The sequence below is a fragment of the Trichosurus vulpecula genome, chromosome 8 (assembly GCF_011100635.1).
Source record: "Trichosurus vulpecula isolate mTriVul1 chromosome 8, mTriVul1.pri, whole genome shotgun sequence".
NCBI classification, from domain to species: domain Eukaryota; kingdom Metazoa; phylum Chordata; class Mammalia; order Diprotodontia; family Phalangeridae; genus Trichosurus; species Trichosurus vulpecula.
The window spans coordinates 133,380,657-133,524,835 of record NC_050580.1 but is presented as its reverse complement, the minus strand read 5'-3'; the positions used below and the strand labels follow the sequence as shown (position 1 = coordinate 133,524,835).

The 144,179-nt window shown below is 37.0% G+C and overlaps 1 pseudogene; it reads right to left on the bottom strand.

Moving 5' to 3' along the window:
• Nucleotides 1–98,374: 98,374 nt before the first annotated feature.
• LOC118830207 lies at nucleotides 98,375–99,401 on the bottom strand (annotated as a pseudogene).
• Between the last annotated feature and the right edge of the window lie 44,778 nt (nucleotides 99,402–144,179).

Sequence of the window (144,179 nt, the reverse complement as noted above, 5' to 3'; positions counted from 1 at the left end):
AGAGAGCTTAGAACATGATATTCTGAAAGACAAAGGAGTTGTGATTACAACTAAGAATAACTTACCCAGCAAAACTAAATATAATCCTACAGGGGAAAATGTATATTTAATTCAAGAGAGATTTTCAAGCATTTCTGATTAAAAAATCTAGAGCTGAAAAGAAAATTTGACATTGAAACACACAAAAATTATGTTTCATAAAAAGCATAAAGAATAAAAAGATAAAATGTAAATTAGAAATCATAAGAGATGTAATAAGGTTAAGCTGTTTACATTCCTGTATGGGAAGATGACATATGTAACTTCTAAGAACTTTATCATCATTAGGGCAATTAGGAGTCTACTTAGAAGGCAAGGGTGAAAGTTGATTAATTTGGGATGATCTCAAAAGAATGGAAAGGTGAAAGAGTGCTACACTAATCTGCTGAGAGAAGGGGATGGGATCTAATATGTCTATCTATCTATCTATCTATCTATCTATCTCTCTATCTATTTATCTATCTATAAATATCTATCTATGTATGTAGATAGATATTAACATCTATGTCTAAATAATTACACACAGAAAGAATGGGTATAGAAATTCATCTTAGCCAGCATGAAACTAGGAAAAGAAGCATCTAAGAGAAAGAAAGTGTGTGTGTGTGTGTGTGTGTGTGTGTGTGTGTGTGGGAGGAGGGGGGTGGGGTTGATGAGAGGAAAGGTAGATTAATGATGGCAGTGCTTAGAAGCAAACAAACTTTTGAGGAGGATACAGGGTCAAAAAAGGACAAAGATAAGCATAAGAAAATAGAGTCAAGGGAAGTACATAGTTAGCAATCATAAATAATAGGAATGGGACAAACTAATTATAAAATAGAAGAGAATAGGAAAATGGATTAGAAATCAGAATGTAACAATATGTTGTTTACAAGAATAAACAGAAAAACACACAGAGTTAAAATAAGAGGCTGAAACAGAATCTATTATGCCTCCGTTGAAGCAAAAAAGGCAGGGAGTAACAATCATGAACTCAGATAAAACAAAAGCAAAAATACACATAATTGAAAGAGATAATCAGGGAAACTACATTTTACTAAAAAGGTAGCAAAGAAAATGAATAGTATCAATATTGAACATATATGCACCAACTAGACTATTATCCAAATTTTTGAAGGAAAAATTAAATGAGTTACAGGAATTGTAAATGAGCTACAGTAATACTATATTAGTGGGGAACTTCAACTTACTACTTTCAGACCTAGATAAGTCCAACCATAAAAAACAAGAAAGAAGTTAAGGAGATAAACAGAATATTAGAAAACTTAGATATGATAGACCTCTGGAGAATATTGAATAGGATTTTAAAGGAATATACTTTTTTTCTCAGCTGTACATGGCATATATAAATGACTTTCAAAAACTGACCATTTTTAGGGTATAAAAACCTCACAAACAATTGTAGAAAAGCATAAATATCAAATGTACTCTTTCCAGACTGTAATACAATAAAATTATTTTCAGTGAATGCATTTGAGTCTCAGGTTAAAAATTCATTGGAAAATAAGTAATCTAACTCTAAAGAATGCATGGGTCAAAAACAAGTCACATAAACAATCAATAACTTCATTAAAAATAATGAAAATAATGGTAAAACATACCAAAAATTTGTGAGGTTCAGTGAAAGCATAAGTTGGGGGAAATTTATGTCACTCAATGTTCATAAAAGAGAGAAGGAACACATGAATAAATTGGATATTCAAATAAAAAGTATCTAGAAAAAGAACAAATTAAAAATCCCAGTTAAACATCAAAATAGAAATCCCAAAAATTAAAGCAGAAATCAATAAAATTGAAAGTAAAAAGCAGACAAACAGCAAAATAATAAATAAAACTAGGAGACTGGTTTTATGGGGAAAATAATAAAATAAAGCACTGGCTACTTTGATTTTTAAAAAGAAAACCAAATCACCAGTATAAAAAATTAAAAGGGTGAATGCAAAGTTAATAAAGGTGAAAATAAAGTACTTATTAGGAAACATATTTTCAAAATTTAGGCCAAGAAAATTGACAATCTAACTGAAATAAATTGCCCACATGAACAAAGCAGTAAATATAATATTTAAATAGCTCTATCTTAGGAAAAGAAACTGAACAAGCCATAAATGTGCTCCCCAAGGATTTTAAAAAAACAGGAATATCAGGAAAATAACAGGAAAAAACAGGATTTACAAGTGAATTCTACAAAACACTTAAAGAACTTTAATTCCATTGGTATGTAAAGTGTTTCAAAAATAGGTAAAGAAAGGGTTCTGCCAAATTCCTTCTAGGACATAAATATGATTTTGATACCTAAGTACCTAAACTAAAAAGAGCCAAAACAGAGAAAGAAAACTATAGACCAATTAAAAAAAAACTATAGACCAATTTCCCTCATGACTATTTGTACAAAGATTATAAATAAAATATAATGAGGAGATTACAGCAATATATCATTGAGACACACAGTATGACCAAAATGAATTTACACCTGGAATTCAGGACAGGTTCCATATTAGGAAAGCATAATTGATGCTGTCAATAACAAAAAATAATAAAAATAATATGTTTATATCAATAGATGCAGAAAAAGCTTTTGACAAAAAAACACCTTTTCCTATTAAAAAAAATCTCAGAAATCATAGGAATAGATGGAGCTTTTCTTAAAATGATAAGTAATATCTTTGTAACACCAAGAGCAAGCATTATCTAGAATGTGGATAAACTCCCTTCCCAATAAGATCAGGGGCATAGCAGGAATGTCCATTATCTCTATTGTTAAAGAAATTGAAGGAATAAGAATAGGCAATAAGGAAACAGCATGATCACTTTTACAGATGATAGGATTGTACATTTAGAGAACTCTAGAGAATAAACTAAAAAATTTAGTTTAGACAGTTAAAAACTTTAGAGAAGTTGCAGGGTATAAAATTAGCCCAGATAAATAATCAGCAATACTATATATTACAAAAAAAAAACCCAGACAGGAGAAATAGAAAGTGAAATACCATTTAAAATAGTTGCAGTCAGTATAAAATACTTGGGAGTCTACTTACCAAGACATACATGTGAATTATTTGAACAAAATTACAAAACATGCTTTCACACAAATAATGATAGGTGTAAAAAAAACCTGGAGAAATATTAATTGCTCATAGGCTAAATCAATACAATAAAATGACAATACTCATAAAATTAATTTAATAATTCAATGACATACTAATAGAACTACTGAAGAATTACTTTTAGAGCTAGACTTTAAAAAAATAGCAAAATTTGTCTGGAAGAACTAAAAAAGTCCAGAATATCAAGGGAATCAATTAAAAAAAATGTAAAGTAAGGGGGCCTGGAAGTATCAGACCTCAAAACTCTATTACAAAGTAGTAATCATCCCAGCAATTTTGTATTGGATAAGAAATTGGTTAATCAGTGGAATAAATTAGGTACACAAATGATGAAGCAAATGAGCACAGTAATTTAATGTTTGATAAGCTCAAAATACTAACTATTGGGGCAAGAATCCACTATTTGAAAAAAAAAAAAACTTCTGGGAAAATTGGAGAGTACTCTTGAAGAAACTAGGAATAGACCAGCATCTGACAGTGCATACTAAGATGAGCTTAAAATAGTTACAGATTTAGACATAAAGTACAATATCACGATCAAATCAGGGAAGCATGGAAAAATATACTTGTCAGATCTATGGATAGGGGAAGAGTTCATGACCAAGAGAAAAATAGAAGTTCACAGGAGATAAAATGATAAACTTGATTGCAAGAAATTAAAAAAGGCTTTGCACAAACAAAACAAATGCAGTCAAAATTAGAAGAAAATGAGGAAACTGGGAAAAATTTAGAGTAAGTTCTTTTGATAAAGTCTCATTTCTCAAAAATATCAAGAACTTAGGTAAATTCATAAAAAGGAGCCATGATCCAACTGATAAATAGTTAAAGGATATGAATAGACAGTTTTCAGAAAGAAGAAATCAAAGGTATTAATAGTCATGATGAGGTTGAAAAGCCCCATTGTGTTGGCTAAGATAACAGAAAATGAAAACAACAAATACTGGATGGGGAATGGGGAAATCAGAATATTAATGCACTGCTGGTAAAGGTTTGAACTAGTCCAACCGTTCTGGAAAACAATTTGTAACTGTGCTCAAAGGGCTACACAACTATGTATACCCTTTGACCCAAGAATACTGTTACTAGTCAAAGACAAAGGAAAAACACGTATACATACAAAAATATTTATAGCAGCTCTTTTTGTGATGGCAAAGAATCGGGAACTGAGGTATACTGGGGAATAGTTGAACAATTATGGTATATTAATATGATGGATACCATTGTGATATAAGAAATGATAAAGGAAGTGGTTTCAGAAAAAAAAATTAGGAAGACATATGGAGTGTTGGAAAGTGAATTGAGCAGAAACAAGAAAACAATCTACATAGTAACAGTAATATTATAGGTATAATCAAATGGTCAGTAACTCTGACCAAAACAGTAATCTGCCACAACTCCAAAGGCATCATGATATAAAATACTGTCTACCTCCCTATAAAGAACTGATGGATTTAGAATGCAGAATGAAACAGATTTTTCTTGCTTTTTTTGAATGTGTGACGTAACTAGCGCAGAAATATGTTTTTCATTACTGCACATCTATAATAAGTATCCTATTTCTTGCCTTCTCAATGGGTGGGGATGAGGACAGAGAGAGGGAGATAATTTAGAACTGAGAATAAAAATACAATTAAAACAATAGCATTCTGTTCATTTCATTTATAGTAATTTGTTCAGCTATTCCCCAAATAATGGATACCCCCTTAGTTCCTAGTTATTTGCCACTCAAATAGCTGCTATAAATTTTTTTTGAACATATAGTTCTTTTTCTTTAATCTTGTTGCCATATAAGTCTAGTAGTCAGACTAGACATTTAAGAAGCCCACAGATAGCTAATAATTTCCCCTCCCTCAGTACCCTAAGGTAAAAGGTCTTAGGCCTCTCCCTGGAAGGGAGGAAGGAAACAGAGCTGCCAAGTCATGAGGACAGCCTCATTCCCCTTCTTGGAGAATGTTAATGCTCCTCAAAGCACGGATGTCCTTAATTCATTCTCTCTCTCTCTCTCTCTCTCTCTCTCTCTCTCTTTCTCTCTCTCTCTCTCTCCCTCTCTCTTTCTGTTTTAACTTACTGGAATTTAAGTAATATGTAGGTTAGACAATCCCAAGGAATACTGTTTCATCTAATCCTTTCCCTCCCTTTGCTTCCTATTGTTGTGGCAAGTATACTTTGACTTCACCCTCCCAGAGACAGGACAGAATCATTTGCCTGGGTAGGCCTCTGCTGGTATTGGCCTGAGCCCCCAACTGGCTGTATTCATGCCTTAATCCCCCACTATTAGTTGCCAGTGAGTAGTGCCCTTGTTAAATTTAACTGCTTAGTCAACAATTTTTTTTACAAAAGGATATTTACGTCACAGATATAATACAAACAAAACTAAACATTTCCATCAACACCTAGGGGGCATACTCCCCTTTATCCCATCTTGGTCTCAAACTTGGCTCAGTTTCTACATAGCATCGGTCCCAACAAGCTCAAATCCAAATGTGGTTTTACTGCCTAATGAATCCTTGTCTCAATACCACAGAGCTAGGTCACAAAGGTCATTCTTTGCTCATCAAAGCATCAATTCTGAGCTGTTGCAAAACCCAGACTTGAGGATGTCTGGATGTTACTCATCCTTTACCTTGGGAAGACAGAACTCTTCCTTCCTTCCTTCCTGTTAGGCAGAAATCATTAAAAAGAAATAATGCAGGTGTGAGGGAGAAGCCCACCATTTTGAGGTAGTATTCTAATTGTGATCAATTATTTCTTAAATTTATTTACCCAGTACTCTTTCCCCTTAAAATACATGTATGGATCTAGAAATCCTTAACAGTTGCTTCATTCAATATTAAATAAGCATGTATATATTTTAAATTCCATACAACTTTCTGAGCCAAAGCCCCTGTAAAAGCTACAAAACTAATTACAGCGGAAAATTATTTGAGTGGCCAACCTACTACCAATCTCCTTAAATAATGTACCAATTGAATACTGTTTCTTTGTTGTTTTTTTTAAATCCTATTTGATTGACACATCACAATGGGGTAATATAAGGTTCAATTCTGTTTAGCAGCATCCTATTGTAGTCTTTTAGTAAGCTAGATAATGGAGTTATTCCTCTATAATTATTAGTATTAATTTTTATATCCTTTCTAGATACCAGAATTATTGTTCTTTCTTTTAGGGAGGCAGTTATTGTCAATCTAATTCTATATTCCACACAGGCTCATCTCAATCTTGAACCTGACTGTTTGGATTCTAACAATATGCAATTGTGGAACTTCTTTTTCTTAGCTAATTGAATTCCTGGGTTAGTTTAGTAATTACAAAATTAATTTGAAGATACTTATGAAGGGTAGATACTTACTGTTATTTTTGCTTTGCATCATTTCATTAAAATAATTTTCTGTTTTTCTCTAGCTTGTTCTGACAGCATATTGTCTTCACTTCATGCCAACAATTTCCCAACCTTTTCAGCCTTTGGTTGCCCCACAAGCCACATCAGACTTTCTACACACAGAAAGAAAATACAATAGTAGTTGGGCTTCTTATCTAACTTCTCATTATCTGAGTCCCATGATTTCCCTGGTATAGGGAACTCCCATTGTGGAAACTCTCCTTAACAAATCAGATCAGCAGCTGTTCTGCAAGGTGGCACCTCAGCGAGTTGCCTGTTGCCTGGGGCCCTGGGAAATGTGCTTTGCCCAGAATCATTCAGCTAGTATGTATCATTTCAGAGTTAAGAACCCAGATGTTCCTCAGTCCAAGGATGGTTCTCCATTACTATACCATGAGGTTGAAGGTTGCCCAAGGAAGTAAAAGATATAATACAACAAAGATAATCCTGCATAAACTGACCACTCATAAAAGTAATCCCACTCAAGTATCACTCCCATTTTATCACTATCCCCGTTCATCCCCACCCATTCATCAAGGTTTCAGGTCTTTGTCTCTTTGACTGACCAAGTGGCTTCAAAAGAGAATAGTTGAATATCAAGGGATTAAGAGAGACCCTGAGAAAACTGACAACGACCCTGGAATATTCTTGCAACAATGATCCTCTTTATGATTGTGCTGTGAAAGTCAAATTGTAACGAAGAATGTGGTATTGTGCAGTCATGCAGTTTTGCCGTATGTGCCAAATAAATCCACAGTCGATCCATCCTTTTGCACACTAAGAATTAGTGTGCAGTTCTAGTTCTAATCATGGCCTGTTCTTTATTAAACATTAGATAAAATAAAGTTATTTTTATATTTTTTTGTTTTTCAAGATAAATGGCCAGTCAAACTTTATTATGAAATCTTGCCCCCCATTTTAATTGGAGTCATTTTTTTAAAGTACAAATTATCCTCCACTGGTGAGGCCATTTTATACTTAAGCTTAGAGAAGACATGACCTTGAGAAATCCTTCAGGCTACCTGGACAGTAGTTGGAGAAGCCCTTCTACAAGTGGGGTGGAAACTTTTATAAGAGAAAAGAGATACAGTGGAAAAGTGCATTATATAAAAAGAGAACAAGGTAGGAAAATGACTCCAAGGATAGGGCTGTGGTTCTCTGGCTCCTGAAGGGGAGAGGAATATAGGAAGACTGGCTTCTGTGAGACTCTCCCTCCCACTGCCCCACCTCAAAACTCATATACCTAGTTGTTGTATACTTCATTTGCACTGTGAGCCATTGGCCTAAAATATACCTTACCGTTTTTCATATGAAACTCTTACAAAGTCATCAAGTACTTGGCATAAGTCAATCATCACTTTTTTTTTTCCATTTTGCACTTTCCTTTCAAAGCTGTCATAAACTTTCCTTTTTAAATTGTCAGGCTTTATTTTACTTTTGTTTGAGGAAAAGTTCCTCTAAGTTAATTTTGTCTTATTTCTTTGTTTAATTAGACAATCTCTATTTGGTGTAACCCATGCCTGATTTAAATTTCTTTTTTTCCTCATCTATTGTCTCTCTGATGGCATTTTTCAGGAATTGTACTAATTTAGTGTATTTTTTTTATCTCTGTTAGACTCATCAAGCAATGAAGGTAATTCTCTCTCCTAAATGTTTTTGAAAATTCTTTTGTCTAAGAACTTCCACATGTAGGTTGATCTTTTGTGAATACTTGCTGCTATCACTGTCAGTTTAGTAAGGATGAAGTGAGCACCAGGGTTGAACCCAGTTCATTAGTTATAACAAATGTTGATGGAATTAATTCATTCATCCTAATTAATTTCTTTCACAAAATTGAATTTTACCAGTGCCAGATATGTACTACTCTCTTCCTTTCTCTCCTGAGGCAGCTAGGTAGTATAGGGCCTAGAGGATAGGACCTGGAGTTGGGAAAACCTGAGTTCAACTCCAGCCTCATGTATTTCCTAACTCTTTGACCTCGGGAAAGTCGCTTATTCTTTGCCCATTTAAGTTTCTTCAACTATAAAATGGGGATAATAATAGCACCTACCTCATATGGCTGTTGTGAGGATCAAGTGAAATAATATTTGTAAAATAGTATAGTACTTGGCACATAGTAGGCATTTAATAAATGCTTACTCCATACTCCCTTTCTGTAAGAATTAGGAATTTGTTTTCTTTGGTTTGTGAAGGGTATAAACTTCAGGGATGACAGGTTTACTTTTCTTGGCAATAGTGTTTTATTTACCTTTGACTGTCCTCCATTGCCTAGCATAGTAGGTGCACATAGCAGAGGCTTAAAAAAAAATATTTGTTGAACTGAATTGATGAACTGTTAAATTTACAAAATAGGTTCTGTCACTTTGGGGTTTGGCTTTTATCTCTATGATTCTTTAATTCTACTTCTCTTATTTAGGTAATATAATAATTTTGGGGAGTTTTGTGTGTGTGTGTTCTTTTTTATATTGGACTTTTCATTTTATCAGTGTGGGGAATCCTTGGCAAGGAACTTCTCCTTTCAATCCAACTCAGTAATTACTTCGCATCTTAGACTCTCAGAGAGTTGCCCGGGCCACTGAAAAATTATTTTTCCTGGTATCACCTAGTTGGGATGTGTCAGAGTCAGGATTTGAACCTGTCATCCTGAATAAGGCCAGTTCTCTTTCTACTGCACTCCATTGCCTCTTTGCAGCAGCATTATTTATTATTGTGAAATTGAAACAAATGAATAAGCATTCTTTTGCTTTTTCTAACTTTGATTAATTTAGCTGGCATATAGATCAAAATAGGAATTGGTTCTTTGCTGAAAGTTTGGCCTGGGGATAAAAGGTATTTCCTGAACATTCCTTTTTTTTTTTTTGTATAGTTGAATACTGGAGCTATGAAATGAGGTGTGGTCAAAACAGGATTCAGGGAGCAAACTGTATGACCTTCTCTGATTTATGCTCATTGTATCTCCTGTGAACCCTGACAAGGTTTTGACTCTATGTTGTTCATTGCAATACTTTTTGCACCTTTTCTTGAAGACTTGTCACAGTTAGGGAGTAAGGCTCAAAGAGGAGAAGGAAGGGTTTTATTCTTTCCTTTCCATGTCAGAAAGAGATATTGCTTGTACTTTTGCTAGCACTAGGATTTCATAAGGAAGATAGAGAAAATCTTGTTTGTTGCTTTTATTATAGTCAATAAAGTTTTTCACAGAACTCTTAAAGGTTTGCTCTTTACTTACTGCCCTTCAATTCTGAGCAAGTGACTTAATCACCCATTTTACCTAAAAGATTGAGATATTCTAATGTCACCTCCTGAATCTTTGCATCTTCCCTTTCCTTACTTCGGTCTCTCAGTCTTCACCCATTTTCTCCTCCTCTTTAGTTTCAGAGAGAGGTGGCTCTTCTCCTTGCTAAGGCTAACACATTCACCTACATCTGTATCCAATATCTTTCTTGTGTCTTTAATCTTTCCCTGTCCATAGGTTTCTTACTCTCTGTTACAAGCATTCTCATGGCATCTTTGCCTTTAACCAAAGGAAAAAAAGAACATTTTCTTAGCATTTCTAATTGCTTAAGATGCTATGACATCGTTGTCCCCATCACTGACAAACTTTTAGAGATGGTAGTTCACATTCATTATTTTAATTTCTTTGCTGCTGATTCAAAACCTTCCAATCTGATTTGTTCCAACCTTTCCACAGATAATGTTCCCTCCAGTGCCACCAATTAATCTACATTGGCAGGTAATGACCACTTTGTAGTCCTCATCCTTCTTGTCTTCTCTGAAGCATTCAAAAGTCCTAGCCCTCTTCTTATCCCCAGATTTTTTTTATCTTTTTCTGATTCTTGAATTCATTTTCTATGGATATCAAATAATTATTTATATTTATGAAACTGGAGCTATTAGCTCCTCTCTTGGCTTCCACAAATTTTCATATGTACAATTTGCCTCCTACCTTTGTAATCATTCCTTTTCTGACTTTTAACTGCCACCTCTTCTCTATTCCTAAAGGATTTTCCTCATATGCTGTCTTCAGTCATAGAGCTGTTGTGCTGACCTCATTGGTGTATGCCTGTAATACCTGGACAGTATACCAGTATCATGCCAGGAAATTGAATCAATTCCATTTGAATTGTCTTCGGAAGATTCTGAAGATCACCTGGCAGGATAAGGTACCAGACACTGAGATCCTTACTTGAACTAAACTGGTAAGCATTCAAACTCTGTTTCAGAGAGTGTAACTCTGATGGGCTGGCCATATTGTTTGAATTCAAATGCTTGCCAAAAAGACTATTTTATGGAGAGCTCACACATAGCAAGCAGTCATATGGTGGTTGGAAGAAGCAATACAAATCCACTCTCAAAGTCTCTCTTGAGATCTTTGGAATTGATTGCATGGCATTGGAGACACTGGCATAAGACTGCTCAGCATGGCGTACCCACATCAGAGAAAGTATTGTGCTCTATGAGCAAAGCAGAATTGAAACAGCTTAAAGGAAACACAGCATGCACAGATTTAGAGAATCCACCCCAAATATTCATGTGGACTATTTGTGCCCTACTTGTGGTAGAGCATTCCATGCTCATATTGGTTTGATCAGCCACAGTCAGAAGCATTGAAACTTGATGCTAGCATAGTGATGTCATTTTGGTCCTCTTTGAGAATGAAGGAAAACAACCTAGACCAATGTTTTATGCCCCATTGTCTCCTTTGACAATTTCATCTACTCATTGAGCTATGGACTCTCCCAATAGAAGGGACCTTAGAGACCATCTAGTTAGCTTTAAACTTCAATGAGAATCCCCTTCTTTGCTTGAAGACATCTAGTGGGGAGGATCCATTACCTTGAAATTCAATCCACTCTACTTTTGGACTGTTTTAATTATTGAGAAGTTTTTCCTTAACACATGTTTCACATAGCATTAACTGTTAATTTAATGTAAATGACTACCATGGCCATATAGATGTATCACCATGTTGTTATCATCGCCTGTCCTAGCTATGTAATATTTCTTGTATGTGTCTCCTTTCCATTCTTGTGAGAATTCAGATCCTTATAACATTTTCTTCTTAAGCTATTGAAATATCTATCTAAACAGAAATTTGTATCTTTCAACTACAGTATGTCTCACTCTGCTTTTGGGGGTAATCTTCTTCACTACAAAGTAATTACCATGCTCAACAAATTTAATAGTTTCTCAGTTGTCCACTCAAAGGAAGGTCCCCAAATCTTTATGACGCTTTTCACTATTTAGCTTCAACCACCTTTCCAGGGTTATCTCACATGACTTCTCTTACCTGCTTATATCAAAACTAAACTATTGCCATTTATTGAAATTACCCCACCATTTCCTGTCTCTGAATATTTGCTTACTTTACCTTCTGTTTCTGAAATGTGCTCTCTGTTGATCAATCAATCAGCAAGTATTTATTAAATGTGTACTATGTGCCTGTTGAAGTCCCACCTACCTTTGAGGCCCATCTACAATGTTATCTCTTCCATGAAATTCTTCCAGATTTTCCCAAGTGGAAAAAAAATCTCTCATCCCTCAAATCTCTGGGAGTATGTTATTTTAAAAATTACATTGTGTACATGAAATTTTTCCTACTGAATTGTAAACTGCCTAAGGACAGAAACAATGTTGTGTTCAGCTTTGTATTCCCCAGAGGAGTTTAGACTATGAGCTCCTTGAGGACAGGGACTGTCCTTTGCCTTCTTTTCTTGTATTCCCAGCATTTGGCACAACACCCAGCACATACTAGGTGCTTAATTAATGTTTATTGCTTTATTGATTGTTAAATATGGTGCTTTCCATGTATAAAGGACTTTATAAATCTTCACTAAAGTAAATTTCATAAAGGAAAGGGGGCAGTATATATAGAGGGTAACAAAAGTCTTAAAAGCTAGCAAAGCTTAAAACTGAGCTAAGATTCTCATCACACCCTGTATAAAGGAATTACAGTAAGTACTGTCACATACAGATGTGTGCCTTTATGTGAAAGGAGAATAAGAACTCTCCAGTCAGTTAATGTGTCTCAATAACATTTTTAATACATTCTAACTAAAGTCTATAGACTTCTAGGTTGAACTTAACTCAGACCAGCCACCTGGTAGTTTAGGTCCAATATTGAAACAAATGAGATACTCATTGAACATGTAACAAAAAGAGATTCTTAGACATGGCAAAAAAAGATATTTAATAAAGATATGTATAAAGGACACTGCCTCTGAATTGCCCATGGTGGTCTGACAAGTAAGCATCCGAATGAGGTTAGAGCCTCATAACTGATTGTATATTGGAGGCCAAAATGTGATTTTAATAGCTAAACTAAGCTCCTTTTAGTGTTTTGGACCAGTTAAGCCTCAAGGATAATATCAATCTTTTAAGATAGACATAACCTAACTTTCTTGGGGATGGGGGAATAGGATATCGCTTCCACCACAGCCAATAATTATGTAAACCTCCATTATAGCATTCTTACATTTATAATTCATATGGGATTAATTGCCACCATAATGTTATTTCACCTAAAGTCATGTTTTCATTTAACTAACTGATGACAATAGATGAGGGATTTACGGAAAGAGGGAGGTATGTTAAGAGGTTCTAGTGTTCTATAGTCTATGGTATGTGTGGTTTCCCAGATGGGGCTCCCAAGGGAAAAAGTCTCAGGATGAAATTAGTTTTTGAATCCTAGGTATAATGGTCTGGATCTTTTATCTCCTATGTGGATTTTTCCCAAAAGTTATATGTAAATAAAACTTTTATGTATTTAATATTATAATTGCACTAGGAGAGTTTGCAATCTCAAAGAATTCTATGGTGAATTCTTTAGTAAAGAATTCATTTGTGAAGCAAACATCTTTTGTGTGACAACTTATTTTCATCTATTCACTTTGATTAAAGCATAGTACATCTAAACTGAACATCTTCTATGCAGTAGGACTTTGTTATGAGGTGGTTTCCTAGGGGTTGTTTTGATTTGTACAGGCTCCTACTCTGTAAGTCAAACCCAAGCTTTGAATTAAAATGCTCTTTGGTATTTCCTCTACCTTACCAAGCTTACCACTATGACACATACTGTTGACTCTAGACAAACTGTTCTAGTTTCTTTCCTCTAATAGACCCTGCTTCTTCCTTAAAAAATTGGGACAAACTAGAAAACAGGTAGGATTTGGGGTCAAGAGAAATGGGTTTAAACCTTACCTAAGACATTTACTGGCTGCGTAACAGTGATTGAGTTATTTAACATTCTTAGATCTCTCCCATAACGAAGTTGATAATACTTTAGCAGCTATCTCATGAAGATGTTCTAAGAAAAGTGCCGTATAAGCATAAGGTTATTGTCGTTATTCTGTTCTTCTACTTTTGCCACTCCATCTTCTTGCAATGCCTTCCCCTCTCCTTTCTACCTATTAAAATCTTATTGATATTTCAAGACCCAGTTCAAAACTCACCTCTTCTATGAAGTTTTCTTGGACTAACTACTCTCGTCCAAAGTTATTATTTTCTCCTTTGAGCGCTGAAAGCATTTACTGCCTTTGGCTCTTATTTACTGCCTGGAATCATTAGTGGTTTTTGTTTTCCCCTTCTCTTGTCTTTGTTTTAGCTTTCCAATGATATTGTGAGGGTCTGAAAGACAAGGACTGTGACTCAGATGTCTCTGGATTTCACACCAAATGATAACAAGGTGAATTGCACATAGTAGGTGCTCAATAAATATTTGTAAGTTAATTGATTTACTGCCCATCCCAAACTCCTAATTTCTCATTCTTTCCCCTGACTCGGTTGGGTGTCTAAGATCGGTTTTTCCAATGGAAAATTTATCTATTTAATCATACTGTGTCAGCCAATTCTCCTTAGCACTTGAATGGCTGTAGTTATCATGAGTCAATTGTCATTCTGGCAACACTAGAGGATTTTAGAAAACACTTTCAGGATGTGGGAGCAGTGAGAAGCAGGCAGTGTATGATTGCATTGGGACTCAAGAGCAAACTTCATCTCCCAATCAGTGACTGTGAGCCAGGCCCCACATTGAGAAGATAGCACAGTCTTTAGAAGTGCTGTGGATTTAAAACCCTGAATCAGTTAACATTTCCCTAAGCAGCTAGTAGTGGGAACAAGGAGTACATTTGACAACGGAGAGATGCTGAAGGAGTGGCAGAGAGTATGTTTCCCTTCCAATAAAGCAGAAATTAAAATCAGAGGACTGGAGAGCGGTGAAGCTGTTTACACTGAAATGAATGATATTGTTTTGAAAGTTATGATTTGGTAAAGTGAAATCAGGGGTGAATTTTGAGAACTTGACAGTTTAGAGACAAAAGTTTCTAATTGGTACCCAGTACTCTAAGTCAAAGATTTAGACAGGTAAGTGGTTCAATCGATAAGAGTCCTGGATCTGATCATCAGGAAGACCTGAATGCAAATTAAGCCTCAGTCCACTATCTGTGTGAATGTAAGCAAGTCATCTGACTTCTCCAAGCCTCAATTTCTTTATTGGTAAAATGGGGATAATAATAGCACCTACATTGCACAGTTGTTGTTAGAATCAAATGAGATAGTGAAAACAAAGATGTATTTTTCTCATTCAAGGTCATGGACCCCCTTAAATCTACCCATGAAGTCTGTGGATCCCAGCTAAAGAAACCCTTTCTTAGAGAGCTGTCTAGGGGCACTGTGAATGTTTTCACAGCTAGTGTATATCAGAGTTGGGACTTGAATCCAGATCTTTCTGACTCTGAGCCTAGCTTTCTATCCACTAGGATATAATGACCTATTTCTGGCCAATACTTTCATTAGATTTGAGGATGATTCTGCCCAACAAAACTTTCAGCAGTAGATTTAAAGCTAAACATTTGTTTTTTTAAGGTTTTTTAAAATTAATTTTTGTCATTCTAAATTTGTCAAACGCCAACCAACATTAACATTTCTCTAATTAAGGAACAGAAAAGAGGATTGTATATAAAACTTCAAATCTCTTTTATGTGTAGTTTACATTAAAAACTATATAATAAATTCAGTTTATTAACTTATTTGTGTCTCCCTCTGAATTTTCTTCTTCTACGTACTTTTTTTAATGCTTCAGTGACACTTCTCTTCCACCACTACTGTTCACTCTGATGCCCACCCTCAACGTTTCCTTGTAACTAAAAATTTATAGTTAAGCAAAACAAATCCACACATTTACCATGCCTGAAAATGTACATCTTATTGTGCAACTCTTGTCCATCATTTCTCTGTCAGTAGTTTGGTAACATGCTTCATCATTGATCCTCTGATATTGTGGTTGGTTATTGTATTAGTCATAGTTATTAGAGTCTTTCAAAGTTATTTTCATTTACAGTATAGTACTTCCACATTGCAACTTTCCACATTAATTTAGAAATATCATGGGTTAGCATAAAAAATTCAATGGGAATTTTTGGGAAGTTTTGGGGAAGCCACAGATGAAATACAAAAGCCAGCAAATGACACAGAGCCTATGACCAAATACTTAATCCAAAATTTACAACACCCCATAAAAGAAAAAGAAAAAAATATCAGACTTCTCTGGTATGAAGGAAGGGCCTAAAAATTTTACATGGACTTTCCAGATCACAGGGGTGCAGCACCCTAACCCCTGTGATGTGAAAGGGATATATATATGTATATGGGGGTATCTCTCCCTCTGTGTGTGTGTGTGTATACGTATATATACACACATATATATGTATGTATGTATAAATTGGTCTCCTGTTTTTCCTCACCACACTCTGCATCAGTTCAATTTCATATATCAAAATATATTTAGCTTTATTCATATGCCATAACTTGTTCAGCTAATTGATTTCCCCTAGTTACAACAACAGAAAGAACTGTTATGAAGATTTTGTACATATGGGTACTATTAGTCATTATTTTATCTTGTTAGGGTCTATACCTTATGATGGTATTGTAGGGTCAAAAGGTATGGACAGTTTAATGCCTCTTGCGGGATACTTCCAAATTACTTTCCAGAAAAGCTATACTACAACTTAGTTCCACCAACAATGCATTGTGTCCTTGGCTTCTCATATTCCCCTCTGACAATTATCGTTTTAATTTTTTGTCATTTTTGCCAGTTTGATTACTATGAGATGGAATATGAGAGTTACTTTAAATTGCATTTCTGTAATTATTAGTAATTCAGAGCATTTTATTCATAACATTGTTGATAGTTTAGTTTTCTTCCCTTTTGAACTGCCTGTTCATGTCCTTTGGAGAATGCCTCTTGTACTTACATATCTGAATCAGTTCCCTATGTAGCTTGAACATCAGACCTTTATAAATCTCTGCAGAGATTTTTTTTTCCCATTTAACAATTTCCCTCCTAATTCTAATGGCATTGATTTAATTTGTGTAAATGTTTTCAATTTTGCATATCAGAATTATCCATTTTATCTCCTGAGATTCCTTCTATCCCTTATTTATTCAGATAAGATCAGGAAGAACTCTTCCCCTGTCATCAGTTGTAAAATGCACATTTTCCTATGGTTCTCTAATTTATTTATAATGTGACATTTTATATCTACGCTCTACATCCAGAAGATAGTGTTGTTTATTTCTCCTCATTATTTGATTGACTTTTCCTTTAAGTACTTAGATGGTGTGTATGTGTGTGTGTGTGTGTGTGTGTGTGTGAGAGAGAGAGAGAGAGAGAGAGAGACAGAGAGAGAGAGAGAGAGAGAGAGAGAGAGAGAGAATGTGTATGTGTATAGTATTACAATTATTTCACTACCTAATGTACATTTAATCATAATATTATTTTCCACTTATCATTATTATCCATGTCATTTTTTCTTACTGTTGTCTCATCTTCAAGCATGTTTACTATCCCTGTTGCTAAATTTACTTGAAGCATAAAATATTCTTCTCTATAACCCCATGTAAATCTTTATTTTTCAAACATGTTTCTTGCAAACAATGCTTTCTTGCATTCTGCTTTCTAAGGTAGTCTACTGTCCTTTGCCTTTCAACATTTACATTCATAGTTATAATTATTTTGTACTTCTCTCCATCCTATCTTCTTTTCCTCTCCTTAATCCCTGCCCTCCACCTACTTTACAAAGATGTTGGTGAAAAAGAAGTGATTGCTAGTATCGCTAGCAGTGATACATTATGTTTAAATATTGCTTAGGCAGTGTAAAAATTGTTATGTTGTACACATACACATTCACACACACAATGGTATACAATACAAATACTTAAAGGAAATGTTTTGATAAAAAAGGAATGATCATGGTTAGTGATACTAGTCATCTTTAATTGAAGTGACCCTAGCTCCTATCCTTTGTTTTTCTAATCCCCCCAAATTTAGGACCTACCCTCTGAAATTGAAGTTTTTTGTTTATTGTGGCTCCTTCTTCCCCAACTCTATTCTCCTTCTTAACTACCCTCTCCCTGACTCCACTTATTTCTTTGTTAAGTTTAAATTATTGCTGCAAAAAATATGACATATGTATATGTGTGTATATCTCTGTTTATTCAATGTTCTTTTGTCTGGTTCAGATAAGAGTGATATTCATGTGGCATTCATACCTCCCATGCCTTCATTAATTTTTGTATATTTTTCTTGTGTACCATAGTTATGAGAAATAGGAAGTTCAACTCACTTCTTCCTCATTTCTTCCATAATGTATTCCTTTTCCCTTCTGTTTATTTCCTTTTTTAATGTCAATAAAAACAGAACAAAACCGCTCCCAGGTTCTCGTTTGTCTTAACTCCCTCTGTGACCATTCTATGAATTAGGTTTCTGAAGAGACACTAACAAGTGTCTTTTTTCTCCTATTAAAATGTAAGCACTTCATCATTGTTTATACACATCTAATCACTCAAATGCTTTTCCCTTTCTAGATCACTAGTGTTTTCAATTTGGAGTTTCTACTCAACTCTGGTCTTTACATCAGGAATGCTTAAAAGGCATCTATTCTAATAAAGATGTATTTTCTCCTAAGAAGGATTATACTCAGTTTTCATTGTTGTTTTTCGATCATGTTCAACTCTATGTGACCCCATGTTTTCTTGGCAAAGACACTAGGGTGGTTTTCCATTTCCTTCTTCAGTGTGGCCCCATTTTACAGATGAGGAACTGAGGCAAATAGGGGTTAAGTGACTTATCGAGGGCTACACAGCTAGTAAGTGTCTGAGGCCACATTTCAACTCCTAAACTTTTCCTGACTCGCGGCCCAGCACTTTATCTATTGTGCCACCTAGCTTTCTTTAATTCCTATTAATTCTTAACAGTGTCAGATACTAGTAGCTAAATTTCTGTGGTGCTAGTGTGAAAAATTTTGGGATCAATAATAATGTTACTATTCTCTCACAAAAACACAACAGTAGGACTGTAGAATGTAAGCTTCTGGAGGGCAGGGTCCATTTTTCCTTTTTAACGTTGTTCTCCAGAGCTTTGCACATATCAAGTACTTAATGAATGTTTTTTTTTGTTTTGTTTTATTGTTACAATTTAAAGGTCACATTTAAATGAATTCAGTAATATATCCTTTAATCATACCCATGAATATCCATATAGTCTTTACATATCAACATAGGAAAATTCAAATAGAACTGATAATAAGAAATAATAAACTTGTAACATATTAAGCCATTAAAATTACAAATACTGATGAAATTCTCATTTATTCATCAACTCTTTGGATTATTTTAAAAAGTTTTTTAGAAATTATTGTATAATTAGAAAATGGTCATTGAAGCATACACATCCCACATTTAGAGCCACATATTAATTACTAACACATTTTGCATTGGCCTAACTGAGCTTCTACTGCCAATGGTAAGCAATCTTGTTAAAAGAGCTGGGCTGCTGCTAACTAGGTTTTTACAAATACCATAGGAATTCCCTCTGGATCCAGGTGTCACTGCCCAAGTTTAAATTAAAGATCAAGAGACTAATTGGAGTGGGTCTGAGTAGGCTAGGATCAAAGTCCTAGCATCGTCACACTGCAGTGACTCAGATTACTTTAAGAGAACAGTCCAAAATTGTCACCAGTAACACACTTAAGCTTGCAGACCCTGGTAAAAATACCCTATTCCAGACTAATTAATTTCCTGTTTCTATAATACAATTGTACTTAGTGTACTGTGTGCTCTTTGTAATCTAATTTTAGTTGAATTACTTTTTGCAATCTGCTCAAAATGTGTTTACCATGGAGAATCATTATAGGAATTATTTTGTTTCCCTTTTCAGCTTTTCTCTTCTTCCCTCCATGTTTTTCCCCTTTGAAAAGTGCCTCCCTCTACTGGATAAATCACTTATTTTGAATAAGCCATCAAAGAGACTGCTCTAAGTCTCAGCCAAATCTCTTAGTTGTAATTTTCTATTTATCCATCTTTTATATTACACTTTCGCACTCCTCTCTCTTTAAAATTACCAGCTGGAAGGCAAAGTGAATATGACACAAGGCCTGGAGTCAGAAACGTGTGTTCAGATCTAGCCCCAAATTCGGATTAGCTTTATGACCCTGGCAAGTCACTTAACCTCTTTCTTTCAGTTTCCACATCTGTAAAATCAGGATAGTAATAGCACTTACCTCACATGGTTGTTTTGAGGATCAAATGAGATGGCATTTTGAAGTGCTTTTCTGAACTTAAAAGTGCTAGGTAAATTCTGTCCTCCTCCTTCTCCTCCTCCTCCTCCTCATCATCATTGTCATAGTCATCCTTGTCATCGTCCAAGCTTAAAATATTCATGAACTTAAACTTTATTATATTTTGAATCTGAAGGAAATTTTTTCAAAGTTCATATTCCATTTGAATTTTGATCTCATTTACTCAAGCTTATAATAGGAGAAGCTCAAAAATGCATATTTCAACAGATATTTATCTTCCATATTTTGCTTGTATCTCATAGGAGAGTGCTGGGGCCAGCTCAAACCTGCTTGTGAGAACTGGTTGTTAATTTTTTAGCATGAGGGTTTATATCTTGGAAATCAGCAAATGCTACAAATCAAAGTTTTTATTTATTGTTTTATTAATCATCTAGAATTAAGAAAGTGATGGAGGAAATGTTAATAATGCAGATTAAATTTAAAAGTGTGCCATATGTTTTTGAAGAGCTTATTATTAAACATTTGCCAGCACATCCTTGAAAAATGCACTTTAAGGTCCCTTTCAGCTTCAATTCTTTGATGCTATCTATGATCATTTCCAGCTCTGGACTGCCTCATCTTAATCTTATAGTACTTTCAGATGACAGTAAGTATAGTAACAACGAGGTTTGACTGTTGATGGTGGTGAAATGTACTAGTCTGAGAATCAGGAAAACATGAGTTCTGACTTCAATTCTTATACTTGCTTGCTAGGTGTCTTTGAATAAGCCACTTACTCTCCACACACGAATATCTTCCTAGAGTCTTAGAACGTCCAATACAACAGCAACAGCATCTAAGATTTTAGCAAGCGCCTCTCAAATGTGTTTTGTTTCATTAGCAGTGTACAAGGCCAAGTTAAACTGATGAAATGACTGTCTCTGAAAACTTCAAATGTATATTGTTGTGGGGTGAAGGGCAGTGGGTTTCGCAGAAAAGGGTAATGTGAAAGCTATAGAAAGAGATAAATACCCAGGGATTTATGTTGAAGTCTGGTGGTTTTCTCTGGTATTTTCTGTTAAAAGGGCAGAGGGAATGTACTAGATCTCAGTAGCTGCCTACAACAACTTGATTACTTAATTTTATCATTGTGTAATTAAGATCTAGGAATCATTGGTTTTCCATTGAAGTCCTTTAGGAGAAATGAGTGGGGATGGAAATGAAATGAAGGCCACATGAACTGACAGTTCAGGTCATGTATTGAAAAATAGGTCACCAAATTACCATGATTTGCTAACTTGGTTCCTTCTGATAATACTTGGGTAAGGGTCAGACAGTCCCTGATGATGAGGGTGGGTTGGAAAAGGGTTTCACAGCATCCTAGAATGGACTTCAAAGGTGATCTAGTGTAACATCCTTGTTTTACCATGAGATGAGGAAACCTTGGCTGAGGGAGATCAAGAAATTTGGCTAAGTCCACACAGACAGAATAGATAGAGGTGGAATTTGTATCTTCTGGGGTTCTCTGACTCCAGAGCTCTTTTCCTCCATATATTCCCCATATTTCTTGTGCTTCTTATTTCTATCCTTAAACAATCAAAAAGCATAGTAATGTGCTTTCCAAACAGAGACAATAAGGATATACCCACCTCTATAGATAGTGCTTCACATAGCACAGTCAAGTCAACAAGTATTTGTTAAGTACCTACTGTATGCCAGGCACTATACTAAGTTTGAGAAATACAAAAGAAAGGCAAGAGAATACACCTGCTCTCCCTGAGCTCACAGCCTATTGGGAAAGACAACGTGCAAAAAACTATGTTCAAATGAGATCTATAGAGGATAAATTGGAAATAAACTCAAGGAGAAGGCACAAAGACTAAAGGTGATTGATTGGAAAAAGCTTCTTTCAAACAGTAGAACCTGAAGGAAGCTGAAGAAACCAGGCGATGGAGATGAGGAAGGAAAGAGTTTCAGGCATAGGGGATAGCCAGTGAAAACACAAGGACGTAAGAGATGGAGGTGGCCAGTGTCACTGGATTGCAGAAAAGATGGAGGAAAATAAAGTATAAGAAGACTGGAGAAGTAGGAAAGGGCTTTAAACATCAAATAGAGAATTTTATATTTTATCCCAGAGGTAATAGAGAGCCACTGGAGTTTACTGAATTTGGCAGGAATGTATATAACATGATCACACCTGCATTTTAAGATCCATTTGATCCATGTGGAGGGTGTTCTGGTGTTATCAGACACTTGAGGCAGGAAAGTAAACCAACAGGTTATTGCAATAGTCCAGGCCTAAGATGATGAGTTTCTGTATCTTCTTCCCACACCCTTCCTCTGCAGGGGTGGTGGTGGTGGTGGTGAAGGGTCCCTATCATTGTGGAATGTTGCATAGAACATCAGACTTACATGATGGGTTAATTGGCTTTACCATTTTTCCCCCTCATCATTTGCTTTCTTTATCATAAGCTATGGCTCTCTGGAAGGAAAGGGAGGGATGAATATGGATAGGGAAGTGTAGGTGATGTAAAAATATCAAGAAGAATCTCTTTAAAATATCATCCTGTGGCTGCTTGTTATGGAATATGACTGTCTCTAAAGGCTTGAAGTTGAATACCACTCAAGAGCAAAGGAAAAATGCATGGTGAGAGCGACCAGGTTGTAACATATTGCAAATGAGGAATTGCTCAGGAGGAGCTATGTAAAGAATGCCATGCTAGAAATATATGATCAGAAAAGAAAAAATAAAGATTCACAGTCACTTAACAAGCATGTGACACAACCAATGGATAGCCTGTAATTTCTGTTGGTATACATGCAATACCTGGAAAGCAGGGACTTGCCTAGGGTTCTCCCTCAGGGCCCTCCAAAAACCTATAAAAAATTGCTCTGAACAAATTCTAGAACTGCAGAACCCATGGAATAGCAGAGGGAAGCAGGGCTCCAGCCCAGGACAGCCTGGATGGTCGCTGGGTAGGGTCTATTTCACAGAGCTGGGAGCAGAGCGGAGCCCAGCGTGGGCTGTGCCCAGACCAACCGCACCTGGAGCCGAGCGGAACAGGCCCCAGCACCCTGAATCAGAGAGCTGTGGCAGTGTAATAGTAATTAAGGTGGGTCATTTTGCTTTTCTTCTCTTAAGTGCCTTTAATGATTCTGGCCTTTGTTTGAATGGGGCAGATAAAGTGGGATCTTTCTGTCTTGGAGTTTTTCTCAGCACTGAGACAATTGGGAGTCATTGATTTGTATATGATGTGATCCTGGGGATGGAGAACTTTCCCAGACCCAGCCTGCATGAGGTCAGAGCCCTCAGAGCTCCAAACTGGATATGATTGAGGAGAGTTTGGCATTTGACCTTTAGGGCACACTCATGGAAGGAGTTTTGAGACTCTGGGCAAGCTGCAAACTGCCCTCCAGCTTTGCAACACAGATGTTGGTACTGGTAACTATGTATTGTGATTTGAATCAGACAAGGTCTGTCTGTTGATGTTTGTAATTTCTGTTTGTGTTTGCCTTGAAGTTCAGGGGGCTGAGCTTTTCCCCCTGAACTGTGAATGATATTTGTATGTTTGATTAAACTGAGATTGTTAATCCCTTAAAGTTACTTTTCTTGGTAAAGCAGATCAAAGAACCTGTGTTTGTCAGCTTTCTGTGTGCTAGATGTTGGTGGGTTTTACACCCCTACAGTAGCTGCTAGCAAGATTATTGATACAGGCAGTTACCAGACTTCTCAACCCACAAACACCAAAGACAACAGAGAAGGTCAGTGTGAAAAACTGCAGGGACAGAGTGAAGGGAGTTCGCCATTTGGCCTCTGCCCTGGGAGCAGTGGAGGTGATGCAGTTACAGAACTACAGCTGCAGTTGCTTCTAGGACCAGGCCCACCTGGTAGGAGGAATTAAGTGGCTGATCAGAGTGGAAGTGCAGAGCCAGCTTAGATCTGAGTTAAGGTCTGGGTTGGTGGTTCTTGAGGGAGGAGGAGTGCTGGTGTGGCAGAGCTTGCTGTGTAGAAATAGTTCTGGAAACAACAGCGCAGCCCCTCAAGCTTGGGACAAAGTACTCTCTACTCTGCAAGCAGTCATACCCGACGAAAAACTCAATGGTCAAGTATTTGGCTGGGAGCATGGCCAGGCAGCGAAAATGGACTCAGATTCAGATCCAGACCTGTGAATCTTTGTTTGGTCACAAAGAAGACCAAAACATACAGCCAGAAGAAGTCAACAAAGTCAAAAAGCCTACACTGAAAGCCTCCAATAAAAACATGAACTGGTCTCAGGCATTGGAAGAGCTCAAAAAGGATTTGGAAAAGCAAGTTAGAAAAGTAGAGGAAAAATTGGGAAGAGAAATGAGAGTGAAGCAAGAAAATCATGAAAAACAAGTCAATGACTTGCCAAAGGATACCCAAAAAAATACTGAAGAAAATAACACCTTAAAAAATAGACTAACTCAAATGGCAAAAGAGCTCCAAAAAGCCAATGAGGAGAAGAATGCCTTGAAAGGCAGAATTAGCCAAAAGGAAAAGGAGGTCCAAAAGACCACTGAAGAAAATACTACCTTAAAAATTAGATTGGAGCAAGTGGAAGCTAGTCACTTTATTAGAAATCAAGATATTATAAAACAGAACCAAAGGAATGAAAAAGTAGAAGACCACATTGGAAAAACCACTGATCTGGAAAATAGATCCAGGAGAGAGAATTTAAAAATTATTGGACTACCTGAAAGCCATGATCAAAAAAAGAGCCTAGATATCATCTTTCAAGAAATTATCAAGGAGAACTGCCCTGATATTCTAGAGGCACAGGGTAAAATAGAAATTGAAAGAATCCACAGATTGCCTCCTCAAAAAGATCCCAAAAAGAAAACTCCTAGGAATTTTGTCACCAAATTCTAGAGCTCCCACATCAAGGAGAAAATACTGCAAGCAGCCAGAAAGAAACAATTTGAGTATTGTGGAAACACAATCAGTATAACAAAAGATCTAGCAGCTTCTACGTTAAGGGATTGAAGGGCTTGGGATATGATATTCTGGAGGTCAATGGAGCTAGGATTAAAACCAAGAATCATCTATCCAGAAAAACTGAGTATCATGCTCCAAGGCAAAATATGGATTTTCAACAAAATAGAGGACTTTCAAGCTTTCTCAGTGAAAAGACCAGAGCTGAACAGAACATTTGACTTTCAAACACAAGAATGAAGATAAGCATGAAAAGGTAAACAAGAAAGAGATATCATAAGGGACTTACTAAAGTTGAACTGTTTTGTTTCCATTCCTACATGGAAAGATGACATGTATAATTCATGAGACCTCAGTATTAGGGTAGCTGAAGGGAAAATACATACATACACACACACACGCACACACACACACAGAGGGCACAGGGTGAGTTGAATATGAAGGGATGCTATCTAAAAAAAATAAAATCAAATTAAGGGATGAGAGAGGAATATATGGAGAGAGGGAGAAAGGAAGAGATAGAATGGGGTAAATTATCTCACATAAAAGTGGAAAGAAAAAGCAGTTCAGTAGGAAGGGAAGAGGGGGCTGGTGAGGGAGAATGAATGAATCTGGCTCTCATCAGATTTTACCTGAGGAGGGAATAACATACACACTCAATTGGGTATCTTACCCCACAGGAAAGAAGGAGGAAGGAGATAGAAAAGGAGGGATGATAGAAGGGAGGGCAGATAGGGGGAGGAGGTAATCAAAAGCAAACACTTTCGAAAAGGGTCAAGGGAGAAAATTGAATAAAGGGGGATAGGATAGGAAGGAGCAAATATAGTTAGTCTTTCACAACATAAGTATTGTGGAAGGGTTTTGCATAATGATACACATGTGGCCTATGTTGAATTGCTTGCCTTCTCAGGGAGGGTGGGTGGGGAGGGAAGAGGGGAGAGAATTTCAAACTCAAAGTTTTAAAAGCAGATATTCAAAAAAAAGTTTTTTCATTCAACTAGGAAATAAGATATATAGGCAATGGAGCATAGAAATCTATCTTGTCCTACAAGAAAGTAAGGGAAAAGGGGATGGGGATGAGTGGGGTGACAGAAGGGAGGGCTGACTGGGGAAGGGGCAATCAGAATACATACCATCTTGGAGTGGGGGGGAGGGTAGAAATGGGGAGAAAATTTCTAATTCAAACTCTTGTGAAAATCAATGCTGAAAATTAAAAATATTAAATAAATAAATAACAATTTAAAAAACAGACAAATAGATAATAAGTAAATAAATGAATAAATAAATGCATAAATGAATAAATAAAAAAATAGATGCAATATGATGAGAAATTGAAGAAGGCCATCAGTATAATGGGTGGACATCTTGTGGGAAATTTATGAGGGAACATAGATAAGGATCCTTGAATAGGTAGCTATGGATTATGTAGCAATTGGTATCATTAGAGGGATCACATACTCATTGAAATTTTGGTATAACAATAAGAAGCACTTATATAGCACTTTAAAGTTTTGAAAGCAAATAAAACAATGTTATCTCATTGAAGTATACCCATCTCCAGATTTTGCTATTATTAGTTTCTTGCTTTCATGCAGGGTTCATTTTATTTTATCATTTAGAAGAAATGCATGAATTTTCCTTCTCTTGATTCTATACTGAGCTGACAGAAAGGCAATGATTCCTTACAATATTATCATTATATCTAATATCAATATTAATCATATACAGCTTGATACCATAATTGAATAGTTTTTACACAGATGATATTAACTGATAAAATATGGCATCCTCATGAGAAAACATTACCTTGAAATATTAGCGTTATAATATGTTAATTTCTATGGAAGATATGACTACAGATATATGAGGAGATATAAATTTTCCAGCACTTCGGCTGACAAATTCCATGTCAACATAACTCTTAGGAATTTGTACTCACTATTTGGTGATGACTTATATGATGATGTATAACAACTTAAGGGGTTTTAAAATGCAGTATTTTGACTAATGTGGTTTGGTAAATAGCATTCATGCCTGTTTCTTTTTTTCCCTCTAGTTACTATAATACTGATGCAAACCTCTAATATCAATAAACATAACCTCTTCATTGGCATCCATTTTTGCAATAATTCTGAGTTTGTCAGAGAAAAGAATCCTGGGAGTCTCTTGAAGTTAGATCAAAAAAGAGACATACAGGATTAGTCATCAATATCCTATCTGTAATTTTGCTCTATTGAAAAGTTCTACCTACTAAAGGTGTTTACAGTCCTGATTAACCATAAGCAGCCATCCTCAAAATGTAAGTAGCAGTGTCTTATAGTGTATAGAGTGTTGGATCTGGAGTCAGGAAGATCTGAACTCAACTTGCACTTCACACACTTACTAGTTTAGTGACCCTGAAGCAAGTCACTTAAACTCATTCCATTTTGTTTTTCTCATCTGTGAAATAAGGATAATGATAATAGGGTTGTTATGAGTATCAAATGAGAGCTTTGCAAACATGAAATTATTATTATTATTACTATAAATTATTATTATTATTATTAATTTGGAGTCAGCAACCTGGGTTCTCAATTTCTTCATCTATAAAATGAGCTGTTTGGCCTACTAGGTGATCTCCCAGGTCTCATCTAGCTATAATAATCTCTGATTTTATGACTTCACTGAAACAGCCCTTAGGCTTAAATGTTGATGCTAGGAAAATCCCAAAGTAGAAGGGAATCTTGTTGTTATGTGATTGGGACTAAGAATAGTAATCCTATTGCTCAAGAGTTTGGATTCTATGTGAAACCTCCCCTCTTTGGCATTATTTGAAATCCTTGGCATTCCTTTCCATGTAATATATGTGGCTGCATTCTGTCACATTGAAAGCCAAATGTGCCAAGGATTGCAGAGAGGTCACTTCTGTCCATTTCATTTGTCACTCATGAAAAAAGTCCTGGTCTGCTTCTCTGCCTAGTAATTGGAAGCAGGCATGGCCTTCTGGACTTGCTCCGGGTTCCTACCAAGAGCTTTCAAGCCAAATTTGAACCCATTCCATGTTAATCTGCCCACATTCATCATTTGGAAACAATTAGCACTCTATTTGGGATCTTCTCACAGAAATCTTTCCCCTGTCCCTGTTAATCTGCTGCAGTCTAGCTTGCTGTTCCTTTCCCACCTGGAGCAAGATAGCTTTCTCAGGAACATCTCAGCTGAATTCAGAACTGGCAGCTCTTTGTACCCAGGAACCATCGTGTTCTCTGTAGAAAGGAACCACACATAGAGTACTTTGGGACGTTCACATTTTCCTTCTCCTCCTGTCTTTCCAACCAGGCAAGTTAAAAGTGACCAAGTCAAACTCGAGTAGGATGCAGTTCCAAATTGTTTGCAAACAGACTGCTTCCTATTGAGACTTTTGTATACTTCACACATGTTTGGCTCTGACACTGCCATTCACATCACTTGGTCTCAAGTGGAATGATGAACTCTATATTAATCTTTTTTTAAGGAGAAGCATCTGGATCCTGGCTAATAAAACCTCAATTTGTAAGAAGAAAGAAAAGAGCTCTTAATCAGACCTCTGCATACACAAGCCCTTCAGAGTTGTACTAAAAGTTACATACGGCTGTGAAATTTGTCCTGGGATCTGAAAGCTTCACATCTTCCTCTGTGGGTGGTGATCTAACTTCTCCCTGAGTGCTGAAGCTTTGGAATTCAGGCCTTATATTATCAGTAGCATAACTAAAGTCTAAATCTCAGTGGATTTTTTTCTCCCCCTCTTCCTCTTTTCCCTCCCCTCCTCTCTCAGTATCCTCAATCCCCAACCTCTCAGTACTCTCAACACCCTCCCCCATTTTCCCTCTCTCTACTCTTCTCCATCCCCCTCTCCTCACACTTCCCTTTCCCTAATGGATCTCTGGCCAGATGTTATAGCCCCTTGCTGTGATGTTAAACTGGCAACACCCTTGATCCAGGCAGCCAGACGCTCCATAGCCAGCTTCTGGAAAACCTCCCCTTCACTGGACTTCTGACACAAACCAGCTGAAGACATCACAATGCCAGAAAGCATTACAGCTGGCCTTCATGACAGATTGGCGGCACACACACTGATTTGGGGGACCTTATTTAGGGGCTTACAATCCACTCACTGTCTAGGCTTCAAGCCATGGATCAAAGTTTGCCATTAGGCGAATGGATATTTTTCCATTATCAAACTTTCTTTTCACATTTTTTTCTACCTTAAAAGACTCCATGGAGCTGTGCTGTCATAATCCACACCGCATAGCTCTCTCTACCTTTCAAAATAGATTCATAGTTAATATAAAATATTAATTATTAAAATGAGAAAAATGAAACAGAACCTTGGAATTGGGATTCTCTACTTTAACTACTTGGAAGTGAAACATCTACAACCATCCATCTGTCTCACTTATTCTACTCTTCTATGGCCATCTAAAAAAAAATATAGTCCCTATCAGCACTTCTCCTCTCCTACCCCCATATCCTGACTTTCCATCATAATGGGAAAAATTTCTAGTTGATGTTTCATGCTTTTATAAAGGCATTAGCTGGAAAGAGTATATTTCAAGTAGAAATATAATGTTTCCATGGAAGCAATGTCAATTACACCTTCCCTAAACATATATTATAAATATGGCTTATTTGCTGATCTAACTATTGATCTAACAGCTAGTTAACTAGCAGTTTCTCAAAGAGAGACTAAGGACCATAGGGATGCAAGTATTTTAATCTAGTTCATCTCTTTTAAAGTCAATTAGAAAATTATATGAAATCTTCAGGTTAGAGATAAGATTTTCGATATTACTTTATTATTGTGTGTGTTATCTTTGGTAAAGACCCAGACCAAAAAAAATAGTAAAAAATAACGTATTGTGTTTACTATGTTTCAGTCACTGTGCTAATTACTAGGGATAAAAAATAAAAAAAAACAAGCAAGATAGACACTTTCCTCAAGAAGCCTACATTCTAATAGGATACTATAGCACATAAAAGGGGAGCTAAAGCTATAAACGGGGGCGGGGGATAATTTGGAAATAGCTATAAAGTAATGAGGTGACCTGTTTCTGGGTAAGATTAACTAAAAACTTGCCTATCAGAGCTTAAGATACTAAGGGCCAAGTTCTTGTTCCATTTGGGGAGAGGAGAAAGGTCAGAGTGATGACGAAATGGACTCTTCAGGTCAATCTGTAGAAGGCAAAACAGATCAAGGTACTTGCATGTGGGTGAACAGAGTTTGATGTGAGAGTTTGATCTTTAACCTGGCACACAACTCTGTACATATCTATGAATACTTGTTCTCACCTTTGACATACTTTGGTGAGCAGTCTTGGCAGATGAGTAAGTCAATGTTTGAAATATGAAATATAACAACTTAATGCCCATTCAACTTTTGGAGAGGAATCATCATAGACCTCCTTCATAAGACAGAGGAGATGATAGTGACATAGAGTAAAGGGGGAAGGAAAAGGGAAGGGAAGGATGATCTCAGAATTAAGTTTCAGTGGTCCAGGAGTTCTTCTAGGGGAATAAGGGATATTCTCTGTCAATTTATTGGAATATGAATTTCTGTGTAACTGATGCTTGAGATTAGAATTTGCCATGAAGAAATACGTTGTTGTTTCTACTTCCGGATTTCATTGACAATTTGCTGTTTGTCGTTGTTCAGTTGTTTCAGTCATGTTAGACTCTTCATGACCCCAGTTGGTGTTTTCTTGCAAAAAGACACTGGAGTAGTTTGCCATTTCCTTTTCTAGCTCATTTTACAGATGAAGAACTGGAGCAAACCAGTTTAAGTGACTTGCGCAATGTCACACAGCTAGTAGGTAACTGGGACCAGATTTGAACTCAGGAAGATGAGTCTTCCTGACTCCAGGCCTGGCATTCTATCCACTGGACCATCTAGCTACCCCCACTCTGCCATCTAGCTGCCTATTGACTAAAGATTCCATTTCTTTCCAGAATTAGGAAATAAGGAGGCAATAAGGATTTGTTTAATGCCTACTATATGCCAAGCCTTTAAAGATTTTCAAAAAAAATCTTGTTTGATCCTCAGAATAGTCCTGTGAGTTAGCTGCTATTATGTTCTCATTTTACAGTTGAGGAAACTGAGGCAAACAATGCTTAAGTAACTTGTGCAGGGTCACACAGCCAGGAAGTGTCTGAGAACTCCTACCCATAAGCCTTAATACTTGGTTTATGAGTCACTTGCTCTATATCTGAATGGCCCTTTCTGGTCAAAACTGAGACATCTGACACATGGCCATGGAAGAAAAAAAATTACCCTTAACTCTCTAGGCCAGGGATTCTTAACCAAGGCCTGTGACCTTTTCTTTTCAAAAACATTTTGATAACTGTATTTCAATATAATTTGTTTCCTTTGTAATTGTCTGTTTTATTTCATGGATTTAAAAACATTTTTTTCTAAAGCATACATAGTTTCATTAGAAGACCAAAAAGTTAAGAAGACCTGCTCTATGGTTCTACTTTGAGGGCTGCAATTTTTCTAAACTTTTTTAGTGGTGCATTCTCCTCAATTTAAGGTGGTGTGGGGACATTAGTATAAAAAGGTTTTGACATTGCTAATGAAATGTGTACCAGCATTCATAGGTTTGTAAAATTCTTGTTTTTCTCTTCAATCTATTAGTGTCAATTAATGCCATTCTTGTGTTCTGATTATGGAGATCACCCTGGGTTCCTAAACTCTTAATCAATAGAATGTGTAAACTTTGGTAAAATCCATGATTCTCCTGGAAAGACTAATTATAGAAACAGATTTAATGTCTGTTGCCTTAGGACAAGCCTTGCTAAATATGGAGAGACTCATCACCAGAAGATTGACCAAGAAGTCAATAATATTTTGGGATATAGCAGCAGGTAAAACTATAGGCTATGGAGAGGAAAAGCTGTAATATACTTACTGGAGTGAGTGCCCGCAAATGAAATTCCTGATCTTTTGAGCTATTGAAGTTTTCAGATATTCCAATGCTTGAGGATTTATATTCTCTTCTGTAAGAATTACTGAAACTGGGGCAGCTAGGTGGTACAGTGACTAGAGCACCGGCCCTGAAGTCAGGAGGACCTGAGTTCAAATCTGGCCTCAGACACTTGACACACTTACTAGCTGTGTGACCTTGGGCAAGTCACTTAACCCCAATTGCCCTGCCTCCCCCTCCCCTGCAAAAAAAAAAAAAAGAATTACTGAAACAATAACAAACCCTTGCTAGATTGTGATCTTTGTGAAACCTGTAGCATATTTATTAGATTTGTATTATGCTATTATGAAATAGATAACTGCTGTGAGAAAGCATTTATTTTTTTCCATACACTCTAGATCTGAATGAGAATAGTGTCTATTTGAGAAATTTGTCCACTCAGGCAATTGGGATGTGCCACTAATAAAAGTAATCATTGGAACATAAATATTTGAATTTTAGTGCACATGATCTAAAACATGCTAGTGTGATTGCCCCACCCCAGTCTAATCCATTTAGAGGCAAATTTACGTTTTATTTCTCCAAATCGATTAGCATCAACATAAAAGTCAGAAAAGGAAAAAGACAGCTTCAGAAATTAATGTGCCAAGATCATGCAGTCACTTAGCAGACAAGGGCACCCAGAGCTTTTACCTACTGAGTCTGGCAAGAATTTTTCATTTAAGAGCCTTTCTCTCTACAGAAACATTGAGATAATGTTTAGTGAAATGCCCAAACAACTTTCTGTGTTCTTAACCTGCACAAAATAGCTGTTATATGAGGAGAGGTGTTTCCTTGTTTGAAAACCTTAGGAAAATGCTATTTGGTACAGAAACCCTTCAACTTTTAAAAACGAACATGTTTTCTGCTTTCTTTCCCTCATACTTTATTAATCAAGACATTTGGGTGAAAATAGTGCCTTTTGTTTCATGTGTGAGTTTTTGTCAGCTCCTGCTGGGATTTCTCGTCCCAAAGCCAACAACTTCAATGTGGAACATCACAGTTGGTTTCTATGGAAGAGATTATGATGTCACAAGAAACCAATTATTTATGATTTCACATGAGGAATGTATCAAGAATCATACGCTCAGCAAACATCTGTCTCATTGTCATTTATGTTTGAAGATGACACTTTAGAAGGCATCACTAGCCATGTGCATGAGGCCAGAGTGAGAATGCATATATAATCAGCCTTCTGGCTGGTTGCCCTTTTCAGGTACGCTGTTATCTGGAGTTTTACTTCTTGGTCCCACCAGAGGTATGATGCCTTTATCAAAATTATCCACCCCTTCTGTGATTATCATTTTTAATTCCATTCAAATCAACTGTATAGCACCCTGTAAGCACTTAATAAATGCTTTTTGATTGATGGAGCTGGTAGGAGGGGTCTGGCACAGCCCTGACCTTAGTTGTTTTTCTTGCTATCTGCCTTGCAAATCCACGTGTACCTGCCACCATACCTGTCTACATTTTTCTTTGAAAATTGTAATTAAAATTAAACTACCATTGCTTTGGGGGAGTTCATGTCAGTCAACTCCCCTATGACTTGATTTACCATCTCTTTGACTTCTAGATCAAAACACCCCTCCCTACCTACTCCTCTCTCATGTGAGTCATCTCCTCTTAGTAGGTATAAGCTTTTTGAGAACAGGGATTGTCCTCCTTTTGTACTGGTACTTTGAATGCTCAGCATTGTACTTGGAAGATTGGTAAGTCCTCAGTAACAGTTTTTCATTCATTAATACACATCTAGCCAAGAGAAATTAGGTTGTGGTAATCTTGGTAGATAGTCTTTGCTAGAATGTTACTGTTAAGCTCTCACCTTTTAGTTCAGTTTTGAGTTTGATGCGTGGATGGTTCTGGTAGCTCAAATTATAACATGTATCTTCTATTCCAGATCTGAATTTTATAGATTGATTTAGTCAGGACCACCACTATAGGAGTTTTTAGCTTGGTCTCATTTTTGACACAGAATCGACTTTACATTTTATCAGTCCATTTCCCAAAGGAGGCATTATCCAATAAACAATTGATTAGTATTGTGTGGGTCCCAGCAGCTGACAGAATTGTTCCTTTAAAAAAATGGAAGGAAGAATGGCTCTAATCCATGAAAAGCCCCACGAAACCAAAATGTTCCACCAGAACACCAGCTTGAGAACGGCAAACTATTTACTTGGTATCTCCAAAATCTTCACTTACTCTACTTTCTTGCCATTACAAACTCCTCGGTTTATCTTGATGCTGCATTTTCATTTCAATCAGACTGTCTTGTCTCAGGTTCCTGGGCATCTGTTTTGCTGTTATCCTCCCAATTCACACTTTTCTAATCTTCCTTGACAATGACTTTTCTCTGATTGTGGCTTGATTCTCAGCCTGGGCTCCCATAAATATGAAACACTCTTCTTTCTCTGTTTTTGGTTCTGATATCTGACATCTACCTTCCTGTCTTTCTACTCACCCCACAAAACATAGCTACCTCTGGTCTACTGGGGCCTCAACAATAAACTGTGGTCTGATGCTAATGCTGGCATATTATATATGACAGATAAAATCCTGGGACATCAGAAAGTAATGAAAACACTTCATATGTTCAAGGTTTTTCTAATACCTCCATGAGAGGTTTATTTAGAACTTTTATTTCCACTTGGAGAAAAGAATTAAAATAGTTTGGACAGTGTAGCAGCAAAATTTTTATCGGACCATGTTCTTGGCCCTTTATTTAAAAATATTTTATGGATATCTTTTACTTTTACATAATTTTCATTTTTGAAACAGAACCCTTTCCCTCCCCTACGTAGCAAGTCATCCTTTGCATAAAGAAATAAAAAAAGCAGAATACAAGCAGTTCAGCAAAACTAAATAATACATCAACCAAGTTGTTCAACACATGAAAAGTTGTATACATTTGTTGTTGAGTCATTTCAGTTGTGACTTACCCTCTGCATCCTCATTTGGGGTTTTCTTGGCAAAGATACTGGAGTATGTTTTGGCATATCCTTCTCTAGCTTATTTTACTGATGATAAACTGAGGTAGACAGGGTTAAGTGACTTCCCCGGGATCACACAACTAATAAGTGCCTGAGGCCAGATTTGAATTTAGGAATATGTGTCTCCCTGAATCTTGGCCCAGCTTTCTACCCACCCTACTACCTAGCTGCCCTAGTTGCAAACATAGTCCCCCACAATTGTAAAGAAGAGATTGGCCTTTTAATTTTAAAACCTAGGCTCAGCCAGCATGGCATGCTTATAAATAATCACTGGTGGAGGCTGAGGTTGGTATATCACATGATCTGGGGTGTTCTGAGCTTGTTGTTTTTCAGCCATGTCTAACTCTTCATGACCCACAGCACTCCAGGCCCTCTTGTCTTCTACTATCTCCTCAAGTCTGTCCAAGTTTATGTTCATTGCTTCCATGACACTATCTATCCATCTCATTCTCTGCTATCCCCTTTGCCTTTTGTCTTTAATCTTTCCCAACATCAGGGTCTTTTCCAGTGAGTCCTGTCTTCTCATTATGTGGGCAAAGTATTTAAGCTTCAATTTCAGTATTTGGCCTTCCAGTGAATAGCCTGAATTAATTTTTTTAGGTAGTGAATGATTTGTTCTCCTTCTTGTCCGAGGGACTCTCAAAAGTCTTCTCTAGCACCACAACTTAAAAGTGTCAATTCTAAAGTGCTTGGCTTTCTTATAGTGCAACTCTCAAAACCATACTTTGCTATTGGAAAAACCATAGTTTTGACTACATGGATATTTATTGGTAAGGTGATATCTCTGATTTTTTAGTATGCTGTCCAGATTTTCCATAACTTTCCTTCCAAGGAGCAAGTGTCTTTTAATTTTATGTTTTAAGTTGTCATCTGCAGTGATCTTTGAGTCCAAGAATATAAAATCTGACATGGCTTCCATTTCTTCTCCCTGTATTCGCCAGGAAGTGATATCACCAGTTGCCAGGATGTTGGGTTTTTTTTATGTTACGTTTCAAGCCAGCTTTGGTACTCCTCCCTTTACCTTCATCGATACACTTCTTAACTCTTCTTCACTTTATGCCATCTGAGTGGTATCATCTGTATATCTGGGATTATTGATATTTCTCCCAGCAACCTGATTTCTGGCTTTTGATTTATCAAGCCTCACATTTTGCATAATGCATTCTGCCTATAAGTCAAATAAATAAGGTGACAACATAAAGCCTTGTCATATTCCTTCTCCTATCTTAAACCAATCAGTTGTTACATGCTCAGTTCTAACTGTTGTTTCTTGGCCAACATACAGGTTCCTCAGGAGAAAATTGAGATGATCTGGTATTCCTATCTCTTTGAGGCCTTCTCACATTTTGTTGTGATACATACAGTCAAAGGCTTTAGTGTAGTCAATGAAGCAGAAATAGATTTTTTTTATGGAACTCCCCTATTTCTCCATAATCCAGTGAATAATGGCAATTTGGTCTCTAGTTCCTCTGCCTCTTTGATTTTTTTTGAGGCCATCGTGCTTAAGTGACTTGCCCAAGGTAACACAGTTAGTGTCTGCACATTTTTGAAAACTTTTCTGTTCTTTTGGCAATTTTTGATTCACATATTACTGAAGCCTAGCTTGCAGAATCTTAAGTATAACTGTGCTGGCATGTGAAATGAGCACAATTGTTTGGTAATTTGAACATTCTTTGCCATTGTCCTTCTTTGAGATTGCGACATAAATTGATCTTTTCCAATCTGGTGGCTACTGTTAAGTTTTCTAAATTTCCTGGCATAGTGAGTATACCAGTAGAACAGCATCACTTTTTTAGATTTGTAAAAAATAGATCGGTTGGAATTCAGTCACCCCTACTAACCTTAGCAATGTTTTCTAAGGCTCACTTGACTTCATTCTGTAAAATGTCTAGTTCTAAATCAGTAACTGCACCATCATGGTGATAGGTGATGTTAAGATTTTTCTTATATAGCTCTTCTGCATATTCTTGACACCTCTTCTTAAATCTCTTCTACTTCTGTTAAGTCCCTACCATTTTTGTCTTTTATTATGCCCACTTTTGCATGAAAAATTCCTTTGATATATACCATATGCTTAATTTTAAAGAAATCTGGTCTCTATATTTTGTGTTTCTTTCTACTTTACTTATCAAAACTTATCTGGCAAGGGTTATTTTATATTTAAGGTGGCCTCTGAGGTTATCTAAACCAAGTTTACTTCATAGAAATATTCATGAGAGTAACAAATATGAATCTCAAAGTGCATTTATTTCAATCTTAGAATTAACAATTCTTCAATGGCTCTAAATTGGTAATGTGTTCTTTGTACATTCAAGGCAGACAAAACTTACAGCCGTGCCTTTGAGTCCTCTGAATTGTGTAGTGTTTGTGACTCTCTTAAATGACAGATTGACTGTGCTGTGATGATCTCAGTCAATGGTGAATATGACTGAAAACAATGAATAGATTGTATTTTGATCCATTATCACTAGATAACTTCTGTTATATCAAGCGGAGTATTTAAAAGAATTTTAAATTTTTGTTGAGTCTGAAATGGGTTTCTGTACTCCACTTCTTCCTTTTTACTTACTAAAACAATTACTAATGGCCAAGTCAATATTCCTTCCTTCACAATGTTAATAATATCTTTTCTTTTTTAATTATGCATTACAATTCAGCAGAGACTGTCACTTTCTAGTGCTGCCTGTTATACCCCTTTCAGAAAAGAATTAAGTAACAAAATCACCTAATATAATTTAGCTAAGCAATGCTAGTGACTGGCTCTGACATCAGAGTAGAACTATCTGTTGCTCCCTGCACTGATACAAGCTATGTTTTTGTGGTCTTGGTAGCAACAGAACACATAATCTTGACCATAATGCTAATAGATCTGGATAAATAAAATGTATTTCTCTTTTTGCTTATGGTACAGTATCCTACACTGTGAGGAATTTTTTCACACTGAATTTGTTTTTCAGTTAGAAACACTGTGAAAAAGTTGTGAGACCAGCACTTATACTGGTTTGCTTAAAATAAGAGGGTCTATTTTGTTGTTGTTTGTGCTGTGGTTGTTGTTGAGCTCTTTACTATCTGTTTTGATATTAGGACCTACAGGCAAGTTTATTTATTTTATGACTACTATACAAACCCTACCATGTATGGTTGGTAAATAAATATTTTCTTTTATGTACAATATCATTATATCAAAAATTTCATAGACCTTTGGCAACATTTTATAGACATCTAGACACAGCAAACCCTTTGAGAATCACTGATTTAGATCAACACTATTATTTGGCACCCCTGTACCTCTTGATCTCTCCTCTTACTCTGCCATAAGATTTTTTTCATAAACTGCTCAGCCTATGAGCACCAACTCTCATTTGATACTTGAAGACCACTTCACTCTCTTCACATCAGTGCCAGTCTCATTCATCTACCGGCAATCACCATACACAAATAACCTGTCCAATTCCTGGATCCCCAGATACTTCCACAGATCTGCAATCAATTTTTCTGCTATAAAGCTGCTTCTATGATAGTGAGATCAATGGAGGGAACTTTATCTGGACCATCTCCAGAGATACCAACCATTTGGCCTGTATTTTTCACAAACATTTTATATTTTCCTCTCAGATTTTCTTTTTTATTTACTTGACTTTTTTAGAGATGAATTGCAATCATTCAACTAAGACTTATTAAAAACCTACTATGTACCAGGCACTATTATGTTAAGCCTTGAGGATTCAAAGAAATGTACAAGCACATTCCCTGCTCTCAAGTTGCTCACAGTCTAGTGGGGGAGACAACATACAAACATGACATATATTAGGTAAATTAACAGTAGTCCCCGAAGAAAGGAACAAGATTGAGGAAGACTACTAGAATAGACTTCTTTCATACATTAGAACTTTGGTTGAGACTTGAAGAAAGCTACGGAAGTTAGATGTTAAAATGAGGAGGAACAAAGTTCCCTTGTGGGAGACAGTCAGTGAAAGAAGTCAGAAGATGGAGTACTATGTGTGAGAAACAGCAAGAAGGCCAATGTGACCGGATCACAGAGTATGCGGAGGAGAATAAGGTGTAAGAAGACTGGAAGGGAAGAAAAAGGAAGGTAGCTGAAAAGGAAGGAATAATGACACATTTTTATATAATTTAAAATAATTTTATATTTTAAATGAGGTATGGATATAGATAGATATGTCTCTGTGTGTGTGTGTGTGTGTGTGTGTGTGTGTGTCCACCAATGGGGGGAGGGGAACATATTACATATATACCCCATATGATGTGTGTTTGTTATGTGTATGTATGTACGTATCTCCCATTTTATAGAGGAGAAGTTCTTTAAAGATATTAAGAGACTTGCTAAGGGGACCCAGCAAAGCTAGGACTATTCTTTACCTTAAGACTTCTTGACTTCCACATACAATATCTCTCCCACCATGATTATTTCTCAAAGGAAAGTGCATTGGTAATTAGAAGAAAGAAAAAAATATCTAGGTTCCGGGGGAAATGGAATAGGAAAATGGTAGAAAGGCAGTGAGGAGTAACACATACCTAAGGAGAACAGGCAACCATGAGGTAAATTATAGCATTTGAGAGGCTTTCAATTCATTGAGCATACCACACATGTCTTATGAATAGAAACCAAAATTACTTCCTGTTTTTGGTTTTCCTGTCTCAGGGCAGTAGGGCCACTGAAGAAGGAGGAAAGAAGAAAAACTCAGTCTTTGTATGTACTTTCAACTCTCACCCACTCTCTGTTTCTATAATGGTTTAGATTCATCAGGTACTGTTTTTCTGCCAATATCACCAATTCTCTCTTCAGCATCTAGATAAGAGGACAAGTGAACAGTAAATATACATACTTTTTTATTGTTGTGAAGCAAAAGGGCCTTTCAAATAATGGAGTAGGTAACTTCTTCATTTTATTCAGTTGGGTTATAAGGGTATCCATCCCATCTGATTTCCAGAACTAAGATAGAGGTATTAGAAGTGGCAATACTCAACCAGTCAATCATTAATCATTTATTAAGTGGTTATTATGTGGCAAGCATTATGCTAGGTACTGGAGATAAAAATAAAATGATAAAAATAAAAATGAAGTATTCTCTGTTTCCAAGAAACTTAGGTTCTAATGGAGGAGACAATAAGTACAGATTTAAACACATAGAGAGTAAATATAGGGAAAATAAATGCAAATATATACAAAGTAGTTAAGGACAAAATAGTTTGTGTATGAGGGCACTAGCAGTTGGAGGGAATTCATAAAGCTCACTTTCTCCCTACACTGCCCCCTACCCTCTCCTCACCCCCAACTAAACCTGCCATTCTGTTTAGAGGAACAATAGACCTAAATGTTGAGAATAGAACAAACTTTTGAATTCTAAATCTGGGTTCAAGTTCTGACTCTTTCATTTGCTAGCTGCGAAACCATGGACAAACTACTTATTATTTTAAACATCATTTTCCTCCTTCGTTCAAAAGGAGATAATGTTTTTTTCCCATATTATGTCAAACTGCATCCAGGGCCATCTTCAGTTGTCCTGGTCTGTATCTTGCCACTGGACTCAGATGGCTCCAGAGGAAAGAGTGAGGCTGGTGACTTTGTGCAGCCCTCCCTGACCTATATCCGATTTACTGTCATGGTATCGCCTCCCTGGTATCGCTGTCCTCTTTGATAACAAAGGACAAACAGCAAGGACAATGCTTACCACACATTGATAAACTCTCCGCCAGTGCTCCAGATCCTCTCTTACCACTCTTCTCAGAGCTTGTTTTATAAGGAGGGAAAGAAATACATGCAAAAACTAGATGGAGGATAAAACACTAAGCAAATAGAAGAGGTTCTTATTACCAGCCATTAAGAGAAAGCCTGACCAGTAAATTCCAAATTTCAAAACTCAACATATCTGTCTCTTCCTTCCTTGGAAATGGGGGACTGCTGTGAGTCTGTGACTTTCTGGTAATCATAACTGTGCTATCCCTTTGGTGATATTGTGTATAATGGAGTTGATACCTGTTGCATTACTCAAGAGCATTCCATCACTTGGCTGGTTAAAAAGGTGGCAGTGGGGGGGTTTGCAGGAGGGAGGAAGCTGTACTTGATCCTTATGGAAGCCAGTTAAAATTAATTGGAAAAAGCTTTTAAAGACCCAAGATGTAGACCAAATGTATCTCCAACCTGCGGCCTCATCCCCGTACTGATCGCGAAGGTCACTGCAAAGCTGTAGATTTATGCGGAAGGCTTGGGTGATGGAAAATGAGACAAAAGCATTTGGATTTTATTATTCCATTTACTCTGACCCTGGGCCATAAAGGGTTTGGAGAGCCTGTTTTATGTATTCAGCTGGTTGCCACACTGTCAAGCATTTGGAGCCACTTAAATAAACCACCCCAACCCACAGCTGCAACAACACCATATCAAATATAGGTTAGAGTTGAAATGTGGAACCAGCAACACAGCGTCTCCAGCAGGTGCATGTGGAAGATTTTTTTTTACCCCCCCCCCCTTGTTTTGGGAATAGCTTCCTCATTTATCTAGTGACTTTGATTTAAGGCTGATTTAGATACTGAAACTGATTTAGGTCCTGTATTAAAGTGCTTGCACATTAGGGGCTGGCCTCTGCTTTCCCAAGCCACCCTTTGTTGTTGAATTTGAGTTAGGTTTCAGAAAATATACTTGCTGGGGGAAGGCTGATGAAATGTTTGCCTGACTTCCCCTGACCCACACACATCTTTCTTCCCCACCCCCCTAATTCATTGGACTCTTTGAAATCTGGCTGGTCATTATTGGGCCTGTTGCAATGAAAAACAGGCAAGGGGCAGGGAAGGATTGGGGACTGGGGGTGGAAAGAGTTCCACATGGGAAAGAATCAAATAAAAACCACAAGTTTGTCCTAGTGATAGCAAAACCATGTGTCCAAGATGACTTAAAAAGTCAACTATCAAGATATTTGATAGGGCATGGACATGCTCTCATTCATGCAGTACAGGGAAGAAACCTTGAAGAAGGCCACAGCTTCCACCACATGCGCCCTAACCAATGTCTCTACTTTTTATAAAAAATGGTCAGTTGCCACTGCAATTCATACTCCCTCAGTTAGAACTAGGATCATCCCAAACTGTGGTAAAGTATTAAATAGATTTAGACTAGAAATACCATTTCACCCTGATAGAAGATGCCTTCCAAACAGTGGAGAGGAATGTAAGGAGTGTAATGGAGGAAACCTGCCTTGTCCCTATCCAGGATGTGTCTGTTCTTCATATAAAATATCTCAGCATTTGACTATTAATCACTTTGCACTAAATCTGACTCCTTATTCATCCCCTCTCCCTTCTAAAACTCAAACTCTCACCTTGGAAACACCAAAACATCCTATAACTGAGTTAAAATTCTTTGATATCTCTCCCATTCATTGAAAGTTATATAAATCAAGTATGGTCCAAGGAATGTAGGAATCATTTCTTTTCATTCCAGACTTTGTGGGGTCTGAATAGTTAAGTACCTTGAAATTTAAAGGTATACTGACCAGCTATCAAATGCTTCCAAGCACAGACTAGGATGTGAAAAGTGTTTAGATCCAAATGTAGACATCCAAATTAGGAAGTCACTGAAGAATGTCTTTTGTAGTTTATTTTATTACCGTGTTTTCAAACTGTTGCAGGGAAAAAACGAATGCTTTACTTCAGCCAGAATGTCTTAGCTTCTTTAAATTCGGAAGGATTATCAAGAAAGTCAATAACAAATCTAAATTCAACAAATATTTACTGTGTGCCTACTATGTATGTACAAAGAACTGTAGTGGGCATTGGAGGGGGTGAGAAAATGAATGACAGAGAATTTAACCTTGAAGGGGCTAACAATTTATTGTAGGAAATGACATTTACACAAAATAAATACAATACCAAAAAAGGTACTGTCATTCCATCCTGGCCATTCAGAAGTGGAGGAGGTGAGGGAATGGAGCAGGAAAAGCTGGCCAGTGTCCCAGCTAAGGGTGAAGCAGAGGAGGTGGAGGAAGAAGAAAGCACATAATTACTTGGTAAATGGGCCTTGTCTGAGCCTGGGGCGAAGCAAAAGTCAGGCTAGAGGAACAAAACAGACTTCTCAGCAAGGTAAGAAACATTCTAGAAATATGGAACCAAGCACAGAGTGCCAGGGGTTCTTAACTTGTTTTGTGTCACGTACCCGCTTTGGTGTTCTGGTGAAACCCAAAGACACCTTCTCGGAATAAAGGTTTTAAATCCATATGGTAAAGTACATAGGAATACAAAGGTAACCAATTATATTGAAAATTAGTTATCTGAATTATTTTTTAAAAGTTCATGGACTCCATTAGGTCTTAACTCCAAGTTAAGAACCCCTACAGACTCAAGAGATTATATATACTTATAACCTTACCTATTGCATTATGTGATATGCTGGAGCAGTACTCCCATACTTGAAGCATGGACAGCACAAACATTGTTATAAGACGCAAAAACCTAGAGGGATAACTTCTGGACATATAAGCTCATAGACTTACATATAGAGAGCTGAAAGGAACCTCAGACATCACTTGGTTTAACCTCCATATTTTATATATGAGGAAACTATGTCCCTGAGAAGTTAAGTAAATTGCCTGAGAACAAACCAATAGAACTTGGCTGAGCCAGGATACAAACCCATGTCTAAATCTAGACCTCTTTATGCTACACTCATCCTGGCAGAGAATGAGGCATGGGAAAGGTGGTATTTGAACTGAGAAAGCAACATTGTCACACTTGGGATGCAGTTAAAAGCCAAGATTCTTTTTTATCTCAAATCAATAATTCTTTTTTATTCTTTTTAATATAATTAGAACTGAATTAATTATAGACATTCTTGATCCTTAACAATAAGTGCTATAGTGGAGGACTTTCATTTAAGGTCAACCTGATGTTCTTCCTCAGTTACTCCGTAGATCAAGGATTTGCAGTACATGTTATGAGTGCCCCAGAGAGCATGGGACTGATTTTTAGAGGCATGTGTGTACCACATCCTTCTCCCTGGGAATAAGAGTTCACTGTAGAAATACACTATCCTACTCCACCTCAACATTCCAGAAAACAAGGGTGAACAACTTGGCATGCCACTTTTAAAAAATTCTATTGCTAATACAGACTATGATTGCAAAAGAGTATCACACTCCCCCAAACACTTTTCACTTTGATACATCAAATGATTAATATTTTTTGTCAGCACAGATGCTTTATCAACGCGGATCCCAAATTCACTATCCCTTTAATAGCTAATTTATGATGCTGTGTCAAAAAATGAATAATTTAAACTTTTTGGTGATTAGCCCCTCTAAACTTAGGTAGGCTGGTCCTTGGATAATGGGGGGGCTCTTGGCCCATATTATTAGCCTTTCCAGCTGAGTAGGACTCGTCAGTGCTTTCATTTGGCTAGGGTCATCTTCTCCACCATTTTGAGGAATCAATATAGGAATAACTGTACAAGGAGTTGATAATTTCTAATTTCAGTCAACTATTTTTTTAACATATCAATCAAGAGCAGCTTATGGAGCCTTCCTGTTAGTTGAGAAGACTGCTTCTCTGTCTCCTAAGTCCTGATATAAGTTTGCAAAGCAGGTAGAATTGTTTCATACCCAATTTGACCTCCTTTTCTCTTCGTAACTCCCAAATCTTAGTAGTCTTTTTTCCCTTTCTCAGGCAGACTGTGTGCTTGCCGCATTTTGTTTTTAATAGATTTTTGTCAATGCTTTTTGTTTTTATATTGCCTATATTTTCTCCTCTCCTCTTCTGAAACTCATCCATTATATTTTTTAAAAATATATTTATGTCAAATATTTTTAAAATTTTTTTAAAGGAGGAAGAAAAAATCAGCAAAACAGCTAAACACATGGAAAAATCTGATGATATTAGAATGTTTCAATCATTGACCCCAACCTCTGCAAAATATGGGAAGAGTTAGTCCCATGTATCTCTTCTTTGGGGGACAATGTCATTTTTTATATTTCTACAACATTTAGTTTCAATTCTTTTGCGGTTGTTCTTTCCATTTACATTATTATAGTTAGTGTGCATGTTGCCTTCTTGGTTCTTAACTTCATTTTGCAACAGTTCATGTAAGTATTTCCATACTACTCTGTTTTCAAAATGCTTGTAACTTCTTAGAACAGAGTAATAGTCCATTAAATTCATTTACCACAATTTGCTCAGCCATTCCCCCAATAAAATGGCCTTTGCTTTATTTCTAATTTCTTACCCCCATGAGAAGTGCAGGTGTAAATATTTTTGTTTATTATGGAGCCTTTCTTTTTGTTGTCAAAGTTTGTCAAGTATGTGCCTAGCTGTGGAGTTTCTGGGTCAAAAAATATGGACATTTTAGTCACTTTCTTCCAGCAGTTTCGAATTGTTTTCCAGAATAGTTGTACCAATCCACAATTCCAGCAGCAAGTTGCATTGTATTTTAAAATATCTTGTTAACTCATTAGCCAAAGTAAAACTGCTTGATGGAAGAGGTGCCAGGGAGATATTTTTGAGCATTTGCCCCTGACCTAGTCTGGAAGTCACCAACATCTCCAATTAATCTCATGACAATCAATCTTATTAAGCACCTACTATGTTCCAGGCACTGTGCTAAACCAGAAGAAATTAAGTCAGCAACTTAGCACTCTACTTCTGAAAGTATGCTAATAGGTGGTTCACTTGATACACGATTGGAATTATATTTCATCTTTACCATTTTAAATGAATATTTTACTGATAACTTTTATTTTTTTATACTATAGCCATTTCCTGATGCCTCTCCTCTGTTATCTTGACATTGAAGCAGCCCTTGCACCAAGGCTAAAAAAAACAGTTAAGGAAATGAAAGTCAATGTGTGATAAAATATACATCATTCTACTCCCAGAGTACCCTTCCCCATTTATTGTCCAAGATCAAGATCTGACTCACATGTTTTACTAAATTGCTTACTTTTTTTTTTACTGAATTTTCCTTAACTGATCAATTATTTTGTTGTTGTAATGGCTGTTTTGCCCCAAGTTCTCCCATCCCTCTCCCTAATACAATAACTAAGAATGACAGAATGGACCTGATGCTGAGATAATAAGACAACATTGTTAGTATAACATTGCAATGTCAGAATAACATTGCAGATGGTATGGTCTTGGCTCCTGGGATGATAGGATTTGGAATTGGAAGCTGTATTAGAGGTCTAGTCCAATCCCTTCATTTGACAGATTTGGAAAAACTGAGGCCCAAAAGGCTAATGTGTCTTGGTCAAGGTCATAATGACAGCTAGTCAATCTATAGTGAAGGGGACCTGAAATATGAGGTTGGACATTTAGTAACTGTCATAGTTACTCTGAAAGTTGACTGGGTTTTTTTTTAAATTTTTAAACAAAGCTATTGCCAGTCATTGGTGGCACATTCTTATAAACCCTTCTACTTCAGAGATTGATGTTAGTGGGTCACATGATCTAAGGACTTCAGAACTGCAGTAGGCTAAGGTGATTGGTTATCTCCATCCCCAAGATGGTGAACCCCTGGGAGGAGGGGGTACCACCAGATTGTTTAAGGAGCAGCTAATGGGCCCAGGTAGGAAATACTGATCAGCAGTGGGATCTGCCAATGAGAGGCTGATACACTTCAGCCTAGGGGAGATAGGGAGACCTAGTCTCAAAAATAAAAACAAAAAAATCCTCACAAAGCCATTAGCTAGACTCTTGGATTGTTTTGGTTTCCATATCATGAAAAACACTTATGTAAATACATATATGTATATACATATATATGCATACATATAGTATAATAAAAGGAAATAGTGTTTCTTGAAGACTTTTGTTGAAGTCAAAGCATCTGAATTTTAATTAGGTCCCTCCAACCCCCACCCCCAACATAGCTTACAGCAACATAGCAGGAGGGTGGAAAATAGTAGAATTCTTGTCTTACTTCTCCAGTCATCAGATGGAATTCATTTGTAGTGGCACTCTGATGGCTCAACTGCAGACTTGTTTTCTGAAGTTTCCAGGGGAAATCTTCTGAACTATATAGGGATTTTATACTGTCTAAATTTAGAAATGTATAGAACTTGATACAAAGCTTCCTTTACCCTCTATTGTGACATTTCTAGGAAATATTACATCAAGGGGAGAACAGAAGAAAAAAAATAAGGCGACTTCATAATTTAAACTAGGAAAATCTATCTTATCATAGAAATAAAATTCTATAGAAAATGTACTCCCTGCCAATCTGTACCACGAGAACTGAATCCTGGGGTCTGCTGGCCCCAGGCCTTCCAAACAAAGAGTCAGGGAAAATATGTAAATTTAAAATAAAAGGAATTCACACTTTTCGGAAAGTAAAAAGCTTTAATGTAATTTGGAGCCACCAGTCTGCTAGAGTAATGTTCTTACATATAAGTGGAAATCCTTTTGGATATTTACACTACTGATTTCTTTAATCTCCACTTTCGAATTAATAGACAATAACACAGGATTCCTTCTTTGGCTCACTCAGCACTAGTGCATATTTACCCAAGTGTCTAGAGTGGAGATTGTACACATATCTCTAATCCACCTGCCTGTGTTAGTTAAAAGCCCAGATAAAATCAGCAGTGCTTAGATCTTAACCTTTTAAGTCTGAAATGTTTTTAACGTCTGGCTCATGGCAACTGAAGGCAGGGTGTGCAAAGGGAAGGAGGAGGAGGGGGAGGGGAACAGTGGGAGAAAGTGGTTTCTACATATGTATACATACCTACATAGATACATACATATATATACATACCCACACAAGTTTTACAGTTTAAACGCATTTATTTCCAATAAACTCAAATTCTCACAATAAATGTAAAAATATTCAAAAAGCCACAGTAGTACAATACTAAATAGATACTTAGAATATGATAGAGTATGGGGCATGGGATCTGGTTATCCAACTGTTTTCACAAACAGTTTGATTTCTTTTTCAACTCCTCCTCCACCCCCCCACCCGCCACCAAGTGAGTTTAGCACTAGGGAAAGGAGGTGACAACAGTGCTGGCCAAGATCATAAGCCCTCATCGTGAATATTGCATCTTCTATAAAAGTACTGAAAAAATACATCTACCTTGTTTAGTGTTCTTGTCTTCTATACACCAATTTCAAGTATTATCCAAGATACTTTTCTCTGAAGAAGCTCTGTCCAAGTAGGGAAAAGAAAATTACCTACTTTGAACTTCCTTTTTGCAAAAATTGTACATTCTTACACTTGACTCTGTCAAAATTCTTGTCCTATGTAGTTCTTGAGCTACTAGACAAAGAAAAAGTCAGTTATTATTGACGTTACTTCTAAATTGGAAGATCACTTTTATCTCTTTTATCAATTGCACTGTATGGACATTTAAAAATATATTGATGTACTACAAGCCCAAAATCAAACCCAGTGCCTTCATGGATTGCTTTATTTTTGTCTTTGCATTCCCAAAACATAACATAGAACCTGGCCCATGATGGGAGCTTATTGGATGCTTATTAATAGATTGAGTGATTATGGTCTAATGGTATAGCTTGAGGATCAACTCTAGGATGCCAAAAAAACTACTGGAAGAGTACAAATATTAATATCAATACTAATAATTAATAGTAATTGGTTGATTTTATCTGGAGTAGAAAAAAGAATGATTTTCTGAATACAATTATTTATTTTTTAAAGTGAGTTCAACCATTTGTGCTGTAGACCCAATTTTACTCTAGGAAATTGTGAATTATATGATTCCAACAACTTGTTAATTGCAAATTAAGGTAGTCCTAAGGCTTCATACTTACTTGGCCCTGGGAAAAGTGTTCTTTGATGGTCACCAGATATTCTTTCCCTCACGAATTCCTTTGTGGTAGGATGATGCAATTATTTAGTTAGAATTTAAATACTGCCTACTTTCAATATAGTTTAAGTGAATAAATACTTATTGAGCAATAAATACTTATTGGCTACATACATATTGCACTTTGCTAAATACTATGGAGTGGGGAAAGGAAAGAGAATTCAAATATTATCTTTTTACATTCAAGTATATTGAGATATTGTAATACCTCAAGTAACATTGAAGCAGTTGTGCTGTAATTGGGGAAAGGACTGGGACTGAATTTAAATCCTAGCTCTGCTACATACTAACTTGTGTGCTTTTGGACACATCACTTGATTTCTCTGGGCCTCAGTTTCCCACTCTTGTAAAATGATAGGGTCATACTAGCCGATCTCTAATATAATTCCTAGGTTCTATTCTGTAATGCTGGTTTTGTGGTAATCTTTAGAGGAAGGATAAGAAAACACCACAGTCACACTACAAGTAACTGTAATACAAGGGAAAACGAATATTACACATGTTCAGAGGAAGGAAACATCACAACCAGTTGGGAGAATCAGGAAAGGATTAGTTGGAGAAGATGACCTTTGAGCTGAATCCAGAAGGATGACGAGAATTGCCAGGGGCAGAGATGCAGGAGATGGGCCTTCTAGGATCAGGGAACAGCATGAAGCAAAGGTTTGGAGTCAGAAAAGAATGATGTATATTTAAGAAAAAAGAGTGATTGATCCATTTTATCTGGATTGTAGAGTACCTATAGGAGAGTAATGGGAGATACGGCTAGAAATATAAGTTGGGGCTTAATCATGGATGGTCTTGAACAGCGGCTTTAAGAACTGGGATGCTATTCTGTGGCACAGAGGAGACAATGAAGCTTTTGAGCATGAGAATAACATGATTTGATTTGTGCTCTAGAAATATCCACCTGGCAGTGATGTGGAGGTTGGATTAGAGGAGAATGGTGTTGGAGGTAGTGAGACAAGTATGGAAGTTATTCTAATAGCTCAGGTTAAAGGTAGAGAGGATATAAACTCAGAGTATACTTTGTAGAATACACGGAGTAAAACATTTCCTTCACTCCTGTCCCACCATTGCCTTCCAGTTCAGGTTTTCTCTGGAAGGAAGGCAGAATTGCCTGGAAGTCACACTGAACAGCTGACAGTAGAGCAGCCTTGCTAATTTCACTAAGTGAACTAAGTAATGCTCTCCCCTGGGGAGAGCAGGAGTGCCAGCCATGTGGGTGGCAAGACTGATGTCTATGCATCTAATCATTCCTCTTTACCCCACTTTGCTCAATGCTTCTTGTAGAGGTGTGTGGCCCAATATAGCCTGGAAGTTCTGATGTTGCATCAGCAAATACGCATGGTGGGGAAGCAATAAAGCTTGTCCCTCCCATATTCTCTGCCCTGACATAAAACATGCAAATACAAAGAGAGTCCTGAGAGAAATGAACTTATGGCATATATACAAAGGAAAAAAATGGCTTATGAAGGTCTGTTTTTATGAAAACCGAAGCAGAAGAAATGTCAGTGATCAAAACTCTGGGATAGGCTTTCAAATCTGCATCTTGCTTCACTATTAAAATAATGAATAGATTTCCAAGTTGATAGCCTTTTGTACACATTTTTACATCTTTTGGGACATGTTGATACTGGGATCTAATCTCATTGTGAATGTTTATGTCTGGTATATTGTCATTTTTAAGAGCAAAGTAAATCTAACAAATGTGAAAAATGTCCTTTCATTTTTTTCCCTCTCTCATTCTCTCCTTCTCCCCCTCCCTCTCATTCTCTCCCTCCCTCTGACTTTCTCTCTCAATCTAGGCCCAACAAGGGTCCCCATAGATATAGTATAATGCTGTATTGTTTGGTTAGGGATTTAATTTCACTCCATCACAAGCTACCATCACAGCCCTGTCATTGCAATTGGTCACACTTTTTTGTGTGCTATATCTTACTGAAGTCTCATCTCCTTCTCAGACCATTGCATAATCTCCTACTCTGAGACAAAGCTCTCCAATATAATGAAAGAGGTGGAATTGGCAAAGAGAAAGTCAATGGACACAGTTATCATTCTCTAGGTCTCACTCCCATTGAGTCCTCAGGTTTAGTCACAGCAACCAAAGAGGCAGAGAAGCATGCTGTGTAAGGGGGGAAAACCCACAACAAAGTTTATTGAGACCAAAGGAAGCACTGGTGGCTGCTGGGAGATGTAATCCAATGCTGTCCTGAGCAGACCACCATATAGAGGAATGCTAAAGGATGCCCCTTCAGCTCAGCAGGGTGTGGGCAGGGAGGAAGGGGGAGAGGAGCTACCCTCCCCAAGGCACTTGTGTAAGTAACAGGAGGAAGGGCAACTCGATCTAATATAGAAAACTGATTCTAAATTTGACTGAGCCCAAATCTTTGGGAAATCCAGCGAAGCACTTCAAGATTTGAATACCTTTGTCCTTCCTGCTCTCAGCAATTATTTAACCACACCGTTAGCTCAGGATAAACAGGATAAATTACAGTAATGGTTCTGTTAAAAAAAAAACTTGTAGAATCTCAAGACTCATTTTTTAAATCAAAGAATTTAGGATAAAATTGGTTTTATCATTAAGAACTTAGCTAAATTTATATTACTACTCCTGTTATTGAGACCCCCTTTTTAACATTTACTCCTTCCACTTATCCATTTATCCCCTCTACTTCCATGATCCTTCTCCTTCTCTCTCTGTCTCTCTCTCTCTCCCTCTCTCTCTCCCCCTCTGTCTCTGTCTCTATCTCTGTCTCTCTGAAAGGTTTTTTCTCTATTTTCTTTGTTCCAGATGTTACCCATGTTTTTCCCCTAGAGGGGTTTCACGGTCAAACAATTTCTTACTTGTGAGAGTGGCCTTTCCCACAGCCAAAGACTAAAGTCAATTGTACCAAAAGCTTAACTTTCTGCCAATTTGGTGAAGACAAGCCATTCCACCAGCATCACAGATGACAATCTTGTTTTCATAATGCTCGTGTGAACAAAGATATTGTTTGGTGGACTAAAGATGCCTTGCTTTCCTACTTTACCTGCGAATCTTTTGGGCATTGAAATGATGAAGCCAGAACTAATCTTCCTTGCTAAAAAAGTTTCATCCATAAAATCTAATCACTTGCCTCAATAAATATGAATTAAAATGAGTTGAAAATAATTTTCTAATAATTATTAGAAAAGGGTGGGAAATACGATGACATAATCCTTATAGAGAAGAATTTGATGATATTATAACATATGCATTATAAAATTTGCAATAATGGTTATAAATAAGATACATATGTGAATATACCTATGTATATAATCTTTCTGATATATAACCCTTCCAATCTTATTTTATGTCACCTCTTTTCATATACACTCTATTCCCTTCAAACCAGTCAAACTGCATGGCTGACAGATGGGTAGCTCTTTGCATAAAGAACTGAGTTCAGAGTCAGGAAGAACCAAGTTCAAATCTAAATCCTATGCTTACTAGCTGTATGGCCCTAAATGATCCATTAACCTCTGTCTGCATCAGTTTCCTCAACTGCAAAGCGGAGATAATAACAGCACCTACCTCACAGAGAGGTTATGAGACTCAAATAAGATAATTTTTGTAATACACTTAACATAATACCTGGCATATAGTTGGTACTTAATAAATACTTTCTCCTTCCCAACAGAATACTTCATTTCCCACTTTCATACCTTCAGATAGTTAGTCCTCCATAGCTGGAATGATCCCTTTCCTCATCTCAGCGTCTTGGAATTCCTGTTGTCATCAAGACATACCTCCAGTACTACTGCCTATACAAGGCTGTTCTTGATAGTTCGAGTTGTGAATGTTCTATCTCTCTTAAAAATTTTGTATATTATTTTGTCTGTTCTTTGTATTTACTTATCTGTGTAGATTTTGTGTCACTATGCTTTTCCTCACCCCTAGAAGAATTTAAATTTGTGGAAACATTTTCTCTTTGCGGTTGTAACCTCAGTGACTGATAAATGGTAGGTACTAAATGAATTTTTAGGTTAAATTTAATTCACCAAGGAAAGAGGGTCTAAATTGGGCCAAGGACTCTGGGTCATCTTCACCCCTGAGTGAGGACAATGGAGTAAGGACATCAAGTCGGTATATATCCAGTATTACAGAGCAGATTTTGCAAGAGAAAAACCATATGATGATTGGTGTAGGTTCCAAGCCATATAGAAAAAAAAATTGGGGCCTAGATCACAGAACACAAAGTCCCAGTACTATAGCTCAATAGCACAAAGAAGGCTAGTTAGCTGAGATGTGGGGGCAGCAAGAGAGAAGTTGTGTTTAAGAGTTCTGAGGAGTATATCCACTTTGCCCTATTCTTGTATTTCTTACAGAAACAGAGAGAAATAAGACTTCAGTTGCTAGTATTTGAGACTAGTCTTTGTGATAGTGTTTATGCAGAGACAGTGTGTTAGAAGAAGAGGAGGCGAATAAGGTGAAAGTTATCAGAACAGACTTCTGGAGTGCTTTCCATGTCTATCTATAGGTAGGTTTTCCCTTTGCTGCTTATATTCTGTGGGAGATTCTTGTGTGCTGCCAAGCTACAGGGATTTGGTGGCAATGAATCTATGTTCCAAGTTCTGTTACTGTGTGATAATATCTTCTAAACTATTTGCTTGTTCTAGGGCATGTCAATGTTAGAGCCTAGGGGACCCCGACTTTTCAGGTAAACAGTGATTTAATTATGAAGTGTCAAGACCATCAAGAAAGATTCATTTTGTATGTTTTGCTCTTGCTAAACTAACCAGAATTGAATTCAAATCAAGTCAATAAGCTTTTATTAACCACTTACTATGTTCCAGGCATTGTTCCAAGTGCTGAGAATAGAAATAAAAGCAAAAGAAAGATGGTCCTTGCTCTAAAGGGACTTTTATTCTAACGGGAAGATGATGTATAAAAGGAAGCTGGATAGAGGAGAGAGAAAAAAAAAAGGTACCTGTACAAGGACATGGTAGAACAAGAGTCAAGAGCTGAGTCTGGAGAGGAATGAAGAGAACGTGTCTGGCCTGGGCCATTAAAGCAGAGATTCTAGAAGGAACTAACCAATTAGAAGAAGGGACCAGAGAGGCAGAGGGACCTTCCAGAGTGATACAAAAATTTATTCCTACATTGTTGTGGGGTTGTAAGGAGACTCCTTAACATTTTTTATACTTTGTGATTATGTTCTAGGGTCTTCTACGATTATATCAACTGAGATGTGGAGGAGGAAATCCCTCCCATAAACCTACATTATAGTTGTGAGTTGCAGTTGTAAAGAAGTTGCTAAGAGTTTCTTCCAAAAACGTTTACTATGAAATGCATCCAAAGTAATAAAATTAGTCGGTTATCAGAGCTAAGACTAAACTTGGGTCTTTCTTTTTCCTCTAACTCAGTGATCTTTCCGTTATTCCCTAGTTCCTGTTGATGGAATTACTGGAACTATTCAGAAGTCTGGACATACTAAATCTGCCTTTGGTGCCATGTGACTTGTAGTCTAGAGGGAGACCCCCTGCTAGCTTCTCCCAAGCCCCTAAGCCATACCTCACTACTCAGGTTTGAGTGGAGATCCATCTAAGCCTGTAATCTGTTGTCTTCTACTGGGTTGCAGCTGCCTAGTTTTTTTTTTTCCTGAATTGGCTACTACCAAGACCCCTTAACCATAAAATTGCTTTCCTTCCCTCATGCTTCTCTCCCCTCCAAATCCCACTTTAGAAAAGTTAGACAGTCTCTTAGGTGTCACAACAAAATGGCTACAAAGAACAGGAAGAAGAGGAGAAGCAAGAGGTGGCCAACATGAAGATGCTCTGATGAGAGGATGAAACTTTCTTTCCTCTTTCTCAAAAATGAGGGGTTTGGACCAGATGATTGCCCTTTTAGTTGTGAATCAAATATAACAGTTAAAGTAACAACTGATGCGGTGATTAGTTGCGTACACAAAGAGATGGAAAAGGTAATGCCTCGAAAGATAGAAAGGTTATTAGAATTCCATCTTGGTCTTCCGTAATAATTACCAGACAGTGCTTAGTTTCTTCTTTCCTACTGACTAAGCTTCTCCTGCCTGACCATTATTATTACCTCATTTTGGGATTTGCACGGACAGGTTATTGTGTTTCATATCTTGGAATCTGTTTCCTGGTATGCCAATTATGGGAGTGGGATTGTAGGGCATGAGCAAGTAAGTATCCTTTTTCCTATAGTAGTACCCTTAGGGTTTTCACAGAATTCTTTAGCCAGACCTAGTACTAGTCTGATAATCTGGACAACATAGTCCTGCTCATCTCTTTGACTCTTCACAAGAATGGATCTTAGTTATCTGGATCCAAAGCCATCTAATCATGGTTTTCAGGTCTTACCTCCTAGATCATCCCATCTGTGGAGATTATGATGTTCTAGTAATCTGGAAGTTGCTCTCTACCTTTTTTCCTTTCTCCTTCATTCCTCTGTGGATTCTATTCCCAACTCTTCAGACTTCTTTATTCACCACTTCTAACAACCTTTTTGCCTGTAAGATGCCATTACCACCATGGTTCAACAGCCATCTCACCCTGGAAGATCCCACTGCCTCTCTGGCCCCTTCTCTTATTGATCAATTCCTTCTGGAAGATCTATTTTTAAGGAAGGGCCCAGACCATCCAAGTTCACTTTTTTTTCTCTCCAGGCCCAGCTCTTGACTCTCCAGACTTGTTGCTCTGCCATTCAACTACCCTCTCCTACTTTTGCCTTTTTAACTTTTTTATGCATTATCTCCTACCATTAGAACTTAATATCACTCTTTTTGGTTCTATCTCTATTTCCAGTGCTTAGAAAAGTGCCTAGCACATTGTAAGTGCTTAAGGAGTACTTAATGACTTTCATAGACTTCTATTTTGATTAGGAGTATAAGGACTGGGCCATTGGACAAAAGCACGTGATACCACACAGGAAACATCTTGTGATTGTCTGACAGTTAGTCATGATTTGGGGGCCTATATATAAAAGGCAAGTCATTCAGGAGTTGAAAAGCTCAGAATTAGACACTTGTAGAAGATACCTCTGGAAAAGGAGGGAAAGAGGGAAGAAAAAGAAAAAGGGGGAAAGGAGGGGGAAGGAACAGGAACAGGGAGACAAACAAGAAAAGGTAGTTGAAGATGAAGATGGTGTGATGAGTATGAAACTTTTTTCTTTCATTATCTGTAAAATAAAGGGCTTGGACTAGACTATTTCCCTATCAGCTCTAAATTCGAGTTTTAAAATCATCTTAGTTTCCTTGCCTATAATCACATGGTATCTCTTGCCATGAACCTACTTCTTTCTTTCTTACATTGAAATCATTCCCATTGTTCAAATCTTCAATTAAGTGCCAACCTTTCTTCATGAGTCACTTCCTGGTTACCTCAGGCCACTTTGATCGGGCCCTTCTTTTGTCTTTAATAACTGATATTAAGCTATGTGGCACTATCATTTACATTCAAACTTATATGTATTAATTATTCCATATCTAATCTTTTAAGGAGTAACAATATAAATAATTTATATGGGCTTTAACGTCTTCAAATATAGGTTTTAGGCTTCCTTGATTCTCTAAAATGGTTTTGATCTGAGGGGAAAATTTGTTAGCTGTTGTATTATATTTTTTTTTGTTTTGCTTTGCTTTGTTTTCTTTTATTTGGGCTACAATAAGATTCAATATGGGTTTGAAAACTATGCACACACACACACACACACACACACACACGCATGTGTGTGTGTGTGTGTGTGTATAATCTGGAGAATGCTAGGGCTCTATATTCTTCCATCAGGCTTCACACTGTGAGCTGGACTGCTGCATAGACCCCCATCACCAGCTGACATTATGAATAGGGTGCTTCTTCTGATCCATGGAAACTTAGGAAATTGCATTTAAAGGTTTATTAGGATTAGAGATTTAGGCTTATTCTGTATGTGTCCCTTGCTCTATGATTGTATCCTAACAAAAAGAATAATAATATTGTCTTATGTCTCAAAGATATTATGTAAAGGTGTTCAAAAGTTCAAGGCTGCATAAATATTGAGTCTTATTTGAGGTTCTCATAACAGAGAAATGTGTTTATGCATACATTTGATATAAATGTAGTCATTCCATATATATGATCATGATAACCATCAGTTGAACTATATTTCCAAAACATAATATCCATTTTCAGACATTATGTAAACTTATTTTTCTATTATATTTATGAATTTTCAGATGTCATTAAGTTCTGTCTATTCAATGACATCACTGTTTCAATAGTAATAAATGTAGTTGACAGAGAGGAGAAGGAGGAGAAGAAGGAGAGGAGAGAAGAGTCGAGAGAGAGAGAGAGAGAGAGAGAGACAGACAGAGAGAGAGAGAGAGAGAGCACTCAAGGAAAATTTTTTTTTTAAATAAATGATATAAACAGGAAATTTAGTTTTGTAATTATGTAGGATTCTCTTGTTATGGTCACATATGAAAGAAAATGGCCTGTATAATGAACTTATGGTTTCTTCACTTATATTATGCTTTGAAGTTTTATTATGGCACAAACTTTGTATTTGAGAAAACCTAAAAAAGGCATATCATCATATTTACCATGGGCCCATCCATGAATATTAAGTAGACTTACTTTTCCAGTGAAACACACTAATACATTTGCCTTGAGAGGTAACACAAAATTTCAGTGCATCTATCCACAAAGAGATTCTTAAATTTCTCTTGTGACATGACAGAGACATATTATGCTTACTCAAGGGGTCTGGATTATCAGTTAGGCTGGAACTGTCTAGGTTGTAACTGGTAACAACTAGGAAAACATCTGAAGCTGAAGACATCTTTTGGTGGTCAGAAGGCAGAGTAAAATGGAAATAGTAGGAAGTATAATGCCAATAAAATCATAATTCTTTGAAGTTACATTTGTCAGTGACTAAAGGAGACATTTAAGGTGATCTATTTTAAAGGAAGATCGAGGAAGTTTAACTTATTTAATGAGGAGCAAAGGAAATGTCTCGGTTGCCATCAAAAATTGGTGGAGAGAATATGAAAAAAAGGTTAGCTAAAATATTTATTGATTTACTAAGCTGTTTAAATTGATAACACTTTAGCAACAAAGTGTCAGGATGAAGGAATGGAAAGGATAAATTTGGATTGATTTCTAATTCTATTTTTTGTCTGGTTTCATATTATCCAAGTTAATCTTTTTCTATTTTCAATGTTGGGTGAGTTGTCAATTTCACTGTGCTCTCTGGGCCAATTTGAGGCCTCTTGGCCAAATAGTTGGTGTAATATTTCTTCAGGCAAATTTCTGGGTGGTCTTGTCTTGTGCAGAGTGAAAGGCAGATAGCAGGAGTCTTTCCAGATTTCTGTTCCAAGCATCAGTCTTCAAAAAGAAAATGACCCACCTGGGAAGACACTGCTTTTCTGAGGGACTGGGGGAAGGGAGAAGAAAGAGGGTCAGCCAAGCCTAGATGTTATCCTGTAACATCTGCACTGATGATCAAATTTTCTAGTGAACATTACAGAAGAAATTTCTTTGCATTGTAGTTCTCTTGTATTATTATATTTCTGACGTAAGATATATTCAATTTAGAGGAAAAAATTAACTGTTCAAAATACAAGTCTTTTGGAGGCAGAAAATCTTAAATCTTTCCCTTTTAATTTTAAAATAATTTTTCCCATTTCTTATAATATTCAAATCCTATTGTAAACCATAAAGACATGATGTGAGAAGCTGATCTCATTGATATTATGGTCAACAGAAAAATTTAAGGAAAAAAACAAACTTTGTTGGCATTCCCAGTACTTTTGAAAGTGGACCCACAATTCATATTGTGAAATCTAAGATGAGTCCATACAGCAAAAAGGTTACTCACTTTTCCCTAATAGAGGCCACTGCCACTCCCCTAGATTGAACCCTTAGTGTTTAAGGAAGGAATAAGGAATGGGAGATGAATGAGTACAATGGCAGTATGCATTTAGATATAATAGAGAGAGAGAAAGGGAGTTCTTTTTCATCTACTTTCAGAGATGCCTTCTCAAAGGTTTCCTAACAGTATAATTTTCTGCTATGACCATAACATTTATCATGGGGTCTCTAAATAAATGAATCTTGGAAAGACAAGGGGCGGAGCCAAGATGGTGGCTGTAAAGCAGGGACTTGCATAAGCTCCCCACCAGGTCCCTCCAAAACCTATAAAATGGCTCTGAACAAATTCTAGAATTGTAGAACCCACAAAATAGCAGAGGGAAGCAGGGATCCAGCCCAGGACAGCCTGGATGGTTGCTGGATGAGGTCTATTGCGCAAGGAGCTGGGGGCGGAGGAGAGCGGAGCCCAACATGGGCGACAGCAGGACCAACCAGACCAGGAGCCAGGTGGAACGGGCCCTAGCACCCTGAATTAGTGAGCTATGGCAGTTACCAGACTTCTCAACCCACAAACACCAAAGACAACAGAGAAGGTTAGTGGGAAAAGGTGCTGGAACAGAGTGGAAGGAGTTCACAGTTCATCCACTGCCCCAGGGGGCAGCGGGGGTGGTGCAGCTACAGAACTACAGCTGCAGTTGCTTCCAGTCCCAGGCCCACCTGGTGGGAGGAATTAAGTGGCAGATCAGAGCAGGAGTGCATAACCTGCTTAAGATCCCAATCAGGTCCTGGCTGGTGGTTCTTGGGGAAGGAGGAGTACTGGTGTGGCAGAGCTGGCTGTATAGAAATAGCTCTGAAATCAACAGTGCATCCCCTCGAGTTTGGAACAAAGTACTCTTTACTCTACAAGCAGTCACACCCTGACAAAAAAATCAAGGGTCAAGTAAGTTGGCTGGGAACATGACCAGGCAGTGAAAATGTTCTCAGATTCAGAATCAGCCTTTGGAATCTTTCTTTGGTGACAAAGAAGACCAAAATATACAGCCAGAAGAAGTCAACAAAGTCAAAGAGCCTAATATCAAAAGCCTCTAAGAAAAACATGAACTGGTCTCAGGCCATGGAAGAGCGCAAAAAGGATTTGGAAAAGCAAGTTAGAAAAGTAGAGGAAAAATTGGGAAGAGAAATGAGAGTGAAGCAAGAAAATCATGAAAAACAAGTCAATGACTTACCAAAGGATACCCAAAAAAATACAGAAGAAAATAACACCTTAAAAAATAGACTAACTCAAATGGCAAAAGAGCTCCAAAAAGCCAATGAGGAGAAGAATGCCTTGAAAGGCAGAATTACCCAAATGGAAAAGGAGGTCCAAAAGACCACTGAAGAAAATACTACCTTAAAAATGAGATTGGAGCAAGTGGAAGCTAGTGACTTTATGAGAAATCAGGATATTGTAAAACAGAACCAAAGGAATGAAAAAGTGGAAGACAATGCAAAATATCTCATTGGAAAAACCACTGACCTGGAGAATAGATCCAGGAGAGATAATTTTAAAATTATTGGCCTACCTGAAAGCCATGATCAAAAAAAGAGCCTAGATATCATCTTTCAAGAAATTATCAAGGAGAACTGCCCTGATATTCTAGGGCCGGAGGGTAAAATAGAAATTGAAAGAATCCACAGATTGCCTCCTCAAAAAGATCCCAAAAAGAAAACTCCTAGGAATATTGTCACCAAATTCCAGAGCTCCCAGGTCAAGGGGAAAATACTGCAAAGAGCCAAGAAGGAACAATTTGAGTATTGTGGAAGAACAATCAGGATAACACAGGATCTAGCAGCTTCTACATTAAGGGATCAAAGGGCTTGGAATATGATATTCCAGAGGTCAATGGAGCTAGGATTAAAACCAAGAATCACCTACCCAGAAAAACTGAGTATCATGCTCCAAGGCAAAATATGGATTTTCAATAAAATAGAGGACTTTCAAACTTTCTCAGTGAAAAGACCAGAGCTGAATAGAAATCAAACACAAGAATGAAGAGAAGCATGAAAAGGTAAACAAGAAAGAGAAATCATAAGGGACTTACCAAAGTTGAACTGTTTTGTTTACATTCCTACATGGAAAGATGATGTGTATGATTCATGAGACCTCAGTATTAGAGTAGCTGAAAGGAATATGCATACATATATATATGTATGTATACATATGTGTGTATGTATGTATATATGTAGGTGTATATATATATACATACATATGTGTGTGTATATATGTGTGTATGTGTGTATATATATATATATATATATATATATATATATATATATATATATAAACAGAGGGCACAGGGTAAGTTGAATATGAAGGGATGATATCTAAAAAAATAAAAAAAATTAAGGTACAAGAATTGAGAGAGGGAGAAAGGGAAAAATAGAATGGAGTAAATTATTTTGCATAAAAGTGGCAAGAAAAAGCAGTTCTGTAGGAAGGGAAGAGGGAGCAGGTGAGGAGGAATGAATAAATCTTGCTCTTATTGAATTTGACTTGAGAAGCAAATAACATACACACTCAATTGGCTATTTTACCCCACAGGAAAGAAGGAGGAAGAAGACAAAAAAAGTGGGGACAATAGAAGGGAGGGCAGATGGGGGAGGAGGTAATAAAAAACAAACACTTTCGAAAAGGGACAGGGTCAAGGGAGAAAATTCAATAAAGGGGGATAGGTTAGGAAAGAACAAAACATAGTCTTTTACAACATGAGTATCGTGGAAGGGTTTTATATAATGATACGCATGTGGCCTATGTTGAATTGCTTGCCTTCTTAGGGAGGGTGGGTGGGGAGGGAAGAGGGGAAAGAATTTGGAACTCAAAGTTTTAAAAACAGATGTTCAAAAACAAACAAAAAAGAAGGGTTTTGCATGCAACTAGGAAATAAGATACACAGGCAATGGGGCGTAGAAATTTATCTTGCCCTACAAGAGAAGGGAAAGGGGGATGGGAGGGGAGAGGGGTGACAGAAGGGAGGGCTGAGTAGGGAATGGGGCAACCAGAATATATGCCGTCTTGGAGTGGGTGGGAGGGTAGAAATAGGGAGAAAATTCGTAATTCAAACTCTTGTGAAAATCAATGCTGAAAACTAAATATATTAAATAAATTAAATAAATAATTAAAAAGAAAAAAAATAAATGAATCTTGGTTGAGGTGATGATGGTGATGGTGATACTTTAGTACCTATTTTAGTAGTGCTAGCTGGAAGGTGCGAAAGCAACGTTTCAGTCTCCAAAGTGAGTTCCCAGGTTGCTTGGGTTTCATTGTTCCCTCTCCTTTGGAAGTGACTTCCATATTCTTTGAAAGGTAGCTTGAGTTGCAAGGATTCTTTAAAAAAATTGTTTCAGATCAGCGTGTTCTGTACTGGCAGAAGAGGGTGGTAAATTTGTAGATGCTGAATTCCCTTGTGACTCTTTTGACTAATACTTCTTTCTATCCCTCAATGGATTATACAAAATTGTATTAGCTGTACCTGAGGAGGGCTGGTCCTTCTCCTCAGTGTGAGTGCTGTGACATGGTATTTTTGAGTTGAAAATGAAACATGATAAAGTACTCAAAAGGGAGCATAGAGGAACACCTCTAAACTCGGTTCCCTTTCAACTTTGAGCAAAAGAAAAAGAATATAGGAACTTAGAGAATTCACTATTTGCTCAGAGAAGTTCTTTTGTAATTCAAAGCACTGGGCAAAAATGATTTCTCAATAAAAATAGTTGAAGGTAAAGACAGTCTCCTGAATAGCCATTGAAAAAGAGAATATGCTGTGAGAACTTCCAAAAGTTTAGGATAACAACCATATTCAGGAGGAGTATTGTTTCTTGAAATATAAATTAAGGTTCTGTTCAAGTGTTACTTATGATATCACTTAGCTTGTCAGCAGATTTTTACATCTCTAGAAAGCTGAGGAAGGAAAATGAATGTAGCTAGTTGAAGAGCCCAGAAATGATGTGTTCTTACACTTCTCAGAAGTGTAAAAATGACAGAACCTGTAGGTTAATCTCTCTGATAGGCCAGATGACCTGAAGAATAATGGAGACAGATTGCACTAAGGGAAGAGAGATGGGGGAAAAAAACCTTTCCCGTGAATGAGATAGTTGGTACCTTGTAAATAAAAGTATAGATTCATAAGTCTAAAATATCTTAAAAATAAATATCCAGGTCAATGTAGTTTGTAGAAAGCAATGTGCACTTAAGAGTGACCTTAGACTCGTGTGAAGTTTATGATTCCAGTAATGATATTTTAAAGTGGTATTTTACTCTTATGGTTAGTTGATGAGATGGATATTTGCAGCTTTGTGGGTCTAGTTAAGACTGCTACTGAATGACAAAGTGTCCTTGAGCACTTTTTATTACCAATGTCTCTAGTTCTAAACCAAAAAACTGACATAAGGATGCTTATGTGGCAGGATTGCCATAGTAAGGGAAGGGATTTTCCCAGGATACCTGTGCCCAGAGCACAAATGCTCATTTGTAAATTGTGGTTCTGATTGGTTGCCACAGCATGGAGTAATGGAGTTCTCTGTTGGGATTCATGATCAAGGAGAGAGAGCTGAATAGGGGTAGCGTGGAGATGACTGCAGCTGGGAACTATGAGTAGTGCCTGTTGCAAGCCAACACAGGAGCTTCATGGAAACTGGGAGTGGCTGAAGTGATAAATAGCTGACAGAAGACACTGGCAAGAGTAGTTTTCAGGCAGGGAGGCCAAGGCTGTCTGCACTGAAAGCTCCAACTCCCTCATTCTGGTTACAGAAAGAAAACTTTTCCTATTTTACTTGTGAGTCCTTCGGAGGAACTAATGTCCTAGGCTATTGGGGGTCGGAGGGAAGGGGAACAAAACTACACTTACTTGGGAAAATAGTAGAGATTGTTTTCTGTTGCTCAATCATTCATCTCTTTCTCACTGAATTCTTTTACCACTTCATTGCTATTCCTTGGCTGTGGCTTTAAGTCTAGTGAGCAACTGAATACTTAGACTTGAGTCAACTTCAGACGTTTCAGGTTTTCAAAGTGGATAGAAGTAAAAAGTGAACCAGAAAGGCAAATTACTATGGACAGTTCATATAATTTGAACTATTATTCATAAAGGTCTAAAGGACATTCAGGCTGCACTTATATGGGGAAAGTGTATTAGTTAATACTTCTGCTCCTAATTGTCAGAGTACAGGGCCTATGGATTAAAGGAATTTCAATGAACTATGATTGCACAGGCTTATTCTGTGCCTCTAAAGAACTATGTTCTGAATTGATACCAATCTGATAGGTGCCTAATAAATAAATGTTTATATGAATGTATATACATATATATATATATGTACATATATACACACATATACACATATATTTGTATGGAAGAACTAGATTTTGCAGAAATACTGATTTCATTCCCTTCCTGGAGTCAGGAAGACCTGTGTTCAAATTCAGCCTCAGACACTTATTAGTTGTATGACCCTGAGCAAGTCAGTTAATGACTGTCTGCCTCAGTTTCCTCAACTGTAAAATGGGGATAACAACAGCACATTCCTCCCAGAGTTGTTGTGAGGATCAAATGAGATATTTGGAAAGTGCTTAGCACAGTACCTGACGCACAGTAGGTACTTAATAAATGCTTATTCCCTTTCATTTCCCTCCCTTCACCACTCCTCCTACTCATCATTGGAATATATAGAAACCACTTTTTAACAACCAAAATGTATGAAAGAGGAAATACTGTGTTCCAAAAGTTCAGTGTTAAGGTAACATAGCTTACAGGTTTCTCAAAAGTTTTTGTGAGATTTTAAATTTTGTTAGTTTAAAATCTTGGTGCAGTTTTGCAAAACTGCACTAAGATTTTTGGGACATAGTACATGGAAAAGTTTTTGGGGGGAGAGTCCTTTTGTCCTTGATACCTGATACATATTAGGAAGTGAATAGATGATTGTTAAATTGAAGTGCTTTGCCAAATTTAAAGCACTATTTAAACATCAGCGATTTTTAAATGGCAATGATGTGTGTACTTCTCTTTTTAGAACATCTAAACACTATAGCCACTTACAAATGGTTTTTAATAAATTTTGATTTACCCACATGTGATAGTATTCAGGATTGGGCTTCTATAGTAGATATTTGATGGATAGCCTGAACTTTCCAAAGGAAGGAATTGGGAGAATTAATGGTGACTTCATAAATGAAAGTCTAGAAGTTTTAATGTGACATGTCTCTTCTGGTGACTCCACATAATAGTTGGACATCAGTTTTTTCCTACCTTGAAAAAATGGTAACATTTTAAAATGAGATAATGCATAAATGCAAGTTATAATATTAGAATACTGTATTTTTATTTAGAATTTAAGCAACATTTATATGTGGGTGGAATGATGCGATATAGTACACCATATATAAATTACAAATATACAGGCAGTTAGTCAACTGGGATTTTTGTGAGATACATTGGGAAGAGGCCCTAAATGTGGAGCCAGAAGAAAGTTCAAGTGCTCTCTCTCCTGCTTACTAGCCATGGGATCAACTATAAAAGAGTATTTAAATGTATATGTCAAGTTTAGGATTATATTTTCATGAAGGTTCAGAAAACAGCAGATTTTAACAGAATATATAGAAGAAAACTGAAAAGAATGTAGATTCAGGATACATCTACATACAAACTAGATTGATAATTTCTAGAGGGTCTTAGAAATAAAAAAGAGTTCTTTCAATTAAATCAGTCTAATATCTGAGAGGAAGTATGGCCCACTGAAGAGAAGGTCTGGTCTTGGAGTCAGGCAAGTTGGGTTTGAGGTTTGCTTCTGAGACATACCAGCTTTATGATCCAAGCCAAGTCCTTTAACTTCTCAGTGCCCTGGGCAATATTTTAAGACTATAAACTATATATAAATATTAATGCTGGGAGTTTTAACAATGGGAATGCTCTATAATGATCACAGGTGCAGACAAAAAGATAATAATCAAATTGATAAACTGACTACACTAGTCATTATTCTTATTTGTTTATTTTTACTGAATTGGGCTAGATATTTAGTCAATTAAATTAAAATACTTCAACTGGTTATGAAATAGTTTCACATTCCACATAGATATGGTGAATTTGGGGAATTAAAATAGAAAAATAATTCTCTGAGAAATATTTTAGCTCAACTGGTAATGCTAGTAGGTTTTAAAAAAATAAAACAATACCAGATTTTTGGCAAATAAGCAATTGTTCCATTTCTACCTGAAACTAGTCCAAAGTCATTGTTAGATTTTAATCAGTATTATTTATTCTTTTCTAATCATTTCCACAAATTTACCACCCTGAATTTAATTCATACCCTAAGTAGATAGCTCAAGGATTCTTGGAGTCAACTAAGGTCCTGCTTCTATTGAAGTGGCCCAAGGCCAGTATTGAGAAACATGGGTAGAATAATGGATAAAGAATCTTCTTTGAACATCCACAGGACAGTAATTTCTTGGACTTGGTAAGAATATTCTATTGCCAATGCTCTCAGTTTAGCCTATTGCCTTCTTAACTAAAATTACTTATTTAGTATGTCAAAGGAAAGCTTTTAGGTTGAAAACTAAGTACATGGGTACCAAATCACCCCAAGCTCCATACCATTTCACTTTTGATACCATACAGCAAAGTTAGTGTGGTGTGTGTGTGTGTGTGTGTGTGTGTGTGTGTGTGGTTATGTGCTTGTTTGGAAGGGAGGAGGGAATAGAGAGTGGGATCGGGTAGCCTTCTGTCCTTTAACAAATAGTTCAAGGGAGTGACATTTGACCAGAAAGAAATATACAAATTTTCCCAAAATCATGATGATTGAACTGAGAATTTTCCCTGGGACACCCAGTGTCGTGAGATATGTGCATCTGCATAAAGTCTGCTCCATTAGAGACCAAACAGAACATTCAGCCTCTCCCACGGTCTGAAGCGAACACTTTTCTTTTGTGTGGCCCACTCTTTTCTAAACTTGAAATCCAATTGGCCAACAATTAAAGCCAATTAGCACGTGAGGAAAATAAACCAAAGACTCCACTCCTATGTATTTCATGGCTATTAGAAAGGCTAGTTAGCTCAAGGCATTAGCATAGCTCTCTATCGGTCTAGGCACACAACAGAGACTAGTTGGCTTAAAGTATTAGAAGACTGGGATGGCGGCTTGGCTGAGCAGCAGTGTTATTCTGAGCTAACAGCTGCCAAACATTCTTGACAGGAGATGAGGCAGATGTCCAAGGACAATCAAAGAGAGAAGAAAGTTTAAGCCAACGTTTGCCTATCTCATATTCTCCACTTGATCCTCTGCCTCAAAGACAACGCACAGCTGTTGTACTTCAAGGTCTATCTGGCTGATCCGAACTCCCACAACCCTTCTCTTGATATTTCTCTTGCCCCATTGGGTTTTGGTGTAGTATCAGTCTCCACTGACTCCCTGCAGGTCACTTAATTGTAAAGAGTGGGTTTTATTTGGGACTTTTTTTCTTGAAGAAACAGAATGTTTTGGTCAAAATTCCACAGCATGATAATAGTAAGGCATTGTGTTAAGAGATGCTCCAGGTCAAACTGCAGGCCAGTTTATCAGGAGACGTTACATTGTTCCTGAACTAGTAAGTTCTTAGAACTAAGCAGTAATCACAATGTCAAATAAAAAGCCAAGAGAAAAAAAAATCATCATTGAAATCGAAATGTAGCAGATTTACTACTTAAGCTTCAGACACTGGCCTTTGTCTAAACTGCTGTTTCGAATGTTAGGATGACTTGAATTTCTACTCAAAGTCTTTGCTTGAAATAGGCGTTTATTCATCCCAATCGGTGAGTGTATTTCCCATGAATGGCACTTAAACCAAGCATTCTACGTCATGTAGTAGACAATAGGATAGTTAAATGAAATCTTCTAGTTATGTTCTCTATTCTATGAAGCACGCATGCCAAGAATAGGAAACTTCGTTTACTTATGAGTAACGTTGCTAAATGCGTTAAATAGTATAATCAAATTTTCTAACACAACAGTCCGGTAAAATCAACAAAACTGATAATGAGCACAACTCCAGAGATATTTTTTTCACAGACAATTACCAATCCATTAACTACTATTTTTTAAAGGAGATGTTTAGAGGGGAATTTATTTACACATCAGTATAACGTAACTAACACGCTAGCAAGGAAAAGGCCTTGATATGTAGGCAAATGATGGCCCTATATTTGATGTACATGTGGAAACACTTGAATACTATGCTTTTAGCTGATTAAATTAAAAGAAAGGAAAGAAAAAAAAGAAACCCTCAGTGTAGAATCTTTTTTTAAAGAAGTAATTAGTTAGTAGCTTTTTACAAAATATCTATTTTTAAATAACTCAATATAGAACTAGGGAGCTTTTTGAAAATTACTTCTATTTCTACCCCCACAACTAATTACAGGGATAACTTTCACACATACTACTATTGCAGGTGCAAATATTTAATTGTGTGTGCAAGCCAGGTGGTTAGTTGGCTGCTTAACTACATGCTCAATTGTATGCCTACAGTTGCCCCTGCAATTAGCTGGGGGTGCAAAAAACAGAGGCCTAGCTGAGGCCCTATTAAAAATGTGGCCTACATATTCCACTGCCTTTTATCTGTAGTGGGGGGAAGGGTGTTGTTGCACATTTTGCATTTTATTTTAGCTGTTCAGGGCTGGGGCCCCAGGGAGTCACTTTCTGCTGGCTAGTTAGCCAACTGCAGCTGGAATTTGGCTGATAAGAATCGTACAACACTATTACGTGGTGAGTAATAAGGCCATACATACCTCATTCTCTTCCACAGTAAGTCAGGGCATTATACCAGACCCTCTACTAATATCTACTTGGCTTCTTTATTTTAAAGGTCCTTGCTGATACTTTAGGTTTTTCTGGGTGACACAGAAGCAATTGATTTTGGCTGAAACTTTTGAGACAGGTAATGCCACCTGATGAGTTCCATCATTCTTTTAGCAGCTCTCTTCTTGACCTTTTAAGAATCCAAGTTGACAGAAAGTAGGGTTGGTTGGTATGCTAAAGAGTAACAGTGATCTTTGAGATTTTTTTTTCAGTGCAAGGGAACCAGAAGGAATCTATAGGAAATGCAATTATGATAAATAGCCCAGACTGAGTGAGAAAGTGCCAAGGTTGCAAACTTGGCTATGGCTGTTAATTGCAAAACAGGCAGTGTTCGGTCTTATGCAACTCTGGCGGCAGACTTGGGGGAATTCCTACAGAGCTATACAGGATGGGGGCTTGGTAGAGAGTACTGCTGGACACACTCAACACATATTCCATTTCCACACTTCAAAGGCTGATGACTATGTTCACATCTGCTACAAGGTATTATTGGATTTTTAGATAGAACAATAAATCACCCTCCTTTAACTCTTAATGTTTACAGTTTTTAGGAGGCTTAAGTAGTTCTATAAAACTCAGCCCCTTCTTCCTTCTAGGGTGCCCTCTCCTTGATCTCACTTTGTTGAGCTTCAGTGACTGCAGGTTTAGGAATTTAGGTTTGGTTGTTGATGAGGAATGCTACTATTTTTAAAAATGTATTTATTTTTAGTTTTCAGCATTCACTTCCATAAGATTTTGAGTTTCAGGACTGCTACTATTTTAAAGCTTGGAATTAGATTATTTAAGGTAGCTGGTTTTTGATGGAGCTTATACGGTAACTTGAGACTCTGTCTTGCAGGTCATGAGATTTTTAGATCAAGAGTTCAAAAGAACCTTAGGAACTGTCCCTTATTCCAACCCGACTTGGTTTACAGATGGGGCCTAATGAGGATAAATAACTTGCTCACTGTAACCCAGATAGTAAGTGGCAGAGGTAGAAGACAACCCAAGCTATTTAACTCTAAAGGTGAGTAGCATGCTTTCCACTGTGCCACATTTTTACCTGTTCAGACAGAAGACCCTAGGCTTCTCTTCAGAAAAAGCAAGCTCATCTGGGTTTATAGCAGTAAGCAGGTTTCTGTTAGAGAAACTGGCTACTGACCATTGGAAAGGAACTTTTTGGCTGAGGACTAGTGAGATAATTGTAACGTATGATTGCCTGCAATGTTTTGGTTCTGTGGCATTTGTGCAGATAAAGGCCCCTCAAATGGCAGGGACGCAGTGGCTGGCTTGGAAAGGGGAAAAGTAAAATATCAGATTTTGTAATTTGTGCATTAAATTTATTTGTACAAACACAGGCAAATAACAAGAGCATAAAGGACCCTAGAGGCCATTGGGTACACACTCGTTTTGTAGATGAGAAAACTGAGGCAAAGATAGGTTAAATTATTTGTTCAGGGTCTTACAGGTATGGAAATGTCTTGGTTAGGATTTGTATTCAGGTTTTCCTTACACTGTGCTTAATGCATTTTACAGAACAAATCCTTTCATTAAGGGGATTTGTTTTGTGAAGTTTGGATTCAGTTGAAGGGCTTCACTTGAGGACCTAGAGGGCCACATGTGCCCTGAGGCCTCAGACTCCCCACCCCTGTAAAGCCATCTGCTTGCCATGAGAACACTGAAATCTGGTCTCCTATCATGGCTGCAGCAGAGAGTTTACCTTAACCTCTTTATTTTTCCTTTAGATAAAGATGACCTGGAGTCAGGAAAACCTGAGTTCAAATGCCGCTCCAGACATTTCCTACCTGTATGACCCTGAGCAAGTCATTTAACTTCTCTCTGCCTCAGTTCAACCTACAAAATGAGTTTGGACTCTGTGGCCATGATGGTTCTTCTAGTTCCAAATCAAGTCTCCTACGAATTGCCTCAGTGTCTGAGTTTGTGTAAACAAATTCTCAGAACAGCTTCCACACATCTGACACTTTACCCTTCCCTTTTTGACCCAGTCACTTCTGTATTGATGATATTTGAAGGACAAAGCCACCTGACTTCTCCCTTCCTCAGTTTCCTCAACTGTAAGATGGGGCTAATAATAGCACTTACCTCCCAGGGTTGATACAAAGATAAAATGAAATATTTTCATAAAGTACTTCACAAACCTTAAAGTGCAATATAAATGCTAACTCTTATTTATTATTATTGTTCTTATTGCTATTACAAATGGTGCTAAATATTTACCAGTATGAATTAGACGTTGGAGTCTCCCTGACTCTGAGCTCAAGCCTCATCTAATTGTGACAGGTTTTATTTTTTTCCCCTTCAGAAAAAGAACAGGTTCCCTTGGGTGGGGGTGTGAAAGGGAGTCTACTTTCTGAATCACGTAGCTATGTAATTGCACTACTTATAAACTGTAGCTTATGTGAAGGTAACAATCCAGAAGACCTCTTGGCTCACAAGTATATAACATGCTTTTCAAGCAAGTTTCCTCTTATAACTTGTGAAATAACCATCCTCCCCTGTTATTGACTCAACTTTTTGATAAGTAATGGATATCACTTGTTTAAAGTTTTATTTTGCTATGATGAGATATCTCATAATAAGATGGAAAAGTGTTAGGAGGAACATTTGGAGCTGCTGGTGTGGCTCAACTTCAGTGGGAAAATGAAATCAGAAACTTTTTTTGATTGTTTATTTTTCTCAATTGCATGTATAATTTTATTAAATATTGTTTTTAATGGTGGTATGAATTTTCTCCCTCCCCTCCCCACCTTGAGAAGGCAAAGAATTTAATATAAATTATACGTGTCATACAAAACATGTTACCATATTAGCCATATTGCAAAAGAAAACACACCAAAAATCCCAAGAAAAATAAACTAAAAACAAATTATGCTTCGATCTGCATTTAGACTCCATCGGTTCTTTCTCCGGAGATGGATAGCATTTTTCATTGTTAAGCCCTTTGGTATTGTCTTTGATCATTGCATTACTCAGAATAGCTAAGTTATTCACAATTCATCATTGTCCAATATTGCTGTTACTGTGTACAGTGTTCTCTTGGTTCTGATCACTTTACTTTGCATTGCTTCATATAAGTCTTCCCAGGTGGACATTGAAAACTTTCGACAGGTATTTTTCCCTTTCCCTTTAAAGAACCAAGTTCTGATAGGATTGTCCTAGAATGATTTTTAAATAAGTCTTCAGGGATTTTAGGTATTGCTTTGTATTTTTCCAGAAAATTATCAAACTATGTCTCTGAAGAGATTTTTCCCCCTCTGGACATAGTTAAAAAAAATTAGATCTGAAAGATAAAGAGCTTTTCCGTCTTGGAGTGGGTCCCACATGCTATTCTCTCACTTGCTGACATCATGATCTTTCAAACATTCCTATTCTATATGAAATTCTGAAGAAGAAAGAGAATTTTACCAAGGATAAAACAGTGGCATCTGTAAAATGTTCTTCCCCTCAGGTCTCAACACAACGTGTAGGCTTTCTTGAAATGAAAATTTATTGCTATATATTTTGAATCTTCTCTAATGTTCTGCTGTGCACATGATATGCTTTTTAAAATTTTCTTTCTTGGTATTTAAGTTTCAATGTTTAAGTTTATGATATGTTTCTTTTTCTTTTCTCTATTCTACATTTGATTTCTGCTGTTTGAGCTTAAATTAAAAAAAGAAAATAGAAAAAAATGTTCTTGTCTTTGCTGCTTTTGTTGTGTGTGGAATGGTGGGGGACAGGCAGGGAACCTCAGGAGCCCTAGATTAAGAGGTGAACCCCCTGGTCATAGCTCTGTTGTCTGAAAGGCAAAATGTCTCTGCTATCGGAGCACAAGTATTATCTTCCCTGCTCCAGCTCTCTGTTTCCTTTAGGAGTTTTGAAGTGAGGCTGCTAAGACGACCCCACCTTGGCCTGGGTAACAGTTTATAGTCTAAGTCAGGGGGTGCCAATCTATACCCCAAAAGATTTGACCCTCAGACCACAGTTTGCTGACCCCTATTTTAAGTCAAAGTTTCCTGATTTTGCCTTAAGGGAGTTTTAGGTTCAGATACCCACAGGGGAAGGAGAGAAAGAAAGAGAGAGAGGGGAGCTAGATGCAAAACAACATAGTGATTATTATCAATACTGCCAGGTCAGTGAATTTTTGGTTCAGTGGACCTAGGCTTGAGTATTAACTGGCTTGTGGACCCTTGCTATATACTTTGTTTTATTTAGGTCAAATGAGACCCAATAATGATTCAGGGGACTGCAGGTAGAGTGTGATTGCTTGCCTTAGGGCTTTCTAGTTTATACTTGGTGACTTGGTATTCTGGGGTAGGTGAATGTCTGAGGGCCTAGGCTGACTAGAAGTCTTTACAGCATTCTATTTCATAGTGGTCTGGTGGAACTCTCACAGGATCTCAACCCCTCAAAAAAATTTAGTAAGAGTCTACCTTCTGTTAGGCCTGCGCTAAGCCCTGAGGATATGAATACAAAAATGAAATTGGCCTTGACCTCAAAAAGCTTACACTCCATTCTTTTGGGAGTTTGGTATAGCACTAAATAAAAAAATACATAGTAACAATAAAAATAGCTAACATTTATATAGCACTTCCTATGTGCTAGGCACTGTGCTAAGAGCTTTAGAATTATTATCTCATTAGATCCTAGTCTTTTAATTTTTCATTATATTGGCTTGACCTACCCATGAACAGTTAATGTTTCTCTACTTCATTTTTTGGGTGGGGGGAAAATTTAGTGTGTTCACAGAAAAGTCAATACAAGATACTAAATACACAATGATTTGAATATCTTGCCCTTAACTTCAATAGCTGAGTTTGGAGGCTTGTTATGAAAATAAGCATATGATCACAAGGAAGACTAGAAACATAATCCATTGGCAACAGGACATGGAAAGAACAATTGTTGAAAGTAGATTTACATTTGAAGTCCTTCTCATAAATAGTCTAGTTACCCCCCACTGTCATTTTAGATATAAGGAAACCTATGTCCAGAGAGGTTAAATAACTTAACCAAAGCCATACAATTGTAACCCATATTGTCTCTGATTAGCCACTTCTTTTGAAGTCAGTCAAAAATTTCTCTTGGGCCAGGTTATTTTGAACATGATGAATATAAGGCAGGAAGCACGATCATCCAATTGTAACTATTTTCTTCCCCTTTTTGAGAAATCAGTTAATTGACATATGTAAATTGTTTCTGCAAAACATAAAGAACTATATACATGACAGCTATTGTTAATAATAATTATTAAGGGGGGGGGCAGAGCCAAGATGGCCACGCGAAAACAGCATCTTACCAGAGTTCTCTCACAAGCTCTGTCAGATACCTATAAAAATGTGAATCTGAGCAGATTTGAGATAGAAGCCCCTAGCAGTCTGAGTGGGGCAAATTTCCAACCCAGGAGAGTCTGAAAGGTTGATGGGATGGGATTTGTAGTCTGGGAGAGTGCTTTGGTGAGGAGCTGCAACAGTATCACCAAAGGGGAAGCAGCTGCAGAAACCAACCAGTGACCCAGGCTGGGAGAAAGCTGGATGCTCGAAACCTGCAGAGATCCCCAGGCCTCCCAACACAGTATGGGAGTCTGTAGAAGTGAGGAGAGGCAGCAGCGCAATTCCACTGGCCGTGAGACATCAACATCAACTCCTGAGGCTTGCAGCCCAAAGGTTTGAAATGCATCTTCTTGAACTTCCAGGAGACATAATGGCCAGGTAAACAGCTCTAATCCCTCCCCCACAACCCAGAGAATTCCTTGGAAAAAAAAACACTGGAATAGAGGAGACAGAAGTGGGGCTTCAGTGGCCGAGCAGTGGGAGTTCCTGAGTCCTAGAGGGGCACAGCCCACAGGGGTCAACACCAGGAGCACAGACATACCTTTGCACAGCCAGGGGAAGGGGCAGACACCAGCGCAGACAACAAACAGCTGAGACCATTGCTGAAGAGTAACAGTGCTGGACAGCAGCCCCAGGGGAAAAGGAGACTTCAGGCAGCCAGATCCCTCCCCCACACCTCAGGAAACTGAAGGCTATAATACACAAAGCCAGTAATTAGACTCACAATCCCCAGAACAACAAACCAGGGACAGAGAGACCTGAGCCCCAAAAGCAGAAACTCACTGTAAAGCCAGGAAAAAGCTAACCAGCATGAAAAAGAACATGAAAAACCGAGGACCATTGATTCTTTTTATGGAGATAGGGATGATCAAAATGCCAATTCATAAGAGGATAGCATTGACACTATACCCACATCTCATACCTCAAAAGGGAATGTGAACTGGTCTCAATCCTAAAAAACATTACTGGAAGAGCTAAAGGAGGATTAAAAACCAAATTAGGGAGGTATAAGAAAAAATGGAAAAAAAGAAAAAAAAATCACTGACAAAATCAAGTCCTTAAAAAATACGATCAGCAAAATGGCTACAGAGATTCAGAATCTAAATAGAGAAAATGACATGCTGAGAGGTAAAATCAACCAATTGGAAAAGGAGACTCAAAAGCAAAATGAAGTAGTCAAACAAAATGTAAAGAATGAAAAAATGGAAGAAAATGTGAAATATCTGATTGTAAAAACAACTGACTTGGAAAATAGATCCAGGAAAGACAGTTTAAGAATTATTGGTCTACTGGAAATCCACAATGAAAAAAAGAGCCTTGACAGTATCTTTGAAGAAATTGTCAGAGGTCCTAGAACCAGAGGGTAAAATAGTCATTGAAAGAATCCACCGATCACCCCCTGAAAGAAATCCCAAATTGAAAACACCAAGAAATATTATAGCCAAATTTCAGAATTACAAAGTCAAGGAGAAAACACGGCAAACAGCCAAAAAGAAACAATTCAAATACTGTGGAACTATAGTCAGGATCACGCAGGATCTTTCAGCTTCTACATTAAATGACAGGAGAAATTGGAATATGATATTCTGAAGGGCAAAGGAGCTGGGACTTCAACCAAGGATCAACTACCCAGCAAAACTGAGCATAAGTTTTCAGTCAAGGAGATGGACATTCAATGAAATAAGGGAATTCCAGACCTTCCTGATGAAAAGACCAGAACTCAATGGAAAACTTGATCTCCAAATACAAAACTCAAGAGAGACATAAAAAGGTAAACAGGGGGAAAAAACCCACAAAGTTATTAATCAATAAGGGCAAATTAATTGCATCTTTATAGAGGATTATATCATCTTATGTATGATTGACATATATATATATATATATATATATATATATATATATATATACATGTCAATCTTGAGAATAGTGCAGTTATTATGACAATTGAAAGGGATACACATAGACTGTGGATGTCTGTATAAAATAACTGATATAAGGATAAAAACATAATTAAGAGATGTAAAGGGAGGGTTATGGGAGAAGAGGTAAGGAGGTAGTAGAAAAGGGTAAATTATATCAAATGAAGAGCACAAAAACACATTATAGTAGAGGAAAAGAAGGGAGGGATCTGGTTCAAGAAGGGAATAACATACCCTGGCAAGTATAGAAATCTAACTTGTCCTACAGGCAGTAGGAGGGGAAAGGGGGGGAAAAGGGAGGGGGGTGGGCAGAAGGGAGGGAAGAGGTAGCAAGTGGAAAATGGGAAGATAACAGAGGGCAATCAAGAGGGAGGGTGAACTGAGGAAGGTGGCAGTCAAAAGCAAAATGTTGTTGAGGAGTGGAAGGGGAAAGGGGAGAAATAAAAGCATAAACAGGGGGAAAATAGTATGGAGAAAAAGATACACATAGTAATCATAACTGTGAATGTGAATGGGATGAACTCTCCCATAAAACGAAAGCAGATAGCAGAATGGATTAAGAACCATAATCCTACAATATGCTGTTTACAAGAAACACATTTGAAACAGGAGGATACAAACAGGGTAAAGGTAAAAGGCTGGAGTAAAATATATCGTGCTTCAGCTAAAGTAAAAAAAGAAGGTGTAGCAATCCTAATCTCAAATGAAGCAAAAGTAAAGGTAGATCTAATTAAAGGAGATAAGGAAGGACACTATATCCTACTAAAAGGCACCATAAACAATGAAGCAATATCATTGTTTAAGATATATGCACCAAGTGGTATGGCATGAAGATTTTTAGAGGAGAGGTTAAGGGAGTTACAGGAAGAAATAGACAGCAAAACCATAATAATGGGAGATCTCAACCTCCCCCTCTCTGAACTTGATAAATCTAACCTTAAAATAAACAAGAAAGATGTTAAGGAGGTGAACAGAAGTTTAGAAAAAGGAGATATGATAGACCTATGGAGAAAACTGAATGGGAATAAAAAGGAATATACTTTTTTCTCAGCGGTACATGGCACATACTCAAAAATTGACCATGTCCAGTGCAGAAAGGCAGAAGTAGTCAAAGCATCCTTTTCAGATCATGATGCAATAAAAATTATTTGTGATAAAGAACCAGAGAAAAATAAGCTAAAAATTAATTGGAAACTAAATAATCTCACTACTAAAGAATGAGTGGGCCAAAGAACAAATCATAGAAACAATTAATAATTTCATTCAAGAGAATGACAATAATGAGACGACAAACCAAAACTTACAGAATGCAGCAAAAGCAGTTCTTAGGGGAAGTTTTATATCTCTAAATGCTTACATGAATAAAATAGAGAAAAAGGAGATCAGTGAATTGGGTATGCAACTGAAAAATCCAGAAAAAGAAAAAATTGAAAATCTGCAATTAAATACCAAACAAGAAATACTGAAAATCAAAGGAGAGATTAATAAAATTGAAATCAAGAAAACTATTGAATTAATAAATAAAAAGAACAGCTGGTTTTATGAAAAAAAAAACAATAAAATTGATAAACCTTTGGTCAATTTGATGAAAAAAAAAGAAAGAAGAAAATCAAATTACCAGTATCAAAAATGAAAAGGGTAAATTCACATCCAATGAAGAGGAAATTAAAGCAATAATTAGGAATTATTTTGCCCAATTGTATGCCTATAAATTTGACAACATTAGGGATATGGACGAATATCTACAAAAATATAAATTGCCCTGGTTAACAGAAGAAGAAGTAAAATTTCTAAGTAACCCCATCTCAGAAAAAGAAATTGAGCAAGCCATCAAACTCCCTAGGAAAAAAAAAAATCTCCAGGGCCAGATGGTTTTACATGTGAATTTTATCAAACATTTAAAGAACAATTAATTCCTATACTTTATAGACAATTTGGGAAATAGGTGAAGAAGTCCTACCAAATTCTTTTTATGGCACAAATATGGTACTAATACCCAAACTAGGAAGAGTCAAAACAGAGAAAGAGAATTATAGACCAATTTCCCTAAAGAATATTGATGCAAAAATTTTAAATAAAATATTAGCAAAAAGATTGCAACAACTTATCACTAGAATGATACACTACGACCAGGTAGGATTTATTCCAGGAATTCAAGGCTGCTTCAAAATTAGGAAAACTATCAGCATAATCGATCATATCAGCAACAAAACTAGCAGAAACCATATGGTTATCTCAACAGATGCATAAAAAGCCTTTGACAAAATACAATGCCCATTCTATTAAAAACACTAGAAAGCATAGGAATAAATGGACCCTTCCTCAAAATTATAAATAGCATCTACCTAAAACAATCAACAAGCATTATTTGTAATGGAGATAAGCTAGATGCATTTCCAATAAGATCAGGCATGAAACAAGGATGTCCATTATCACCACTACTATTCAATTTGGTGCTAGAAATGTTAGCTGTAGCAATAAGAGAAGAAAAAGAAATTGAAGGAATTAGAACAGCCAAAGAAGAAACTAAATTATCCCTTTTTGCAGATGATATGATGATTTACTTAGAGAATCCTAGAGAATCAAGTAAAACACTACTTGAAATAATAAACAACTTTAGCAAATTTGCAGGATATAAAATAAACCCACATAAATCCTCAGCATTCCTATACATTACTAATAAAGCCCAACAGCAAGAGAAAGCATGAGAAATTCCATTCAAAGTCAATGTAGACACTATAAAATATTTGGGAGTCCATCTGCCAAGAGAAACCCAGGGCCTATATGAACATAATTATGAAACACTTTTCACGTGAATAAAGTCAGATCTAAATAAATGGAAAAATATCAGTTGCTCATGGTTAGGCTGAGCTAATATAATAAAATGACAATTTTACCTAAACTTATCTATTCAGTGCCATACCAATTGAACTACCAAAAAATAATTTTACAGAGCTGGATAAAACAATAACAAAATTCATCTGGAAGAAAAAGAGGTCTAGAATATCTAGGGAATTAATGAAAAGAAATGCTAGGGAAGGTGGCCTAGCCATACCAGATATTAAACTGTACTATAAAGCAGCAGTCATCAAAACTATCTGGTACTGGCTGAGAAACAGAGTTATGGATCAGTGGAATACGATAGGTATACAAGACGCAGTAGTCAACGACTATAGTAATCTGCTCTTTGATAAACCCAAAGAATCCAGCTTCTGGACTAAGAATTCACTATTTCACAAAAACTGTTGGGAAAATTGGAAAATGGTAGGGCAGAAACTGGACATAGACCAATATCTTACACCATATACCAAAATAAAGTCAAAAGGGGCTCATGATTTAGGAATAAAGGCTGATACTATAAGCAATTTGGGAGAGCAAGGAATAGTTTACCTATCAGATTTATGGAAAATGAAAGAATTCATGACCCAACAAGAGATAGAGAGCATTACAAAATGCAAAATGATAATTTTGATTATTTTAAATTGAAATGTTTTTGTATAAAAAAAGCCAATGCAACAAGGATTAGGAGGGAAGCAGAAAATAGGGAGAAAATCTTTACAACTAGTGTCTCTGATAAAGGCCTCATCTCTAAAATATACAGGGAACTGAGCCAAATTTCTAGGAATACAAGTCATTCCCCAATTGAGAAATGGTCAAAGGATATGAACAGGCAATTTTCAGAGGAAGAAAGTAAAGATATCTATAGACATATGAAAAAATGCTCGAAATCACTACTGATTAGAGAAATGCAAATCAAAATAACTCTTAGGTACCACATCTCTCCTGTCAGATTGGCTAACATGACAAAACAGGAAAATGATAAATGCTGGAGAGGATGTGGGAAAATTGGAACATTGTTATGTTGTTGGTGGAGTTGTGAATGGATCCAACCATTCTGGAGAGCAATTTGGAACTATGCCCAAAGGGTTATAAAAATGTTCATACCCTTTGACCCAGCAATACCACTTCTAGGGTTGTATCCCAAAGAGATCACACAAGTGGGAAAAGGACCCATAGGTACAAAAATATTTGCAGCAGCTCTTTTTGTAGTAGCAAAGAATTGGAAATCAAGGGGATGCCCACCAATTGGGGAATGGCTGCACAAATTGTGGTATATGAATATAATGGAATACTATTGTGCTACAAGAAATGAGGAGCAGACAGACTTCATTATAACCTGGCAAGACTTATATGAACTGATGCTGAGTGAGAACAGTATACACGATTGCAGACACATGGTATCTGTGAGGACTAACTTTAATAGACTTGGCTCTTCTCATCAATGCAAGGTTCAAAGTTAACTCCAAAAAGACTCATGATGGAAAAACCTATGCACATCCAGTGAAATAATGATAAAATCTGAATGCAGATTAAAACAAACTATTTGCTCTCTTTTTTTTCCCTTCTTTTTGGTTCTTTTCTTCTTTCTCATGATTCATTCCATTGATTGTAATTCCTCTTTACAACTGGACTGTTATGTAAATAAGTTAAATGTGAAGGTATGTGTAGAACCTATATCAGATTATATGCCATCTTGGGGGGGGGAGGGGAGAGGAAAGGGAGGGAGAGAAAATTTGGAACTCAAAAACTTATGGAACTTGGTGTTGTAAACTAAAAGTAAAAAATAAATTTAAAAAAGCTTTATCTACATTTAGGTATGAAAGGAAGAGGGATAACTAGAGAACAGTTGGTTTTTTTATCTTCTTTCTGATGTTTGGGTACATTGTTTTTTAATTTTTTTTAATTTTCAGAGATAATGATCATAATTAGAAATAAATTTAAAAGGACTTTAAGGGATCAACCCTTTACCTCCTCCAGACTATCAATATTGTCATGAACAATGGCACCGAATCCTTGATTTTTAGATTGTCTGATATATTGATTGAATTTAATTATGTTTATGTTTATAATGTTAATATCATTTTCCTAAGACTGTTTTTGTTAATAACCCTTAATAAATCTGAACCTGAGATTTAATTCTGTCATTTTTTTAGATGCTTCGTGGGAATATTCTGATTTTCCACTACAGGATTTGTGAATATAGGGTTGATCAGTAGTGTTGAAAACCTTTATTTTTTAAGATCTATTTTGAACACTTGAACTCAGGAAACTTACAATACTTTTTGCTGTGTTTACATTTAGAAAAGGAATTAATCAGCATATAGATGACCTGATTTTGCCATATTGTCTTTTTTTTTTCACCAGAATTTCTGTTTTGTACAGGTAGATTTTGATTTATTGAAGAAAGTTTCCCCCCCAAAAATGTCCATAATGGTCTATCACTGAGCTATACTCAGGTAGGCTTCCATTTAATAAGCATTTCTTAACCTGCATACTGTGCAGGATCCTGGGCACAGAAAGACACAAGTGAAATAGCCTGTACTCATAAAGGGCACATATCCTGTAATGCAGAGTAACGAACACTGATTTTGGAGGCACAGGGAGTTGGTTTAAATCCTAGCTTTGCTACCTACTCCTTGTGTGACTTTGAATAATTTAGGTAATTTTTCTAAGCCTGTTTCCTCATATGTAAATGAGGGAGTTGTACTAGTTAACTTGTAAAGCTCCTTCCAAGTCTAAATCCATAATCTATTAGTTCATGGGAAGAGGGGTGGTCAGGATGGGCCTCGTATAGGAAAAGACGGAAACAAAGAATATGGAGGAAAAAATGTGATTGGTACCAAAACATATAATATACAGATTACAGCCTTTGAGATCAAATAAGTCAAAAGGTTACAGTGAGATTTCTGTACTATTTTATAAAACTATTCTAATATCTTAAACCATTGAAATTCTAATAGGATATGGGGTCTATTGAAGATTAACATATTAATGTTCAAGAATCTGATCTGGGATTTCCTAGAAAAGAGACCAAACCTTACATTCACTTGTTCTAACTAGGAGGATCATTGGAGGCAGTAACCAAGGGCATTGAGTGGCTGAAGGAGACGGGGAATGCAAATGCTTTAACTGTCTCACCAACAGGTTTTAAGATTAGCTCTGGAAAGTGAAAACACACACCATGTGTTAGGTTGGTTTGTTTGTTTTTTTAAATGATCAGGGCAATAGAATTGTTCATTTTTATAACATTTTGAAGATTATAATCTGCTCTTCCTAATAACAGCTCTGGTTGGTAGGGTGCACATATTGTCTCTATTCTACAACTTACACTATCACAAAATTTGAGAGTTGGAAGGGACCACAATGGCCACTTTGGTCCAATCAATGACAATCAACAAGCATTTTTTAAAGCTTTACTGTGCTCCAGGCACTGGAATAAAGGTACATAAGATAGGATTCCTTACTATAACATATATGACTAATAGTCATCGATTTTTAGATAAAGAATCTTAGTCTCAAAGAGGTGAATTTATTTCCCTAAGGTCATACAACTGATAATTGGCAGAATCAAAAATCAGACAGACCCAAGTCTTTCCTGACTCTTGATCTGTGATCTTTCTAATGCTGTCTCCCCACTGAAGATCAGCCATGTTCTTCTTTAGAACAAATGACCATGGTCAGATAAGATCTTATTTGGAAGCACCAAAAAGCTATCACTCAACTCATCTCCCCATCTTTCACCATTTCTTTTGTTAACAAACTATAGGAAGGCCAAAGTAAACTAACTAGTGGCTGCTCCAGGATTCTACAGATTCACTGAAATTGTTTTCACCATCCAGAACAATCTTGATAAAGGAAAACAATACTCTGATTTGCTTATCTGTTTGTTTTTAGGTCCAAGATGTCCCACACAGAATCCTGAAGTATTCTGGCCAAAATTTTCAGTTCCTCGTGGTTGAATATGAGAAAGAAAAAGGAGGTTTCAAATAAAAGATAATTCTTTTCTGATCCAGAACAATTTTTGAGTAGCTTTAAGATCGATGAGACCTAATAGAAGGAGTAGTCACATTTCTATGGCTTTTTAATGTTTGCAAAGTAATAGTCTCATTAGATCCTCATAATAACCTTGTAAGGGAGATCCATCAGGTCCTTTTATTTCCACTTTACAGATGACTACACAAAGATCTGGACTCATATTCATTCAAGTAACACAATGTAGTTATTTATCGTTATTTAACTCAGTAGATAGAGCACTGGACCTGGAGTCAAGAAAACCTGAGCTCAGATCTGGCTTCAGACACTCACTAGCTATGTGACCTTGGGCAAGTCACTTCACTTTTGCCTGCTTCAGTTTCCTCATCGGAGAAATGGGAATAATAAAAAATAATTACTCTCAGGGCAGTTGTGAGGATAAAATGACATAATATTTGTAGATCACCCTGCAAATCTTTAAGCACTATATAAATGCCAGCTATTATTATTAATCACTTAATAATTATTTTTTTCATTTCTGAGATTTTTTTATTTTTAGTTTACAACACTCAGTTCCACATAACTTTGAGTTCCAGATTTTCTTCCCCTCTACCCCCCCTCCCTTCCCAAGATGGCATGGAATTCAATATATCTTCTGTATATAACTTCGCATTGAACTTATTTATGCAATAGTCAAGTTGTAAAGAAGAATTATGACCACTGGAATGAATCATGAGAAAGAAGAAACAGGCCAAAAAAACCCCAAAAACAAAAACAAAAGAGAAAAAAATACAAAGGGAAAAAACAAGGTGAGCATAAAGTGTGCTTCAATATGCATTCAGACTCCATAGTTCTTTCTCTGGATGTAGATAGCACTCTCCATCGTGAATCCTTTGGAGTTTTCATTGCACCTTGTATTGCTGAGAAGAGCAAAGTCTATCAGGATTAGTATCAAAGAATCCATGTATCTGTGGTTGTGTATAATGTTCTCCTGGTTCTGCTCCACTCAGCATTATATCATGTAGGTTTTTCCAGGTTATTATGAAGTCCGTATCATCCCTATTTCTTACAGCACAATAGTATTCCATTACATTCGTATACCACAATTTGTTTAGCCATTCCCCAACTGATGGGCATCTCCTTGATTTCCAAGTCTTTGCCACCACAAAAAGAGCTGCTATAAATATTTTGGTACATAATGGTCCATTTCCCACTTGTGTGATCTTTTTGTGATACAGCCCTAGAAGTGATATTGCTGGGTCAAAGGGTATGAACATTTTTATAGCCCTTTGGGCATGGTTCCAAATCCAGAATGGCTGAATTAGTTCACAACTCCACCAACAATGTAACAATGTTCCAATTTTCCCACATCTTCTCCAGCATTTACAATTTTCCTGTTTTGTCATGTTAGCTAATCTGACAGGAGAGTTGTTTTGATTTGCATTCTCTAATCAATAGTGATTTCGAGCATTTTTTTCATATGACTATAGACACCTTTAATTTCTTCCTCTGAAAACTGCCTGTTCATATCCTTTGACCATTTCTCAATTGGGGAATGACTTGTATTCCTATAAATTTGACTCAGTTCTCTGTATATTTTAGATATGAGGCCTTTATCAGAGACACTGGTTGTAAAGATTCTTTCCCAATTTTCTGCTTCCTTCCTAATCTTTGTTGCATTGGCTTTGTACAAAAACTTTTCAACTTAACATAATCAAAATTATGAATTTTGCATTTTGTAATGCTCTCTATCTCGTTTGGTCATGAATTCTTCCCTTCTCCATAAATCTGACAGGTAAACTATTCCTTGCTCTCCCAAATTGCTTATAGTATCAGCCTTTATTCCTAAATCATGAACCCATTTTGACTTTATTTTAGTATACGGTGTAAGATACTGGTCTATGCCCAGTTTCTGCCATACTATTTTCCAATTTTCCCAGCAGTTTTTGTGGAACTCAGAAGCTGGATTCTTTGGGTTTATCAAAGAGTAGATTGCTATGATAAAGCTTTTTCTTCTCACAGCTTCTCAGATGCACTCAAACCTTAGGCACAGAATAAGAGCATGACCACGATGATTCTGCCTGTGCCCATTTCCTCTCATATCACTGCTGTTTTTTCCCTGTTTTAGTGGCTGGTGAGCTCAAAGTTTGTTCCATGGTTTTCATCCCTGTTTATCATGGGCATGATGTTTCAAACTCCTCATGAGCCTAAGGAATGAAAGGCAGAAATTCTGAGCAGCGGTTTGTGAAAGTGTATTGTATACTGCATTTTTTTTCTTGCTATGACCCTATAAGTAATAAGAAGAAATATGATCTACATATGCTCTTCTTGTTTGCTTTCTTGCCTTCCTGCTCTCACCTTGCCTTCTCTCTTGCTCTTTCTTTCTTCTCTCTTCTTGCTTACCTTCTCCTCCCCTTTCTTTCTCATCCCCTACATATTACACACACACACACACACACACACACACACACACACACACGGAGATAAAAAGACAAAATAATTTTTGTGTATGCTTGCACAGCATACCTATCCCATTTATGCATTAGCTGGAATCTAAGTGACTAAATTTCCCCTATGGAAATTATGCTAAAGATATGAATTTTGTACCTATTAGAATAGTTTTGCATATCACTCAGGGGTAGAAATAAAAGCTGAGAAATGATATAACATATTCCTGATAGCCCTCTTGGCCTGGCCACTACATAATGGTATGCTAATAATTTACTGGTCATATTCTCAAGATTTCCATTTATGTCAACTGGTTATATTTCATTCACAATTTGTTGGGCAAAAGTTATCTTCATTTGGGCAAAATTGATCTGACTGCATTCCTATCTATGAAGATACTAATGCCTTGATTTTTATTTTATTCATTATTGACATTAACGTAATTTTCAAATGATTTAGAAGCTATTCACTGAAGTAACAGTATTTTATGATATTTAATACAGCATTACAGATGCACATGAGTATCATAAGTAGCTAAATGTCTTACCATACTCACCTTTTGAAACATGCAAAATGAAACAGCTCTAACATTCTTATATTTTGTGAAATGATATAAGTGAATGTTGACTGATATCAGAAACATATTTTAAAATCAAATTTTGGGGAACCTTTACTATTTAAATAAATCCTATGGTAACCGCATTAATTAAAATAGAGTGCTTTGGTAAAGCAACAGGTAACACTCCTTGCTTATTTGTATTGTAAACAAGGATTCTTCGTATGATAGGATACCGAGGTTTCTTAAAGTGAGGCACACTTCATTGGTCCTAAATAGGTCACTTGTTTTGTTTTTTTTTATGCTTCATGCTTTACATTTTAAATTGTAAGCGTTCCTAGAGGATTTCCCTAGCTAAATTTCCCTACTGAGTCAATATGTGGCAAGAGAATGCAAACTGAATCATGTTATCTTCCTAAAGTAAATATATAATACAAAATGGAAAAATATATAACTCATTCCAGAGTTTATTAACCAAAAAGTATCAGATGCTTACTATGTACCAGATTCTATGCTGCGTACTAGCGAAAGAAATAGAACAAGTAACATAGTCCTTACCCTCAAGGAACTTGCAGTCTCCAAGCCTACAAAAACAAATGGCTTTTGTTTTACATTATCTACATTATTCCCTTCTAGTAATGAAAACAATTTTTTTTTCCATACCTGCAATTTCCTTGGTCTAAGCAGCTCCCAGTGTGGGAACTCCTTGCATTGATGCAAATCAGCAACTTAAAATTTTAAAGAATTTTGAAATTCTGCAACTGATAATTTTAAAGAATTTCCTGAGACACTGAGAGGTGGCCATAGTCACGCTGTATATTAGAAGTAAGACTTGAACCCAGGTCCTTAGTGATTACAATGAGATCCCTCTATCCATTGTTTCTTTACACACACACACACACACACACACACATACACATACACACACATGCACACACACACACACTTATATGTGTATACACATACATCTTCTCAAAGGCAGCATGGTGTATATCTATCAATCAATCTCTCTATTTGTATATTTATTCCTCCAAAATACATGGAAATTTTTTCTTTTTCATTTTTTCTCCTTGAAATCATTTCTGAATGAGTTTGAATGGTGAAAATGTCATTCAAAGAGATTAATACTAAAATGAAATGATTCTGAAAATAAGAGGTCAGAATGGATATTCTGGGTAATTCTTGACTTAGATAATTTCTTCTGCCATTTCTATGTTGACCTGGTCAACTGACTTCGAGTGGTTGAATCTCAAGTTAAAACTGAAATTACTGCTTAAAGAAAGTGATTTTATCAAAAGAAAATGTGAAAAAGTCTCTTCTATGTTAAAGTCATCTAAAGCCAATTGTCCCCACCTCCTCCTTATCCAGAAATGTCCTAAGGGAGGAAAAGGAAAGACATATGTTTGGCCTGTTGCAGCAAACTCTTATCTTGGCAGAGGGAAAAACAATCTCTTGATATTCATGGTTCACATATCTGGCACCCAAAACAAGTCCTTATGTTAAAATGAGGCAGTACTGAAACCTGTTTTAAATATGTAACAGAAAGGAATAGTCTAATCGCTTCATTATCCAAAGCACCAGAACATGGGTTGAAAACCAAACTTGCAGAGGAGGGGAACACTCCACAACACAACATTACAAACATTAACTCTGGTATTTATTGCTCATTTTAACTATGGTGCCTAGCAAGCATTTTCTTAGCTCACGTTGCAAAATATATAATTCATATGCTTCATATTTAGCTCCAGCTCTCCTTGCATATTTTACAGTGTTTGAGATTGTTTGTGTGTTTGCTATATATCAGTTGACACCTCTGTAAAATCTTTATATTGAATGCCTTTGGCAACTATATGCCAAATAATAGCATTACCATTTGTAATTTTTGTAGCTCCAGTTTTCCAGTAAGCTTTGTGTTATGCATTACAAGTAGAATGGATTTAAAGAGCTTTGTTGATACTCAAGTCTTCCTAATGACCTTTCTTCAGTTTTATAAGTCCAATAACTTTATTTTCCATCCTAATTTCAATTCTACTCCTTATGAGAGGATACACCCAACCATCCCTTAATAGAGGTGAGAAATCCACAGGTGTTACACATTGTACATGTTTTCAGACTTTTTCAGTGTATTGATCAATTGTGTTAATTTGTTTTTCTCTCTAAAATTGCTATTTTGTTACAGGAGAGGGCTTTTGTGGAGGGAGAGAGATATTTCGGATAACAATGATGATGTAAGAAACAGATGATATCAATAAAAACTTATTTAAAAAAAGAATGTATGGGCAAAAATTGCAAAGGATAAGAAGATAGAGATAGGTTGTAATCATCACAAAAGGAGGGAGTACCCACATTAATTAGATTAGAGTTCCAAAGAAATTTATGTGTTGCCCTTGGTGTGTTAAACTGTTACTATTGACTCACCAACAGAAGAAAATGGTCTTTGAAATTTCTCATTGTGGTAACGAATTTATGTTCATCCATCCCCATACTCTGCCTGGCTCTTTTGGTGAGTTTATGCTTTCCATACTTGATTAGAAATCTTTCATGTACTAGTATGGCCTAAAGGTTAGCAGTGGTCTCTCATTTTTCAGATGAAGAAATTGAGAGCTCCTTGGTTCGTATCTTTTAATATTTGAAGGACTATTCTCTTAATCACTAAGCCCTAGCTCCTTCATCTTTTTTGAAATATATTTCCACATTAGTCACATTGTAAGAAGAATGAGAACCAGAGGGAAAAACCATGAGAAAGAAGAAACAAAGAGAGAGAAAATAGTATACTTTGAACTGCAGTCAGACTCCATAGTTCCTTCTCTTGATGTGGATAGCATTTTCCATCACGAGTCTTTTGGAATTGTCCTAGATCCTTGTATTGTTGAGAAGAGTTAAGTCTATTAAAGCTGGTCATCGCACAATGTTGCTGTTACTGTGAACAATGTTCTTCAGGTTCTGTTCACTTCACTCAGCATCAGTTCATGTAAGTCTTTTCAGGTTTTTCTGCCTGTCCACCATTTCTTATAGAAAAACAATATTCCATTACAGTCATATACCACAACTTGTTCAGCCATTGCTTAATTGATGGGCGTGCCCTCAATTTCCAATTCTTGGCCATCACAAAAAGCTAGCTCCTTCATCTTCAAAATAGTGATAAGCATACTTGCAGGCCTACCTTGCCAAGTTGTGAAGAAAGTACTTTGTAAATCTTGAAGTACTATATAAAAAGGTGAATATTATTATAAAACAAAATCAATCAAAGAGAATAGAGATCTATCTGTGGCAAATAATTCTGGCTATCCTAAAAATATATTTGGTACAGCAGTATTTGAACTAAATAACTTTGAAAACATTTGGCCTGACTGAATTCAAGCATTGTTTCTATACTTACACATCATTTATTTTGGAGGGGATAAAACAACAATGAATTTTTCAGCCACTTTTCTTTCAGCAAATGTATTAAGTAATCATAAAGCATTGTGTTATATTAGGGAAATATAGAACAGAGATAAATCATCAATAATCTCTGCTGTCATGTAATTTACAATGCAGTATAAGAGATATGACAATTAGAATATGAGCAAATAAGAGAAAAAGAAACAAAATTGCTTAGATTTGCTGAGATACAAGTAAACAAATGGAAAACACAACAAAACCCCAGATATCTAAACTCACAAAAGGGAATATCTGATTAACTGGAAGACTTCTTTCTTCCTCTATGGTGTATTATTGGAAGAAAAGCAAGTGGAAAGAAGATAAACTAATTAGAGAAATAATTAGTTAATTGAAAATAAAATTCCAGAAAGTTGTCATACCTTAATCACAGTCTTTGGTGGCATCTGCATCTAAAACTTCAGCCCTGTACAGTACGTATCAGTGCTCAGAGGGATGACCCTGGGGCATTGCACAATCCTCAATCATCAAAGAAAAACTCAATTATATTTAGTATTACTGATGAAATAATGTACCGACAATGTTTTAGAAAGATTTTTCAACAATGAGGGTTGGAACAAAAAGGTTTTTTTTCTTGTTTACCTTGAGTTATCAGAAAATGCAATTAACCAGAATCCCTTATTCCCTCAGGAGTCCATTTAATCTAAATTTTATTAGAGTTAAATTGTAAACTTGGGGATTGAGGATGGCCCTTTGTCTTTTGGAAAAAAAATAAATATAAGCTATTAAATGTGATGTTATTTAATTTAGTAGATAAGAAAGATAGAAAATATTGCTTTTAAAATTAAATGTTTCACTAAAGAGTGATAAACTAGTGAGTCACTTAGAGAAATAATTGACCCCATTGATTAATCATTGCTTGGATCAGTGGTTCTCCAATGGTATCTTGCAAAAGACTATATGTTGTACTACACTGAGTATCTAGAGACCTAAGTACTATCCCAACATCATCCTTCAAAAATTTTAACTCCATATCCTTACATGTCTTCAGGCTGGATAGGGATCACTTTCTATGTTCGCTTACATCCAGTTTCAAGTAGTTTACCTTGAATAAAGAGAGGAAGAAGGTATATGGGCTATAGCTCAAATCTGCAAATTAGGGTTTAGCCTTAAAGGTTAAGAACTCTTGGCATCTTCATTCCTGCCAAGAGCTGTTTTAGATTCATTTAAAGTGTGTTAAGAGATTTGTTTTAATCCCTTGTCCATTGCAAAGCAGAAAATTATATATATAGAGGCCCCAAAGCTATAGGCCCAGAGCACCTGCAGTCATTCATTAACACTAAAAACATGTAGTTAGTAACTTAATAATGACTCATGGACAGAAGGACTAGCAGCCAGCATTTCTGAAAGGGCAAAGAATAACCAAGAAGGAAGTTCTATATTCAACATGGAGAAGCAAGGAGATGTTTTGGGTTTTTTTTAGTTTCTCCCCCTACAGAAGTAAATGCACCTGTGGTTATTTTATAATAGCCCAGTGGTAGTGCAAAAATCCAAAACAAGCCTATTAAAATGTGTTAAGTTACAATACTTCTGTTTAGGCCAGGACTCTAGTCTCTAATGATGGCGATTGTGTGCCAAATATAAGTGGGAGGGAAGGGGGTAAATACAATGAATGCATCATAGCATCCTATGGTATGTTCTTTTCTTCATCCAATCTTAAGCTCAGGCATTTGCAAGTTTTAAAATCCTACCCAAATAGGACTACAAAATATAATAGGTTAGGCACCTGCCCTGATGGGACCATATGAAAAAAGCAGTTTTACCATAAACAGATTTTACTATATCAGAGTCAAATTTTACAGCATCATTATGAGAGTGTTCCACTGGGCCACACGATTGGCTGTCCTATCAGAACGTGGCTGCTAATACAGTGGTGCAAACATGCCATCTCACTTCCCTAATAAAAAGTTTTATTGTATCCCAATGCACATTAAAACTACACTAACTACATTAATACTTTGTAATTTACTTTTGTGTTAGGGAACAAACACAAACCTGGTGCTAATGAGGTCATATTTTCCATTATCCCCATGCAAACTGTTAGCTAATTCAGTCCTCTGAGATTTCACCTAGAATTGAATTAGACCAAAAATGTTGTAATGTGGCATGTTACTATCGAACGTCTTGATAACTGCTTATCTGAATCTAGAGACACAGTATCACAGAATACTTGAATGACTGAATTTTAAAACATTGCCATTCAGATATTTTCATAGGGTTTAATTTTCTACAAAGTTAAAATGTGAGGTCTTTCTCATTTTTAAAAGTTGTCCTTACTTGGATGATCTCCTATGTTCTAGTAGACATGGATGTTATTTTAGCTGGGGGTTCTTAATTTGGGGTCCACACAGGGGTTTGGTAGTAAATGTTTAACAATCAGGTCTCTTGAATGGGAATGTACACAATACACTTTTAAGCTTAATTAGCGTCATTAATATTTTCCACCATTTAAAAAAATCTAGATGATCAAACAGTAAAGCCTTGACGTATAATATTCGCTGATTTCAGTTTCTAAGGTGTGAATGAATGCTCACGATGAGGATTTAACAATGCCTCTTGAGAGGCAGTAAGACCTGGGTCCAGTATGCTACTGGATCCATGGGGAGACTTTAGGCAGTCTGTGAACTTGTATTGAAAAAAAAATACATCTTTATTTTCACTAACTTCTAAAGAAAAATTTGCATTTCTTTCAATTCCTTAAAAACATTATTCTGAAAAGAGGGCCATAGTTTCACCAGATTGCCAAAGAGTAAGAGTGTCCATGACACACATAGCCAACTATATATTCTAGCCAACTATAGATAAACTGACTATTTTATCATCTCTGTTTGGTTTGTTTCTTTTCTTCCTATATGAAGAATAGAATTTTTTTATTATATGCTTTCAGTTTGGCACTAGTGGTGAGCAGAAACAGCATGGTATAGTGCATTGAGTTCTGGGATTGGTGACAGCAAGATCTGATTTCAAATCTTCCGAATTTTACTAGCTGTCTGATACTAAGTGAATCACTTAACCCATATGAGACTTGGATAACTCCCTAAGACTTATGTCAGAAGTCATAGGCTAGTTGAGATCTTATGAAATACCCCAAATAGAAGTATTTTTTTAAGATATGAATAATCATTTTTATAACTTCCTCTGATGTTTTCTTAATGAGGCTATTAAATGATTAAAAACTTATTTTATATATTAAAGCACTAAAAGATCATTGTAGCCTTCTCTCATTTTATTCAGAGTAGTGTAAATTCATTTTCATTCATTGAAAAAGTTTGAGCACCTAATGTAGAAAAAGCATTGTGGTAGGCTCTGGAGATTCAAAATGTACATAAGATATATTCTCTGCCCTCATAGAGTTTAGTCAATTAGTAGATAAGATGTAAACACAGATAACTATACTACATAATATTTCAAGATCAGTACAGTAGACAGTGGCAAAACAAAGTGCTATGCAAAGTCCAAAGGAGAGGACTGTTACAGAATAGGGAATCAGGGAGGGAGGCTTTATGGAAGAGGAGAAATATCGGTTGAACTTGAAAGAATGAGTAGGAATTGAGCAGGTGAACATGGGTAGGGAGGACATTCCAATATAGGGAAAGGTGGGAGAAAAGGCATACAGGCGGGAGATCAGCGGAAATTACTGGGGTCAAAGAATAGTTGAGTTTGGCTGGAACTTGGAAGTAAGCATAGAGAGGAGCAACATTAGAAAAGTGTGGAAAGGCAGGTCTGGCTGAGATTATGTAGGACTATGAATAACAAGTAAAGGGACTTGACTTTTACTCTGGAGACAAGAGCTAGCTACTGATGATTTATGAGGAGAGGAATGACATAACCAAATCTATTATTTTGACAGTTATATCAAGGATAGATTGAAAGTTGGGAAGAGATTGAAGGAAGAAGATTTCACTAATTTCTAGAAGGTTAATGAGGTTACTCTTGGGGTGGCAGTGGGATTAGAGAGGAGAGAATAGATAAGAAACACGTTTCAGAAGTGGAAATGACAGGACTTGCTAACTGATTAGATATGAGAGGGAAAGATGAGAGAAGAGTCATCAAAAGAGTGACACTAAAGTTACGGATGTGGAGGGTATGAAAAATGCTTCTTTAGTCAGAAGTAGAAAAGTCCAAAAGAGAAGTTAGAGACTATGGGAAAATATTTATACATGCACACATAATGAAAATTTTAAGATTCCAAAGAGAAGAGAATGTAATGAGACAAAAGAATCAAGAACTGGCCCTTGAGGTATGCCTTTTAGGGGTCAGGTTATATAAAAAGTATTTTACCAATTATCGAATTTACTCATAGCCAGATGGGTGACAAAGTCGATCAAACACTAAAGTCCATCGGGAAGACCTGATTTTAAATCTAGCCTCACCACCTCATTAGCTATATGACCCTGGGGAATTCACTTTGCTTCTATATATCTCAATTTCCTTATCTGTAAAATGAGGATAATAGTAGCATCTACTTCTCAGAGTTGTTGTGAAGTTGATATAATTGTAAAGGATTTTGCAATCCTTAAAGCACTATATAAATACTAGCTTTTATTAGGTTATTTGGAATAGTATTTCTTTTTTTAAAGTTATGGGTAGACTGTATCCACCTTGGAGTCTAGAAAACTTAGATTCCAGTTCTATCTCTGACTCATAAGAAGTATATGGGAGTGGTTAAGTCACTTAACCTCTCAATATCCCAGGACTCAGGGACAATCAATGACCCATCTCTAGACCTTTGCATTGGCCTCCCAACTCTTACTTTTTTTTGTCAAAGATTTTGTTGTTATCTGAAGTCTACCATATACACAAGAGGTGGAAAAGCATCCAGGACAGGTGAGGAGGCTGGTAGCTGTTAAGGAGATTGGAGGGGAGTCTCCCCTGGGGTCCCTCTGCTGAGCCAGGTGACATTGTGGGCCCCACCTTACCCCACCACACCAGGCATAGCCATAGGGGTGGCCTCCCCAAGCCCATAACCAGAGAGCCCAGCAGTGGTCCAGGCCACATCATCCACCTCAGCCATCAACTCCTCTAAGGGCAAAGCTTCTTCCCCTCCTCCCCACTGGTGTCCCAAGACAATGGGGAGTGTGGTTGATCACCCCTGGGAAGGGGTGGAGGGGGCAATCAGGCAAAGTCTTCCACCAAGACCCCATGCCAGGCCTGCCTCACTTCATCCCAGGCTTGTGGCCTCTGTAGCCCTGAGGAATCTTAGCAGTGGCTGGCCCAGACTTAAAGAGAAAAACTGAAGAAACACAGGGGTGAGAAAAAGAGGAGAGAGAAGAGACAGAGGAATGGGGGCTTAGGTGTCATTCTTAGGATTATAGGACAAGGACCTTAGAACACAACACAATGCTGAGAGGAACCTTTAAACACAGAATACAATGCTGGGAGGGACCTTAGAACACAGAACACAATTCTGGGAGGCATCTTAGAACATAGATTACAGTGTTGAAGCTGAGACAGACCTTAGAACATAGAACACAGAACTGTAGAACTGAGAGGATCCTTAGAACCCAAAATGTTAGAGCAGGGAGGCCCCTTAGAACACAGAATGTCAGGTCTGGGAGGGAGCTTAGGACACAGGAATGCCTTCCCCCCTCACCTCTGTCCCTCTTTTCCTTTAAGATGCAGCTGGGGGTGGAGGGCGGAGCCAAGATGGTGACTGGAAAACAGGGACTAGCTTAAGATCTCCCCCAAATCCCTCCAAATACCTGTAAAAATGGGTCTAAACAAATTCTAGAGCTACAGAACCCACAAAATAACAGAGGGAAGCAGGTCTGCAGCCCAAGACGGCCTGGATGGTCACTGGGAAGGGTCTATTGCTCTGTACTGGGAGTGGAGGGCAGCTGAACATGGGCCCCACCAGGTCAGACCAGACACTGAGGAGATTGGGCAGAGGAGGCCATAGGGCCCTGAATCACTGAGGTGTAGCAGTTAGCAGACTTCTCAACCCGCAAATGCCGAAGTCAACTTAGCAGGTCAGTGGGAAAACTGTTGGAGCTGGGTAAGAGAAGTACACAAGTGGCCCCAGCCCTGGGGTGGCAGAGGTGGTATGGAGCTGTGGGAGCAGCAGCAGGAAGCTCCTCTGGCTGCTTCCAGAGTTCCAGCTGTGGTTGCTTCTGGCCCCAGGCCCAACCAGTGGGAGGAATTAAGCAGCAGATCAGAGCAGGAGTGCAGGGAGCACTTTGCTGGCACAGAGGCACAGTTGGATTTGGGTCTCAGTCCTGGTTCAGGGTTCTTGGGGGAGAAGGAGCAATGGCGTAGCAGAGCTTGCTGTGTAGAAGTAGCTCTGAAAACATCAGCGCAAGGCCCCTGAAGCTTGGGACAAAGCACTCATCATTCTGAAGGCAGACATACCCTGACAAGAACCTCAAGAGCCAAGAAGTTGTCTGGGAACATGAGCAAGCAACAAAAGACTCAGACTACTGAATCTTTTTTTGGTGTCAAAGAAAATGAAAACATACAGCCAGAAGAAGTCAACAAAGTCAAAGAGCTCACATCAAAAGCCTCCAAGAAAAATATGAATTGGTCTCAGGCCATAGAAGAGCTCAAAAAGGATTTGGAAAATGAAGTAAGAAAAGTAGAGGAAAAATTGGGAAGAGAAATGAGAGTGAAGCAAGAAAATCACAAAAATCAAGTCAATGACTTGCTAAAGGAGATCCAAAAAAATACTGAAGAAAATAATACCTTAAAAAATAGACTAACTCAAATGGCAAAATAGCTCCAAAAAACCAATGAGGAAAAGAATGTCTTAAAAGGCAGAATTGACCAAATGGAAAAGGAGGTCCAAAAGACCACTGAAGAAAATAACACCTTAAAAATCTGGATGGAGCAAGTGGAAGCTAGTGACTTTATGAGAAATCAAAAATTACAAAACCGAACCAAAGAATGAAAAAATGGAAGACAATGTGAAATAGATCCAGGAGAGATATCTTAAAAACTATAGCACTACATGAAAGCCATGATCAAAAAAAGAGCCTAGACATAATCGTTCAAGAAATTATTGAGGAAAACTGCCCTCATATTCTATAACCAGAGGGTAAAATAGAAATTGAACAAATCTGCCAATTGCCTCTTGAAAAAGGTCCCAAAAAGAAAACTCCTAGGAATATTATAGGCAAATTCCAGAGTTCCTAGGTCAAGGAGAAAATATTGCAAGCAGCCAGAAAGAAACAATTCGAGTATTGTGGAAACACAATCAGGATAATAAAAGATCTAGCAGCTTCTACATTAAAGGATTGAAGGGCTTGGAATATGATATTCCAGAGGTCAAAGGAGCTAGGATCAAAACCAAGAATTACCTACCCAGCAAAATTGAATATAGTACTCCAGGACAAAATATGGATTTTCAATAAAATAGAGGACTTTCAAGCATTCTCGAGGAAAAGACCAGAGCTGAAGAGAAAATTGGACTTTCAAACATAAGAATCAAGAGAAGCATGAAAAGGTAAACAAGAAAGAGAGATGATAAGGGACTTACTAAAGTTGAACTGTTTTGTTTATATTCCTACATGGAAAGATGTTATTTATAACTCATGAAACCTAAGTATTAGGATAGTTGAAGGAAATATACATATATATGTATATATGTATATATATGCATATGTATATATATAGACAGAGGGCACAGGGTGAGTTGAATATGAAGGGATGATATCTAAAAATAAATAAATAAATACAATTAAGGGGTGAGAGAGAAATATATTGGGAGAAGGAGAAGGAAGAGATAGAATGGGGTACATTATCTCACATAAAAGTGGCAAGAAAAAGCAGTTCTATTTTAAGGGAAGAGGGGGCAGGTGAAAGGGAATGAGTGAATCTTGCTCTCATCAGACTTGACTTAAGGAGGGAATAACATATACACTCAATTGGGTATTTTACCCCACAGGGAAGTACGGGGAAGGGGGATAAGAAAGGGGAGATGATAGAAGGGAGGGCAGAGTAGGGGAGGAGCTAATCAAAAGCAAGCAAGGGGAAAAACAAGGGGAAAAAATTGAATAAAGGGGGAACAGTATAGGTTGGAGGGCAATAGTCTTTTATAACATGACTATTATGGAAGTGTTTTGCATAATGATACATGTGTGGCCTATGTTGAATTGCTTGCCTTCTCAAGGAGGGTAGGTGTGGAGGGAAGAAGGGAGAAAATTTGGAACTCAAAGTTCTAAAAACAAATGTTCGAAAAAGCTGTTTTTTTACATGAAATTGGGAAATAAGATATACAAGCAATGGGGTATAGAAATCTATCTTGCACTACAAGAAAGCAAGGGGAGAAGGGATAAATAGGAGGGAGTGGGGTGACAGAAGGGAGGGAAGACTGGGGAAAGGGGCAATCTGTATATATGCCATCTTGGGGTAGGGGGTGGGTAGAAATGTGGAGAAAATTTGTAACTCAAAATCTTGTGGAAATCAATGTTGAAAACTAAAAATATAAAATAAATAAATAAAGACAAAATGGTTCGCACAAAAAAGATGCAACTCAGACTCCATCTATTACATGAAGCCTTATCTGAACACCACCAAGTGGTAGTATACTACCTGCCTTGGTTTTTTAAAGCTACTTTGTGCGTATGAATTTAATAGTTTTATATTTACATTGTGTCTATTTTTATATGTACTTGTCTCCTCTGTCAGACTTAAAACTCATTTCAAGTAGGAATCATTTAATTATTTGTACAAGTATCCCCAATGACTAGCACAGTGCCTGGCACACAGTAGGTACTTAATAAATTCATATTGATTGATTGCCTCTAAGTTAGAAATTACATGGTTGCTGATATGTATCCATGGAGGGAATTTATACACCAGTATTTTTTGTTAGCAAAGATATTGCAGGTATAGACAAAAGAAAAGGAATATGGACCACATTTGAATATGAGAGATTTCAGGAATCTTAAAAAAAACATATAGAAGGTATCTATGACTCCTCCTCTAGTCACAAAATCCAAAACACAGTGAACTCCTTTTTCCTCTTGCTCTCTAAGGTTACTTGCCACAACTTTTCTTTTCTTATTTTCTTATTTTCAACCATAAACCCAATAACAGTAAGTAAAGATATTATCACAGATAACACTCGAGATACAAACATTTTTCTCTGGGACAGCTCTAGATGGGGGCATACTTGGGGATTCTTTTCCCTTAATCACAGCCCCAGAAGGGCAAAGAGGCCTTCACTAAGTTGGGCACACTACAGTCAGACCATGAAATAGATTTATGGAACAACCAAATGTCCTTCGAGTTCCGTATTACCCAAATGAGTTAAGTCAACATTTCCAGGACTTCTTGTCCATTTCCAGCTCTGGGGCCACTACTTTTCCCCCAAGAGTTGCAGAATTAGGAGTCTTTTTGTTTTCTAATCATTGTTGGGGGCTTAGAAATTGTTTTGCTCAGGCTTCTCCTACAATTAAACCTCTGGTGACTTTAAAAGCAGCAATGAGGAAACTTAGCTGAATCTTCTCACTTGTGCCAACAGCAAGTCTGTGTTCAATGTCTGCTAATTTGATGAGCAAATGTATTCAAACTGGAGGTGGAAAGTCAACTTGATGTACAAATAAGTGTATCTCTATCAGAATATCGTGCAATGCCAAACCCTTCAGGGTTTTCAGTTCTATGATATTCCTGTAGGCCATGGTAAAGTCCTGGTTCAGCATCCAATCCAGAATGTTGGCAATGTCAGACTTGAGTGGGTGTCCTGTGCAGGTGTACACTGTCTCTTCCATCACCTTCCCAAAAGCTATATTGGTGCTCTGCAAAATGTTCAGGGCCCTTCACGTATCACCACTGGAAAGGGTGACCAGTGCTTTCATTCTGTCTTTGCTTATGTCAACATTCTCCTCTTCTATGATATGCTCCAGGCAGGGAACCATCGGCTCAGGAGTCAAGGGGCCAAATCGGAACCTTGTACATCGAGACTGCAGGGCAGGGATGATCTTTGAAAGATAATTACAGATGAGGCAAAGCCTGCTATTCTCTGTGAACTTCTCAATCACTCTTCTCAAGGCATTCTGTGTATCCTGTGTAATGGCATCTGCCTCATCCAATATCACAAGTTTAAAATCTTTGTTAAATATTGTCCTTGTGCTGGCAAAGCTCAGGATTGGTCCCCGTACAATATCTATTCCTTGGTCATCAGAAACATTGAGCTCCAGGACCATAGAGTTGAACTCCTTGTCTTTGTAGAGTTGTTTGGCACATGCCAAGATGGTGGATGTCTTTCCTGTCCCGGGCGGGGTGGGGCATAGAGAAGCAGATGTGGCAGTTGATCTTTACTGATAAATTTTTGGATGGTGCTTAGGATATCCTGATGAGAGATAGGTCATTCAGTGTCTGTGGTCGATATTTTTCAACCCAGGGCAGGTTCCTGCTCCTGGCCGCAGGCTACTGTTGTTGCCAACCCACAGCCTGGGCCTCCATGGCAGCGCTGACCCAGAGTGCACGGAAAGATTCTGGTCACAGCGCAGAAGCCTTGCCACAACTTTTCAAAAATATAAAAGTTTCTTGGGGGAAAAGAGGAAGGAAAATATGTGTCTTAGATCAAAACCAGTTCCCCAGCCCTAGACATTCTACAGGTACTTAAGCATTTGACAAAGGTTCTCTAGCCGCAGAATCCCACTCTTTCCCCTGCTATCTGGAGAAAATGTATTTGTCTATGCATATGAACTTGGCTAACTAAGAAGGGAACATTTTGAAGGTATGGGACTTGACTAACCTGACCAAAAGAAGGTAGAACAAATTAATTCCTTAATCTCTATCTATGAGAATAAATGAATATAATAGAATTTTTCACATATCTAATATGTGTCAGATACTGTGCTAGGCTCTAGGGACACAATTACAAAAATCCTCAAATATCTTACATTTTAATGGGGGAGACAATATAGATAGGAGAGGGGCAGCCAGTGCAGAGAGTTTTTCTTTGGAGAGTTATAGGAATAGTGAGTTGAGTCACAGAGCATTCAATTGTCATACCTTTTCCAGAAGCATTTGTAATAGTAATTTAATTAATGTTTCCAAGGTAAGAAGTAGAAAGCAGTATATGTTTATAGAGGGGTAGAGTGGGTGAACTAGTGTATGTGCACCGTGGAGAGGTAATGTGACATAGCTGGGGTAAATAGATATGAAACACATTCTGGGCCAACTACATGAAATCAGTTAGATGAGTCTGTACTTGGTTTTAGGGAAGAATTCCAAAGCTGAGTGGATTAGCTCATTCTAGGAGGTAGTAGTTTCTGGTTCAGAGAATGAGGCTATTCTAGATCAGGAGGGAGGTAGGGAGCAGAGGCAGGCAGGTGAAGTGGCAAGATATACCAATAATCAGGGATGCACAGATATTTGAAAGATGCTTTTCAGACTAGAGTAGATCGAATAAGAGTTCAAGAAATCAAAAACCAAGGTAAGAGTTCCTAATTTTCCTCAATGAGTTCGGGGCACTGATTCTAAACATCAAGGACACTGAAAAAATTTGCAAGAAGTGATTACTGAACTGCCGTTTGTGATTTTAAAGGAGGGAAAGTAATAGGCCACATTTTTATACTGCCATGGATCTGTGATCTTATCAATGTGAGTACCTCTTCCAATGATGTTTATCATCCTGTCTTGTCCATGCTTTTCCATAAATCCATGATACACACACACACACACACACACACACACACACATAAACATACATACACACATGGTATGCTGGATGATGTCCTTACATTCTCTTGAAGTTTCATAGCTACTAATGGATTTACATTGCTCTTACTATGTGATTGGCCTACTAAAAAAAAAATTACTCATGCATGTCTCCAATGATATCGTTTTGGGACCTAGAGATGTTCAGCTTTGAGAAGAGAGAACTTTGAGAAAGATACAACCCCTATCTTAAAATAGCTGAATAATAATAGCCCTTGAAATTTATATCATGTGTTGAGGTTTGCATTATTCTTTTGTATGATCTTTAGAATAAGTCTGAGATAAATACTACAGTTATTACTATTTTGCAGATGAGGAAAGAGGCTTATAGAAATTAAATGGCCACATAGCTGTTAAGTATCAGATACAGTGTTTGAATTCAGGTCTTTCCTGACTCCAAATCTAACACGTCCCACCATGTCACATTGCATAATGGAATCATAATGGGTTGTCACATGAAGGAGGGATTAGACTTATTCGGCTTGCCTGATGGAAGGAAACTATAGCAAGGCAGGTTTCATCTCAATAAAGAAGATATCAGAAACATTCTAAAGTTTAGTGGGCTACCTCAGGAGGTAGTGACATCGGTGGTTTTTAAGGAGAAGCAGGATAACTACTATCCAGATATATTGTAGAGGGAATTTATACTTTAATTAATTGATCCAATTAGATGACCTATGAGCTCCCATCCACCTGAGATTTTAGGGGTTTAAAAAAAGCTTCTTTTGTTATGCTAGACTTAAACATGAAAATGTCCATTTGCAAAGAAGACTTTACATGAAATATCAAACCTCTTTATGTACAGGTTGCCTTTTTTTAAAGGTATTTATTCGATTTAGCAAGTTAAAGTCAAAGCTGCTTTACTTGTCTGTGTTGTCTTCCGAACCTTCTGCTCTCTGTATATTTACTTCAAAAGCTTCATTGCCACATGTTTCTTTCTTCCTTTATTTTTTAAAAAAATCATTGTCGCTAACCTTCCCTCTCCCACCAACTCCTCCCCGCTACAACGTTTCATTCACTTAAAACAAGTCAGCATAGTGAAGCAAATCAAATTTACATATTAACCTTGTCCGAAAATGTTTTATGCACTTCTAGTCCATCACCTCTCTCTCAGGAAGTGGAAGTATGCTTCATGATCAGTACTCTGTAGTCATAGCTGGTGACTGTATTGTTAAGTTTTTAACTCAACGTTGTTTTTTTTATAACGATGTCATATAAATCGTTCTCATGGTTCTGCTCATCTCACACTATAATAGATGATAAAGTATCTGCAATTTTCTCTGAATACATAGCTTTCATCATTTCTTAAAGTAAAATAATATTTGTTAAATTCATATGTAATATTTTATTCAGCTATTTCCCAATTGATGAATGATGAGCACTTACTTATTAACCAATTCTTTGCTTCAACAAAAGTACTGTTATTAATATTTTTGCCCATATAGATCCTTTCTCTCTTTTTTAAAATCTATTTGGAGCATATTGCTAGTAACACTGAAAGAAAGGGGAGGTGCAATTGGGTAATTTTATAGGTATAGCTCCAAATTGCATTCCAGAATGGTTAAACCAATTTACCACCCAACAATAGTAATAGTAAGTCTGACATTCCATGTCTCTTCCAACAACTGTAACTTTCCTTTTTTCTCCATCTTTAACAATCTGACAGAGGTGAGATAGAAACTTAAAGTTTTCTTAATTTGCTTTTCTCCTACTATAAGTGATATAGATCATTGTTCACATGGTTGTTAAAATCTTATATTTCTTCTTTTGAGAACTATTGTTCATGTTCTTTAACCATTTATCTATTGGAGAATTGTTCTTTTCCCTAAATGAATTCCTATATTAGTAAGACAAAATTCATGCCCTTGGTAATGCTTATAGTGGACTACCAAATATTTTACACCTTTTTTAGAGATTTGAAATGAAATTTTCCTTTCTTCCTTTTGTCTTTTTAAAGTAACATATAGAAAGACTAGTGATTGATGTGGGTATATTTTATTTTCTAATTCTTTTCCGAACTTACTGTTTTGTTGATTTTTTATTTGAATCCTCATGGTTCTCTAAGTAAACCATCATATCACATGCAAAAAGTGATTCTTTTGTTTTATCCTTTTTCTGTCTTATTGCTATAGGTATCATGTCTATACCTATCTCAAATAAAAGTGGTGATAATGGGTATTTTTACTTCACTCTGATCTTCTTGGATAGACCTCTATTGATTGTCTATTACATATAGGGATGGCTCCTAGGTTTGGAGAGGCACTATTTACCATATTAAGGAAAGATACATTTTTCCTATGAATTTTAGTATTTGTAAAATAAATTTGTATTGTATTTCTTGAACAAGATTTTTCTGTTTCCATTGATATGATAGTGATGTTCTTATTTCTAAAATTAATATGGTCTATTATGCTTATTGAACAAAGCCTCTATTCCTGATAGAAATCCAGCCTGGTAATAATGATAATTTCATTATTATGTTGCTTTAGCCTCTTTCTTAATAGTTCATTTATTATTATTTTTTAATATACATTACAGATATTGGTCTTTAGTTATATTTTTTCTTCTATGTTGTCTGTCCTTGATTTTGTCATGAAAATTATACTTGTCTCCAAGGAAATTGCTTCTTTTTATCTTTTTTCAAACAGTTTATATTATACTAGAATTAATTGTTCTTAGGCTTCTTAATAGAATTCATTTTTAAATCCATCTGGTAAGTGGGCCTTTTTGTCTTTGAGAATTCATTTATAGATGGTTAAAAAAATTTCTTAGACTTTATCAAATTTTTGGTTTATAGTTCAGTTAAATAGTTTACCAAAGTTTCCTTGATTTTCTTTTCTTCTATTATGAATTTGCCTTTTCATTTTTGATATTTGAAATTTGCTTTTCATTCTTTTTAAAAGAAATCATATTATCCACCTTAAAGTCTGTTCTATGAGTTTTTTTAAAACATGTCCTGATTTTATTTATTAATTCAATGTTTTTTCAATTGTGCTAATCTTTTATTTTCGATATTTCTATTTTCCCTATTATTTGGGTTATTTAATTATTTTTCTATTTTTTAAGTTTACATGTTCAGTTCATTTAAAAAATTGTTGATGAAAATGTTTAGTTAAATGGATAGTCCTTTATTCTCTTTGCTTCATCCTAAAAGTTTTTTTTTTTAAATTTGTGCCATCATTTTGTTGATTGTATCTCTTTTTTCTATGATTTGGCCTTTGACCCATCAGTTAAGTTATTTAAGGTACTTAGTCTTTGTTTTTGTGTTTATCATGATGAAGCCAGTAAAGGATATATATAATACTTCTGCTTTTCTGTATTTGTTTATAAGGTTTTAGGACCTAAAATATGGTTAAGTTTTTACAGTAATGCCATGATCAACTTAGAAATATATATCACACATTCTATTCCCATTCATTAATCACCAAGTTCTTTAAATTCTTTCTTGTTCATATTTTTCTAGGACAGAGGTAAATTAAGTTCCCTAATATATGTGCATGCGTTACCTTCCATTATCCAGTTCTGATGAGAATGAGGTTCATGTGATGCTCATTCCTCCAGCTCCTCCAACTGCTTCCTCCATGTTTGTGTTTTCTTTTCTTGCTTCCTAATAATAAGAAAAAGCTATGTTCCTTCTTCATTTCTTTCTAAGTATATTATTTATCCTCTCATTCTCTTTTCTCTAAAGACCAACAAAATTGAACAAAATACCTTCTATCCCCTCTATCTTTCTGATTCAATTCCTTCTGTGACTATTAAAAATTTTAGGATTTTGTGTATGGAATTGTATACATTTTGTGTATAGTATATAAATATATATATATATATATAGTATATATTTGTATATAGAAAACCGAGTGAAATTTATAAGAATACAAGTCATTATCCAATTATAAATGGTCAAATGAAATGAACAGTTTCCTAATGAAGAAATTAAAGCTGTGTATAGTCTTAAGAAAAAAATGCTCTAAATCACTATTGATTACAAAAATGCATATTAAAACAACTCAGGTATGACATCACACCTTTGGCTAACATGATTGGCTAACATGACAAAACAGAAAAATGACAAATGTTGGAGAAGATGCGGGGAAATTGGAACACTAATGAATTGTTGGTGGAGTTGTGAACTGATCCAACCATTCTGGAGAATGATTTACAACTATGCCCAAAGGGACATAAAACTGTGCATACTCTTTGATCCAGCAATACCACTACTTGGTCTGTATCCCAAAGTGATCATAAAAAAGGGGAAAGGACCCACATGTACAAAATGTTTATAGCAGCTCTTTTTTCTCCTCTTCTCTCCTCCCCTCCCCTCTCCTTTCTATTTTTTTTAGTTGTCAAGGTCAGACCCTACCCTCTCCTGTACTCTTAGATGGGGTGGTTGGAACTTATTTGGTCCTTACCTGTATTTCCAGGGTTCCTGCAACTGGTTTCAAACTCTAATGTGTGTGCATTGAGAGTAATAAGTTCCAATGGTCTGATCAGAGCTCTACAGTCAGCTCTTCTTGGGCAGGGTTTTGCTATAGGCAGTGTTTCCCCATGGGGCCTCACTGGCCTATGTGATTCTGCAGACTCTAAGCCTGTTTACCTGAGCTTGTGATGGATTTCTTGGCAGGACACCTCTTCTAGTCACTTCTGACTATCTTTGCATTCAATCTTAGACTGGATGAAGGAGCTTATTGATGTTTTTCCTTTGAATTTCATGATAATTTTTTTTTAATCTGCTGCTCCTTTTTGATCACTGCTGAAGTATACCTGTAAAAAAAAACTTGACTTCTCTCTGATGTTTTGTGCCACCATCTTATTTTGTTGTTTAGTTGTTTTAGTTGTTCTGACTCTTCCTGACCCCATTTGGGTTTTTCTTAGCAAAGATACTAGAGTGGTTTGTCATTTCCTTTTCCAGCTTATTTTATAGATGAGAAAACTGGGCCAAATTTAATTGAGGTTAAATGACTTGCCCAGGGTCACACAGCTCACACGTGTTTAAGGCAGGATTTGAACTCAGAGGATGAGTCTTCCTGACCAGGCCTGGCACTCTATACACTGAGTCACACAGCTGCCCCTACCATTTTAACTGGAAGCCTCCAAAGTTTCTATTGTATTGAACCTGGGATGTTATTTTGAATGAATTTAATACTAATCATACCCAAAACAACTGGATTCTGTCACATAATCATCAGATTTGAGAGATCTGTAATGATGCCAAATAACCAACTTAACTGAAATCTTTACTTTTCTTACAGATGTAGGCGGCTTTTTAGATCATTTCCCTCCAAGGCCTATTTTGATATCTAACTATTGTAAAAATGATCCGGGCTCAAGTTGGGATAATCCTTGGGATGTAAACTTCACAAGAGCTCACATCATGCCCTTTCTCATTGATCTATACAGTGGCTATTATATTTCACAGAACTTAGGCTCTACCTACATGACTTCAGCAGGATCAGCTATACAAAAAATATTTGATTTGTTTGAGTCAACACAGTAAATTCTAGGCTTTAGAAAGAAAGGATAATAGGATTAAGAGACAGAAAGAGACTTGCAGATCATCTAGTATTGATCCTTCATTTTACAAATGAAGATACTGAGGCCCAGATGGGTTAATGATATTCCCACGGTAATAAATAGTAACATTTTAAAAATTCAAATCTAGTGTTTCCATATAATATCAGTTTCCTGATTGTATAAAAGAATATATATTTATATATACATATATACATATGTATATACATATACACATCAATAAAACTGATAGTTCAAATGATTTCCATGCCTAATTATCACCATCTTTTTAAGATCAGGTACCTTTGGAATCTACATTAACTTTATTTTCTCAAAGGGCAAATGAGAAGCCTGGAAAAGTCCACTGAAACAGACCTCAAAGCCCACCTTTAGCTCTGAACCTTGGAATGAAATTCTGCATCAGGGACTGAAGTGATTTTTGAATCCCTAGATCCACTATAATTTCCCTCAAACAGCTTCAGAAATCACCTTTCCTCTGGAGTGTCCCTCAAATCAATTAGTCTGAGGACCTCTTGAGTTTATTCCAGATTGATCCATATCATCCTTTCACTCTACAAGAAATCCATAAAGGATTTTGTTAGCTAATAAAGAGACCTTGTAGACCACTGAACTAACACTATTTCGGTCAGTAGTAGTAAAGAAGTGAGTTTGATTTTTCACTTGTCTTTTCTTAACCACTCCCACTTCACCCTTTACCCGTATTGTCCAAATAATAAGGAAGACTTTGTGCTCAGTAGGAATATTGCATGCAGATGCAGAGATACTACACATTGATTTGATTGAAATCAGAAAACTATTAAGCATCCACAGGCCCAAGAGGAGGAATGGCCAAAGTAGTCAGGAATGACAGTGTGCCAGCCTGGCTTGAACATATTAGGGGACTGGAATCTTCTCAGAAGGCCTATTCTTAAGAGTTCCTATCAAACTTTCATGACAAGAGATAAAGGGATTTTGAATCTATCGTACATTCACAGAGAATCAGATATTGAGAGCTGAGTGTTTCCCACATATGAAGCATCTTCTTGGTACAGCATTTCTTTATCATCTTGGTGGGAATTTGCAAGTCTAGCAGCAGACATGAGCTCAGTCTAGCAGGGAGATTGGACATTTCTTGATTCAGCTACCTGAACAGACTCATTCCTATTTCCATTTGCTTCCATCCTTCTCTTGTGTTTGGAGTGACCAGTCAAGGAACTAGCAGCACTGGCCTGTGCCAACTCCACGCTGTCATCCTTGGACCCTGGAGGGAGAGGACCCTGATTCCCTAGTTCTGAGAAGGCACTATCCCAGCTAAAACCTTTTGTCACCTTATCCTTGTGGATTCGGAATGGGTGTCTGTTGTTTTGTCTCCTGCCTCTTCTTGCAATCTTGTCTTTATCCACCTCAGTTTTCTATTGTTAAAATATTCTCATTATCCTGGCTCTGTTTACTTCAGGTTCTTTCTTTCTTTTTTTTTTCAGTAATGGAAATCTGACTCTTTCCAGAAGAAAACCATTCTTCAGTACCTTCTTCAACTGGGTGTTCCTTTCACATTACCCTAACACATTGGACTAGGAGGAGGCATGGGAATACTTTTATTCCTCAATGTTACTTCCAAACCTCTTTGCCGTAACTCAGCAATTTCACCTCCTTTGATATTCATGCTATTTATAGTATATCACTCAGTAACAGTCATCTACTACCCTCTAGGTAATTCTCCCTGTTATCTCAAGGACATGGAATTTATTCTTTTCTTCCCACAACTCCTGTCATCATCCATGGGGAACTTAACAAACATGTTGATTGGTCCACTTGGAACATCCTAACCTAGTTCACCAATCTCCTTAATTTGCATAACCTATATCTTTACTATACTTTTATCTACTTATAGGTCTTCTCTGCCCAAAGAGTCATCATTCTCTTACTTTACTTCATCTTTGGTCTCTTCTTATTCACTGACTTCTTCCTGGTCACTTCCAAACATAACCAGGCCATCCTCTGAAGTTATCAGTTAAGCTCTTCAGCAAGGGTTGTTTATATTCATTACTTCCATTTCATTTTTAAGGCCCTTCCTGCCTGGTTTCTGATTCTATCATTTAACTGAATCATCTCTAAGATTATCAATGATCTCAACTTCAAAATCCTACGGTCTTAGCTAGTCTATGGGCACTAAATGTGGTTTAAAAATCCATCTAACGGAGGATTATCTTGTTGTGGAACATGTATATTGGTTAAGGACACCTATAAAATTTAATATACTTTTAAAAAATTTAATGGCCCTTTTCCATCCTAATTTTGTTCGATTTTTCTGTACATTTTGACACTGTCAACCTCCTTTATTCTTTTTTTCTTTCCATGACTTTTATGCCTCTTCTGAGTGGTTTCTCTTATCTGCCTGTGAAGTTCTGTTTCTTTTGCTTCAGCATTATTCAACTCTTACCCACTAAATATGAGTGCCTCTTAAAGCTTTGTCTTGTCTTCTTTTCTCTACTCTCTACACTCTCTCTTGGTGATTTAATAGCTCTCATGGATTCAGTTGTCTCTTAGAACAGGGCTTCTTAAACTTTTTTCCACTGGAGACCCCCTACCTTGTTTGGCAGTGTTTGTTGGCATTGCATGGACTGACAGTATGCTCAGTGCAGAGTATTCATGCTTTGTGTTCAGAGCCAAGGCTGCAGTGAAGTTGCATGATGCAGCATGGGAAAGCACTACCAGAAACACCTCAGATTCATTATGTATTTGATTTTTAATTAATTTTTTTTTGGTTGTTGCACATTCAGAAATCTTTTACTATTGCCAATTTTTTTTACAGTTGCATGAATGTTTTTTTTAATTATTTATTTAATATTTTTAGTTTTCAGCATTGATTTCCACAAGATTTTGAATTACAAATTTTCTCCCCATTTCTACCCTCCCCTCCCCCACTCCAAGATGGCATAGCCAAATTTTTCTTGACCCCATATGGGGTCACAACCCACAGTTTAAGAAGAGCTGTCCTAGAATATGATTGTCAAATACCTACTGGATACCTCTAACTGGATGTCCAATCCGTATCTTAAATTCAACATGTCCAAAGTAGTATTTGATTTTTATCTCCCATATCTCCCCAAACCCAAAACTCCTTCATCCCACTTTGCTTATTCTTTGCTAACCCTCAACCAGACTATTCCTACCATCTATCTTTTCACATATTCATGTGCTGCTTAGTGGTGATGCAAGAAGTCATGCAACTATGTTGTCTGGATCTGCTACAAATTTGTATTGCATAGCACAAATTCATCTATTATCAACTAGGCCCTCCTTGTGACAAGGCATTCCTTTTATTCCTCACTAGTTAATTATTGCGCTCTCCACAGTGATGATTCAAAACCAAGTCTTCTCTTTTCAAGCCTCACGTATGCCTCATCCACTAGGAAAAAAAATAAACATCATTGACAGTGAATTCCTTCTTCTCCCTTTCTCTAAGTTCCTTGATATCATCCCCTATTTTCTTTTCTTCTACATTAGTTTATGAAAAGGGGATGGCCTTTTATTCAAACTGGGCTGTTCTCCTATATAGACTATTGATTCCATCCTTTCTTGTCTCTTCTAGCAGATTGCCACCCCAATCATCCCCTTTCTCTAATCTTTAATTTCCCTTTAGATTGGCTCCTTTTCTGCTATTTACAGACATGTCAAAGGTCTCACTCATCTTTAAATAAAACTATTGCTTTATCCTACCATTCCCTTAATCTATCAACTGATATTTCCCTTTCTTTCAAAATCAAACTCCTGGGGAAAAAAAAAACCTTTTCCATTCTTGTTGCCTCTTCCCTCTCTTCTCACTTACTCCTTAGTCCTTTGGCATCTGATTTCTGACCTTATCCCTTCCTCCTCGATGGTGTCTCTCATTTGGGTTATAATGACATCGTTTGCTCTTCTTCTCTGTCTCCCTTGATGTATTTCTCTGTCTCTTGTCTCTCCTCTCTTTCTCTGTCTGTTTCTTTCTCTGTTTATCTCTGTCTCTACCTCTTTCTGTCTCTGTCTCTATCTCTTTCTGTCTGGTCTGTCTCTTTGTCTCACTTGTTTGGGAATCAAAGGGCCTGAGTTCAGATCCTGATTTTGCTTCTTTCTTCTTTCCTGACATTGGCCACATCACTTCACTTACCTGCACATGACTTTCCCCACCTGTACATGAGGAATAATAAAAGTTCTCTGGTTTCTCATAATTTCCTAGATGGAAAAGCTTTACTTCATAATTTTACAAAATCTGGTCAGACTTATCAGCAAAAAGTTTGCGTATGGTCCAATGGAAGGAATGCAAGATTTGGAGACTGAAGACCTTTGTTCAAATACTGAATGTGGGTGTTTTTTCCTGTGTGAGCTTGGGCAAGTTACAAAACTTCGCTGAGTCTCAGTTTCCTCTTTTAGCAAATGAGAAGGTTGGATTAGATGACCTCTACAATTATCTGCATCTCTAAATCTATGATCCCATGATCTTAAAAAACTATTATTAACACAGTTAATACTAGATAGAATAACTTGACAGCAGTTGTCTATGTAATTGTGAATAAACATGTATATTTGGGGGTGGAGAGGGAGAAGAGATTATTTCCAAATATAGCCCATCATATTACCACAAATTTATTTCAAAGGTATTACAGTTTTTGTCAACTATTAAAAGGTGTTTTTAATTATTAAAATTTTTTCACTAGAAAACAAAAATTGCGTATATTGAAATAACTAGCAAAGAATTTGAGGACTTCTCCTTGTGTGATGTTTTCTTATATAGGTAAAGTGGCAAAAAAAAATCCAGAAGAACAGTTCTTATTTCTCTAATACATACTGTTTATCTTAAAGTCTCTTGCAGGTAAACTGTTAGCTGTTTTCCTGGTGAGCTTCAGGCTGCAGCCAGCCATTTCCTCTGTCTCTGCCTAAAGCTAACCCTAGTTGGAGCTAATATGGCCAAGTAGGCAAGTTGGGAGAAGGAAAATCAGTAATACAGGCTAGGGGCTGATTGAGATCATCCCTATTGTGCTTAACTGTATTTCGTTTCCAAGTAAGTGGTTCTAACCAGACAACAGATACTATTTTCAAAGATTTAAGCAAAGCTTTTTCGTGTAATGTGTATTTATTACTCTCCTTCAACATTTAAAGACTTGGGCAGTGGGAGAGAGATGTGGCATATCTGTAAAAGCCCGAGAGCTGATGAAATCTCAGTCAGATCTGTTATCTCCCAATGCTTTAAAGGTCTTCAACTGGGAGATTAGAGAACAAGGTTACTGTGACAATTTGTTTACACGCAGGGAGAGATTAAGATCTCGTTGAAAAGGAATAAAAATAACATCATCTTGAGCTGTCACAGCATGAGACCCATTGTAATCAACACTGGTCTGATTTCAGGGATAATTTAAGACCAATTTATTATCTTAATTAAAAAAAAGAAAAAAGAATTCAATGTTTCAGATGCCAGTTGGATTGTTAGGAGATGATGCCCCTGGAGGATCCACACACAAAGCAATGGGAACATGTACAGGGTTCCAAAAATAAATTGCCCCTTGCTGATAAAAATACAAAACTTTTAAAAATAAGCACCAGCATCAATAATATACTCAACAGCAAAACAATTCCTTTACTTCTATTTTGTGACGCTGTTTAGGAAATTGACAGACAGCCACATATATTGAATTCTCATCAATGCTTTCATTTGGAGCCTTCATTTCTTTCTTGATTTTTAAATAGCCTGCTGGCAAAATTTTGCATTCTTCCATTTCCTCTCAGTTTGCTTTTTCCGTCTGCCTATGAGACCTGCTGCCTATATAGTCTTTGCCTTCCTCTATCCTCTATTTCTACCCTCTCCCTCTCTCTTTCCATGGAAGTCTTTTCTGCTACCTAAGAGAAAATATGAACTGCACAACCAAAGTTGGAGGTTGGGAGTGGAGAGTATTGTGAATCACTATACTCGCCCTCCACCACCCTCCCCCCCCCCCACTAATGTTCTTGTGCCCGGTGCATGTCCTCACTCCTGGCTCTCACCACAAAAGCGACAACAACCCGCCCAACCCACAGAATGAGTAATCTTCTCACAAAGAGCCCTTTGAGAGGACAAAGTAGTTGCAGTAAAGGAAATGTCCCACTGGGAAACCAGGTGGACAGCAAACATTCACTTTCCATTACAAATGAGTTCAAGGGAAGCAGCCACCCCAGCATGGGATGGCCAAATCCATCCAAAGCCATTCTCGACCATCCCACTCATTTGAAAACCAAACATGTATCCTTTCCACTCTCCCCCTCCCCTTGTTTACAAACACGTTTACAAGTACTTTGATAGGTGACCTTATTTACTTAGTAACCTGTGGATTCATTTATCTTGAAATTAGCAGGTAATGAAGTGGAAAACCTCAACAGCCCTCCCACTAATTAACATGATAATAAGATTGTTTTGCTACAGAGGTACAATTAGCATGTATGAGCTAGAGGGGGAGAAAGATCAATAAAATGTCTGAAGGGTACTACTAACAGGTCTCAAGAATAGAACAAAGAAAAGGAGCTTTATGGCAGAAGAGGAGTAACAACAGCTTATAAGGTTCATCCGTTTAAACATACCTAAATCTGCGCATCTGCCCAAGTTAAAATTGTTTGCCAGCCTTCTTGACAGGGGAGGCAGTCTGAAAAGAATCATAAAACATACTCTCTGGTGCATGTGAAATGAGTTGAATTTGATAAGGAAGGAAAAGATTTTGTTGACAGTTTCAGATGTGCAGCTTGAAAATGCTTTAATTGAAAGGGGGAAAAAAGAAAAGAATGTTGGCAAGTAATTATGCCCATAAAATGGTTCCATTTGCTCTTTTTTCAAACAAGTCAAACAGCTCAGATATAAAACTTTGAAAAGAGGTTCTTCTCACACATGCAGCCTCAACATACATTTTCATGAGGAACTTTAACACACAAAGTGCACATCTCAAATATTTATTTATTCCACAGACAGAGGTGTGCAGAGTAAATAAATATGACTTTAAAAAATTGCCTCAATATGTATTTACCCAGTAGACTAGTTTCTTAGGTAAATTACATGGATTTTGGTAACCTTCCCTGACACTTTGCCTTGATTTTAAACATACACAAACAGGGAATTTAAATGTCCAAAGTGTCTAAATAACCTAATTGAACTTGTGAGACAAACCAGCAAGAGCTAGGATACTAGAGTACAGGGAAGTTGTAAGGACTTTCTGGAAGGGGAATAAAATGGTGGAGAACTTTTTAAAGATCTGCATCAACTTAGAGAACAGAATAGTGAAGACAGCCAAAAAGATGAAGAAATGAATGGTTTTCTATTCAAAATCCTCCTCCCCAGCAAGGACATTATCTGTACCCATTTTCACCCTCTTCCAATTCCCACCAAATAATTACTTGACATGAGATTTTATCTATCCTTCATTACAATTAATAATCTACTTATGAAAAAAAAAACTAATATTCTCTACCAGCCACCTTGTCTTGATTCTTTTGAAGATTATAATTCTAAAAACACTATTTCTACCACATCATTTCTCTAAAATGAATTTCGCATATTTTGGCATGTGGCTAGCGGAAAATTTCTTTCACTAATTTGGAAACATGATGATCATCTCTGAATCAGCAGTCTCTTGAGAGCCTATAGTTTAAACAGGGTGACCTTTTGCATTCTTTGTAATAGTCCAAGGTGCTAATGTTTCACTTTGGACATCACTAAAGTAGTGGGTGTCTTTAGTTCCTTCCAATTGTCTAGAACTTTCCTCTTACAGTATAAATGACTTGTGCAAAAGATGAGTGTTTGGAGCTAATCAATTGAAGGATGGATTTGGATCCATCTCGGACATTAAAATAGCATCTACTGGTTCTGAAAAACTCAACAACAAGTTTAGGATTAGAATTAATTTTTAATTTAGAGAATACATTCCTAGCACATATCACCACATAAACTTATTATTTTGAGAGAGAGAAGAATGTTTCTTGCTTGTGAGTGGCATTTGTTTGATTTTGTTAATTGCTTCAGGTTTTAATTTGGAAAGGTGATGGTTGCATTTGTTTGGAGGTGGCAGCAGTGTAGCCAAGGGACACAAGAGAGGCTAAGAATTTCAGCTGGGAGAAGCAGAAACTTTCTGCCTGAGCAGTCATCCCATTAGACATTTTACAACCAATGGTAGTAAGACTCAATTGCCTACTGTGTGAAGGTAAACACCAAAGAAAGCTTTGTACAAAGAACCCTGGGAAGAAAGAAAAAGGAAAGATTTGCACACACACTGTACCTTTCACCTAAAGTCAGTTGCAGTGAATATAATTGTAAATCTACTTCCATTACCCCACATAGGACTAGTGAAAGACGGCTTTATTATTTCAGCAATTCACATCCGCATTAGGAGATTTACCATAACCAGCGGCTTCTATTTTAGGTGAGAAAAAAGAGAGAAGGAAAGAGAATGCTACCCTCTTTTGTCTAAAGGACTACCTAACCAAGTTTATGGCTTTATCTGGGATTTCCAATCTTGTATCTCATTTTATTTTAGACTAAGCCGATTGAAAAATAGGAAACTCTGCAGAGCAAGTAGAGTTTTAAATAGTTGTTTTTTTCCCATTACAACATTGTATATCCTCAACTTTTTTGCAGTTGGGATATTATTCATTTCGATGCTTTTGCATAATGTTACCCACCCCAAAAGCTTTATATGGCATGTGTTTGTTTTTAAATTAGTGAATTCAAATTGATTTTCATTGGAGAAAATATTTTATTATTTTAAACCATATTTTAAAATATCTAGACACCCCTACAAAGAATTGTAGACAGCCAGGACTGTGAATCTCTATACTAAGGGGAAAAAAAAGATTGTAAAGACCTCGGGCCAAGTCCTTATCCTACAGAGAAATCCCTTAGGGCAAAATAGCTTAGATTCAGATCCAAACTTTTCATCTGTGAAAAATTAAAACAATATGGAAAAACCCAGGAGGATCAGAATCTGAATTTATTTCAGAGAAATGTTTGTGAGTTCTGAGAGATAGCTGCAGTGTTTCCCAAATGGAATCATTTTAAGTTGTATTTGAATAAAAAAAAAAACAACTTCTTTAGACATCTAAAAACCAAAGACTTCTACAATTAATCCTCACTAGTTCAAGTAGCATGGGTCTTTTTGAGACAGGGAAATTGAGGCACGTACAGGCTTACTGAAGGTCACCTAGTAGCCATTGGTGCAACTTGTAATACAAATTGATTTAGGATTCTCCTAATTTCTAAACCAGTGGTATCATCTGCAAAATACATTTCTCCTCAGAAATGAAGAATATTTAGACTGATGCTTCCCGAAACTAAATTGCAGAGTGAGATGCTTAACATTTTACTATTTGGGTTGGGACTTCTCTTTGCAGAAGGTGCTCACAGTCTGAGGAGTGGAAATGGAGAGTTGTATTTTAATTTGTCTTTGCTGGCTCTCTTAGAGGAATGTCCAAGTTGGTTACTAAAAATAAATAAAGGGTTTAATGGGAGGGGAAAGATGATATAAATTTAACCTAATATGGTTTCCTCATTCCTTACCAAGATTGCACATGTGACAAGAAATTTTTAGAAGGGTTCCTATGAGCTTGTAATAAGTAGTCTTTTTGGCCTAGATTTGTATCTTCCTTGAGAATAGATGTAATTTTAGAGTTGCTTTTAGGATTTTTTCTTTCTCTGCATATTCCAGCATACAATAGGGATCTTGTCTCAAGGTGTGAAGCCCTTCCATATTTATAAAGTCATGTCGCCTGCCTCATATCCTTGTAAAGTATCTAACATTAGTAAGAATAAAGCCACAAGACCGCTCTGAGGATGCAAACAAGGTCTTATTGTTATCTTAGTGAGGGGAGTTTGGGCATTTTTGGCTTTACTGCCTGTGTTTGTACAGCTCTGAGGAGGTTACTTAACAGTGTATTTCATTCCAACTACACATTTTCTCAGGAAAGATGCTTTACCGTTTGAAGGACAAACAGGGTGGCCCAGGTTTCAAATTTCCGCAGCAGGGATTCATCTCTCCCAGGAAGGCTGGAGTGAAGTGTGCGTGCGTGTGTGTGTGTGTGTGTGTGTGTGTGTGTGTGTGTGTGTGCGCGCGCGTGTTTGTGTGTGTGTGTGCGCGTGTTTGTGTGTGTGTGTGTGTGTGGTGTTGCTATCCTCAAACTGGGCTTCACAAGACAAGGGAAAAGGGGGTTTGGTTGCCTGATGAGGACTTTAACCAAAGCATTAGCTAATAAACTCACCGTCCTGTGGGAGCTTAAGGAGGCAGTCTGGGGGAGGGAACAGATGGAACATGTGTGATTTTCCTACTTTAAGCAGTACTTGTGACTGGCCTGGAAAATAGGAGGTTTTGCCCCCCTTGCATTGTTTCTAAAATGATTCATTTGGAGTTCAGGGTAGTTTTAGAGAGCAAGCTACCAGTGACTGACCCCTATTCCTTTTTTAGAAACACTGTCAGTTTAAGGTACTAATTCATTCAAGCTCTTTACCATGATAAATAACTTCAGAGCACTTTAGAGTTTCTGCTATGTCAGAGACAGAATTAGGATGGGAATGTAGAATGCTTTGAGGAAAGTGTTATGCACATAGGGATGGGATGGGTATGTTTGAACTCTATGTGTAACAGCTGGGAATATTATAGTTTTTAAATGTAAAGGTCATTTTGTTATCCCCTAATACATGTATTATTGGGCTTCATAGTATTCTTTTACTACTTCTTTTTCTCTTTTTTTTCAAGAGAAGGGTCTGGACCTATTTTTCATCAGTTATAGAGAATTCCCCATGGGAAGAATGCCCTCACCATTCAGCTCCATAGCTTATAGTCTCAGAGAGTTGTCTAATGCATTGAGAGGTTGCATTTTACCCATGATCACTCAGATAATATGGGTCAGAGGCAATACTTGAACCCATGTCTCCCTAACTCTAAGGCTGGCCCTGATTTCATGTTGCTATTCTATCTTTCTTTACTGCAAATAGCACACCAATAATTTCTGTTTTGCTCAAGGTGATGCTATTTCACAAAATATTTTATATCTAGGATTTATCTTTTATTTGATGTAATTTAATTAATTGTTCTGTAACAGTGTGATTAAAGACATAATTTCTTAATCACCATTGTGATTATGAATATACATTATTATTAATAATAACACTAAGAATAAAGATATTTGCCTATCTTTTTAAAGTTTATGAGGCCATTTCCTAGGAACAACACTGTGTTAGTAGGTCGTGTCTTAACTATCTTTGTTTTACTGGCGAGGAAACCGAGCCACAGAGAGGTTATTTAGATTTATGCAGAAGCATGGTAGCTGAATCTAACTTCTAGATAATTGTTGTAGCTACTATCTCTTGTTGCCTTCTTGAAGTATTGGGAGAAGGGCATGATTCTTCAGCTGGCATGTAAGGTAGTGAGCTTATTAAACTTACAAACTGAAGTCCTCTTTAGCTCTGTGCAAGGAGAAAGAATGACCCTTGCTTCCTCCCTAGGTGAAGTGGACTTCTTTGCAGTGGCACTGCTCACTAAAATAAAACCACCATAGGAGGTGTACCATAAAAGGGTTAGCAGTGCAGACTGATATTATTCCAGAACAGTGACCACTCCTGACTGCCCACTCTTAAAACACTTAAACACATTTGCTTGCCAGCAGCTATGTAGGTTTCTGGCTCCATTTGAGCAAAGAACCCAAAAGTAATGTAGAAGAAAGATTACTCTTCTTTCTGGTTTTGAGAGGTGACCTTTTCTGCTCTTCTATATGAGAAAGGGGTAATCAGTGAGGTCCTTTTCGTATGTACATATACATATATCCATGCGCTTTATTTTTTGTAATGAAATTCAATGTAGTTAACTTACATGTGACTTATTTTGACAACCTATTGAAGTGACAGTGATTGATTTTTAGTTTAAATTTTTAGTTTATATTTGTATTTTAAACCAAATTGTATGTACACACCCATATACTTTTACATTTAAGAGGTAGTAGGGGCATAGTAGGTAATGAGCTGGTGTTGAAGTTAGGAACATTTTGGTTTAAGCCCTGCCTCTTGACACATTCTGACTGTGTGACCCTGGGCAACTTATGTAACTTTTTAGTAGTCTGAACACTTCTCTAAGACTATAATTTCCTGAATAGTTGATGATCTACACTGGTAGACAGAGTTTCTTCATTAGGAGTTCCCTAGGCCATAGAATTCACAGGCCAGTCCAAACAAGGCAAAATGAGATGATACAGACATAACCTTCAGGACCTGGCCCCATTCTACCTTTCCAGTCTTATATTTTACTCATCTTCACATGCTCTGCTATTCAGTGACACTTGTTTCTTGCATGAGATACTCTGTCTCTTGGCTGGTGGTATTTTCACTGACTGTCACACAAACCTAGAATGTTCCCCCTCCTCATCTCCCCTTCCTGTCTTTTCTGGCTTCTTTCAAGTTCCAACTAAAATCCCACGTTCCACAGGAAGCTTTTCATGGTCCTGCTTTTGATTATTTCTAATTTATCTTGTATGTGGCTTGTTTGTACGAAGCTGTTTTCATATTGTCATTGCCATTAGATCGAGCTCCTTGAGAATAGGGACTGGGTATTTTTTTTTGCCTTTCTTTGTATCCTCAGTGCTTCTTAGCATGGTGCCTAATATATATTAGGTGCTCAATAAATGTTTGTTAACTGATATGTTCAGGCAGGATTATGTAATGGATTTAATGACATTCATTTCAGATGACATATCATCATATTTGGATATTTTCTTATACCCAGATCACTCCTTGGCATTAAAGACATAGCCTGAACTTTCTTAGCTTCCTTCTAATAAAATTAAAGTATAGTGGTTGGTTTCAAAGAATTACCTAGTACCCTTCCCAAGATATCTAATTTATCTCTTGGAGGCATATAACATGAAGTCAAGTCTGGGTCAAGCAAAGCCTGAACTGAAATCTAGAAAGACTTCTAGTATGTCACGATGATAGAACCTTATCTCTTATTTGAAAAACAGCTGATCAATGTTTAAAAAATTCATCCTCCATGACTATGGGGTGCTAGAGTTTTGAACCACAGAAATTCTTGAAGGACCTCTGAAGAGACATAGAAGGGACTCGTTCTGTATCAGTGGTAAGATCACCCATGCTGATTAAATTATAAGACCTTAAAATCCTGAATGATTATATCTGGCTGACTATGCAAACAATTCAATTGCATAGAAATCAGTGAGCCAGAGACTGAAAAAATAGGAACAAATTGCTCTGTTTTAAGGTTGATTCACTGGTCACATATCATTATGGGCTAGGGCCCAGAATCTAATCATGTGATTATCAAGTAAATTCCATATCTATTAAGTTTATCAGGAATTCCCAACCACATCTTTTTAGAATCATATATATTATTTGGATGAGCATTTTCAGAGTTCAGCAGTGTCATGCTGCAGTAAAAACATTGACTCTGAGGCTACTTACCATGATTTTCCTTTTGCAAGTTTGACAATTGATACTAATAAATTGGATGTTTCCAAACTTTGGTGCTATGTTAATATGTTTAAGGCTTGTGTTTAATATTCCCAAACCAGTAAACAGTTCTATGATGTGGATATTTCCAAATAAAAGATATGATGTCATAAATTCCTTCCAGTTAAGTACATCTGGCATCCTGGCAAAATTATAAATCTCTGGATATGGAAGAAGCAGTTGGTAGGTTGACTGCAGGTGAAAGCATTGTTGATTGTATCTCCTATGTTGTCAGTGATCACATATGCCCTTTCAGTGAAATTATTTTATAGAATAGATACTGATCCTTTTTTGACTAATGTATAATGCCTATGGAATGATTTGAATAGGGTCCTTTGCCTTACCTATAGAATGAAGTGATTGGAATAGTCTATATGTCTAGCTCTATGTACCTATGAACTCTTCCAAATGGTAAGTAAAATAAACCTCAGGCTTTTTTAAACAATTGCATGTATCATATAAATCCCATATTCTTAATCTTGAAAACAGAAATTTTATAAGATCATCAGCATACGAAACTTCTGATAGGTCTCAGTAGACCAAAATAGGTTCTTATACAAATCATTCCTTTTAGACCCTGATATTATGAGCTTTGGCATTTTTGTAGGTAGGACCATTTGAAGATTACTCAATTCTGACCAAAAAAAAGCCTATCAAATGGATTGTGCAGTCAGCTAGTAAATGGAACTAGGTGACAGACCTACATGCAGTCCTTTTGGAGGGAGTCAGCCTTTTAACTTGACTGATGAAATTATATTTAGATCTAGTAGATTTTGGACTTCAAAGGCATTTTTCCCTACTTAGGGCATCCTGGATGAAGGGCGTATGCTATTTGTACCAAACTCCCAGGCTCAAGTGGTTTGCAAATTGACCCCTTTGTAATAGGTTAAAGGTTTCTTGCTAGATAACAGTGGTTCATTTTGATTAATTATGTCAGGGAATTAATGTATGATTACTAACTTTTAGCAGACCCTGCTCTTTCTGACCTCGAGCTGCTTGTTTGTATGGCTGGTTGTAATTTTCGACCGATGGGTTAGAAGAGGTCACTGTGTGGTCAGCATATTTTAAACAAAGAAGAAAAAGAGAAGCAGAGGCCTCAGACCTGAATGGACACACTGCAGTTCACAGCCTTGACAGGAGAGATTTGTTAAGTGTTTTAACAGTGGGTTTTTATATATTTACTCTTTCCAATAAAAGATTCTTCAGCCGAGTGGAGAGTAGACCTGAAAAGATGTGGAGAATAATTTAACAGTTGAATGTTAGTCCATAAATTTCACTTCATACTGTTTTCAATGGAATAGAACCTTGTTAAAGATTAAATTAGGCAGAGTTGAGTCTTGTCTTTTGATTGGCTGAGAGAGTCAGAATGAAGGAATCTTGTTAATGAAGTACTGAAGTGGTTGGCTTATAAAGTTCTAAACACTTGTGAAAGAGGAAGAGTGGATAATAAAGTGATACTATGCTTTAACTTTTTTCTTCAAAATTGAGGGAAAATAACCAATCTACCCTTTGATTTTGAAGCCTTTGGGATTTTGTTCCTTTGGGATTGAAGCAGGGAGAAAGGATGGAATTGGCATTAACTAATAATGTTGATGGCCCACATTCCACTCTCAGCTATTGATGCACAACTCCCTCTGACCTCCACAATAAGATTGACTTCTGTGGCTTTGTTGTCTTTAATAGAAGTTATGCATGTTTGTGGATAAATTTAGGCCCTAGGGTGGTGATCAGGAGCTGAAGGGTTTGCCTCTAAAAAAGATCTTCACTAAAGCACCATGACTGATGTGCTATTACTTGTTTTTCAAGTAAGAATGTGGAGAGACTCCAATCCCTGGGAATGAAGACAGAAATCCAAGAGAAAGAGGAAAGAGAAAGGGAAACTCACTATGCAAAAGAAAAAAAAATGTGGGGGGGGGGTTAGCAAGGAACAATTGGGACAGATAATTGCTTTTTTTAAGGTTAGAGAAAGCCAGAAAGAGGACCAGAATGGTTTGGTTTTAGAACAAGAGTCACATACCACAAAACACAGGATTAAAAAGCATAGATATCTAAAAATCAGAAAGAATTGGAAAGATAATAAGATCCCATGTATAATTTGTAAATGTTATAAAACATTTCATCTATAAGAGTTTGGAAATAAATTAAGCATTAGCATTTAGATTTGCGTTTGTTAAGCCAGGAGCAGATTGGGAAGGCAATGTAACTTTTTAGCAATAGGCATACCGACAATCACTGATCTTCCATAGCCTTTATGGACAACATAATCACAATTACTATATTTCAAAAAAAGCCCCTTTCAAAAATTAGAGGTGTTGATGACTTTAATGGGAACATAGACCATTTGTCGGTTCCATTATTGCAATTACTGTCTGGCTTGGTGTCTTCTCTCTGACAATGGCTAATGTTGTATACTTCAAAAGAAGATATAAACCCCCAATAATGCACTTATGGTGCAATTCACATCTAGCTCCTCTTTTTTTTCGGTTGTGCTTCTCCCCTCCCCCCAAACACATACACTGTGATGAGTTTGCATTTCCATGATTTAAATAGGTGGTCTTGCACTTGGAGTATCTCCATGAGGGTGGACAGCAGCAAAGAGAAGGCCATAAGATCATAAATCCTAGGCTTAGAGGGGACAGAGAGAGGTCACCTCATCCATTTCCTTGTCCCCAGGCAGGATTGCTCCTAAATCATACCACAGATGGGTGACTATCCTATTATTAAAATCTTTCTAGAAAAAAAAATCCTTAAATACTCTTTATAGCTTCTTCTAGCTTTTAAAAACAAGGTTGAAAAACATTTTCTTTTCTCTAACCTGAATCCCTCTTGCTGCAGTATAAATCTATGTTTACTTCTTCTAGCTAGATGGTAAACACCTTTTTTTTTCTTTCTCAGTAAAGCTAGATCACTGAATATATTTTGAATATATTTTCCTTTCTTGATGCTGAAACAACATACCTCATATTTGGTCAGTTTATCTTGACTGTAGAAACTGTCATTATCATTCTTCTGTTATCTTTTCTATGATACAACACATAAGTAGGCAGATAGTGAGGTCCAAATATGACCTCCATGTGGGCAACTTGCTTCAGAGCCACTCACCATTGAAGCTAAAGGTCAGTTTTTATTGAGGTTGGCTAGAGATACTTGGTGATTTTCAAACTGTGTAACAAACGTACTGTCCATTTACTTCCTTGGACTGCATGCATTGAAGTAAAATTTCCAAGGTTGCCTTTCATCAAAGTGAAGATATCACTAAACTTCTGTTTTTATTATAATGACCTATAGTTTTTATGGTATGTTAAAGTTTGCACAGTACTTTGCATATATTATGTCACTTGAATTTCATAACCACTGTGTGAGCTAAGTAAGGCAGGTGATATTATCCCCATTTTACAGATGTGAAAATTGAGGTCCCTGAGAGGTTAAATGATTTACGCGTGACTACATATTTAGAAAGTGTTCAAGCTGTAATAGAAACCCAGTCTTGTGAGATTCCAAATTCAGCATTCCTCCAGCATTAAAATTGTCCCCTCTGTTATTGGTCAATGCCTTTTCCAAGAAGATTTGTGGAGCAAGGTGGGGAGGTGGGTGTAAAAGTACGTGTAAATGTAGCAAACCTAAGAGGCTGTTGTGTTAAGTGAACTGATTTTCTAGAGTTTGGTGTTGAACTGTCTGGTCAAATTCGTAGTTGAGTGCTTCCCCAAAGGTTATGACATCCATTTTTGCCTGTCAGTTAACCTGTCCATGCAAATTTTTAGTAATATAATATCAGAAATGATTCGGTTAGAGCTATTTTACTTGACTCCTACCCTTCCAAACTACCCTTTGATTTGCTGAGATCAATTCAGCAGCTTTGAATATACCCACTATACCCAATGGAACAGACTGAGTCTGGTAGACTCTAGGGACAGACCCAAGGGGCTTCCCTGTACAGCAGGTGCCTAAGTCTCCATTCATTTGGATCATCAGATAGTATAAGAGATATATTCCAATTTGTGATTCTTGACATCAGGAATGCAGATGTGTTCTATCTAGAGGTAATAGAAAAGAACTGAATAGCAGTGAACCAACATTAGCAAAAATGATTTCAGCAAAAATTGGCAAGCAGAGGCCAATTTTCAATTTCTTTCCTGTGGCATACTTTTTAGATGGAAACAATTTGTTATCTGCATACTAATATGGTACCACTCTGAGCTGTTTTTTGGAAAAGCTGAATGAACTTTAATAATTCTAATGACAAAAATAAATGATTTCCCAAATGTTATTAAGCTCTTGGAAACATTATTTAATTTGGCTTTACAGAGCCCTATTAATCCTTCTGAACAGACACAAATAAGGCTACATGCTACAACATAGAGTACAATAAAGGTTTGCAATGAACTTTAAAAGAGAAAAATATTTTGTGTGCATGTTTTAAAGTGTAGAGGCAACTTTTAACAGAACTTCAAAACCAGATTGAACATAGAGTCATTCTTTTTAATCACGAACAAAATCTATCACACATGTTCTTTCAAGTAAAGTTTATTAGAAAGAAATTGCTACTAGAGAACCACATGTTAACTCTGACTTGGCAAGGTCAGGCCAGGGCAATAAACCCTTGAACCTTACAAATATGCAAAGCTGACATAAATAACAAATTAAACCCAGCCAGGTAGAGAACTCTAGTTAGTTGGTTGCTAGAGAGATTCCAACTCCAGCCAACAAGCCCCTGTTGACTTGTGAGAAAAACCTGGTCTTACCCCCTCTATTTGTTGCCCATTAGTCTTGCATCTGGAGGTCACCTTGCTGCTTCCTGCTGAGATAAATCCTTATAAAAATGATTTTGCAGCATTATATCCAATTAGTCCAATATGTTATAACTTATATGCTATTATTGTGGTATGTTGGCAAAATATTGTAGCATATACATATATGTGCGATATATATGATATATGCATATGTGATACATATGATATATACATACACACATGTGTATGTGTATGTATATATGTATATGTATATATGTGTGCTTCTGAAAGAGTAGAAGTCCTCAGATAGAAACAACATTAGGCTTTTTCCCCCCAATTTTAAAGCCATCCACAATTCAGTCTGGTGAGTTTGTCTGAGTAGTCAGCTGTGGGATAAGGCTACAGAAGCAGTTTAGCAGAAGAGTTGGGATAGTGGTTTAAACTTGATATATAAACTTGAAAAAAATGAGTAACACTGATGTGCAAAGCAAAGAAAAATACTGTGTCTTTAAAAGATGTACCATTAAGGAGAGTTTCAAATGAGGCTAAAGAATTAAAGATCTAAGAAACTGGGAGGAAGTAAATGAAGAGAGGTAAATAAAATATCATAGCTCATTGTAATCTAAGTGAGTCAGGTGACAGCTCTAGCCGATGAGTGAAGCCTGGAGAATCCTAACATAATTCCCCTTCTGGATATAACACAATCCAAATGAGAGGCAGTATATGCTATATAATTGATAAGAAGCTTGCCTGGGAGTAAGAAAGATCTGAGATGGCAGAGCCAAGATGGCGGCTGGTAAGCAGGGACTAGTGTGAGCTCCCTACCGAGTCCCTCCAAAAACCTATAAAAAATGGCTCTGAACCAATTCTAGAATGGCAGAACCCACAGAACAGCAGAGGGAAGCAGGGCTCCAGCCCAGGACAGCCTGGATGGTCTCTGGGTGAGGTCTATTCCACACGGAGCTGGGAGCTGGGAGCTGGGAACGGAGTGGAGCAGAGCCCAGCCTGAGCGGCGTGGAACAACCAAACTTGGAGTCGGGCGGATGGGGCCCTAGCACCCTGAATATGTGAGCTGCAGCAGTTACCAGACCCCTTGACCCACAAACACCAAAGACTGCGGAGAAGGTTAGTGGAAAAAGCTGCGGCAGTGGAAGGAGTTCGCGGTTGGGCTTCCAGCCCCGGGGGCAGCGGAGGTGGGGCAGCTACAGCTGTTGTTACTTCCGGCTCCAGGCCCACCTGGTGGGAGGAATTAAGTGGCAGATCAGAGCAGGAGTGCACAGCCTGCCGAAGATCTAAGCCCAGTTCGGGCTGGGGGTTCTTGGGGAAGGAGGAGTGCTGGTGTGACAGAGCTGGCACCTCCCCCCCAAACATGGCACATAGAACTCGTTAGCCTACAAGCAGTCATACCCCACTGAAAAACTCAAGGGTCAAGTTAGTTGGTTGGGAATATGGCCAGGCAGCGAAAGCACACCCAGATTCAGTCTCAGACTTTGGATTCTTTCTTTGGTGACAAAGAAGACCAAAACATACAGCCTAAAGAAGACAACAAAGTCATAGAGCCTACAACAAAAGCCTCCAAGAAAAACATGAACTGGCCCCAGGCCATAGAAGAGCTCAAAAAGGATTTGGAAAAGCAAGTTAGAGAAGTAGAGGAAAAATTGGGAAGAGAAATGAGAAGGATGCGAGAAAACCATGAAAAACAGGTCAATGACTTGCTAAAGGAGACCCAAAAAAATACTGAAAAATACACTGAAGAAAACAACACCTTAAAAAACAGACTAACTCAAATGGCAAAAGAGCTCCAAAAAGCCAATGAGGAGAAGAATGCCTTGAAAGGCAGAATTAGCCAAATGGAAAAGGAGGTCCAAAAGACCACTGAAGAAAATACTACTTTAAAAATTAGATTGGAGGGGGCGGAGCCAAGATGGCGGCTGGTAAGCACGGACTAGAGTGAGCTCCGTACCCAAGTCCCTCCAAAAACCTATAAAAATGGCTCTGAACCAATTCTAGAACGGCAGAACCCACAGAACAGCAGAGGGAAGCAGGGCTCCAGCCCAGGACAGCCCGGATGGTCTCTGGGTGAGCTCTATTCCACACGGAGCTGGGAGCTGGGAGCTGGGAGCTGGGAACGGAGTGGAGCAGAGCCCAGCCTGAGCGGCGTGGACGATCCAGACCGGAAGCCGGGCGGAGGGGTCCCTAGCACCCTGAATATGTGAGCTGCGGCAGTTACCAGACCCCTCGACCCACAAACACCAAAGACTGCGGAGAAGGTTAGTGGGAAAAGCTGCGGGAGTGGAAGGAGTTCGCGGTTGGGCTTCCAGCCCCGGGGGCAGCGGAGGTGGGGCAGCTACAGCTGTTGTTACTTCCGGCTCCAGGCCCACCTGGTGGGAGGAATTAAGTGGCGGATCGCAGCAGGGGTGCACAGCCTGCCGAAGATCTGAGCCCAGTCTGGACTGGGGGTCCTTGGGGAAGGAGGAGTGCGGCTCTGACAGAGCTGGCACCTCCCCCCCCAAACGTAGAACATAGAACTCTGTAATCTACAAGCAGTCATACCCCACTGAAAAACTCAAGGGTCAAGTTAGTTAGTTGGGAATATGGCCAGGACGCGAAAACGCGCCCAGATTCAGTCTCAGACTTTGGATTCTTTCTTTGGTGACAAAGAAGACCAAAACATACAGCCTAAAGAAGACAACAAAGTCATAGAGCCTACAACCAAAGCCTCCAAGAAAAACATGAACTGGCCCCAGACCATAGAAGAACTCAAAAAGGATTTGGAAAAGCAAATTAGAGAAGTAGAGGAAAAATTGGGAAGAGAAATAAGAAGGATGCGAGAAAACCATGAAAAACAAGTCAATGACTTGCTAAAGGAGACCCAAAAAAATACTGAAAAATACACTGAAGAAAACAACACCTTAAAAAATAGACTAACTCAAATGGCAAAAGAGCTCCAAAAAGCCAATGAGGAGAAGAATTCCTTGAAAGGCAGAATTAGCCAAATGGAAAAGGAGGTCCAAAAGACCACTGAAGAAAATACTACTTTAAAAATTAGATTGGAGCAAGTGGAAGCTAGTGACTTTATGAGAAATCAGGATATTACAAAACAGAACCAGAGGAATGAAAAAATGGAAGACAATGTGAAATATCTCCTTGGAAAAACCACTGACCTGGAAAATAGATCCAGGAGAGATAATTTAAAAATTATTGGACTACCTGAAAGCCATGATCAAAAAAAGAGCCTAGATACCATCTTACAGGAAATTATCAAGGAGAACTGCCCTGATATTCTAGAGCCACAGGGCAAAATAGAAATTGAAAGAATCCATCGATCGCCTCTGCAAATAGATCCCAAAAAGAAATCTCCTAGGAATATTGTTGCCAAATTCCAGAGCTCCCAGATCAAGGAGAAAATACTGCAAGCAGCCAGAAAGAAACAATTTGAGTATTGTGGAAACCCAATCAGAATAACCCAAGATCTGGCAGCTTCTACATTAAGAGATCGAAGGGCTTGGAATGCGATATTCCGGAGGTCAATGGAGCTAGGATTAAAACCTAGAATCACCTACCCAGCAAAACTGAGTATCATGTTCCAAGGCAAAATATGGATTTTCAATAAAATAGAGGACTTTCAAGCTTTCTCAATGAAAAGACCAGAACTGAATAGAAAATTTGACTTTCAAACACAAGAATCAAGAGAAGCATGAAAAGGTAATCAAGAAACGGAAATTGCAAGGGACTTACTAAAGTTGAACTGTTTTGTTTACATTCCTACATGGAAAGATGATGAGTATGATTCATGAGACCTCAGTATTAGGGTAGTTGAAGGGAATATGCATATATATATATGCATATATATATATATGTTTAAGTATATATATAAGTGAATGTGTATGTATGTATGTATCTATGTGTATATGTATGTATGTGTATGTATGTGTATATATATATATGTAAAAGAGAGAGAGCAGACACAAGGTGAGTTGAGGATGAAGGGAAGATATCTAAAAGAAATAAAATGAAATTAAGGGATGAGAGAGTAACATACTGAGAGAGGGAGATAGGGAGAGATAGAATGGGGTGGATTATCTCGCATAAAGGTGGCAAGAGGAAGCAGTTCTATGGGAGGAGGGGAGAGGGCAGGTGAGGGGGGAATGAATGAACCTTGCTCTCATCAGATTTGGCCTGAGGGGGAATACCATACATACTCAGTTGGGTATCTTACCCCACAGGAAAGAAGAGGGAGGAAGATAAAAAAAAATAAAAGGTGGGGGATGATGGAGTGGAGGACAGATGGGGGTGGAGGTAATCAAAACAAACACTTTGGAAAGGGGACAGGGTCAAGGGAGAAAATTCAATAAAGCGGGATGGGTTGGGAAGGAGCAAAATGTAGTTAGCCTTTCACAACATGAGTATTGTGGAAGGGTTATACATAATAATACATGTGTGGCCTAGGTTGAATTGCTCAACTTCTTAGGGAGGGTGGGTGGGAAGGGAAGAGGGAAGGGAATTTGGAACTCAAAGTTTTAAAATCAGATGTTCAAAAACAAAAAAACTTTTTGTATGCAACTAAAAAATAAGATACACAGGCAATGGGGCGTAGAAATTTATCTTGCCCTACAAGAAAGGAAGGGAAAAGGGGATGAGAGGGGAGGGGGGTGATAGAGGGGAGGGCTGACTGGGGAACAGGGCAACCAGAATATACGCCATCTTGGAGTGGGGGGGAGGGCAGAAATGGGGAGAAAATTTGTAATTCAAACTGTTGTGAAAATCAATGCTGAAAACCAAATATGTTAAAGAAATAAATTGCATTTAAAAAAAATAAATAAATAAATAAAAAAAATTAGATTGGAGCAAGTGGAAGCTAGTGACTTTATGAGAAATCAGGATATTATAAAACAAAACCAAAGGAATGAAAAAATGGAAGATAATGTGAAATATCTCCTTGGAAAAACCACTGACCTGGAAAATAGATCCAGGAGAGATAATTTTAAAATTATTGGACTACCTGAAAGCCATGATCAAAAAAAGAGCCTAGATACCATTTTTCAAGAAATCATCAAGGAGAACTGCCCTGATATTCTAGAGCCACAGGGCAAAATAGAAATTGAAAGAATCCATCGATCGCCTCCTCAAATAGATCCCTAAAAGAAATCTCCTAGGAATGTTGTCGCCAAATTCTAAAGCTCCCAGATCAAGGAGAAAATATTGCAAGCAGCCAGAAAGAAACAATTTGAGTATTGTGGAAACCCAATCAGAATAACCCAAGATCTGGCAGCTTCTACATTAAGAGATCCAAGGGCTTGGAATGCGATATTCTGGAGGTCAATGGAGCTAGGATTAAAACCTAGAATCACCCACCCAGCAAAGCTGAGTATCATGTTCCAAGGCAAAATATGGATTTTCAATAAAATAGAGGACTTTCAAGCTTTCTCAGTGAAAAGACCAGAACTGAATAGAAAATTTGACTTTCAAACACAAGAATCAAGAGAAGCATGAAAAGGTAATCAAGAAACGGAAATTGCAAGAGACTTACTAAAGTTGAACTGTTTTGTTTACATTCCTACATGGAAAGATGATGTGTATGATTCATGAGACCTCAGTATTAGGGTAGTTGAAGGAAATATGCATATATATATGTTTATGTATATATATAAGTGAATGTGTGTGTATGTATATATCTATGTGTATATGTATGTATGTGTATGTATGTATGTGTGTATATATATGTGTGTGTTTATATATATATATATATATGTAAAAGAGAGAGAGCAGACACAGGGTGAGTTGAAGATGAAGGGAAGATATCTAAAAGAAATAAAATGAAATTAAGGGATGAGAGAGCAACATACTGAGAGAGGGAGATAGGGAGAGATAGAATGGGGTGGATTATATCGCGTAAAGCTGGCAAGAGGAAGCAGTTCTGTGGGAGGAGGGGAGAGGGCAGGTGAGGGGGGAATGAGTGAACCTTGCTCTCATCAGATTTAGCCTGAGGAGGGAATACCATACATACTCAATTGGGCATCTTACCCCGCAGGAAAGAAGAGGGAGGAAGATAAAAAAAATAAAAGGGGGGGATGATGGAGGGGAGGGCAGATGGGGGTGGAGGTAATCAAAACTAACACTTTGGAAAGGGGACAGGGTCAAGGGAGAAAATTCAATAAAGCGGGATGGGTTGGGAAGGAGCAAAATGTAGTTAGCCTTTCACAACATGAGTATTGTGGAAGGGTTATACATAATGATACACGTGTGGCCTAGGTTGAATTGCTCAACTTCTTAGGGAGGGTGGGTGAGAAGGGAAGAGGGGAGAGAATTTGGAACTCAAAGTTTTAAAACAGATGTTCAAAAACAAAAAAAAAAGTTTTTGCATGCAACTAAAAAATAAGATACACAGACAATGGGGCATAGAAATTTATCTTGCCCTACAAGAAAGGAAGTGAAAGGGGGATGAGAGGGGAGGGGGGTGATAGAGGGGAGGGCTGACTGGGGAACAGGGCAACCAGAGTATATGCCATCTTGGAGTGGGGTGGGAGGGTGGAAATGGGGAGAAAATTTGTAATTCAAACTGTTGTGAAAATCAATGCTGAGAACCAAATATGTCAAATAAATAAATTTAAGTTAAAAAAAAAGAAAGATCTGAGATTTAAGTTCCTGCCTCTGACATATGCTGGCAATGTGACCTTGGGCAAATTTCTAAACCTTTTAGTGGCCCAGGCCATTCTCTAAAATGTTTAGTTGTAGAGAAAGTTCCTGTCTACATTGGTAAAGGACTTTTCTTCATTGGGATTTCCCTTGACTAATGAAATTACAGGTCTGGTCCAATTTATGGAGTACGGCAGGAACTATGTAGATCAGTGTATGGTACCAAATTACAATACCATTGACCCTTTTATCAAGCAAAAGTTTGAAATGATATATACTGTAATAGGCTTAATCTCAGCAGAGTGGCCATCCTCTGTCTTTAACTTACACATTGAAGCCTGCTCTGTGTGTACTCTCAAAAGGTCTGACATCATGCAATGTTAACAGGGAATCCCCAATATGATGAATGGCTTTCTGTGATAGTGGAAGATTTCCTCCTATGAAAGTCCTTCTGACACTTTACTGAGCGTTCCTTGGGGGAAAAATTATCTCAAAAAAAATTCTTAACTATCCATCACATGTACCACTTGCCTTCTCTTAAACACACTTTTTTTAAAGGAAAAAATGTGTTTTGTATTTTTAAAACTACCATAATTTAATTCTTTTAAACTTTTAAAAATTTATTCAATTTTAGGAGATATTTTGGGATGCACTTGAGAGGCAAGCACCAAATAACATCATAAAAATAAAATTTGTTAAATTTAGAATATTATAAAATTTCATATGTTTATAATATATTAGAATATGTATTCTAACAGACAAGACACGATTGGTTACCAGTGTAGAAGTCACTTCCAAATTAGTGTACTCAAGTAATTAACTTGTTATAAAAATAAAACTCAATAAGAAATTTGAAGTATATAATTATAAAGATTTCTTACTCATCCTCAAAAATCCCTCGCAAGATCCTTCCATCATTCCTAGATATTGTCCCTTACTTTTCTTCCACTTCATGTCTAAATTTGAGAGATCCTTCTGTGTCTATTGTCTCTGCTTTCTCTCCTCAATCTCTCCTAAACTATCTGATATGGCTTCTGATATCATCATTCAAATGAACCTACCCTCACCAAAATTACCAGTGATCTTTTCCTCGCCAAATCTAATGGTCTTTTCTCAATCTTTATCCTTCTTGACCCCTCTGCGGTCTTTGATCCTGCTACTCATCTTTTCATCCTAGGTAATCTTTCCTTTGTAAGTTTTTGGGACAGTTCTCTCCTGGATTCCTTCCCACTTGTCAGGCCGCTCCTTCCTAGCTTTCCATATTGGTTAGTCATACATATCCCTCAAGGGCCTACCCTGTATTCCTTTTTGCTTCTTCCTTTCTACTCTCTTGTTTAGTGACCTTATCAACATTCATGGATTCAATTATTGCCTCTATGCTGATGATTCCTAGATCTATATATGCACCCCTACTCTCTGTGTTGAGCTCTAGTCGCCCATCACAAATTGCTTTTTTTCAATATTTCAAATTGAACCTATCCAAAACAGAATTTGTCTTTCCCCAAAACCCTCCCAACTTTCCAATTGTTGTCAAGGGCACCACCAGCCTCCGAGACACCCAGTATCATTCGTGACTCCTCAGTCTCAATCCACATATCTAATACATTGTCAAATCTTGTCATTTCTACCTTCATGATATCTCATGTGTCTACTTCTTTCCGCTCACATATTCAATATTTATTTTTAATTAATTAATTAATTTTTAGTTTTCAACATTCATTTTCACAAAATTTTGAGTACCAAATTTTCTCCCCTTCTCTCCCCTCCCCCTGTCCCCAAGGTGGCATGTATTCTGATTACCCCTTCCCCCAGTCTGCCCTCCCTTCTATCACCCCACCCAACCCATCATCCTCTTCCACCTTACTTTCTTGTAGGGCAAGATAGATTTCCATACCCCATTGACTGTACATCTTATTTGCTAGTTTAGGTGCTCATCATTTCTTGCCTATATTGTTGCAATAGGCCTGGTGGATTGTTGTTGTTCAGTCTCTACATGACCCCATGCACTTTTGCTGTGGGTTTTTCTTGGCAAAGATAACTAGAGTGCTCTGCCACATCCCTTCTCCAGTGTGTCCTCATTTTACAGATGAGGAACTCAGGCAAGTAGGGGTTAAGTGGTCTGCCCAGGGCCATACAGTTGTGAGTGTCAGATGCTGGATTTGAGTTCAGATCTTCATGACTCTAGGCTCAGTGCTCTATCTACTGCACCATCTAGCTGCCCTTTAGGAGCATCAAGATGATGCTTGGCATATAGTAAGTGCTAAATAAATGCCTTGACTGACTGATCCAATAAAGCAAAACACTGCCTTGTATATTGTCTTCCAATAAGGTGCCTCCCATGCATGTGAGCCTGTTTTCTCCATTTGTATCCATACAACATCAAGGAGTTTAGCAATCTCTAGAATGGCTACCACCATGTTGTATAGCACCCCTGTGATGTATGTATGGGAACAAATACACCAGAAGCCATAAAGGATACAGAACAAGAAGGCAGGGACAGATTACTTGCACCATTGAAAAAAGAGCACACATCTAGATGAGCTCACAGATCCATTTTGGTATTAAACTCCTTTTCCCCCAAACTCTGAGAACTTAACAAGTTATTGAAATCTAGATTGATCACAATGACCAACTGCAATTCAAAAGATTCACGATGAAACATGTTATCCATCCCCAGATCGAGAAGTGATATATTCAGAGTACAAATTGAAGCATCTTTTTTCTTTCCTTTTTTTCCTTCCCTTCACCTCCCCACCCTTCCCTTCCCTTCCTTTCCCTTTCCCTTTCCCTTTCCCTTCCCTTTCCCTTTCCCTTTCCCTTTTCCTTTCCCTTTCCCTTTCCCTTTCCTTTCCCTTTCCCTTTCCCTTGCTTTCCTTTCATGACTGTAGATATTTGTAATGAGCTTCATTTTTCTTGCCTTCTCAATGGATTCAAGAGGTGGGAAGAAAAGGAGAGAATTTGGAACTGAAAATAAAATAAAATTGAATTAAAAAATAAAAGTTACCAAAGCAAAACAAGATATATCTAACTCTATAAAAGTATCATCTTTTACTTTTTCTTTTGCCTTACCCCCAACTAAATAGTTGCCAAGTAGTTCATTCTGCCTTCATATCCTCTCTGACATCCATCCACTTTTCTCTACTCACACTGTCAGTATTCTCATCAAATTTATCATCATTTCTTCTCTGAACTATTGTGATTGTCTCCTAATTGGTCTTGCCTCCATTCCATCCTTTACACAGCTTCTATTTTTTCCACTAAGACATGAGCCTGACTAAATGATTTCTCTGACCAAACATCTTTGGGATTCCCTATTGCCTCTAGGACAAAATACAGAATCTTAGCTTGGCATGCAAGATGTTTCCCAATCTGGCATTAAGTTACTTTTTCAAACTTATTTTACATTGCTCACCTTCCTGTACTAGGCATTTCAATAAAACCAAACATATAACTTACTATTTTCCGAACTCAATATGCCAACTCTTTGTCTCTCTTTTAATGTTCCAAAAACTAGCTCTCTCCTTTGCCCCATCATAGAATCACAGGATCATCGATTCAGAGGTGGAAAAGATAATAGAGTCCAATTGCTCTCACTTTAAAGATGAGAAGATTAAGTTTTCATTTCCTATTCCTTATTATATTTTTCTCCGTATATGCCATATTTCCTTTCCCCGGTAGAATTTTAGCTCCTTTATGGAAATCACAGTGCTATTTTAATCTCTGAATCCTTGCCACAAAATACCTGGTTTTATATGTTTTAGTTATGTTTTTAATGTATACATTTTATAATAATCAATCTTTATTGAACAGACACTCTCTTTAGTTTGGGCCACTTCACTTCCCTGAACCTCAAGTTCCTTAATACATAAAATGAGGATTTATTTTTTAGATAACATGTCTCAAAAATCTTTTTAATTTCTATGACTGCATGATACTGAAGGGCACATTCAATTGTAATCAGGTGGCAGCAGTCTTCTGTTAAACTTCAGGGAAGAGGACTAAGGAAAAAGTGATTGATGTTGGGCTGATTTAAGTGTAGAGAATGAAAAGAAATAAGAATTGTCAGTGTCAGAGTAGATCAATGGAAGGTTAAAAAAAAAAGACCATAAGCTGCAAGTAGTACAAGGAACAAACAGTATGGGTTAGAAACTATGGACTCTCCAAGGAAAATGGAAGACAAAATTCTGGGAATTTTCCTACTACAAATTTTCAGATTGATATTTTCTTCTTCTATTTAATGATGTGAATGTAATATATCTGTGACATGATCCTTCGTAGCAGAAGCATGTTCCCTACAAGTTGACAAAAGAAGTAGACAATTATAATGCAAAAAAAACCTGTCTTCTCATTCGTTTCTTGAACTATATACAATTCATCCTTTGGTGGGATATAGATGAAGTGGACAAAATGTATCAATGTTAACAAAATGTTTCACCCAGATCAATATGACTCATTTTCGTTATAAAATCTCATGATGGTAACCTGTATACATTCATTTTGTTATTCTTAACACAGTTGTTCTTAACTCTGAAGAGTTAATGGGTTGTTTTACAGTCTATAGTCTAGCTCAGCCTAGTAAATACATCTTTAATGAATCAGCTTCTCATATCTTCAGCTACTGTGGTGGCTATATGGCATTAGTTAGAGAGTGAGATCTTCTATGAGATCTTTGTCCCAAGTGGAGTTTCTTTTTGCAGGGAAAGCTATATACTTAAAAAAGTTTATATTATAAGGTTTTATGATAAAGCTATTTTATCAAAATAAAATAATCTTGTTCCCTCCCCATTGTATGGGTGGGAGGTATATAAAGAACTTAGAGAGAGGTAATTAAAAGGTGAGAACTTGAATCACATAAAATATAATTGCCCTATTTTTTTGGATTCTGGTGGTCACAGAGCTGTTGCCTGTAAGTCTCAAGGACTAAAGAATTAGCATGTATGGAGTACATATATATATATATATATATATATATATAATATATATATATATATATATATATATATATATATATATCTCAGGAGGTAGAGCTGAACCCTTGTCTATTCAGCTTGGGTCTAAGGGCATGCACTTTTGAATTGTATTAAATATTATTTTTTAAAGGTTTATTTAAAGTCCTCCAAACTGACAGGTTCTTAAATACTAGATCATTTGACAAAAAATTCAACACCAGACTTGTTAGAGGGTGAATTAAGGGTGAAATACGTTGATTCCTATACAAACAAACAGACATGAAAATATCTTTAGCTTCATTGAACCTGTTGAGCAGCAGTTTCAGTGAAAAGAGACTTTTTTCTCAAGCCATCTAAGGGCAATCAGAATTGGCAGAAGTTCGTGTACTTACGCATATTCTGAGAGAGTAAAAATGAATATCCTTAATTTTTACAACAGATGTTTGGCAACAGGAATTGGCTCAAAGGAATAAATGTTTTAGTGTTTAACCCAAGTCATTCACCTCAGACCACAGCATAGTTTGAATATTAGCCGGGGTATTCAGGGAATAGGTGAATAATGAACAAAGAGAGAACATTTTCAACTGTTTGCTGTGCTATAGGGGCAGATAGTGAAGGAGGTCTGTAGCTGAATGTATTTTGGTGTTGTGTTTGAACTGTTAATGTTGGAATGATTTGAGCTGTTGCAAAAGGCCCACATTTGGTACAGTAATAGGATAGCAGACAGTCACATTGATGCTAAAATGCAAGCCTCCTGGCAGGAGGTCAGTGGAGAAGTGTAATCAGTTTAGAACTAGATGTTGTAACTTACTTGAATGAAAGACTTTTCTAACGGTGACATTAAGATGAAATATTTAAGATAAACTGGAAGATTTGACTGGAAATTCACAATGGCCTTCTGAAATAGTCTACCCTGATTTACTGATCCTCAATTTTCGATTTATGAGCTGAGACCAGACTATACCACTGGAGGATGGGAATAGAGTAGTCATATTAGAGCCAGCTCATATATCCTAAAGACAGACTTTGGAAGAATTAGAAAGTATAATAAAGTGCCTGTCCCTTTAAGACAGGGACTGGCTCACTGCCAGTTGAAAACCAAGAGCATTCGATATTTTAAAAGCCCTTAAAACTGTCGTTTAATTTTTTTAAAAAAGAAATTTGCCATTTATCAATGAAAACAACAATAACAGTGATTTTTTTCTTATACAATCAAACCTCACCAGCATATTTTTGAAATGTAAATATTTATGACTACCAAGAATTTCTTGCTCAAGTTATCTTCTACTCTTTATGAAAGTGATAATGTTTTGAAATAGAGAAGCTTCAAATTCATATGTATGGTGCTAATATTTGCTCTGAAAGACAAAACTGTACTGCAAACAAAACTATATTTAAAACTAAATATATGCAAGTCACTTTTTCCCTTTCATCTTTTCAAAAGGAAAACTTATAAAAGGTTTTTATTAGTTGATAATATGGAAGTATCCAGTGCTCAAAATAGTCAAAAGCTTAGACTGGGGGCCAGGCTATCATTAAACCATAAATTGTCAGATTCAATGGCCTTTTCTCAATCTCTACTCTTCTAGAGTTCTCTTCAGTATTTTACGGTCTTGACCTTACTGTCTCCTCCTTATTGAAACTGACCTGCTTTGGTCTCTGGAGGGAAACTATTGTATAATTTCTTCACTAAATTGTTGCTATGTTTTGGTAGTTTGTCTTAAAAATATGTGAAGATGTAAAAAAGAAATATTTTAAGGACAAAGCTCATTTTGTAGGAATACAATAGAAGACTAGATATGGTTTAAGCAAAGTAAAGAAAAGGATTTCCCTTCAGTTGTGGGTTTTACTAGATGACATTTCACATCACTTCTGAATCAGAGATGCTATGTTTCTTTGGCTTTCCATTGCTTTTAGTCATCCTTTATGGATTGAATTGGTAGGTGAAGTGGTGGTTTGTGGGAATTGTGAGAACTAGCAGAAGGTAGAGATCAGACAGGTTAGCAAATCTAGAGTATGCCCAGAAATACAGAGACTTTCAAACTTCTAAAAGCCAAAACAACTTGACAGCAAATAATGCCAAATCTGCTTAGAGCTTCGGGGACTTACTCAGTTCTAGAGTGAATATAATACAGATGACCACCAATTCTAGGTAAAGGGTTTCAGGATAAAATTGTAACAGGACTGAGGTATGCCAGAGATTTACTTAAAAATCAAATAAATATAGAATTAACAAAGATGAATCAAAAATTGGACCTCAGTTTTATAATCCATTTTTGTTTCTAATTCATGTTTCACTTTCTATAACCTTTTTATTACATATATATTATTAAAATACATTCCAATACTTTATTTAATAGGTATATTTTTCTTAATGAAATTAAAATTAGTTATGGAATATTTATCTCTGAAATCTTCAACAATCATTGCCTTTAATTGTAAGATCTATCCCATGTAATAATAAGTTATGATCTAGTTACAAATACAGAGAAATCATCCCAGATGTCTTGAAAAGGTGCTGAAGTACATGTCTGACAGAGTTAATCTATGTTAAAGGTAATAAATCATATAGGTTTTATAATATTTTCACAACATCTCTCACAAACAACCGCTTCTCTTTACACACACCACTATTATCTTCATTCAGGTCCTCATTACCTCTTCCCTAGATTATTGCAAAATCTCCTAATTGATTTCTGTGTCTCAGTTGTCTTCATACATCCTATATCCTACACACTGTTGCCAAAATAGTTTTCCTTAAGCACAGATCTATCTGACCATGTGACTTCCCTACTCCAGGTACATTTTATTGCCTCTAGGTTAAAATATAAAGTCCTTTGTTAATCTTTTAAAAGCCCTATAGAATTATCCCCAGCCTATTTTTCTAGTTTCATTGATCATTACTTCCTCTCCCATACTTTGCAATGTAGCCAAACTGGCCTCTTCATTCCTAACACAATATCTCATCTGTATATGGCTATCCTACAATGGACTCTTTTCTTACCTCCCCCTTCATAGCATTCTGCTCTTCCTTTAAGATGAAGTTCAGGCACCATCTTTTGCATTAAGCTTTTCCTGATTCCCAAGTGCTAGTACCCTCCTTTCCAAACTGCTGTGTATTTAACTACTATATATTTCTATTTATTCATTTTATATTTATGCTTTATATTTTATATGTACTTGTAGTAGTATTTATAGACTTGTTACGAATAAGAATTATTTCATTTTTTGTACTTGTATCCACGGTATATAGCATAACGCTTGCCATGTTGTAGGTACTTAATAAATATCTATCAACTGATCCATACTGCATTACCCTTGTTATCTTAATTCTAATCATGCCTGTGGTTCCTCTTTATCTTTAATTCTGTTTTTACTGTTGGGGACATTTCCCAAAGATTTATTCCTAGGCCTCTGCTCCTCTTTTAAAATATTCTCTGTGTTACAAAGTTTATCTAGTCCATTTAACCATTTTTGTGCCATGGACCCTTTTGGTAGTCTGGTGAAGCATATGGACTCCTCAGAATTGTTTTTTTCAAAATTCATAATTGAAGAAAATATAAAATTTGAATTAGATATTAGTAAAGAAACAATTTTTCATTTTTTTGACTAACTTCATGGACCCCCTAAAATTCACTAATGGATGTCAAGTTAAGAAACCTTCTCTAGCTTCTTTATGCAGACACCTCTTTATAACAAACTAGAGGATCTTGAATGTTCCATTCCAGTCTCATATCATCAAATGTATACTACACATTTCTACTTGAAAATAAGACATCCTGTTTTCACCTTAAATTCAGCATGTCCAAAACAAACTCATTATGCCTCCCCCTTCATAAGAAGAATTTCCCTATTTTTATCTAGATTCCCCAATAGATTATATGCTTGTTAAAGGCAGTGACTATGTTATTTAAAAAAATTTCCACAGTGTATAGCGTAGGAAGTACTACATGCTTTGCATGTGATAGATAAGTGTTTGTTAAATGAATGAGTGAATGAATTAAGAACTGTCCTCTGAACTGTTAGATGTGGGATAGGTCTTTGATTTGAAAATAGAAGTCAAAAGTGTAAGATTAAAGAGTTTTTGTCATGTTTCTCTGAAGTCTGAAAGACTAGTAACCAGCTCCTTCCTTTATTATCTCTTTTCTCTTCTAACTTCCGTGGAAGTTTCATCAAGAAAGTAGAGCTTGACTTGGAAGAAAAAAAATGGAATTTAGTCTGAGAAGGCACATGAGAATGTTCTATTTGAAAGGAACAATATAATCCATGGTATAGAGGTGGAAGTCAATATCTTATACTCAGAGGATAGTAAGAAGACTGAAAAAACAGAACAGAGACACCATGATGGAGAGTAATAGGAAATGAAATTGGATTCACAAAATTGGGCCATATCATAAATGGTCTTGAAATTCAGGTAGAAGCACTGATGTTCAATTCAGTAAGAAAATAGGAAGCAATAAAGGTTGGAGAAGTGGAATAACAAGATGAAATGGACATTTAATGAAGGATAGTCTGGTACAAATATGTAGAACAGTTCAGTGGAAGGATAAACTAGAATTGTAAATTGTTACCATCCAACATCATCCAAAAATGAGATGATAAAGAACTGGATAAAGGTGGTGCCTGTGGAAATGGGAAGAAGATGGATTATAAACACATTTTGATGAAAATATCAGTAGGATTTAACTGGGAGTCGGTAGAGCTTATTTAAAAGTCATCATGACATATGGGAGAATTGTTGGACTTGGAATTAGAAGAAATCTTGACTTGGATCCTGCCTCTGCTGCTTATTAGCAGTCATTGAACCTCTTTGAGTCTTAGTTTTACTATGTAAAATTCAAATAATGATAATTATAGGTTATTGTGAAAATAAATGACATGTAATATGTGTCAAATTCTTTATAAACTTTAAAATGCTATGTAAATGTCAACTATTATTGTATTTTTACAGGGTATGAGGAAGTGGCATCAGTCAAAGAAGATCTTAAGTGCTCAAGACTAGGTGGCTGGAAACATGATGTTTAGGCTCTTAGATATGGGAGGGGTGATTTGGAGGTAAGCAATGATGAGTTTGGCTTGGGCCATAATGGATTTCAAGTAAAGGCAAGACAAACTAATTCTATATAATCAGATTCTGAATAAGTTGATTAAACTTGCAAAGAATGACCATTAAGGAAGACCTAAATCTGGAAAGCAGAGAATGAAAGGCTAAGAGAAGTAGATTTGAGTTCTGGTGGAGATACTGTACCCAGCAATGAATGAAATTACTTCAATGAAAAGGGGATCATATTAATATTTTACTTGGTGCTTTGTACACAGTTTCATAATAAAAGACTTAAAATCAAAGGCAGTTCAAATTAATGATCAGGTAATCCAGCTTCCTCATTTTACAGATGAATAAATTGAGGGCCAAAATGGTTAAGTGCCTTGGACATGGCCATATAACTAGTCTGTGACAAGGCTGAGATTAGAATCCAGATCTCTTAACTTCCAGTCCAGTTCTATTTTTAGTGTACCTTGTTCCCCCATGAACTGAATTATTTAGCATTTTGTAGCTTCTCATGATCCCCTACATAAATATCTTTATGCTTTAAAAAATTAATCGATTTCTATTGAACTTCCCAGAGAAGTTTAAAATTTTAAGCTCTTGTTTTTACACATGATAATAATGAAGTTTATATAGCTAACCACTGAATCTTTGGATAATTTGATGAGCATAAAAAGATTTGGCACATAGTCCTGGGAACTGCTTTAAAAGGCAAATACATTTCATTTTTGATTACCTGTTTCATTTTCTTAAATACTTGATTAATCATATAATCACTGTGGTATGTATTCCTCAAACTAACTATGCTTATGTTATTTATAAGAATTAAACCTGTTTATTGTTTCATTTTCTGGTTCAAAGAATTCCATTTTTAATAACCTAAAGATAAATCATATCTAACATTATGATCTGTCCTCACTTTGCAATGTTTTAAGAATTCCAGAGGAATTTTGATTCTTGCCCTGACTTGGGTGGGTAATGTGCCTCTGAGTTTGTAGGCAGGCATTTTTCTTCCCATGCAGAATAGGGGATTAAGAACTGCTATTAGTGTTCTTTCAGGGAAGATCCTTCCATGTTCCTTTCCTCTGAAATATTCTCTTCCTGAAGATTAGGAGATAATGCATCTGGAATAACATTAGCTCATCCAGGTTTGTGGTTTATCTGAAAATTAAATCCTAATAATCTCATATTCCATCTGGCTTGGGTAAACTTGAAATATCAATCCCTAGAGAGGACTACAGCCACAGCAAATGAGAGACATTGAAAACATTAGGAGCAAAAGAAAGTTCCATCTTTTAAGTTAGGGCTCAACATTCCTTTGCCTGTAGTGGTATATTTTTCTTTCACTAGTTGGGGAAATTTTGTTGGCAGAAGTCTCTTTAGTACGTTTATTTATCTTGTGTTAATATGTGCTCAGTAGGCCTCTCTAAATAGGAACAGAGCACATGTGTATCTCTTGCTCTGGATGAATCAGAATTTGAAAAGGCAAAAATAGGTGTTAAACCAACAAGTCAGAAATGAGGTGGATTAACTTTTCAACACTTACGTGTGGAGATGCATCTCCATTCAATACTGTGGACCATTTAGATTGACCTTGGCCTTCCTTGGTCTCAAGATGCATGCAGGTAACAAGCATAAATCCAGCACAAGGTAAGAGCAGCACATGGTTGTTGATACTCTGAAGTTCTGGTACGTCTTCTTGAACCTTTAGAGGGTTTCCTGTCAGAGGTTTTTTATTGTTTAAGTTATCATCTGAGTACTATTTGAGTCAACTATGTCGAAAGGTGAAATGCAAATTTGGCCATAGTCTAGTTATACGACTCAAAATGCACTAGGTAAAAGATGGGAAACCATCCTTAATGGTTTCCAAAGGGAAGACCTCGGTTTTATGTCTCAGTCATGTGAAACTATTATGAGGCATTGACTTAACTTTGAGCTCTCACCAACAAATAACGAATACTTTCTATAAGTTTATAGAATCTGTGATGGACTGCAGTGATCATTCTGTAACTGGTCTGGCTCTTCTCTGAATTGCCAAACAGTTCAGCCAGAATTAAAAGAAGTATAGCTCTGATAAGTACAAGGGAAAATTTGGTAAGTATTGATTTATTTAGTCATTGAATCAAATTGTATGAGGGAAGAGAGCTGGATTTGGAATAAAAAAAAGACATGTTTCTGCCACCTATGTGACCTTGGGTAAATCATTTATGGCATGAGTGATGGGGGGAGGGGTTGTACCAGATGACCTCAAAGTTCCTTCTAATTCCATATCTATGTTTCTTTTATCTTAAACATGACTATTCCTCATTTACTTTCTGAGATTTTAAAACTTAAATGGAAATTATCAGTAGTTTTATAGGTGTTAATCTGATAACATTTAGTAATGAAAATAGTTAACCAGATTTTTTGACCATGCAGGAAAGTTGAACCATTATTTATCTTTATTTATCTTTGAAGGATTATACTTCCTAGGTTTATATTTGGAAAGATAATTCATATTAGTGAAGCTCTTCATTTTGAATTTAGAATGAGGAAAGTAAGAAGGGAGTATGACTTGAAGCAAAGAAAACAATCATTAGGGGACTTCATTTATAGTTACTCAATAGCTATGAAATACAGCAAAGGTATCTTATTCTTTTGGGATTGAACTCAAGGCTTTATGACTCTATCCTTAAACAGTCACCCTACTACAGATGGACTAGATAGCCCATAAGGGATATAGCCCCTAATGCCAAAACTAAAAAAAAGATTCTCTATAAAATGCAGAACATTATCACTAAACTACAGAATTTATAAGTTAGAAGAGGCCTCAGCTTCTGTCTAGTCTAAACTTTATGCAAAAAGAATCCTGAATATAACCAGATAAGTGACCATCCAGCCGCTGCTTGAAGACTTCCAAGGTGACAGAGCCTGACACTTCTCAAGCCAGACCAATCAATTTTGAGCAATTCTATTTGTTGTGAAGTTTCTCCTGGCACAAAACCTAAATTGACCTCTTTACAACTTCCACCATTACTCCTAGGTTGGTCTTCTGGGACCAAACAGAATAAATTTTACTTCCACATGACAAGCCAACAAATACTTGAATAGAGCTATCATATCTTGCCTGTTTCTTATCTTCTGCAGTCTAAACATGGCCAGTTTCCCATG